Genomic DNA, 119,059 nt, shown 5'->3' on the forward strand with positions numbered 1-119,059 from the left:
TGCAAGGCCTTCCTGACAACGCCTGCGGTGGCAGAAGCCGACGTCTCGGTTTTGTTTTGAGTCCTGTGCTCTGGTGAAATGAGTGTGAGGGCGAGAAAAAGGTCGAACTCGCACGGCGGAAACCCGAGAGGCCGGAGAGCCGGCGGCTCACTTTGAAGTGGAGCAACACACCGTGCTGGGAGAGTGAACGTTACAGTGCTGCCACACACACACACACACACACACACACACACACACACACACACACACACACACACACACACACACACACACACACACACACACGGAGGCGTGCAGACTGATAGCTGTGGTTTCTACGTCTCATTTGGTTTTCCAACTGTCTTCAAACCTCCGCCTGTCGGCCGCTGCCCTCTGTCTGCGTCGCTGGAGAAACAAAAGAAATCTGCTTTGGGAGGATTTGAATAACTGTAACTCTCAAAAATGGTTTTTCACTTCACTTTTTGAGCGCGCGCGCACACACACACACACACACACACACACACACACACACACACGCACGCACGCACGCACGCGCACACACACACACACACACAGTGAAATGTCCAAATTCTGTTCATTCTGGGTGTTTTCACACCCGGGCAGCTGGCTTTGAGGTTAGTTGATGTGAAATAATTTTTTTAAATTAAATCTTCTGTGTGATTTGCGACGATCAAGATGTAAAGGGGAAGGATTAAAAAAAGTTTCTTCTTACCCCCACTTTCAAACAATTAACACACATATTGTAAAATGTGTGTGTGTGTGTGTGTGTGTGTGTGTGTGTGTGTGTGTGTGTGTGTGTGTGTGTGTGTCTCTAATGACCTCTGAATTTCTCATTTGAGTGTTTTTTTTAAATTCATTCTGGGATTTTTTTCTTTTTTTTACATGTTTGGCAAATAAATAAATAAATAAATGAATAAGTTTGAAAGCAATGAGGTTGTTATCTTTCGTGGCAGCGTCACCGTCCTCTCAGCTCGGGTCTCAGTGTTCTGTTTTGTCCGCTATGCTTAAGAAATGTATTTTTAAAAAAAACCTAGTAAACCCAACCCTGGTGCGGCTCCTTGTACACACTCACAGTATTACAATGGATAACGGTGTCTGATCAGGGTGGCCCAATGGAGAACATGCAAACTGAGGCTTCATGACATTAGTTGGAATGTTGAGAATTGCTCTCATGATGTCGCTTAACAAAAAGCAAACACGTGTATGATGTTGTCTTTGTGCTTTGGGATTTTTATTTAATTTTTTTTTACATTTAAATAACAGTGTTCTTTCTCTTCTTGGAAAATCCTTTTTCTGTTTTTGTCTGCAGCTGTTCGTAAGAGGAGCCGTTTGTATTCAAGGCGTTTCAGTTTTGTCGTCGGTCGTAATGGTGAGTAGAGTCGTGATCTCCAAGGGTATTCTCCACAAAAAACCATGAAGTTTTCTGATCTCTGATGTTCTATATCTTAATGCACTTCCTCACTGTAAAGTCTCAAACAATAAACACGTGGATCAAACTCAGTATGTGGCCCCTGATGATAGGAGCACTTGAAAAGCGAACAATATTCCTAAAATAAAGTGACAATAAGTTCCGCTTACTGGAAAACAAGTTGACTTTTCTGAACAGTAAAATACTTCTTGATGTTTAATTTAAGTTTTCTAACCAGAAATTCATTGGAAATAAAAAAAAAAAAAAGCACATGTGCAGTAATGAAACTTGAAAAGCAAAAACTTGCCGGTGCCAGAATTTTCTCTGAAACTTAAGAGTGGCCTGCGTTAATATTCAAGAAAACATAAATTCTCCAAAGGCGGGCGACAAGCACAGTGGAAAATGTTTACATGGTGTGTTTCTGATGAACTAAACATATTTGAATGATATTTTTTAAATAACAGGCGAGAATTTCTACCGCTGGACCGCCAAAGAGTAGAAATCCTGACCTGGATTTATACAGGCCTTTGTGACCACGTTGGTTATGTAGAACAAATTATTAGAAAACAAGGAAATCTTTTGTAAAAAAAACAAGTGTTCAGGAGCAGTGAAGTGAAGGCAGGTCCTTTGTTTTATTCGGGCGTCTGAGACTCCGGCCGTGATGTGGCTGCGAATTGTCAGTGATTCAGAAAAGTTGCTTTTTTCCCCTCGTTTACAGTCTGCAGGTGCTTTTCCAAAAACTTCCACCTTGGGAGGACTTTTCAAAAAGTTTCAAGCATCATTGTCGAGTGAACCGACACCCAAAACACACTAATACTTTTGTATTTTACTTGAAAACGCCTAAATCAAGGGATTTAATTAAGATATTTATGTTTTAATAAGAGAGGAATCTATTTTTACATAAACAATTAAAGAGGGTAGTTGCAGAAACACGTATTTAACTCTGTGTTGTTTCACTTTAAAGTTACAAGCGTCTTTTTAAGAACAACTATAATAGTGAACCTCGGTGAAAACGACGATGAAAACCTGTCTCGGTACTTGAACTGTCTGACGTTTTCCAACACATGTTACGATTAGATTATACAAGGGACTCACTGAAATACTCAAAATACTCATCCATCCATCCATCCATCCATGTTGTGTGCTCATTATGTTCTTCATAATAATATTGTAATAATATTTTATTTATAAGAAAGGCTTCTTATCATTCTTCCAATTCCTTATATGAGCACTTTGATTAGTTAGATCACTTTCTTTTTCCAGTGGAAAGGAAAAAAACCAAAACATTTTTCTGTATGAACATTAAGTCTTTGTTGCTCCTTCGAAGGAAACAGGAAGAAATGAGGCACTTGCTCAATTAAAGGTGAAAAAACCAGAAAAGTTAGTAGAATGTACTTTTATCAAAAACTACTGTGATTACTCGCCTTGTCAACGGCAGGTTTTTGTGTGACACTTTAAAGGAATAAACACAAAAGATGAATAATGGGTGTACATTTTTAAAGGCATGTAACTTTAAATCCATTAAAATGAGAAAAGTACCTCAAGATACAAAGTGTGAGTTCCACCTGCTGAATGAAACGAGCCACGTGGACGTGCAGGAGACGTGCAGAGTCTCTGATATTCATCGTCTCGCGTCTCCCTGCAGTTGCAGCGTATTTGAGAATGTGTACGTCTCCTCTCATGTTATTTTTATTGTTTCTTTCCATCAGATCATCACGTCTCTTCCCTCCTTGTTTCCCCTCCTGGAAACGCGGAGGGGAAGTTTCCCCGGGGCCGAGATCCTGGATGTCTGATGACCCTCGTCCTTCGGGTCACAGTGAAATCACCCAAGAAGCTTCCCGTGAACATGAGGTCACGCTGTGGTAGCAGCTGAATACTGAGTGAACAGCACCACCTTGTGGCTCTGCTCTGTAATTAGCTCCGGCGGAGAGTTTCCGGTGAGTCCCCAACCTTTTTCCTTGAGGAGCACAAAGCTTAACCGTGGTCAATTAATATTATTATTTATTTGTCACAAGTATGGCTGTGAAAATGCAGCGACTGTCCACCAGACTTTACAAAATGTCAAAATAGGCAATGAATATAAAATACAACAACACAAAAAGGTCAAATCTGACATATAAGAAACACAGAGGAGACGCAGCAGGCGTGTGAGAGTGAACGTTCAGTCTGAGGTGCAACGCTGCAGGATGGACAGCCATGTGTCTGTTTTCTGTCTCTGAGGTGACTGGAGGTCAAAGGTCACAGTCCCGGCAGCTCGAGGGAAGGCGCGTCACCTGAGTCTCTCTGTTTTTTGCCTGAATGAGGCGAAGGCGTCGCAGCGCGGCCATGAAGCCGTATCCTAAGTAACGCTCTTTGTCAGCTCTACACGTCGTTATTTCAAGATGAGTCAACTTAAAACAAAATGTTTAAAAGTCCCCCACTTTAAATAACTCTTGTTAAACTGTTGTGGCATCAGCTTCACACTCAGAGAAAGATTACGTTTTTATTTTTAGACCCTCAGAAGTTCTGATCTGTGACTTCTTGTTTTTTTTTTGAAAGAATGATCTCATATTCATCCAAACATCACCGTTTCATCTCATTTCTGAAACTTTAAGGACAAATCATTTAAAATGCTTTCTTCTTTGGCTCTTTTTAAAGCTGAATTATTGAATGAGCTCCTGTCCAAACAGCAACCCACTGATTCTGAGATGAAGTCATTTTTATTAAATCCTTTGGGTTTTTAAAAAAAGATATTTTCATGACAGTAAAGTTTCTCAATGTGGAGGATATCATATCATCATATTGGGCTTCTTTCCTCTCTTTCACAGTTTAGTTTTTTTCTAAAACTAATTATTAATATATTTTTATTTAGTGTAAATGAAAGAATAAAAGTTTCTCATCACTACGACGCGGGCAGACTGTCCACGCATTTTCTATATTCTCTAACTCTACTTCCCTACCTGGATGAAGGCTACTGTACATGATGTTTACAGTGCAGAATCAGTACCGTCTGAGGTCCGTCACTCAGGGCCTCAGTCCAGACGCAAGCAAACACAAAGTTTATTTTGCTATAAAAGTGACGTTTATTTTCAGTTGCCCACAGAAATAAGAAATATCCACACTAAGAATTCTAATCTCGACAGAAATGAACACAAGACACGACGGCCGGTTGGCAGCGGCTTCACGTCTTCACCGCCGTGTCTCTGGATTTGTAGATGACTCCTCGGCTCTTCAGCTCTCTCACCACACCTTCAGGGGGCGAGCAAACACACAACAGGTCAGTAAACACCACAAACACAGACAGACACTTAACTTTCACTGCATTGCTGTATTTAAGCACCTGGAGGGAGTCTGCCGGTCACTGATACGGCGTACACGCCGGGTTTGAAGTTTGCTGCGTGACGAAGCAGAAAAACAATCAGAGATTTCATATTTCATGAGATGAATAAAGTTGCGGGGGAAAAAAATCACCTGAAATTTAAATAAAATAATAATATACGACTGATGTGAAGGATCACAGTAATGTGGACTGTAACTGAAGAGTTTAACATGATACAGTTGAAATATTGTGCTGCAGCCCCTGAAGTAAAGTGAGTTTAACACTCTTGTTGAGACATATATATATATATATATATATATATATATATATGAGTATATTTAGAAACAGCCACTAGTTGGGGCTCTGGGAGTACTCTGGGAACACGTAGTAAACCTTTGTCTCGCTAAATAAGATAAATCTGAGCTGCATTTCGAGGCAGTTTGCGCCACTTTGGAGGAAACAAATGAAAAACCTCTCCTGTGTTTCACTCTGGATTTTAAAGCTCGCAGAAGATGTCGGTCGGCAGACCTGAGAAAACCCGACCGGACAAGAGGTCAAACCAAATCAGACAAAACAAGAGAAAGAAGGTCAAGTATGTGGAGCAGCACTGATCCTCACCTATCCTCTGCCACTTAGCGACCCAGCTGTCTTCAGGACTCATCATGGCGATCACCCTGTGGACACACAACATCAACAACAACAAACTAATGAATGAAGAATACATAAAATAAAAGTTAAGCTATACAGATGTAACAAAAACAATTGATTAGAACCTGTTAGGAAAGATTGTGATGTCAAAGGAAGGGGATGGAATTTATTAATATACAAGAAAACATTTGTTATCCTGTAATTATTTTCCCAAATGTAAAGCAATCTTTGTGGATACTGGATCAGTGTAACTCCTCTAATTAAATATGGCTTGATGTGTCATATTAGTAGTTAAAAAATCACCAGGAGCGTCACTCCATGCTCCGGACTCAACGAGATGTCGTAGAAATGATGCGTCTTCGATCTGAACCATAAATCTTCTCATTTTCAGGACCGCTCGTCCGAGTGAACTCTGATCAGAACCACACTCACCCGTCGAACGAAGAACTGGTGCATTCATACACCATCTCTCTGTTGCCCTTCATCTGGAGGTACGACTCGCAGTTATCGCAGCCGTCATATTCAAACTGATCGATGGTCTGAGGAAAACACAAAGGACGTGAGTGAACTGAAACCAGGTTTAATGACATAAAGAGGAAATCGTAGAAATTCAAGACTGATACCAAAACACCAGGCTGAATCTTAACTCATTTGAACCTGCACATATCAGCTCATCGATTTAACAGTGACGAACTGGATTGTGAATGTAAACATTTAGAGCCGTGTTCTGTTCATTTTGTCTGAATTTAAGTCGCCTGGAAGTTTTTTTTTCCAGTGATTCGTTAAACTCAGCTGCTACTCGTTAGCACGGAGGCTAACGCCGCAGTTCCCCCACTCAGGTATTTAATATTTACCTTCACCAGAGAACAAAGCAGACACGCTCGTAAGTGTCGTAAGTCTTTGGGGACCGTCTCCAACGCCATTGTTGGTTTGGCTTTTCCACAAAAAAGATTTAAATTAAATAAGAATCGGAGCAGCTGGCGCTAACGCTGATGTTTTCACTCGCATGGATGGACCCCGGGAAGGACCCACACGCAGTAGCCTCTGTCTGACGCCTGAGTGAAATGCAAAACGGAACTAAATTTGTTTTTATGTTATCCACACTGTACATGTTTTGTCCTAAATGTATAGAACCGTGATTTATTTTAAATGTATAGCCTCAAATCAATGTATTCTGTGTGGTGCAACGCTACAAAAGAATTTCCCCCTGGGATTAAAAACAGTATTCTATTCTATTCTATTCCAGGAAAAAGTACACCTTTGTGATTTAGGCGAGATTAGAAGTGATTTGATTTATTAAGTCTGAGAGAAAATGAAAAATGAAAGAGAAAATAAATTGCTAGTGTATCTAAAACTGCTCTATTGGGAAACACAGAGTGGATATAAAAAAAAAAAAAAAAAAAGCTAAAATAGCTCAGATGTATAAAATGGCTAAAGTGGAAAAAAAGGTTCAAAAACGGCCACAACAGCTAAAGATGTAACATGATATTACTAAATTGTACCAATGTACCTATGATTCCATTAATTCAACCTTATGTTTTGTATGTATAGTTTACATTTTAAGTTTTTTTCTTCTTTATTTCAGATAATCAACATGTCTGGACGCTCCAGACACATTTTATGTGGTGGAAAATAGTGAAAATGGCTCTTTTGTTCCTTCCTAAAGGTTGCAGATCCCTGGTCTGGATATTTCACCCATCAAAGAAAAATGAAGCATTTTAAAACAAAAGGAAAAGTTTTGAGTCACTAAAATCTTCCTTCAGATGACAGTGGGGCCACAATTCTGCCCTAAATCTCTTTTAACTGTTCTTTTCTCTTACTAAACATTTACAGATTGTTATTACACAAAGAAGGAAAGTTACGGTAGTAAATATGGCCGTGTTCTAACCTTGTAGACATTTTTGCTGCAAACAGATTGTCTATGTTCTATTGCGAATAAAGTGACGCTTTACAAGGCCTGTCGATGATGGTGAATTAATTTCTCGTGCTTTGTGTTGTTCTGTATGAAACAAAAACAAACTACATCTGTAGCTGAAATATACTCGGGGGAAAAAATCTGAATGTTTAACAGTTTTGATGAGTGGGAATCAAAGAATCTAACCTCATCTAATCATGAATTAAAAACCTGTTTTTCTTCCTGGAGTTTGGCTCATCAGCATCACAGTGGCCTTCAAAGCAGCATGTTCTCTCTCCAGGCTGGTTGCCAGGTTGATAGAACGCCGTGCGTTCACTCTGCTCAGATACTGTTCTGCTTGATACAACTCCAGGGCAGGCGGTGCTGGAGCTGATCCCAGATTACACCCGGGACAGGACAAACACACACAAACCGCCCCCCCCAAAAAAAAAACACACAAGAGAATGAAAAGCCTCCTTTTACACTCCGAGATGACTTTCTTTGGATTTGAACAAGTCGCTACTGTGTAAATCCTGTATCACTAAATGATAAAGTAGATGTGGTGGCTGTGGCTCCGATCTAGAGCAGGATGTCCTTTAATCCTAACGCGAGCGGTTTGATATCCATCCCCTCCTGTCCGTGTGCCAAAATGCCCTCAGGAAGGACGCTGACCCTCGTTTGCTCCCAGTGCAGGTCGAACACCTTGCACAGCAACTCTTACGCTGCGTGAGGCCCTCCAAGACTCTGAAGCAGTCACAATGTGGCACATAAGTGAATTCACCAATCTGTCCCTCGGGGGATATGCTCACACTGACGGTAAAAATGCTGCTTTCAGCAGCTGAAAGGGATTAAAAACTGGGGGAAAAGGTAATCCAATCCACCCTCAGAGTGGTTGCCCAGGCTGCTGAGATGACTCTTTGCAGTTATGAAGCGTCATCTCGGCTTTCCTCCACATGACCTCTTGTGAGAGCAGCGAGTATTACCTGTCAGAGCTTAACCCCTGCAGCGCCACCAGCCTGGAAATAGCACAGCTCATTGTTACTCCGAGCCTCATGAAGAAGCAACCTCTGACACAGCCAACATATGCCGGAGAAAATATGCTGTTATTCAATACATCACATGAGACAACATGTCAAACGCGGACAACGGACAGGTTTTCCTGATAAATTTCTAGCAAAGCAACACTAAAACAGCCAAAATAGAGTTTCAATGTCTGGCTTCCTGATGTCCGCCATCTTGGATTTCTCTGTGTGGGTGCCAAATGTATGAAGGGAGCGACCAGATTTTCTTTCTTGCATGCAAAAATAAAGATTACAGAGCGCATATAGAAAGTGACACATCTTAGTACTGTACATAATTTTTGCTTAGGAGGTAAAATGCAGTATTGAAGAAACTATGATAAATGATAAAATGCAGTCTGTGGTAAGTTTTGGCCACACTTTATTAAAAAAGTGGAGGAAAAGTCAATCAAAACAATATACAGAAGATGAGATGAGGGACCATTGGGACACACCCTCCATCTCCAGTTCTCCACTCCTCCCTCTCCTCTCTTTCTCTCTCTTCTTGGTGGCCTTTCGTCCTTTCTCCTCTGTCTTCTTCATCTTGTTCTTCTCTCTGTCAGTCTTGGAGGCCAGGTCATTGAGCTTGATGATCTGGTTTATGAGAACCTGGATGTCCAGTGAGGTCCTCTTCTGGTTCTCCAACCATTTCTCCTCCTTTGCCGTCCAGGTCTCCTCTGCCTGTTTGGAGCTTTTCAGCAGCTTCAGTTTCTCCTGGACCTCCTCCTGTGTCTCTCTCAGGAGTCGGTCCCTCTCCTGGACCTCCTTCTGGGACTCTGTCAGTAGTCTGTCTTTCTCCTGGACCTCCTCCTGGGACTCTCTCAGGAGTCGATCTTTCTCCTGGACCTCCTCCTGGGACTCTGTCAGGAGTCGGTCCCTCTCCTGGACCTCCTCCTGGGACTCTGTCAGGAGTCGATCTTTCTCCTGGACCTCCTCCTGGGACTCTCTCAGGAGTCGGTCCCTCTCCTGGACCTCCTCCTGGGACTCTCTCAGGAGTCGGTCTTTCTCCTGGACCTCCTCCTGGGACTCTCTCAGGAGTCGATCTTTCTCCTGGACCTCCTCCTGCTTGTCTCTCAGAAATCGGCTCTTCAACTTGAGCGCCGCCTGCGTATTTTTCAGGAGATGGTCCTTCTCCTGGACCTCCTCCTGCTTGTCTCTCAGAAATCGGCTCTTCAACTTGAGCGCCGCCTGCGTATTCTTCAGGAGATGGTCCTTCTCCTGGACCTCCTCCTGGGACTCTGTCAGGAGTCGGTCCCTCTCCTGGACCTCCTCCTGGGACTCTGTCAGTAGTCTGTCTTTCTCCTGGACCTCCTCCTTGGACTCTGTCAGGAGTCGGTCCCTCTCCTGGACCTCCTCCTGGGACTCTCTCAGGAGTCGGTCTTTCTCCTGGACCTCCTCCTGGGACTCTCTCAGGAGTCGGTCCCTCTCCTGGACCTCCTCCTGTGACTCTGTCAGGAGTCGATCCTTCTCCTGGACCTCCTCCTGGGACTCTCTCAGGAGTCGGTCTTTCTCCTGGACCTCCTCCTGGGACTCTCTCAGGAGTCGATCTTTCTCCTGGACCTCCTCCTGCTTGTCTCTCAGAAATCGGCTCTTCAACTTGAGCGCCGCCTGCGTATTTTTCAGGAGATGGTCCTTCTCCTGGACCTCCTCCTGGGACTCTCTCAGGAGTCGATCTTTCTCCTGGACCTCCTCCTGCTTGTCTCTCAGAAATCGGCTCTTCAACTTGAGCGCTGCCTGCGTATTCTTCAGGAGATGGTCCTTCTCCTGGACCTCCTCCTGGGACTCTGTCAGGAGTCGGTCCCTCTCCTGGACCTCCTCCTGGGACTCTGTCAGTAGTCTGTCTTTCTCCTGGACCTCCTCCTTGGACTCTGTCAGGAGTCGGTCCCTCTCCTGGACCTCCTCCTTGGACTCTCTCAGGAGTCGGTCTTTCTCCTGGACCTCCTCCTGGGACTCTCTCAGGAGTCGGTGCCTCTCCTGGACCTCCTCCTGGGACTCTCTCAGGAGTCGGTCCCTCTCCTGGACCTCCTCCTGGGACTCTCTCAGGAGTCGGTCCCTCTCCTGGACCTCCTCCTGGGACTCTGTCAGGAGTCGGTCCCTCTCCTGGACCTCCTCCTGGGACTCTGTCAGTAGTCTGTCTTTCTCCTGGACCTCCTCCTTGGACTCTGTCAGGAGTCGGTCCCTCTCCTGGACCTCCTCCTGGGACTCTCTCAGGAGTCGGTCTTTCTCCTGGACCTCCTCCTGGGACTCTCTCAGGAGTCGGTCCCTCTCCTGGACCTCCTCCTGGGACTCTCTCAGGAGTCGGTCCCTCTCCTGGACCTCCTCCTGGGACTCTCTCAGGAGTCGGTCCCTCTCCTGGACCTCCTCCTGGGACTCTCTCAGGAGTCGGTCTTTCTCCTGGACCTCCTCCTGGGACTCTCTCAGGAGTCGGTCCCTCTCCTGGACCTCCTCCTGGGACTCTCTCAGGAGTCGGTCTTTCTCCTGGACCTCCTCCTGGGACTCTCTCAGGAGTCGGTCCCTCTCCTGGACCTCCTCCTGGGACTCTCTCAGAAATCGGCTCTTCAACTTGAGCGCCGCCTGCGTATTTTGCAGGAGATGGTCCTTCTCACGGAGCTGAGAGACCATTTGCTGTTCTTTGGACTCTGAAGCAGAGACCTGGCTCCTCCAAACCTCTTTTTCCTCCAGCAGCTTCTCCTTCTCCTCCTTCAAGCTGCTGAAGTGATGGTTCAACTTGCTGAATTCTGCAAGCGTCTCCATGCTGCATGTGCGGTAGTGGTGCAAAGCCTCACGCAAGTCCTTGACTTGCCGTGACTCACTGCCGTTAACGTTATCTAGCGCGCGCTGCATTTCTGGTCGACTTGCTTGTTGCTTCAACCCTGTTGACGATTTCATTTCTTGCATTAGTTACAGTGAAGCAAGAATATCTTGCTAAAATGAAAACAATTCTCACAAGGAGTACTCACACAAACAAATGACAATAATTGCCCGGGTGATAATCACTCAACGATGGTGTTGTAGGTTAAAAGAAATACTATCCCTGCTGCTTCTAAGTCAGTAGACACTTTGTGTTATGTAGCTGTCACAATATCTGCCCGATGGAGATAGTTGTGTGTGAAGTTGCCACGAACAGAAAAAAGCTCCTTTGACGTTTAGAATCAACAGTCAGTGTGAAGTTCCTGTTGAAGTTGCGTCTTAAATAGCCGTATGCTGCTTTGATCATCAAAGTCAAAGGTGGGACATTACTTTGGTGTTATGAACTTTCATGTTGGGATCTTAGCCACTTCTCCACACATCATGTGCAAAGTGAGTCACACACTGATGTCATATGTAAGTTGTGCCACGCCCCCAACCAAAATGGAAAAAGAAACTCCGCCCCTCCATTTCAGTCTTTTTACAAACATTTATACAGAATTGTGTGAATGCTGGAAGAAATCACACAATGTTTTTTCTCATCTTCTGTGTGTTTTTTTTGGCTGACTTCTCCTCCACTTTTTATTAAATTTTGACCATTCTAACATCAAAACGTACCACACACTGCATTTCTGCACATTTTTAAGCTATGGAAGTAAGATTACTTACAACACATCATCAGTAGGGTAAAACTAACCTGTCTCACGTTTTAATCCCAGCTCACATTCTCTATTAGTGGGTGAAAAATCCAAGGTTTGGTGAATTCTGCTTAACAATGGTTTTGGAAAGTCCAGCCTCTGTGGGTGAACCCGACAGTGGCGCAGGTTACTGCCACAGAGACGTTGCAGTGGATGCAGTCAAATCTGTCAGATCGGGCGCAATGTGTGCGGACTGTAGTGTTTGTAGTCAGATGAAGGGGTACACGGTGACAGAGTACTCTTTGGGTTGCTTCTCAACACGGAACGACTCCACATACTCCCTCGGGAGTGGTTGGAACGTGTACCGCACTCAATTTTACATAATGTCCAGATCATCGTAGTGCGTGCAATGCTCTCATTAGCCACATGAAGCCCTGCCCAACTGGGGTCCGACAAGGATCAATCCTGGGGTCCTTGTTGTTCAGCATCTACATAAATGATGATCATGTACTACATGATGCTGTCATCTACATACATGGGAGGGATATGGAGCTCGTGGCATCTAAATTGTCTTCAGCAATCGACAAAATGAGCAACTGACTTTTTATTTAACAATAAACAAAAAAAAACAAAAAACAAAAAAAAAACAGTTGGAATGTATTTTTCAAAGTCAAATAAATGTGGTGTATTTATATCTCTGTGAATGGAACAAAATTAAACCCCGTGACAGAAATGAAATATCTAGTGGTCCAGTTGGACCAAAGCCCGAGCTTCAAAAAGCACATTTAAAAAAACTATGTAATTCAGTTAAATATAATATCTCCTCATTTAGACACATAAGGAACAGTCTGACCATCGAGGCATCTTTCACTGGCTTTATTGCCATGATCTCTCCACACGTCACACATTGTTTGTCTTGTTGGTCTCAGGCGAATGAGACACACTCAAACTACTCAGCTCTCTCCAGAATCAGGTACTAAAGATTCTGGACAGAAAACTCTTTCGTTACCATCTCTAATATTCTCAGCGAATACAAAATACTCACTTTTGACCATTTAATTTGATATACTAATTAAATAAAGCCAAACTCTACTCTGAACGACCAGAACATTCCGCTACGGCTCACAGAAAGTGTGCCCAAAAGATCTTCCACCTTTGAACAAACAGCCTTTTCATTTAAAGTTATTAAACTCTGGAATCAGCTTCCTGACAGTCTGACGTCGTCTGCGGATTGAAACACCTTTTCTCTAAACCTGAAAACCAGCTGTGTCTCCATTAGTCCCTTTAAATTGTCCATTGTGTCATTTGTATAATATATTACAGAATATTATTTAGTATTCTGTGTGAATTTTAGGAAAGCAGCCGATGAATTCTAAAGATTATAGTTAATGTTGCTGATGCTACTGTAGGCTTCATTGTAATATGTATTGTAATGTTGTGTGGGGGCTGCAGAAGGAAACCGGCTAAATCTGGTACAAAGATTAGTGTTTTTTTGTATATGGTCCTTGAAAAGACTCCATAAACAAACAAGAAACGGAAAAAACCTGGTCAGCTGTAACACACCATGGAGTGAAACGAACAAACGATTAGTTTAGTTTTGTTCATGGATCAACACATTCCAAACGCAAAATACTTTTCACTTTTAATGACCAAAATAAGAAATAGGCCGATGCCAGTGATTATTAAGGTCTATCCTATAAATTCAATGGAATAATCGAGAGCATGTACAACTTACAAACAAAACACCGAAACAACAAAACACAATCAAACAAAGGCCCCAGAGTTTATGTGTGGCGAGTTTAAATAGGAAGCAGTCAGGAGTAAGACAGCTGATCTGTAGGAAAGACCTGATTAAAACTTCACAGAGCACAATCAGAAGAAAGAAGGACAACATCTTCGACAACTGCTCGTATTTCTCATTTTTCAGCCGCTTGAGATGTGACGAAGTCCAGCTACAAAAGCAGCGCAGTTTGCCGATGACCTGTGTGGACACTAGATGGCGCCACTCACTTGCCGCTCACTGGCTGCTCCGCCCTCGGTGCCTCATGCTGCCTTCAGGTGCTTTTTAGAAAAGCAGGATTAATGATATAGTAAGTGTTTAACGTGGTCTGAAATATTGGTTTTCGGATATTGAGGTAATTTTGCGTACATGTTTACGAATTTGCGAAATAAAAATATCAATAAGATCAAATCAAGGTGACTTCCTGCATGGTTAAAATACTAACTGGAGCTTTGTATTTTATCGTCAATTGTAGCTCTAAAATAATAACGTGTGGCTTGAAATCTCCAGGTGTGCAGTGCTTGATGTGGAGTCACTCATTTCTCCGACAGTCCCTGAATGCAGCGCAGCGAGCAGGTAGAGCCTGTCAATGAGGACCCGGGGGAGGACGCTCACTCAGTCCCGGAGGTAAAACTTGGTGGACACCGTGTCTCTCCGCCCGCTGTCAGTGGACACCACGAGGGAGGCTGGCCCGCTTTCACGCTCAGCTTCCTGCGGCGTTTCTTCTCCGTTGATACTCGCCTTCTTGCGGGAGTTCTCAGGGGAGTCGGGAGGCTCTTGGACTCCGGGAAAGCCCTCTGGTTTTTGTAGTTCTTCTTTTCGGGTTTAAACGACTTGACGGGCTTGTTACTCAAGTTCCAGACGGGGTTTGGGCTGCCGGCTCCGGTTGATGATTTAGTTGCTTCTCCCGCAGCTCCTCGGAGGATTATTTCTGTTGGCTCTTTCCCGGCCGCCAGCATGCCGTGTCGCTCCGCCGCGGCAACCTGTAGCTCAGCCTTTGAAGTTGACGCCGCGGCTCGCGTGCCTCCCCGCCGGATCCGCGCAGGAAAAGTGGCGCAACCAATTGACGCACGGTCAACCTGCGCGCAAAATGGGATCGTAAACTTCAGCAACTTGTTGAGAGCTGTGATCTAAAAAATCACCCCTCCTCCCTCCTCTTCCTCCTCCTCCTCCTCCCCCCGCTGACCGTCCACCGACGCGGATACACTGTTTCCAGGACCTGTCGTTCCCAGAGAGGATACACGCTACAAATGAGGACATTTGTTGTGTGTGTGCATGTGTGTGTGTGTGAGTGACGTCTGCTGGAAACAAAACGCACACTTGAAGATCTGACACGCCACTGTGCAGCGGAGCGTGCAGGGCTCCGCCACCGTCGCTAATGACACTGGATAAAAGTTCATCAGAGGCTCGTTTCCTATTGCTTCCCTCACGTTGTGCGCGCGTCGTGCGTAAGGACTGCGCACTTTCTTTGCACCGTATCCCGAGGTCGATCTCTGACTCTGGTGCTGGATGGAAGTTTCGGGACGTTCACGCGTGATTCGTGATGGAAGTCCTGCAGCTTTAAAAGTTTGGATTGTATCCGTCCAGCAGTGATAATCACCGGGGCAGAAAGGAGAAGTCGGGACCCGTGCATGTGTGTACCTGTATAGATCTACATAATACCACCCCCCCCTCCTCCCTCCCTGGGTTTTTTTTTTTTTTTTTCTTTCTTAGTTGATCCGCGGTGCTTTGCCTGCTTTGATCGTCCACCATGTGCGGCCGGGCACCGCCGCTGCAGCCGAGGCCATGACCGTCCCCCCGCGGCGCCTGGCCGGGCTCTGGCCGTGGCTGCTCATGGCGGCCCTGCAGGTGGTGCTGGGCCAGCCGGGCCTGGAGTCCGAGCGGCCGGCCCTCCGAGCGGTCATCAAGGTGACACTGCTGAAGCACGAGCCCACCGGGAAGCCCATCGTCTTGGAAGGACTCTTCGTGGGAGGAAGCGCCGGCAACGCTGACGGCAAACTCATGCAGGTGAGGTGGTTGAAACGAAGTGAAAAGTTTTCCATGAATGCAACACTCGCCTGCTCACCTGATGTCTGCTGCAGCTGCCGTGCTGCTTGGAGGGTCGCTCTCATTTGCATATTTACTCCTGGATCAGAAATGCTAAACTAAAATCCCTCCATCCAGTCACCTTCTTTACTGCTTCATCCAGTTCAGGGTTGCATGGCACAGGATCCGATCCCAGCTATAGAAGGCTGAAGGCAGAGAACTTAGAGACAGTCAGTCATCCACTCTGGGATTTAGCATCAATTGCGTGATTTTGAAAGGTGGGAGAACATCTGAGTACCTGTACAAACGAGGAGAACATGTAAACTGGGTCCAGATTCAGACCCATCTCCTTTCTCCACACACATATTAGGTTTCCACCCACCAGGTTTTGATTTAGGAATGAGTTTTGAGTGAACACTACCCAGTCTTTCATCGCCTCAATCCCTGTGCAGAATGACTGCTGATCCGAACCATGCTGACACCTGCACATGTGGTCAGCTGCCTTCACAAATACCGGAGTGGCCACTGCTTTCGGTGATCCGCTCACGATCCCACACTCAAATTCCTCTCACAACAGTGATGGCAAACAGGTGTAATTAGTTTGTTTTCAGTCTATTTTTACTCGCTGCTGGAAAACAGCGGTTTGCGTGAGGTTGCCAACTTTTTCTTGGTGGATCTTTCTCTAAGGCGACAGCTTTGTTTTGCTGCAACTATCTTTGCCAATGTGATTCTCTCCCAACACACTTGACATCAAGGTGTGCCGACAGACTGTTAGATCATGTCGAGACCCATGTAAACCTATAATTCAGGCAAAGAGTTTTTGTTATTTAGATTAAGAAACGCATGCCATCACATTGCAAAACATGTGCTGCTCTCAGTTTGCATATCTAAGCTTCCCGGCCCGTAAAGCGTGCCTCTGTCGATTTTACCGTCTCCCTAGAAACGAGATGACAGATCTGAGGTACTGTAGGAGCTCGTCTCTCTTCACTCACCAGGTGTGGGAGGTTTTGTGAATGGCGAGCCCGATGCTGTCGTAATTGATAAGGATTTACATGCCTCCTTGGTGGAGAAAGCCCGGCATTAGGCTGAAAAGCCGCTGCTGCTGCTGGTTTCCCGCTACGGTTGAAGCTGATCTGACTTAAACGCGTCTGTAAGATGTTGACGACATGTTACGGATGGATATCGCAGCCACTGAGATCAAACGCCCTTGCAGCTTTCTGGGATTTCCGCCTTTTTTTTTATTGTTTTACCAGTGAACTTAAAACCTTGAACAGTTTGCAGAGGAGCTTATTGAGGATGTACACTTGATATGCTCTTATGTAACAAGTGAAGGAAAATTTATTTTTTAGTCAATACTTTTCCACATGCATTCAGATTGTTGATATCCCCCCCCATTTCTGTACGTTTGGTGGGCTTGCTTTCCTGCTGTCAGACCATCGATTGTGGTGTGAAATGTACAGTTTGGACTCTTCCCAGGCTTCCCTCGCAGTACACAGAGGTGGTGTTATGCGGCGAGATGCTCTTTTGTTGTAGCTCAGGCCTGTTGGAACAGGCCCTCGTTGCTTCTGCAGGCGGCTTTACGGTCCCGCTTTATGTTCTTGTCCTCTGGTGGATGAGAGGGATGAAAGCGGGGAAGTTTCTCCTAACAGATTTTACAGTTTCTACCTCGGATCTGATGAAGCTCACATGTTTAGGGAGAATTTTCCTCTTCAGCTTTTTGCATCAATTCACGACAACAGCTGCAGTTCTTCATTAACATGTTCTTTACGTCCTCTTATGAATTGTGTTTAGGCGTTATGGGACCAACCCAAACTCCACTTGTTTAACATTTCAAAGTGAAAATGCATCGTTTTTCGTTTCAGAAAAGTTTTGTGTTTACACGGCAATGTTTTGAAATGGACGTCCATTTACACAGAAACCCTCAAAGCTATGTTTTCATGTAGGATTACTAGAGGGTGCTGTTTGTTTTTGTACTGAAACCACCCAACATGAGGCTATAAATTGTTAAAATGGCTTATATGTGGACATTCGTTTGGACACACGTTGAAGTTGGATTGCTATAGTGGGTGATTCTCAACTATAAAATGACCAAGTCCCAGGAGAATATAAACTGGGTGTCATGACACTCTGGAGGCAAATGTGGTTGTTATTGTCAGAAGAACTATTTACTACGGCCATGGTGTGCAGTAGCAGTGTCTCTGCCATCTACATGGAGATGGAGCCCAAGTGTTTTCAGAGGCCCTGAGCCTCGTTCATATCAAACACTCAAGACGCAAAGGAAAATTTTGCATTTTCACTTAAACATTGTGCAAACGGATCCTCAGATTGAAGCTGAAGAACTAGAGGAGGAATTCTTAGGAAGGCCTGAACAGGAGAGGACTGCTGTTGGTCTTTCCTCAGGTCAGAGGCGGAGGATGGAGTTTATCCTCTTACCGGGCCCAGCACCCAATTAATTGAACCCCACCCCCCCCCTTGCACTTGAAGCCAACTTGACTTTATTTCCTTTCTTTGCTGCTTTTGTTGTTTTTCGCTCTTTGCTGTTTGGAATGTGGAACTGACCTTTGAGAGGTCCCTTCGAATATGTCGGCTGTAATTAAGGCCGGGCCGACAGTCGACTGAACACCAGTTAACTGTGCACCACTTCACATTCTTTCAACTCCCTTCTCGGTGTCCCACAAGGTACCAAAGGCGTCCTCTTCCCTCTCTCCCTTTTCACTCTTCTTAATCTCTTCAAAAAAAAAACAATTGAAGCTCTGACTCCAGTATCGCCATGTGTGCTCCCACCCCCGACTGGCTCTCAGTGCAGGCCGTTTGGGATCGAGGGATGGGAGGGCGGAGGAGGCGCTGAGGGAGAACATCAAAGTGTGTCCAGTTCCGAACGTGAGCCGGGATGATTAAAAGCCGAGACTGTTTACACTGCACTTCCCATATGGGCCCTCTCCTCCCCCTCCCTCTGGGTTTCCTGTCCGTACTTCCCATCTCCCTGGATGAGATAACGGCCTGTCCAGGGCTCCTCCGGGCTTCTCGCTGCTCCACCATGCCGGACACGGGCTGCAGCACCGCACAGTTTTACTTTATGTAGATAAGTCACAATTATAAGTAAATTACATGCAGAAAAAAAAAAAAAAAAAAACAACTAAAAGTTGCAGAAGGGAAATGGTGTTACAACACAGAACTAATGTCTCCGTATAAAATTGTGAACAATTCCGAGGATCCAGAAAAGCTATGAAGAACAAGCTTGTTGGGTGCATGTGATGTTTGAGCGTCACTCCATTGATGACATATCGCTCTACCATTCAAACTACTGCATGTGCTCGGAAACACTTCATAACCACTGCCTGTGAGCATATTTCATTACTTCATGATCTATTGGAAGAAATAAACTTCACAAAGTGCAGAGATTTTCTCTTGTGTTTCTTGGGATCCAGTGAATCAAAGTGAAATGATGCGCGCCGCCTCCTATGTGCTTTGTGTCTGTGAGGAGCCTCGGCTGTCGGATCGCCACATTTGGCCGGCAGATTCTTGCGTCTTTCTAGCAGCACGTCGACGGCGGACGGGAGCCAGCGCTCATCTCTGCCGTTCGCGGTGCTCACGCCTGGCACGCGAGGCTGCCACCAGTATGGGCGCCATATGAGACCTCGACATAAGCGGCGGTGCTTGTGGTCACGTGCCCGCCCGCCCTCCGGCGACACTGGCAGTTACATAAAAGTATGAATGAAATCGCCATAAGCTCACAATTTCCCCCTTTGCTGTGCTGCGGCGCCCGCTGAAAGGAGTGCTGACTCGCCTGTGATTAACTGCCGTTTGTGCCGAAACGGAGGCCATTCAGGGACAAACGCCAACTTTCAAACAACATGAGAAACATGTTAATACGGGGATTATTTACATGCCTTTATTTGGCCAGCCAACACAGATCTGGAAACGCGTTTACCCTCAATTCAATATGATGATTAGTCCAGCCTGCCTGCCATGTTCCTCCTCCAGTGAGACCCCCCACCCACGTGTGTCCAGGCTGTTGGACGAACTAATGGTTTCTCCTGAGCAGGGATCTGACCGAAGCCTTCTGCCTGCAGCACAGGAAGCAAGGGGCTGTATAGCGAGGTCCCGTCTGCCTTCTTCCACCAGAGATGACTGCTGAGATGTTTTTTAGGGCAAGTAGGGAAGTAGGGGAGAGGCAGGTTGGGGAAACATGGCAAATCTCTCAATCCCGCCGTCGTCCTTCTTTTTTAGCCATTAGACCAAGTCTGGAATTCTTGAACGTTACACAACACATTCTTGTCCTCCTTTCATGGCTCTCCTCGTACAAATAACCCAGGACGCTGTCTGTTTCTTCGCAGTACGCTCCTCTGCGATCTCCGCCTCACTCACCCAGCCACTCCCGCTACGTTCACAAAGGACGCGCATACTTAATTCCACTTTTTCTTGCAGCGCATGGACAGACACTCCCACGCTGAGCGTGGCGCGCTATGGTAAAGGCATTATGACGGGATGTACAGGCAGCGTCAAGCAGGAACGGAGAGAACATCCGAGTAGAAACAAACAGCCTCACCAAATGTCACATTAAAGCCAGGCCTGTTTAACCACTGTGTTTATGCGCACTTTCACGTTCAAACACTTCAGTGGTCTCAGACAGAGTGGTGGAAGATCTTGAAATGCACACACACTTAAATGTTAATGGTACAGGCTTTGTGCGGCTCTTCGTTCCGACTTACTTCTATTGTGAGTCCCTCTGAGAAACCGCTACGGCGGGCAGCGAAACGTACGCTGCCCCATTTTAAAAGCGGTGCCATTACGCAACCACGCATCCAATACAATGGAGCGGAGTGAGTCGCCGCCGTCTATAACGGTGCTAAAAAACACACACGTTTCCCCCTTTTGAAGTCGCCGCACCTGACACCGGGCCAGGTGTGGCCGGTGTGCTTTCTGGGGGTCAGAGGAATTCAATTATGTGAAATGTCCGCGGGTTGAACGGTCGAGGATACCGCTGCATTTTTGCATTCTCGGCGAGATGTTTATCTCGCGCGACCTTTCTGAATTCGTCCTGACAGCTCAGGTCAAGTGAAGCACCTGTCTCTTTCCAGTTGAAACCGATCCACCAGGAGTACAGAGGAAAGCCTGCTGATCCATAGCGGCTGTGGAGGCCAAGCTATCCCTTCCCCGGAGATCAAGGCCACATTTATAGAGATTTACAGAGAACCCGGTTGCAACAGATGACAATTGTACCATGTGGTCCGGACAATTCTCCTGTGACTGCTGAGAAACTGGGCTTTATCTGTTAGTAGGTTCTAACTTTTGCAATCCTCAACTCATGAAGGAAAGTTTCATTCATTTCCACGCCACTGATTCACATTCCCAATTGCTCCATCTACATCTATTTGGTGCACCTTATGTTTGTTAGTTGTTTTTTTTTTTTTAAAGATAAGCCAATTAAAGAATTATCCAATCAGGACTGTTTTAGTTTTTTGGGGGTTTTTTTTGCAAGGAATTTGGTTTTTCAAAACATGCAGAATCTAAAACTGTCAATTTCAATGAAATCACAAAGAAGAAAAATTACTTCCTCATTTTAATAAATGGATTGAAGTTTTCTATTTCCATCATCAGGTCAACATTTTTTTTTTTTTTTTTTTACAAAAGTGAACAAAACCTAAAATTACAGTGTGATACGAAGAACAAAACGTTCACATGTTAATGTGCATGCTGCACTCACGCTTCAGTCTTTTCGTACTTCTAAACAATAAACTGCGCTGCTAATTAAAAGCGTCGCATTTTCAACTGGCGTGCGTTAGTGATGCAACATTAAGTGCCCGATTACGCCCTTTTGTTTGAGGATCAACACACCCAGGGGTGTGCAGATCAGTGCGAGCACATTTATGCTATGTTAATGTTGTGGCGGCTGCACTGGAGAGTCATTTCTCAATCTGCCGCAACCGGATCAAATAGACCAGTTCTTCATGATCTTTGTCTATGAAATTAGCACGAACACGATGCGGGGCCAGATGTGTTCACTCAGCAGGCCGGTTGTAAATGGCGCCATCACATGGTCACACTGTCAACCGAGACGTGCTAAATTACTAAATACTGCTAGACTGTTGAGGTGGATAGTCTCAGACGTGCTGCGTCGAGATGTCTTTGTGGACTAGATGAGCATAAATAAATAATGCAGATTCAAACGGGTGTTTGGAATCGGTGGACCGCCGTTGTGCTTTTTGTTTCGTCACTCAGCAGCGACTCCTCTTCTCCTGAAGTCAGTCGCTCATAACTTTTCCCTCTCGCCCGCAGACTTCTCCGCTGCCGCTCACATCAAAGCCTGCGAAGCCTCTTTGCACTTTTTCATACCGCTGCCGAGACTCGCTCCTCTTTTCTCCCAGCAGCACCGCTCCGAATTCCTCCTCCTCACCTCGTCTCCTCTAACCGGCTCCTCTCTTGTTTCTTGACAGCTCTTTAAAACGGTTGTAATTCATTGCATGTGCTTCAGTTTCAAGGACAAAAATGGGTACAAGCACTCAAAAGGCAGGAAGCGCTTAGTTTGCTGAGAGCTTGGAGGAAAAGAGTCATCACCATACCACAGATAAATGCTGTCTGACATACTCCCTCCCTCTCTCCGGCTCCCTGTGGCTCCTGTAGTCACTCCTGCAGACTTTTTTTTTTTTAAACAGCTTTGTGCTCGCCGCTTCGACTACAGCAAGTAAACACGTCCCAGGAAAAGTAATTTCATTTTAAGTTGTTTGGGCTCTTCTATGACAAGCTGGAAACTATGTGTACACCATGTTCAGGCATTTGAGCGTCTTCGCATCAGAGCCGCAGAGCGATACTGTGGAAGAGCAGGATGTGAAGAGCTGCAGCAAATTTACTGCTTTTCAGCTCGAGTGCACGGATCAACCATCCGCAGGAGGAAGGGCTTTCACCTGTGTGTGTGTGTGTGTGTGTGTGTGTGTGTGTGTGTGTGTGTGTGTGTGTGTGTGTGTGTGTGTGTGTGTGTGTGTGTGTGTGTGTGTGTGTGTGTGTGTGTGTGTGTGTGTGTGTGTGTGTGTGTGTGTGTGTGTGTGTGTGTGTGTGTGTGTGTGGCGGAGCTCTCATACTGAGATCATTTACCAAACTCTATTAAACGGGATCAAAGTGACTTAGATCTTTCAATGCTGCTCGACTACAAAAGCCATATTGTAACCCCAGATCCAGGGAGATAACGCGGCCGACAAAAAACGCTTTATGTCTCCCAAAGTCACATGGTCACTTCCAAACAACAAACATGTCCTGTTTTTGACCTGCTTCTTTTTTTTTTTCTTCTTCCTTTTTGCTGTCTTTCCCAGAAAGGCTTCAGTGTTGGTTTTGATAATAGTCCTCATACTCCCCTGTTCATGCAGGGCATAATTGAATTAGCAGCGCTGAATACAAACGTCAGGTTTTACTACGACAAAGACGGCCCGACTCAGTCTCGCAGCGAACAATGAGGCAGCACTAAAGTGGTTGGAGGCATGTTGAAACCGGCTGCTTTCAACTTTGCCCTCTCAGAACTGTAATACACATTGTCACTTTCATGAAGGCCACAGACCACCCATCATGCCTGTGTTAGTGTTAGTCTGTACATAAGTGGAGTCAGGTGGCTGTGTGTACTCCCCTCAGCATCAAATATGTGAGGGCGAACGGAGGCGCCGTTTTCATCTCTGTGCAGCTTTTATTTCTGGAGCCGTTGGTGTTGGGGTACGTTTCAGCTGAGATCACGGTTTTGAATCAGGGTTCACGTTTTTTTTTTTTTTTTTTTTCTAAATTGCAAACAAACAGTCACTCATGAATTTCACTTATCGTCGTTCTTACGCTGCTAACATTGTTTCCGACGAGGCAGAAACACAAACAATCATCAGGGGGAACCAAATTGAGCTCCAACTAAGTTATGATGAATTTATGGATGTATTCGTTTTGTTTTGTTTTTTTAACAACATGAGATATTTGTGGTAATATTGAGGTTCTCAAGCAGTATGAGTGTAAAAAGGCAACTTTTTGAAAACGTGCCGACTCCGTTGTCGTTTAAAGAAACAACTTTCTTGAAACAGTCGACCTCCCTCACTGAAACACTGCTGCTGCACACGCGCACCACAGCAGTGGTAAATAGTTGTTCTGCACATGTGCCAATAGATGGACAATAAGAACAATGTTTGCCTCCAGAGTGTCATGACTTCCAGTCAATATTCTACTGGAATGTCGTAGTTTTACAGTTGAGTCACCAGGAATAATAAACCAACTTGGTCGTCTGTCCATACGAATATCCGTGCGCTTACTATTGCTAATGTTTATAGCATATCTTCCTTGTGTGTGTGTGTGTGTGTGTGTGTGTGTGTGTGTGTGTGTGTGTGTGTGTGTGTGTGTGTGTGTGTGTGTGTGTGTGTGTGTGTGTGTGTGTGTGTGTGTGTGTGTGTGTGTGTGTGTGTGTGTGTGTGTGTGTGTGTGTGTGTGTGTGTGTGTGTGTGTGTGTGTGTGTGGTTTCATTACAGACAACAGCAGCTACTAGTGGCCCTACATGAAACTATCGTTTTGAGCGTTTCTTCCATTTTTGTGGAAACGGACATCATTTTCTAAACGTTGCCATGTGAACATACTATTAAATTTATGTAGGGCTTCTTTAAATTAGGCTAAATTATGCTCTCAACTAATTGAGCTATAAAGACCTCAAGCAACAGTTTTAACATTTATTTGTTTTCTTAAAAAAGTTAACATGAACTGGGAAAAGGCATCTTGATAACCCCTAGATTTTTTTAATTTATTTATTTATAATAAAAAAATCTGGACAATTTGCTGTATTTTAGGTGAAAAAATAGTCTTGATGAAGAATATTGCATCTTGTGAGGAAATAAATCTACCAGGTTAGAGGATATTTTAAGTTGGCGCACACCCCCATGTGTTTGTAGTGCTGCCAAACAAAGTCATTATCGGTCATTCAGCACCAACCTTTAGAAATGTTATTTTTTTTCTTTAGTGACCATCTCACAATAATAGCCTCCTGGTGTTCAAGTCGCTTCATGAAAACCATCAGCACGACCAGATTGAAACATATCTAGTAGGTAAAAACTCCAAACAGTGAGGCAAAATTACATGAACACATCATTTCCCATCAATCCATTGTGATTTTATTCTTTTGTTGGGTTTCTTTTGTTGTAATGTGGACGCGTTGTTCAGAAAATGCTTACAAGTTCAGTTCTCTATTCTTGGAAGATCATCAGAAGACGGTCGGTTTCCTTTTGCTGCTGCAGCTCGTCTGTAATTTGCAGTTTATACAGTGAGAAACACCCAGTTGAGCGTCACATTTGCGTGGGACTTTTCAGAGCCTCCAGTGTTGTTCTCTCGAGGGCTGATAGCAAGATGCTACAGTGTAAATGGAAAAAATACTTTGGGCCTGATAGAAAGCTGTATTTTTGCTCTTTGCAGCTGCTTGGATCTGCAACTGCTGTTTGATTGGGACGTGACTGATGGCGCTCTGTGAACTGGTTGCTCATCATACATCCAGTCACATGCCCGCCAGTGTAATGGACGGCTGTTCCCTCAGTCAGACTCAAAGTAAATTGTCTTTTGAAGCAGACAAAGGGAGAATGTCTGGCAGACTATTTCCACAGGCAGACTTTCCCTCGTTTTCCCCTCCGGGAGATTTATTTTTTTATTGAAAACGCACACTCAGGCCTGCAGGCAAGACGTCCCATGTGACTCGTCAAGAGAATTTGAACTGTGTCACATGGTCCTGGGTGCTACTGTACATGTACCTATGTTATGTGCATGCTCAACTTTACAGCTCCGAGAGGACTTCATGTGTAGGGGTCCGGCTGGTGTTGAAGCGGTTTTACACTGTGGCTGACTTGCCACACTTGCACACACCGGGATATGCTCTTGTCCCACTGGATATGAGGAGAAAATGCACCTTACCACGGCAATGCTGAGGTACTGCTGAGTGCAAAGCGCCTAGTACTTCAAAACCATTTAAAATCTGATGCATTTGCTGAAGATTGTAAATAAAGGCTTCAAAGTGCGCAATGCTCACGATATGTTACTATAATTCCAAATATAGACTATTTTATGTGTCTTAATTAATTTAAATATTTTTTTATTGTTGCCGAAAAAAAAAAAAAAAAACTTGCCATTTCCAATCCAGATTATAATTTGTTTGGTTCCAGTAGAGCCTTGTTCCCTGAGGAAAGTCAGATTTTCTGATCAGTCTTTCTATCAAAACTAGAGGTTGTTGTGCAGGTTTTCTACCTCTAATGAGCACCCTTAATTAATGCTAGTGTTCAAGATGAGTGTGAGACCCTCATTGATCTCAGATTTAGTTTGTGGACACACTTTGGTGCAGTTTCCTGGTAAAGCAGGTCAACATTTGTGATTCTAGTTGACAAAGGTATTTAGACATTGAACTAAAACATTATGTGACAAGATTAAGACGTTTCATGAAAATGTGTCAAGACACCAACAAGGAGTAAGACAATAAAGCTTCCAACATCAGTTATATTGTGTTCAATCTCTCAATCAAACCACACAGAGCTGGTTTGAAGTGGAATGAGCAGCACTTGCATGTTCGCAAATGAGGCTACAAATGTTTTTATTCTAATCAAAACTCCAAGGTTGAAACTCTCCTGATGTTGTGTACCCTACCTCACTCATTTACTATCATGATCTGAATGAGATTCGCCACAAGCTTCTATTTGAATAGGTCTATTCGTTTGGCACCTATGTGCTCATGCCAGAGGAAATACACTAATTGTTGGGGTCTCTGGCACTGCGTTGGGAAAAACTACCTATTAGGCAGTGGTGGCTTGGCTTCCAAACAAATCTGGATGCATTTTTCTTTTTATTCTTCTTTTACTTTGGTTGGGGCAGCATGGCGTGACTATACAACATCAGCTATGAATGTTCAGGACGGGGCTGATCCGATCCAGTATCGGTATTGGGTTCTGATATCAACATAATTCATGGATCGGAAATTTCTGATCCAACCTGCAGAGATTTCCGATCCACGAGCCTCGTCTGTGCTTAAGGGGATTCCCTGCAGGCTGCTCCGCTCGCTGGCTGCAAAATGTGGAATGGATTTTCTGAACGGAGGCGGGTCTCAGTGAGACGTGGAGTAATGAGCCAGGAAATCCATTCCACAGTTTGCAGCTAGCGAGCAGGCCAACTTTTCATGACATTTCGCTGTTTGAACGTATGTTATGCTCAAAACACTGTAAAGCCGTTGTACAGCAAGGCGGCTTCTCTGCAGCCAGGTGTCACTGTTTTAAAACGCCAGCTCGCCGACGAGAACAGCACTGACCGCGGCATCAAAACAATGAACAGCAGCTCTTCCGCCGTAGCAGGCGATTCCCACCTCCGTGAAGCTGCGTCCGACTCCATGCAAAACTATGTGAAAATAGTCCCAATCGTTTGTGCCGGGTTAGAGCTGGAAATACAACTATTTGTGCTGCGTTGCTAAAGAATTTCGCCATAGATTAATAAAGTGATTCTGGTGGTTTTAAAGATATATCAAGTTTATTATGGGATGATGACGTCACGCAGACGCCCACATTGTCCAACTTCAACAAAAATAGTTTGAAGTGCTTCCTTTTCTGTCCTTATACTAATCTCAAGTTGCCTTTTGAGAGAATATATGCATACATTTGTACATTTCATACTTTACTGTAGAGAGGAGTTTATTACAGCCTCATATAAAATCAATAATGATAATGTTAAAGCAAACAGAGCTCTGATATCAGAATAGTATCAGTATCGGTGGATATCCAAATTCAAATATCGGGATCGGATTGGAAGTGAAAAAATGTCGATCGGTTCATCCCTAATGAATGTACAAACATCAGAAAGGGGAACATTTTCTTGTTGAGTAATGAAATATAGTTAACAGAAGAGGGATTCTTCTTGCTGACCTGTTTTCTCATGCCCATGAACTGATCTCGACTGCCAATGACCAGCTGACTTGTCGCTTCAATCATATGTATTTGGCCAAACCTCTCCAACAAATTCTTATGATTTTGAAGGCTCTACATCATCTGTGAAACTATGTTAGAGCTCTGTTTACTTCACACTCGAATGCTCCCGAGTTCCAGCAACGCTGCCACTGGACATTTTTCAGTCCACCCCAGGTGGAAGGACTGACTCCACAGTCCTGCACACTGACCTTGTTGGGTGCTCCAAAAACAACTGAACCCAGTCAGGACTGAGCCCGGTGGATGATCCCTCGAAGAGGACTGCGTTTCTAGGAGAGTCGTTCCAATTGGCCGTGACCTCCTGACTGGCTGCTCCTAATTAGAGGCAGTCCCTTACAGTGCCTCCCTCTCTTGTCCAAAGTAAATACCTTGGCACCCATCAGGAATGCTGACAGGCTGCTGTTTAGGGGGCTCTGGGAGAGGCCTGGGCAGTCAATGACTCCCTGCATGTTTAACCCTCTGCAGTGCGGCACAGCCAACATTAACAGCTAACACCGGCCAGTAACCACTACACAAATGATCTCATACTTGGATTTGTTCAAAATATGCGTTACTATCTTGTTTTGTTTTGTTTTTTTTTCATGCCAGCACACTGTTGGTTTTTCCACTCTGATTATTCTCTTCGAATGGCCTTGACCACTGCCTGGGACTGTTCAGAGAGGCGATAGAATAAACCCTACATCTCGCTTACATAACATTTGTATTTACATATACTATCATGAGTGAGCTTCCTCTAGTCCTGGAGTTAAAAAAAAAAAAAAAAAAAGTTTGAATGTCAGATGCCCTTGGTGTGCAGTGGTTGACTGGAATCAGGTGGGCGGATCAAAAGTCGGTCTGTATTTGAGAGAACAGGGCCATGATGTCTCACTGGGGCCGTTCACCTGATAACCTCCTCTCTGGAAGCCGCTCAAAGCGACAGAAAAAGCAGCACTCGGCAGCTAACGAGGCATGTTTTTCACTGTGTAGTTATATGGGCCTCCCTTCTGCTTTGAGATGGTCTGTTGGTGACTCCAGCTGCCAGGCCTCGTTCCTCCGCAGCCTGCTATTAAAACCCCCAGATTGCTGTGCGCGAGTGAAGCGGACCATGGTGTCGCTCTTTGTATTCCGGGCCCTAGGTTGAGGTTAGCACAGTGTTACCGCCACAGTGGCCCTGACAGTTGGCTCTGGAAGACCAAAGCAGAGCTGTGTGTGGTTTCTGGTGTTTGGTCTGCTCGCTCTGAGATTAGAGCTGCAGGTTGGCAGCGGATCGGGTAATGACATGCCTACCGCTCTTCGAGTCCTTGGACCGTCTGAGGCCCCCGAATGCTGCTCGAGAGCGAGACACGCGCACCTACAATTGTGACCGTGAAGAATTGCCAAACAGGCAGGCTGACATTGTGGCCGCAGAAACAACATAACATTTATAATCTCTGCCAAATGAGATGTGACACGGTCAGCCACTAATGGTCTTGGACGCATCGATGACACATAATGTTCCACTCATGTCACTGAGTCACAGCATTATTTTCCAGTGTGTTAAGCCTTTGTGCACATATGTAATCATAGGAAAATAAAGCGGAGGGGCCTTAGTAGAAGTGTTATGCAGCCAAAGTCATGTTTCTATAAATTACATCAAGATGAGTGTCTTTGCTAAAAAAGTGGATACTGAACTTGTGTAATCAAATCATACGATTTTATCTGCTGTTGAAATCCATAGGCAGTGAAAATTTCTACTGGCTTGATGCTCTGATTAGAAATATGTGAGTTTTTATATATAGTCTGAAACAGTTGCATTCATGTTTTTCCATTAAATTATGTGATAGGTCTTTAATTTGTCTCCATTACTCATTTTAAAATGTTTACCCTCTTTCTTTGTTTTTGTGTTTCTCCTTGAAGTTATAGAAAAAAAAACATTTGGAAAAATATAGACATTCATGTATACTCTGTGCCACAAGAAAGAAAAACTGTAAAGTTTAAATTGCAAGTTTATTAGGGCACTATTTTACCAGCCCGGCCCACTCAGGATGATATTAGGACGTATGTGGCCCCCAAACTAAAATGTGTTTGACACCCTTGGTTGAGACGTTTTCAAAAAAAACCTCAAGCAGTCTGCAAAATAGGGAGATGCATCGAGTAACAAAGATTTCCACATATTTTGCTGCAGAGATGTCTAGCATAGTTAATTATAGCTTAGTGTCTTGCTTGTTAACTCTTGTAATATCACTTTGCACCACAAGATGGTGTGGTGAGTCACTGTAGTGCCTACTCTCTCCTCAGTCGAACAAGATAAGAGGATGTAGGCTCAAACTGACGTGTAACCCCCCCCCCCCCCCCCCCCTCCTCCAAAACTCAGAGATCGACATTGCTGAAATACTAAGTATTGTCCAGTTCATATGGGGAAATCTCTGCCGGCAGATGCACAGTGGTGATGGATATAACACAAATGACAGCAGTAACTTCCAGAGTAAAGCGAGACTTGAAGTGGGCCTCATCTGGTACAGATTAAGTTAGAAATAGTCTGCTTTTTCAAAGCAGTTGCAGTGCTGTTTACATCTCTGCATTTTTATGAGGGAAGTTCTGTGCGAGTCAACGGCGTGTTTGTAAAGCTCCGGTCCAAACGTAAGAGCCAGGGGCCGAGCCAAGAGTGCAACACCAGAGAGGGAGGGCGGGAGGGTTGTGTTGGGAGCACAGAGGTGGTGGGGGGGGGGGTAGCGGTGCATCCACTGCAGTTCCCTGACCTACCTCCATGCTGCTGACTTCCAGTGTTTGCCCACTCTGTTAACTATTACCAAAAGGCTGTGTGCCTTGGCTGCAGCCCAACGCTCTTACACATACTGCGGCCCATTATCAAAAAAGAGCTGCACTACAAGCCCTGGCGTCCTTCCAGGAAGGGCCACAGTTTGCGCTCGGAGACCTATCCCCGCACCGCAGCGCTATCTGAGCACTCCCTCCTGTTTTGTCTCCCCATCTCTCTCACTCCTTTCCCCTGGCTGTCTCCCTCCTCCTCCCCCCATGCCCCTTGCTGCAACATGCACACGTTGGCTGAGCTGTCCTTGGCAGGTATTTCACCCACTGGCACCTTGTGATCCCCTGGATGTTCTCTCACATTTGTTTTCTTTGGTGTGGTTACAAAGTGCAAAATGAGAGCCCATCAGACGTTTTGGGTTTTTTCATAGGATCTAAATCCTCTGTAATTAAAAGTGCCTGTTGATGTGCAGCTGTGTAATATTTAAGGACAACAACAGGGGACTTGGTGCTTATGTTTGACACCCCTGATATTGACCAATAAGTTTAATCTAGAATTATCAATGCTTAGTGTCCTCCGACTACCTGGCGTCAACATATGTGGACATTGCTTTTGGTTGTACAGCAGTTGACTGGACTACTGTTTTTACAACTTAAAAGAGGAATCTTCACTGAAGATGACTGCTTTTAAGCAATTTCTACTCATTTTAACCTTCCAGGACCTTATTTTGAGTTGTCTAGACCACAATACAAAATTAGTTTGGGTCTTGGGAGGCTATACAAAACACATACTGATTTGAACCATAATAGCCTACGGTATAACTGCTTTATACCATTAACGGTTTTCGTCATTCAAACCTCCTCAAGTGTTGGACTGAACTTAACAACCTTTAGTTTGTTGGATTGGTGACAAAAGTTGTTTTTTTCCCAGAGTGTGATTTGAAAAACAGGCAAATTAAGGTAAATTACACTCTCATGAGTCAGTGATACAGATGTTACGAAACCTGTTCTCAAACTTCTGAATTGCAAGTTTACTACATCTGATGTAATTAGGCACAACTCATCCTGCATGCTTTTTAGTCACATCAGCGTCAGGAACGATCAATGCTCTGTGATTATCAGGAATCAAGACACTGGGTGTGTGTTTAATAACTGTTCTTTATTTGCATGTATCCCGGAAGGGCTCCCTCATAAGCTTGTCTTTATTTTTCTGTAAGGAATCTGAAGACAGGAAGAAGATGAAAACTGCACAGAATGTCTGGGCCTGTTTATTGTGAGGCAGCAGTGCGAACCACAGCTCCACCGTGTCACATAATCCTCCCGGATCCACATCAGAAAAATGTCAAGATGTTACTTGCCGGCATTAACTTTATATGGGCAGTGTCAAGCTTGAGACCTGTGGGCCAAAACCTGCTCAAAAGAATTAAAAATATCAAAAAGGCCCTCAAAAAATGTTTAATGTCTATTTCTTTGGTTGATGCAGCGCCAACAAGCTGCCGTGCACCATGCACAGTCAGCTGGAAGTGTCGTAATACACGAAGGCAAGTGTGTAATAAACAGGTGCTATTCTGCTTTTAAGACACGGCCTGCTTTATATACCCATACATAGAGAGGATGTTGCTGCTCATAAATGTTTTATGCTCGCCATCTCATATCACAGCGCTTCATCCGCGATAGAAATGTTGACTCTCCTGAGTACCTGCTCTCCACTCCTATGGCTTTGTTCAATTACCCCTCAAATAACACTTTAGTGCAGATTCAGCCAGCTCCTGTTGGCAATCTGTGTAACGTCAAGCTCCATTGTATTGCTTCTGCCGGATATACAACATAAATGTCTGAAGGTAGCGACTTTATTAACCTACTATCTCACCAATCCATAGTAGGTGGCGCCTGTAGACGCTACCAAAACAGATAATTTATTGTTATTCAAACGTATGTTTACATGAGCACATCCGATTAGACGATCACATCGCTGGGTGGTAAATATCTAAGTGCATCAATGTTGATGCTTGTGAAGAAATGCTTGGAAACTGATAAAAAAAAAAGCTTGAAGTTGCTTTTTTAATACAAATTAACACAATAAAATATAAGAAACAATACAAGTTTTCAACTTTATCAACAAAGTGACGACTATATAATGAAACCAAACAACATTGATGAGCTCCTCAAATAATTTTTGTTTAAACTTTGAAACGGTCTGAACAAAAGTCTTCACATACATAATACCGAATGTCTCATGTGGGACAAGTCCTGCTCTGGGCAGTGATCAGCAGTTGATCGCTTTGCTGTGCCCCCTGTTGGTTGACCCTGATATGTGGCGGCCATATTGTTTGTCTAATTTTAGATGGCGTGGACTGTTTCTGTCTGAGGGTGCATTGTTGCTCTCCACAGAGAAATTGTTTTGATTTATTGTGTAGGAGAGCGGAGCCGATGTCAATGCTACTTATTGTCATGCATTATGTGGCGTATTTGATCAGGTGGCGGCCTTGTCTCGTCGCGCTCCAGCCAGATGCTCTGTCTGCAAACATGGCACCGTCTGTGGCATTTAAACACCTCATACTGTGTGTGTGTGTGTGTGTGTGTGTGTGTGTGTCAGACTTGGACTTGATTCTTTCTAATTGATGTGTAAACAGAAGCTGCTTTGAAGTGTGTGTGTGTGTGTGTCTCACCGACTGTATCTGAAAGTGTAATGTCAGGTACCCTCGGGCCACGCAGCCCGCCGCCTCTGCTGGTTCACGTGGGGAGATAAACTGCACACACACACACACACACACACTCGCCCAGATGCCCTGGCCTTTTCCACCCCGAAGGAGCGGCGGGGATGCCGGCGTCGCCTCATCCAAGCCTTATCTCTGCAGCTTTTAATTAACTGTCAGGTGTTTAGTCTCTGCCCCGTCATCCTTGCCTTTTCAAGCCAGGGCGAGGGTGATTAGACGCACAATGGCAGCACTGTGACTCTTTAATCCTCGACTGCGGTTCATGATGCACAATAACCTGCGTTTTGGATCAGCTGCAGCACGACGCTTCACTTCAATGTTCACTGAGTCTTTCTGTGATGAGCCGCGCATCCAAACGTCCGGTGTCGGAAGGAAGAACATCGTAAACTCGACATCCACCACCTATCAGAAGTAATCTAATAATATTGTTAAGCTTGATTGATAAACACATTTTCAAACTAAATTTACAATTTGCATGGTCATAAAAATGTACAAAATCAAAATCGATCATAAACTGACAACATTTGGGACAAGAAATAGGAATGGAGTTTATTAAAAGAAAGAGCTCTATTAAGGCCGAATTGGCTGATTAAGGAGTGCAACAGGAGAACAGGAAGTAGAAGTTTTACAAAAGATAAATATAGGTCAGACGGTGGCTTCCAAACAGTTGGTCTTCACACCTAAACAAACTTTTTCTGTGGAAAGGTGTTGCAGTTCTTTATTAATCTCCAAACAACAATATAGCTGAATTAAAGACATATCGGAAGATTTAACGGCTCATAAAGTTTTACAAGCTTATGTTTGTTTTCCGTTTGTCTGTTTACACGACAATGGTGCTCAGAGCCACTGAAAACTGAACTTTTTGAAAACGGCTCCCAAGGTGGTACGTTTGGAAAATACTCCATAGTTGTGTAAACTGATAAAAACAACCACTTTCTGGAAACACTCGGGCTCCGTTTCCATTTGCTCTGTTTGTAGAACTAAATAGTTCTTCTGCACATGTGCGGGTAGATGGACAATAACAACGTTTGCCTCCAGAGCGTCATGACTCCCAGTCCATATTCTCTTGGGACTTGGTAGTTTTGTAGTTGACGGTCACCGAGAATAACAAACAAACTTGGTCGTCTGTCCATACGAATGTCTGTGTTCTCGCATGGTTAATATTTATAGCGTGTTGTTCTCTGCGTGCATGTGTGTGGGGTTTCATTACAAAAACAAAACGGCACTCACTAGTGGGTCAACATGAAAACAATATTGTTGTCGCCTTTTCAGTCATTTTCAAAACGTTGCAAAAACGATGCGTTTTCACTTAAAACGTTGTCGCGTAAACTGAGCATTAGTCTCAAATGGTCCGGTGTGTGTGTGTGTGTGTGTGTGTGTGTGTGTGTGTGTGTGTGTGTGTGTGTGTGTGTGTGTGTGTGTGTGTGTGTGTGTGTGTGTGTGTGTGTGTGTGTGTGTGTGTGTGTGTGTGTGTGTGTGTGTGTGTGTGTGTGTGTGTGTGTGTGTGTGTGTGTGTGTGTGTGTGTGTGTGTGTGTGTGTGTGTGTGTGTGTGTGTGTGTGTGTGTAACCATGCACCAACAATGGCCTAACACTATTTTAATGGCAACTAATGCACAGATGCTCAAGTATGTTTGCAGTTTACATCAGAGGGATGACAAATGTGCTGAGCCCATTATGGAGATATTTGTGTGAAAGTTGACACATTTGTACCGCGGTGGAAAAAAGAATAAATAAAAAAACCTGTTTTCCGTTTTGTACCTGCCACCTTTAACCCTGTAGGACTTCAGATGCATCGCTCCGAGGAGTTTGCTCTTCAGCAGTTTATTTACCTCCACTGCAGCCGTGTGTTAGTTGTGACAGGCTTTAGCTGAAAGGGCTGGCCTCAAGTTTGAGGAGGACTACGTTTGACAAGTGTTCGGTTGTTGCCCTGAGGGCAAACAGTGGCAGCAGTTTGCAGCCGGCTCTTGCCAAAGACTTCACAATACAGTACGCGTAATGATGCACAGGCCACAATCTCGATAAATTACAACTCTCCGGCTGAAACGTCTGCAGTTGCCACTGCATAATTATGTGTAAAATATAGTTACTCACCACCCTCTGAACACAGAGTTATTGCTTTAAAGAGCCTAATTAGGCCCAACTTGAAAATTGGTAACTGGTGAGATCTCGAACACACCACCCACCCGTACTCTCACACACACACACACACACACACACACACACTGACAGTACAGACATAACATGCCCCGTAGCGACCCGGTGCTTCCAGTCTCCGTGGCGAGCAGGGAGGAGAGAGGGCAGCGCCCTTTCGGAGGGTTTTCTCCTCCACGCCTACGACACCTTTGTTTTCTCACATAATGATTTCCTTTTGGGTCACCTCTCCAGCCTTTCAGGGCAGTGAAAGTGGATCTGACCAGGGCCTCTCCATTACATAGCCCATCAGATAGGGAGCGTTAGATAAGTCCCCCCTGTATAATAAATGTCTCATATTTGATCTTCACAGGTGGGAGCGATCTCACAACACTGTAGCCAGGCTGCCTCTCCTGGGACAGCTTGCACAAACACCTGCTCTTTCGGAGGAAAAGACACGTCTACGTGCCTTTTCACATACTCCTCGCCATACGAACGAGGGGAGGGAGGGAAAAAAACACAAAAAACCAGCACACACACACCCTCGTGTTGCCGTTTCCTGTGACTCTACACTTTTGGTGCGTGGGAAGGTGAAAGGTTAACATGCCGGCGCTCATTCAGCCCGATCGACCTTTTCAGGAAGCTTTATGGTGCGAATCGTAAACGAGTTAACCCCCAACCCAGAGCCCTCTTGCCGTGCCTCGCCTCCTTACAGTGTGCTGCCCTGTACGGGTTCAAAGTTCAGGAGCGGGGCCCGGCAAATCATTGACTCGCTGAAACGACACGGCTTTAATAGAGGGAAATGTGCCCGGGAATCAAAAAATGAGGAGACACACAAGGGGGGGTTGGCTTGGGAATGCACAAGCAATCATAAATACAGAGGAAAGTAAATAGTGGAGGCAGAGTGTCAGGCTGCCTTGTTAGCACGTATAGTATTGCACGGCTGTGGTCTGAATGGGAGGCATTGGAGACATGGGAGGCAACCCAAGCTGTGAGTTATGTTTCCCGAGCTGCACGGGTATGCACTGTGTTCCCTCCTTAGCATTCACCAACAGTCAAGGCGGCAGCCTGTCAATCATTCCTGCCAGTGAGTGACTTTTTTTCCTTGGAGATCATTGGCCAGTCGGGTGGGGGAGTGCTTCACTGGACGGCCCACCACAAACTCCCCGCCCCACCTTTTGCTTGGGTCGACTGTCGGACGCTCTGTGCCCTGGTACACTGGAAAAACGCTGTGACCTGCTTTTGTGCTCTTCTGGTTTCCCTGTGTGTATCTGTTCATTTAGCAAGAATCTAAAGCACCAAATTCCTAGAAAAGAAAAAAAAAAAAAAAAAAAGGTGAAAACTTCATATGAATGAGTGCAGCTTTTATCAGATGTAGACAGCAAACCCATTCAGCCATGTCGGTTGTGATAATTTACATTATTTCCAGTATCGCAGTCCTTTGTGAGCTGGACTACAGATGTGGATTGGAGCCGTAACATTTGTTTGCAGTCTCGCAGTCTATCTAATGTAAACCAATGAAAAGAATTCTAATATCAGGTCACCATTTTAAATCAACGTTTGTTGTTCCAGCTTGTTTCTTATCTATCGTGTAAAAAAAAAAAAAAAAAAGTATTCCATTAGCAGAAATCTAACACTCAGGGAGTATTTATGTATGTTGCTCCAAGTACCTATGGACAGGAGTTCACTGGAGGATAATCCAAGTTAACCGAGAAGCTGACCCCAGGCTGTTGTTGTTGTTGTTGCTTGTGTTTTGTATCCAGTAGCATTGGAAACAGGCATTTCCCAATTTTATCTCCCCAGTGTTTCCTCTGCCGTACAGATTCAGTCATTGTAACATGCACGCTTTGCTCTATAACCGTCAACCCGCGTCTTCAGTGCCCCTTATATTTTTAGATCTCTTATCTGATATTGTCATGGCAATAGAGAGCAAACAAACCGTTTGGATAGCTGCCTGCAGGTCTTTTTTTTTTTTTTTTTCTTTGTTGGTTAGAACCTGTCTTGGGCCTCTTTGATCAGTGAGGCCTTTTATTCTGCCAAGAAGCTTGAGAAGCCGGGAGGGGGCCGGAGCCACAATGAAGCAGCCAGAAGAGCAGCGCTGCTCCTGAATGGGAGGAGGGAGGCAGATAATTCCTAGCAAAGGTTTTAAAGAGCTGACCCGCGAGTAACTTCAAACACAGGGTTCAGACTGCTTAATATTTTCACCTCATGAGACTCTGTAACGGTAGTTAATTATCAACAAGTTGAGTAACATATTATCGGACACAGATATGTCAGGTTAAAACTCATCAGACACGTTTTAGAGGAAAACAACATCTTAAACTCCCTGGTAACTTTTCTCCACGTGTCATATTTACAATGTTTCCCAATTGAACTGGACTGATGCGTCCGCTAGCGTGTGGGAGGTGACCCCAATGAATGACTGATCAATTGCTTACTCACCGGTTATTGAGTAATAAATCCTGCGTGTGGCTTACCCAGAAAGGCCCACTGATTCCATTTTATAAACGTAGCTTGAATTGATAAAGATAATGCTGAAGCTGGTCAGGATGGAGTCTCAATCATTGTTACATCAGTAGAAATCTCTAGAACAGGCCCAGATTTGGCCGACCCGTGGTCCATTATGTACTGACTACAGTCAGTACATAATGTTCACTTTGTATTGTAGTGGTTTACTTAGAACAAGTCGTCGTTCGCATGGGAGCAGAGACTTTTCCTCTTTACCATACTGAGGCCTTGTGCAAACCCGACCAACATGGGTGATGAGTTCACTGTTCCAATACAGTCTCTTTTTTTCTCTCTGCCTCAAAGCACAGATCCCCACTTGACCCTCAAGTGACAATAAAAGGTTTCAGCTTCACATTCATTCGTGCCACCGTGTTTACATCACAAGCATTTGTTGCTGATGCTGTCCATTTGAACAACAAAGCCCCTTCTGCTGTCATCTCAGTCGCCTATGAACTGTTTTTAGATGGTTATACTTGGAAAAGACCCATCTTTTGACATGAACACAGTGTTGTGTTTAGTTGTTGGTTTAGGTCGCCCTGCACTGAGGGAGTAGGAGTGTGCCTGTGAGTTCAGGACTGTTTCCTGTACGTTCTTATCAACAATATGTGCTTGTGAAGTTGTGCATTAGTCTCTGCACGGTGAGGTCACTGCTCATTGGCCTTTTTGAGGGGGTAAGGTTGGGGAGCAGTGATGCCTGCTAGAGAATAGCGGAGTGTGGGAACCAACTGGGCAGCATGCAGGGGATGGGGGGTGGGGGCAAAAAGATGAGGTAAATGTTCTGGAGCCCAACAATCAGCATGTTGATGTCTTCACTGGGTGGCCTAGTTCTACGGGGGCTGCAGGACAGAGCAGGTCGCCCGGTGTCAGAGCACTGTGAGAGCACAGTAATGTACGGCTGGATGATGAATGAGCTGAACTGCTCCATAGGAATAATCCTATAGAGTCTCACACCACGGACTCTGATTGATTATGAATGCTCATTCAACAACGGAGCCCAGGGAAGGTGGTGTACACGGGCTAAAAGACTGAAGACCAGGTGATGAAGTTGGTAGTTTTGCAGATATTCCCAGTAATCCTAATTTGGAAGGTTTTGTTAAAGGAAAAAACTTGGAGGTGAAGGTCAATAGAGGTTGATGGCACCACTCGTGGTTAGCTTTAGGTATCCCTTCTTAAACGTCAGACCAAATTTTGACTTATAAAACGGCTTCAGTACTTGGCAGGTGGACAACCTAGAACCAAAAACCAAACTCAAGTTTTTACAACATAAAACTAAAATAGTGCTTTGGTAAGGTTGGCTAATGGTTCGTAACGTGGTAAAAGGGGTGTTTGTGTGAGGTGGCAATGTTGCCTGCTATTGTTGCTATACTTAAAACGGGCAATTTGATATTCTCAAATTAATTTAGTGACGTGGCCCTTTATCGTAATGAAAAACAGGCTTAAGTTCTTAGAATATCCTCAAGTAGCTCAGAACCAGAACAAAGTGTACATTGGTGGAAAAGGTCCTCAAACCGTATTGTAATTCTTTAACATTTCCTGAGCCATGGTAGTTACCTCTCGGTGATTTCCCACTTCAGTTCCCAGCCGAATTCGCTCATACTCTGCAGCTCTATAACCTTTTAATCTTTGTATCTTTTTACGACAGCTTTAACAAGGTCCATTATGTTTTATTTGGACAGTTTTTAGTCCCATTTTCCTGTTCTTAGTATTTTAGTATTTTTATTGTATGCTCTGGAAATGATATTGCAGCTTTTTCCGAATTTTAAGGTCTTTTCAGTTGTTTCTTGCTTTCTATTTAGTTGTTTATTCCTAATTACACGTTGTCCTTACCCCAGCTTATTGGGAGGTTTTGTTGTGGAAAATATACCTGATGCTTCTAAAAATGTTAGCTGTCATGATTGTTAGTTTGCGTTCGCTGGCTTATCATCATTCGTGTGGTCACCAGAGTTCCATTTTTGGAGCTTTTTCTTTTCTTTATGATGCATCAAACAAACCCCAATTTATTCCCTCATTAAAAAAAAACCTATCTGTTGGTTTGTGCTTTTAGCTCTGCTAACATGTCTTTACCCCAAATGTCGTGGCCTTTATTGTGGGATGGGCAGTTTTCTGTTGGCATAACATCACAGATTCGATTCTTGGTTTTTGTGATTTGTAGCTTTATAACAAATAATGATTAGCCTTTGCTTGTCTCTCAAAATAGCGTTGGCAGTCATTGTGGTGAGTCCTCCCAATAGCTCTGTGAAGGCACCATCATTTCCCCTCGCTTGACAATACAATACCTCCCGCATTCCTCCGGCCTGCTCTATCCCCATTAAACATGTATTTATATATGTTTTTTCCGAGCGCAGTTGGCTCCTGTTGGGACCGTGTCAACGCTCGCCCACTCCCACCCCCTTTGGAGTGAAATCTTAACTCCCAGCACTCAAAACCCCGTCAATGAAAGGCCAGCTGTTCCCCGCCCTCTGCCGGCCTGCTTCGGGCCTCCGTTAGATGCCCGCCTCAGTGTTCCACCCCCAACTCACACACACACACACACACACACACACACACACACACACACACACACACACACACACACACACACACACACACACACACACACACACACACACACACACACACACACACACACACACACACACACACACACACACACTATATAGCAAACACACACATGCATGCACACTGACAGCCCGGGCTCGTGTGAAAGCATGAAATGCCATTACCAGGGGGCGTCAGGTTACGCGGGCACGGCCCCAAACTATGTCCCCGCTGCTAACGAAGGCCGCGGTGAGAAACCCTCGTGCTACGAGCTACAAGCTACGACTTCCAGCTCGGTCGTCACAGCACAGTTCTGTAAAACTTAACCACGAGACAGAAATAGAAAGCAGCGGTCTCTAATGTTGGAGTCTCCCGGAGGAAAACACGGGCGGCTGGTGGGACCCCTTCGAGTAAATGAAGGCTTATGTGGCCGGTTCTGATGTTACTGTAAGAGAGGCTCGCAGGCTCCGGCTGATCAAAGACCGTCGCTGCCAATAACATCCCATGTCAAAGGAAATATAGGGCACTGATGTCAGTGTTGTTCATGTATACAAATTACAGCTTTCAGAAGTCTCAATTTACCACAGAAGGATTGCACATAGTCAGAAATGCACACCTTCACACAGTGACATGTTCATGGTGGAACCAGAGACTGAAGTTCAAAGCAGCCATCAAAATCAATAAAATTTTTTTTAAAAAAGACAGCAACTGCAGCCTCAAAGGAAACAACTGTTCATTTTTCACAAATATATATATCACAAAGTGCAAACACAACCTTCAAAAGCTCCTCAATGTGAAGTAGCATCCTCAGGAGTGGTGCCGAATGCCGATCTGTGGGGAGAATCTGCCGCTGTCGTAACCTCCACTTGGACGTGAGCGGGTGAAGAAACGCACAATTCACACTTAAATGGCTGATTTTGGGGAGCATATGTGCCACAAACATTTACAAATATTGGGGCAAAACTACACAAAAATATAAATTTCGCCAAAACGAGACAGATTTTTTGATATTTTAAGAAATGTAACCTTTTGAAATCACTTTTTTGTAGCATCAGATTTAACATTAACTCTTCTCTTAAATCATTAAGAACAATAATAACCTCAAAACTGTTATAAAATGATATGGTTTAATGCTTTTGTGCTTTCTTGAGTTTAGTTTTTTTTATTAACTTCAAGCCTGATTGAATATATGAAAAATACTGAATGATAATAATAATCAGGATTTTAACCCTTTAAAGGTCAGTTTTAACTGTTTACCGCTAAAATCAGCCCCTTCTTATTTGTTGGCCTTTTCCAAAAACATTGTCATTTTTGTTGTGTAAAGGACGAGCAAGACTTTGTGATTGGTGTCGACAACTTGACCATTTAAACGTCCGCATAGTCCTGGAACCTCATTTTCCCCCTGTGTTTTTATGATGCCTACAACACAGCAGATCAAACAAGATAATAGAAAGTAGCCGTCAGCCGTGATTTATTTTTGACACATTTGTTTTGATTGCATCATGCGTGACGGTAGCTGCACGGCGGTGGAGGTTTTAACTCTCTGCCCCTGCTGTGGATCGCCACACTGCTGTTTTTGAAGGAGTAGATAGATTGGCTTCGTTTCCCCCACGTGGGAGGCGTCCTCTGCACAGCCCGAGGGCACAAAACCAGATATGTTTTTTTTTTTTTTTCCCCATCTGATATCAGGTTTTAAGTTTCATTCATAAAACTCAGAATGTCGTCTGCATTTTCACCGTTTGCCCATTTTTCTTAAGTACTGTGTTCAGAGTAAGTGAACGAGGTGTATTTGCTCCTTCTCCCTGCGAGTCCCTGTGTCCGAGGCAGGTTTGCTTTAATGAGTGGACTCCATTGTTACTTGAGGGCGGCTGCCTGCTTGCAGCTGTGGATGAAACTATCTGGTGTATTTGGCACGGCGCCCGTCTTCGGCCTCAGTTTTAGAGGAGGAGGAGGAGGAAGAGGAGAGGCCAGTGCATTCGATGTGCTTGATGTGGACTGATGGACAGCAGACAGCTTGCTGCGTCTCCAAGAAAACAAGAGTGCTTTCCTAATCTACTTAGACAGGAATCCACAGAAACCAAATGCTGGTGGAGAAGGACGGGGTGTTACAGTAGATGAGAGATTGGCTAACGGAGCATGAAGTGAAAGTACCGCTCTGCTGTCGGTTTTTCCTCTCCATTCAGTGGATTTTTTTTTCTTTTTTCTTTTCTTTCTTTCTTTCTTTCTTATTTTTTCCATAGTTCGGCTCGGTTTCTCCACAGTCTAATCTGCTCGGGTGGATTTCATACCGCCATGTGTGACAACATCAATTTGCAACATAAACTCTGTTTTAACCTGTGGGCTCCACTGTGTCCTAAGCCCGTCCTGCTGCCGAGAGACAAAACACTCTTATCACTTTTATCCCTGCGGGCTCCCCGAGACTGTTTGAAACTTTATAAACCATCTCCGAAAGCAGCTGAAGTCCCAAAATCCTCATAATGCTCAGGTCTTAGCCGGACGATGAGACTGTCATGGAACTCCCATATTACACAAATCCCAGGGGGAAAAAAAAAGGTCTAGGTGAGGTCATCCACTGAGCTTTTTGTGGAGGTACATTATGTACGGTTTTGTTGAATCGTTGCTGTGGATTTAAAATGGTGGTCTTTTGTTGTATAGTAAAGGTGAGAGCGGAGATGACATGAACAAAGTCAGCCTGAGAGATGGAAATGATGCAGACAAACCGAATTCCAAAAATCCATACGGGTCACGTGCACACAGACGCAGTCTGAATAAGAAACACTGAGACCACTTCTTCTTCTTCTTCTTCTTCTTCTTCTTGGCCCAGTCCAGCAGGAGTGACAAAATCCTGTCATCCTGCCACAGATCTGAACGACAGATTGTTCAGCCTTTCCAACGATCCAGTGGTTAAAGACTGATTGAGGATCTCTCCATGCCTCAATGGTCCTCTTGGCTCAGGGAGCCAAGTAATAGACCAAATAAAGCATGCTACTGCTAATCAAGAGATTAGTGGCTTATTATTATTATCCTTATTTACTGGCAGCTCGATTAAAGACACCGCAGATTGAGTTGGGAAAGGGCGTGCCTTTGCCGATGGGCTGATAAATACTGTTTTAGGTGCACCTCACAAATGTTTTTGTCTAGTGATTTTTAATTAAAAACCCAACTTCTCAACATCCATCCATCCATTCATCCACAGTATATACATGTACATCATATATGGACATGATTTTATATGTTCAAGACCAACAAGAAAAGAGCTGAGGCCACTGAGCTTGAAAAAAAATGTTTTTAGTTTTTTGGAGCAGATACAGAAATGCATGATTCTGGATTTCAAATAAAGTGTTGCCATTGAGAGTTTTTTTTTAATTTTTTCATCTTTCTCAGTTTAAACACAACTAATGAAAAGAACAGACTCAACATGCTTTCCGCCATCGTCTCATCCAACGATGTTCACCTACAACACTGCTTCTATTTTGGCAGTTTCAAATCTGACGTTGACTTCCATTAGTCACCGTGTTTGTCATTATTTGAACATACCTGTGATGTGATTGTGTCTGCACAGAATGGCTGTGGTTCAGTGCAAATGTGCGTCCTGATTGGCCGACCCCGGATCCAAAAACTGAGCGCTTTCAACCTTTGCAACTCCAAAGTCATGTAACACTGTTGGCTCGCGTCGCCGTCCTCTAAAATAAACACATGTGCAGAATGAGGCAGATCAGGGAGGAGTGTGGAGACGTGTGTTGGCGGAGGGCTGAGATTCCAATATCTGGGGAGTTTTATATTTGTTCCAAAACAGAATACGGGCCGGACAAGTCAGTCACTTCTGAAAGCCAAAATATTTGAACACCTGGAGAAGTCGTTGTTGAGTCATTGGTATTTATCAGCTTCTGTATCGTTGTGAAAAAGTCTGTTCAGTTGCCCTTTCTCCTTTTGTTTTTGTAACTTTTTCTACACTGCGACATACGTCTTTGTTTGAAGAGCAATAGATTGAGATGGCCGTCACGGCGGCTGGTTTGGTGAGGAGAGCTGACCCCGAGAGCTGCTTATTGTCTGCAGCATGTTGCACCAGTGCAGATTTCAGCAGCGGAGCGCGGCTGCTGTAAGTGTCCGGGGTGGAAATAAAGGATGCGGATGAAAGCCGACAGATTACATATTCATCTGGCCCCTATTGGAGTAAGCGAAGCCTATAGCGATGCCTGTCGAGGCGCTCCGCCATACTGAGATTGCTTACAGGTGCAGCACTGCGACGCACCTCCTCCTTCACACTCAACCGATCTCCTGCTCTCCATACCTGACTCATTTCATTCTTTCTTTCTTCCTGTCGCTGCGTTTCAGGTGCTTGTGTTTCAGGTGCTTGTGTTTCGCCACCTTCAGCTCGTTGTTTCTTATCACAGGCTCTAATCTCCCTGGTCTTGGCGCGTTTCTGCATGTACAGTCTTTGTGTCTTATCACCAATCTGCATGGCTTATCAGTCTTCTTTTATGTGCAGGATTTTTCTTTTTCTTTTTTCCCCTCCCCTTCTCCTTGTCTGTTGTCGGCGTCTCTTTCATATTTCCGCAGCCGCTCATAATAAAGTCATTCATAGGAAGGTCCTGCTCCGAGGCCGCTGATGTCTCGGTTCCTACCCAGAGGCACAAACACAGGGGAGCCGGTGATGTCATGACGAAGGCGTTTCAAGAGGACAGATAAGGAAAGCTGTCGTTTTAGCTGTTATCCAATAAAAAGAAATACCTCCGTCTGTGCTGACCTCAAGGGCGGGGAATGCCTCAGTTAAGTCAGTTTGCCTGAAGTCTTTATAGCACATTAATAGTCAGAGAACCCAAGACTCTCTACAATGAATCATGTGCTGCAGTCTCAGATTAGAGACGTACTCATGTGTAGCAGGAAGGTTTGTTCTGCAGGGAGAGCTTTTCCTCCTCGCCTCGCATGAGCACAGCATGCCTCACGTCTTGTGGTGCACGGAGGACTTTTCTTTTCAATTGAAAGAATAAGAATTAATACAGCGGAACCAGAGATAATGTGTTTTGTTCCACGCTTTGTTCCCCCTGATCAAAGCCTGTAGCCTACATTATCCTTCAAGCCAGCCAAGGCATCAGAAGTTGGATAGGAAACGTCGGCGAGCCACACTGGGAGCAGCTACTGTCGCCATGAACAGAGACGTGGGCTGCAAAAGTCTGCGAGCTCGCTTCTTTCCACTCCCACTCCAGCAGGTCTTTTCATTTTCTTACCTTGCAGCTTTTGAGATACTTCCTCAGACTTCTCGTAGAGCTCTCCGAAGTCATATAAAGATTATTTTACATATGTAGCAGTAGCCTCTTTCAGCTCCGACAAAGACCCCGTTTGAAGTTCCCAACCAGGGGTCCAAGACCCCCTTGAGGGGGCGCCAGAGGTCACAGGTCTTCTGAGGTTGTCAAAATTAGATTTGCACATGTTAAAGAGAACCTTAATAAGACTTTTTCATCGAAGGCTTTTGCTTTTGTATGTCTGTGATAAAGGATTTTTCCACCAGCGTTTGGCTTCACTTTGAAATTTCTTGCAAATCAGGAAGGGCGTCCATAGTGTGTCTTCAAAGCTACCTGATGAGAGTCTATGAAAAAAGAGAGGTAGCCAATCTCTTTAAAAGACTGACTGTAACCTTTAAAGAAGCCAAGTCATCATATGCACCTCTATTCCCTGATTTTTGCTTTAGGACTTGACAGTTTTTCTTTATTTATATGAGTAGAGGTTATGATAAAAGCTTTACCGAATACGAAACTTTATTGTTTAGTATTGGGCTACTGACATGTCCACTTTTCAACCACTACAGTAAAAACACCTGCAACTGATTTTTAAAAACATTTAAGTGACAATTAAAACTCCCAGACTGGGACAGAAAGATACAGAGCTTTGGAAACGGCAATTATTCTCATTTCCGCTGTGCGAATACATGATAACGGGAGAGGATTCAACATTTCTAATGTCTATGGCAGAGGTGTCAAACATAAGGCTCCAGAAATGACTTTTTCCATACATTACTCCCCTCAAACATATATAATGTGTTTTTTATCTTTCACACTCATTAAAAGAAAAAGATCAAGAATTAACCTATAAAGATAATAACATGGATCACTGACGTAAAATCAAAACTATCTGGTACTTTAAAGTGTCGTCCACCTGTTTGGCATAACTCGAATTTAGTACCAGAAATGTAGAAAAACAGAAGAAAGTCTCATGCATTTAAAGACCAAAGGTGTTGTCAACATTCAGTGAGCTGCATTTTTCTTCACCTTAAAATCTTTTATTTCGAAGCCATAATGCTCACGGGCACAAACTATGATGAAACCCCACTTATTTTACAAACACACTTAGGAAAACTGAGGCCTCCCCATTCAATGCTCAACACACCCTCTCTGTGGTGGCATACTCTTTTCTTTTTTTTTTTTTTTTCCCCCCCACCTGCAGAGTCTCCAGCAGTGTGAGAGATCTCTGGTGCCCTCTCCCTGTAAACCAGGTGGCTCCGGTTGCCTCTGATAAAAGTTAATGAATAGGTAACTTTCACTGGTTTCCTCTTCTCTGAATTCAAAGGAGAAATTTGGCTTGTCACTACACGATAGATCAGCAACATGGGATTTGTGTCTCTGTGTCTGAAAGGAAATGTGCGATTGGAAATGTCTTTCAGCTCGGTCCAAATATAACTGCAAAGCTGCCGCCGAGTCTGAGCTTCCCTTTTTATTGCACTAGACTTGGTTCATTATTTGTGACTTCGTGGACGAGAGGCGATTTCCTGCCCTGTTTATGGACTGTACGATAACAAGGTCAACACTGAAATGACATCAGTCACGTCTCTTATGACACTATCAGTTAGATTTTCCGCCTCTTCAAGATATTGAGGAGATTGCGTGGAGGCTCGAGATAAGCCTCCTTGTTGACTTTATGTGGAGGAGTCGGTTTGTGAAGGCAAGTCGCCGAGCCTGGTCAGCAGACAAAACCACTGGGACGTGATATAATGTATTACTTATTGGGCTTCAGTCTGGTCTTAATGTTAAGCCGGCTGTCACATTCAGACAAGAGAGAGTGTTTTTCCCTCTCCTCATGTAAGTCTTGACAAGAACGCAATCAGGCATATTTCCTAAAATGTTGACTCGCTCCGTCTTTATTTTCCAAACCGCAGATTCGTGAGGAGATCTGCAGCAGGTCTGCCTCTCCTTGAGGGTCTCTCAGCTTGACAGGCATGTCTTTGATTCATACCCCATCTACCTGCCTGCTCTTCTCCCACCTTTTGCCTGACTGGGCCTGAAGGGCCAAATAGGCGCCGTGCTTCTGAGCGGATCCACACCAAAGCAGCGCTGCGGCTCAGCTGTCGCAGGACGCCGCCTAGGGCCAGATCCATCGCGTGCAACCGGCTCAGCCTCTAATTAAGCTTCTGAAGGGAGCGACAGCCTTTATTAGGAATAGAGATATAACTCGGTGCAACTGTTTCGCCTCCTTCAGTCCATTTTGCAGGAAGCAACATGACGGCTGTCTTTACACTCCACCTCTCAGATTTAACCTCCGTCTTCTGAGTGAAAAGTCTGATTGCGTTTTTGCATCATGTTAGCCGGTACTGGTGGTCAGAGGATGGAGGGCTGGAGCCGCTGGACGGGGGATGACTCCTCCAGACGATCGTGGTGTGTAGCAGCAAGAGCCACGCAGCTGGAATTGTTATCTCCTTTGATATTAGGGCCGCATGTAATGTGGAAAACACCCTGGGCCGACTCCACTTCCTCTTCAGATGATAGGGTTTTCACATGCCAGGAGGTTTTTATAATCCTCCAGAGATTTGTAGTTTATTCCACTGAATTCAACCGTAGCTATGTTAGATATTTCCGCGCCGTTGTCAGACCGAAAGAAGAAAATGGGGATCGCATTTTTTGTTTTGCTGTTTCTGTGTCAGATCAAACGGAGCCGTGTTAGTTGCTCAACGCACAAAGATGAGGATGATGAGGGGGAACTGGAAGTTGTTTGATGAAATGACGAACTCATTGAGTGGGTTGGTGGAGTCCGATGGCCCACAATCATATTTTTCTGGCTGACTTGTGTCTGAAGGAGCGCTTCTCGTGTGATGAACATCTTGAGTCTCGGCCCGTCTCCCTCTCTTAACAAGATGTTTCTTGGGAGGGAGTACGGGGGAGGAAGTTCTTTGGATGTCACAGCCCGTCTTCCCAGAGGGGCTGCGTGTCGAGACGCACCCCTCCCTCCCCTCCTTCCCTTCACACCCCTCACACTGATCTTCTAGCCCATCCATCTCTCCCGAGTCCGACAGTCCCGGCTCCTGAAGCGGACTGCGATGTTCGCAGAGCGTGACAAAGCTGCTGTCCCTGTTCCAAAGCCTGCCAGTGTCCCTTCAGTACTCCACAATAATGCAGACTTTGCATGATCAAACATTCATAGCTGTGTGCGTGTTAATAAATATCAGAGAAGTGTTTAAATCGAGCCATGAATGGAGACTGGAGTCTGCACAGCTGGTGCAGTTCTCTGGACGGACAAATGTTTGATTGTGTCTCAGTAGTGATCATTGGATGATTCTTCTTGTATAGTGAACACCACATACAAAAAAAATTAATAAATCACATTGTGTTGGGGAAAAAAACACATTCTATGTTCACTTTTTTACCCGCTATTTCCATTGGAATGAAAATGCTCTTTGGCACATTATTTAACAGTGCATGACTAACTACTTGTAGCTTTAGGGACTAAATGGTCTTTATTTCATGAACGCTCTCAGAGATTATTGGTCATTGCTGACATTGGTGTGGTGTTGAAAGAGTATTCACATTTTTTTCACCGTCCCTGGCTGGGCTCTTTCATTTTAGATGAAATGACTTTATCGTGCAAAAAAAACCTTCAACTTGACACTTACTCAACAAGATATTGGTTTTCGAATAAGAATATCAAGCGAATAAGAAACAGACTGAGACAGATGTTTGCTAAAATGTAATTCGGAACTAATGTGATGTAACTAAACTCAGTAACTCTTGTCTAAAAGTAACATATTTTAGATTAGGGCTGCAATGTTTTTAATGACACATACAACAGTGTTCTTTCTCTTGCCCTAAATTTTCATTAATATGCATATATATATATATATATATATATATATATATATATAAAACTCTCACTGGATATTCAATATAACCCTCCGGAATAATCACTTTTTATGGGTGCAGCCGGCAGCCAGCTACACAGTGGAGTGGATCATGATGTTTCCAAAGCAGAACCGCAGCCATCTGCACCTTTAACGACGCTATTATATAAATATTTGGCTTTTTACAAACTGAAATGACCAAAACCAGCTGAAGAGGCACCTTGTAAACAAGCATCTTTGGAGGTTATCAACATTGCAGCTCCTTGACAAACGGCGAATGACTTCCAGCTACTTTTGCTAAGTTTGTTTGTGTGGTTTTTTTTGTTTTTCTTTACAGGTTTTTTTTGTGAAACTGATATGATCTTAACAAGATTTCATGAGCGAATTAAAAGTACTTTCAGAGCTCATAGTTCAATTAAAGCCTTGAATGTATTGTTAGGTGAGCGTAATAAGCTAAATAAAACTCATACCAGGATAAGAAAACTTTTAAAGCTTCATAAATAGCTAATAGTATCTCCGTTTTATATGGTTATGGAAACCTAAGCTCACAATCTTAACAATGTTTCTCGTGATGGTGTCGTCGTGTGCGTAGCCCGTTTTGTCCATCTCGCTGTAGATTTTAACACGCAGCTGGATAATGATCTACTGTAAGAGCGTCTGCCTGAAGGTTTGTCACCAAATCTTTCAAAGTACTAAATGTTTTCCTTTTATTGGAGATCTGGCCTCTAAAGGGACCTTTGCTTTAGAAACCGACGTGATAATAAATGAGTGATTGATTAGTATTTCCAGTTAAACAGACTAACCGCTGGTTTAATATCTTATAACCTTATAACCATGGTAAATCAGCGCCTTTTAACCTCGAGTGTCTTGCTTTGAGGAAATAAATAATGTCCCTGTAAAACAACCATCATATGCAGGGCAACTGAGGGCAGAACAGCCCAGAGTCACACAACACAGGCTCTTTTCAAGTCCTCATCTAATGGCCGTCGTCATGAACAAGGAAAACGCATGACTTCTACCAGAGTGAGCGTTCGGTATTGATCATGAGCGTTCGTCCCGAGCGAGACTTCAGGACTAATGATATAGAGATGTTTAGATAACTTGAGTGACGTGTTTACCTGGCAGCCCGGCGCAAAGTGTGTCTGCATGTGTGTTTGTGTGCCAAGAATCACAGAGTGGAGATAACTGCTTGAAGTCGCAGGTAATAACGCCCGAGCTTGAAAAGCGCAGGAGATGAGTCACACAGGGTGCACGGCGATAATAGTCTGGCAGAGTGTCAGCGTGACTAAACATCTGCTTGAATCACACGTCTGCCGCTATTGATTTACCAGTACTGGTCTTGAATGCCGAAATACACAGGAGGGCACACCTACAGAGCTTACCCAATGCTTTATGAGCATTAGACGGAATTAATTCCTCTGTAATTACCGAGCTTATTGAAAGCGGTGAGTCACGCCTTCACACTGGCAGATGCAATCAATTCAATTGAATGAAAGCCGGTCAGGAAAACAAGGAGCTTTTATTGGTGCGTTCACAGTCAGTGTGTGTGGGGGGGGGTGGGACTGGGATGAACTTGGATGAACCCGCGGAGAGAAAGTGGTTTGGGATTGCGATGGGATGGTGGGACAAACAGGCAGTTGAGATTCAGTTTATGAAGAGAGAAACTGAAACCTGCTAGACAAACACCTGCACCACTGCTCCGTGTAGCGTTCAACAACTGCACCATACACAGGTCTGGACTGTCTTTGTGAGATAGTGTATAGAAGCATAATGCTGCAGTCTGAAAAACATCAAGGCTACACTATATGAGCTAAACATGCCACATGATGTACATAATGTATCTGATCCGATGTGTGCGGTCAGTTAACACTTAAGTATGGAATCATTTGGGATTTGTACCTCCAAATAACAGTGCTCTTTCTCTTTTTGGAGCAAGTTTTAACCAACTGCAAAATGATTCTTTTTAATAGGTCACGTACATCTATAATTCAGCCCGCTATATTTTCCAAGTTTGTTGACTTTTTTTCCGTGATATTTTTGTACCTTTTTTCAATCTTGAAATCATTAAGTTAAATACAATCTTAGAAGCATAGAATTTACTGTAGTTCAGTCTATTGCAATCTGTATTTTTCCAATGCTGATATTATGATGCTGATAAATTTACAATGTATGGCGCAGCCCTCATGAAAAAACATATTGATCTTCAGTGTAACAAGAAATCGAAACTTTTGATGATTCAACTTGATTGTAAAATGAGAGAATGTAAAAATGTATTGCAGCATTATTTCCAAGTGCTTGGTGTGATATTGATCTGCTTGTGTGTGTGGCAGAAATACTCCAGAATAATTGTTTATCGCTGGGAAAAGAATATAAACTCCAAATAAATAAAAGAAACCCACAATGACACAACATAACATAGTTATCAGCACATGAGGTTTAGATTTAATGACGTATCCGCGAAGGATTTAACCCAACTAGCTGAAAGAGGAAATTATATTATTAATTAAATGATAACTTCAAACACAACATTTTAGATGGGAAGGAAGAATCATTATTTGATCTGGGGGTTTATGTAATTAAATGGTGGTTCAAAATCTAGAATAGAATAGAAGAGAAAAAGTACACCCATATGCACACACCAGTATTTTTTTGCTTTTCATGTATTTAATAGAAATGTACCCGTATTTAATTTCAGTTTAAGAGTGTGTGTGTGTGTGTGTGTGTGTGTGTGTGTGTGTGTGTGTGTGTGTGTGTGTGTGTGTGTGTGTGTGTGTGTGTGTGTGTGTGTGTGTGTGTGTGTGTGAGCGTGCGCGCGTGCGTGTGCGTTTGCACGTGTGTGTGTTATTTGTAAAGCAATTAGCAAATTAATCAGTAAGCATCATCATATGCATTAGATTTACATAACTACAAAAATCACCTACAGATTAAAGTACAAGTTAAGATATATGATTTATTCTGAGTGAGTCTTTCGCCTCCTGCAATGATTATTTTCACAGTAATTGTTATGATGCATGCGCACGTTTCTTTTTGTTTTCCAGTTTGTTGTCAATATGTTTGTGGTCTTACCACATTTTCTTAATACCACAGCGGAAACCGCAGATTAGAAGCATGTGCAGCGACGATTAAAGATCTGTTAAAGTGGGTGTTTTCCTTCATTGTTACCTCGCATCCACAAACAGATGTTCAACATCAGCATGACGCCCACACGGACTCATTTTGAGCTGTTTAACCAAAGCGTTTAGCACTCATTCCCCCTCTCTGTTATTCCACCACCATCCTGCCATGATAAGCAGGTGTGAATGGGAAGTTGGAGGGCTGCGGCCATCGGGAGGCGCTGAGTGGTCTGGAAGCTGGTGTTTGCGTGAGATTCGGCTCTGATGTGGTGCGCCGGGATGATGCAGAGTGGCGGGAGCGTCGGCACCGATTCCTGTAAAAAAAAAAAAAAAAAAAAAAAAAAAGCTGCTTTAGATTTGCGGCCCACCCACAATGGAGCAGCGCTCAGACGGAGCCGACTGAGGGAATGCTGTGCTTCCCCTCTGAATTTATCACATCCCTGCCAGGAGCTCAATTTTACACAGTTATTTACAGCAGGCTTGAGTTCCATCACTTTCTCCCTTCTTCCGCAGGTGTGTGTGTTCACTCGACCGGAGAGACAAGTTGGCTCGTCTACAAAGGCACCGACATAAAAACAAAAACAGATCAGGAAATTCTGGTTCCATTTTATCCGCAGTTGATTCCCTCACATGGCAGAAAATACCACAAAGAGAAGGGGAAAAAAGGTGATGCGAAGCTTTCGCCGCATTGATGCTGTCACCACATTTCTTTTCATGATTCGATCAGTCTGACAGCAGTTAGGAAAAACCCGATACGGGAGGGTTTTTTTATTTATTTTTTTAACTCTTTGTGCTGTGGGCGCTTCAGCAGACGAGTTGGACTCAGGTGACAGTTAATAGGCGAGCGCAGGGCTGTTGGCATTGTGGCCTCTTCGGTTGACTCCAGTTGAGGCTGGATTCTCGAGTCTCCTTTCATGTCATATGAGGTCACACTCTTTTGTACACACACACACACACACACACACACACACACACACACAGACACACAGACACACACAGTCACAGAGGCTCCCAGATACTCACGGTCCTCACACCCTCAGGGCCAGAGGAAGGAGACCCAGAAGAGGAAGTGTAAAGGTCTTAATGTGAGGCTGCTGAGTGACTCTGGAAGGATCCCAGATCAGGTTGCAGAGGCCAGCTCGGCCTGCATTGTAAAGATGAGTCAATCTGTCTCTGTGAATGGGCCCTGCATCCGTCAGTGGGGTCTTGTTTGTGTCGCAGACCCCGGGACCTGCCTGTAGGCGCTGACCGCAGAATGCCGCGGTGGAAGTTTGAATTCCTTTGTGTCGCATAGGAATGCCATTCGTGACTTTTAGACATGGGGAAGAAAAAAAAATAAAAAATAGATATCGGGACCCCGTGGTGTATTACATCCACATTGTGAGGCGGCCAAGTCCTGAATTTGAACTACAGGGAACTTTTAAAATCAGGAAACCTCTAATAAAAACGTGCAAATTAGAAGTTTTGAGATAGTCGAAGTCATGTGGGTGAAGCCTTCAAATGTCTGGCATCCTTATGTCTGTCAAACACATTTTTGTCCAGGGGCCAAATACAAGCCAATTTCATCTTGTGTGGGCCACACCATTAAAATAGTGCCATAATGAACTTTAAATTTTAACTTTGACATTTTTTCTTTGTTGTGGCGCAGAGTATACGTGATGAAAATGTCTTTTCACAAAACCAAACAATTACTACTGAAAATGACTACCATCTCAAAATAAAGCCAATTTTGTTAGTTAACAGGTAACGGTCATCAAACACAGAAAAGCTGAAAACACTGTAGTTTGCTTGCCAGGCCAATAGTTGGTGCTTCTTCAAGTATAACAAAGCATTCAGAAAGAAAAAAAACCCAACAATTTGTTTTTGCTGATTAGTTTCACAGTATCAGGACTAAATCTTGAAACAACTTGTCCCGTAACAAAAGCAGGAGCAGAATGGGGACTGAACATGGTGATGGGGCCCAGAAGAAAAGACTCAGGAGTGAAGAGAGTGACCCCATGACGAGCTGAAGATTGAAATAAATATTCCAGCAGGAAATGACTTAAGGGGCTTCCTGGAACTGACCCCAGGCTGGTTTAGTCATTTGAGAGAGGCTGAGAGACAGCAGCGAAGTAAGGGAGGCACACTTTCTGTCGGGGGGGGGGGTTGTGCTTTCCAATAACACCAGGGATTCACAACCTCTGTTTACAATGATCCTAAGCCAATGATAGTAAGGAGAAAGAAGAAGAAAAGGAAAATACCCCGCAAAGCTTGAATGCCGTCTGTTTTCGCCTGTGATTGAATTTAGAGGACGTCTGTGCCGCTGCCAGGAATCGGCAGAAAAACAGCAGCGTTTGGTCTGCAGGCGCTCCGAGCGTCCAGGTTCAGAACAGGAAAGCTTCACTGTAATGCCCCCCAGACCCCCCCCCTGCGACCGAGCTTGCGTCCTCTCGCTCTCGGAGCAGTGCCTACTTGTGGTATCGGCTGGCCCCTAAATCACAGACAGTAAATCTCTTCCCCCGCTGAAGAGATTTATCTGAGCGGGTACCAGAATACACCAGCAGACCTGCCCTGCCAGGCAGCACAAGTACCAATTTAAAAAGCTTCTCTGTGATATGACAGCACGGCGGTGCTGACAGACCCGCGCCTCGCTCCGGCCTCCCCTACCTCTCCTCCCGGAGGAGGCTCCTGAGAGGCCTTTTAAAAGCAGGACGCACCTCGCCACGGTGCCGCCGCTGCGGCAGAAAGAAGGCTCTGGCTTTGTTTTTGTCAGGCTGATGGAGTCGGCCTCGTTACGCTCCCTTCTGTAATTATGCACCACATATATTTTAATGAGGAACGATGTCTAAATAAATGTCGCTTGTGCAGAGCTGTTTCTGTAGGAGGGTATTTTGGATGGTGCTCCACAGAAAGTACAGTAGAGGTGACGGCGGCAGAGTTCACCCGCCGGGCCCCGGGGCGGCGCGCTGCCGTTCAGAGGCGCTCCGGCTCTTCCTGCAGAGATGGCACGGCTCTGTGAAAGCGATGGCTGACGACAGCAGCAGCCCCAGCCTGACTGTACTTTGTTAGTGTCTGCGTGTGTGCTGTATACATACTGTTACCACGTCGAACCTGTGATTTACGTGTGTGTATATACACCATAGAGAATTTTATGAGTATATATATGGATGTGGTGAGTGTGCTGCTGCTGCCGGAGCGTACAGATGGTATGTGACGATAACAACCTCCTGCATCTAGTATTTAAGACTTCCTTCGTGGAAGATAAGCACTAGCCATCATGTATTTATATAGATAGCGCGCACTGTATTCAACATAAACGGGTATGAGGAGGTCTTCTGAATAACTACATCCAATGATAACGGTCTGCTGAGGTCAACTTTAAGAGAAACAGCTCGGTATTGTGTCAGAGGAGCTTCAATCAAGGTTTGACTTGTGTTGAAACTAGAGAAAGGGTGTTTTTGAAGGTGTGGTTATTTTCTGAACATTCTGTGAATAAATTGATAAAGACGCATATATTCGAAGACGAAATATAGTCGTATAGTAACCTTTAGTACAAAACTGTAAGTGTATGCATAGTGATGTATTTTCATTTCAGAAAAGCCATTTTCAAAAAGAGTTGTTTACAGTGGCTCTGAGCGTCATAAAGCAATGAAAACTTTCAGATTTCACCTGCTGGTGACGTGGCAAACATATGAATATGAACACCACAGGGGGTCCAGATCCCTCCAGAACAATAGCACCAGAGCTAAAATAGTCTGTGCTGCTAATGCTAACAATCAGAACCCAGAGGCCATAAAGTAAGAGCCGAAGCAAACCTCACCTAGTCTGAAGAAATGAGAGCCTAGAAATGACTTGCATGGCAGACAGTGCTACTTTGACTTCATGAAATAGACTGGTCGTCGTCTAAAAAGTGGAAACTTGATGGTTTGAACTGCCGTCCTGTAAGGTAAAACTAGGCAGGGCTGCCAAAGACATACACTTCTTGTACTTTATTGGGTGTTTTTCTACATTTTATTGAGTGTCTTGGCCATCCATACCATGTGCTGTAAGATAAATGTGTTGGACTGCATCATGATTTTGATTTATTTATTTATACAATCTTCATTCAACACTATTGCACAGCAATTTTTATATTTACTTGTATTTTTTATCAGCAAAAGAAAGGGCTCGTAGATCATTGGCCGAGTAATAGTTGAACCTAAAACTGTGGAAATAGTGATGAAAATATGACATTTCTGTCAGTTTTATCCAGCTGCTTTTATACTAAGGAATGGAATTATACCCACTGTAGCCAACACAATTCATTGTCATCAGGCTGTTACATAATGAATGTGACAGGACCAGCAAAAGGAAAAAGCTGTACCAGCTTCTCCCTCATTGCCACTAATACTAAATCCTCGTTTTTGAATGTTTAACCTTCAGCTGCTCCAGTGAAAGCTGCAGAATGCTGGGAAGTTATTCAGGTGTGAACGTGTGAAGAAAAAAAAATGACCCCATTGAGGCATTTATTGTTGTATGAAAAGAGACATCAAACCTGTTCAGAGAGTGCCAAGAAACAAATGATTAATGTGGCGATCACAAAGGGCGAAAATGATGTGCAGCAGACCAGGTGTTTTCAGAATGTTGGAGGATGAACCGTCCTCGCGGGGCTCCCACCACGTTTCTCTCCCCCAACTGTCATGCCAGACGTGCTTGGCCTTTACACCAAGTCGTAGTTGTTGAGTGATTTTCACATCGTACGCAATAAAACACAAGTCTTCCCTAACTCGTTAATAAAATATCTGCTACGTCTTTATATATATTGTCTGCAACTGTAAGACTGTTTGACCTCTCTACTCTTCAGATGAATACAGTTATAAACACATTTCAATGAAGTGATAGTTTCTTTTTTATTAGGATTTCTTCTCAAAAACTTAATAAAGAGCATCCGCACCCCCTCCCCATGGAAGATTCGCCCCATATTTTGAAAACCACATCAGAAGACCTTCTTTTGTCTCGCATTGAGAATAATAGAATCTCCCACATCAATAAGCATCACCTGTTGCACATGTCACTGAAGTTTTCATTCGATCCCATGCAGCACTCCTCATTTGTTTGCTAACGTGCGGATGTTTACATGTCGTCGTTTTAACGTGAAAATTGCGGCCCGGGAGTGTTTATGCGCTCCAGACCGATGTTTTCCAGTCTGCGCGGGAAGTCGTACCCCCAGAAACCGCTCAAGTGTCGAACCCTCAATTTTTGCATACCGTTACATACGAGCGGAGTGTACTTTCTACACTTACACAGCGTCTCTCTCCTACACACACACACACACACACACACACACACACACACACACTTGTAGTAAGAGAGATGGCGTTCCAAAGGGCAGCAGTGTTTACCTGCCCACTTGAGCAGATTCCTCAGCCGGCTGGTTCAGACGCTGAGGTACAGACCTCCGGTGCCTTCGTGTCTACCGTCGACAGCGGAGACATTCTTAGCCCCGTATCGCCGCTGCCGCGCTCAACAAAGACGTTGAAAGGCCATATTGAAGCAGCAGTGGAGGGTGAGGGAGGCGATAGGGGGGTTGGGGGGGGGGGGGGTTTCACAATATCAACTTGGAGAGTCAGCGGGGGGCCGGAAGCCTTGAAGTGCCCTCGCAGTGGGGCGGGGGGGAGCAGGTGCGAGCTTCTGTGCGTGCTTGTGTGCGCGTGTGTTCACATGTCCACTCGTGGGGCTCTAAGTCGAGTGCATCTGTGTCGGGGTAATAAATAGAGCGTATGTTCCGGGGTACGTCAGAGCGTGCGCATACAGTACGTGCTGTGTCGGGAGGACGCGTTCTCGAACCGCAACACGCTCATTAGAGCCTTCTTCTTGGGTAATCGGGCGGTGGTAGGTGTCAGATCTGTGTGTGCGTGTGTGTGTGTGTGTGTGTGTGTGTGTGTGTGTGTGTGTGTGTGTGTGTGTGTGTGTGTGTGTGTGTGTGTGTGTGTGTGTGTGTGTGTGTGTGTGTGTGTGTGTGTGTGTGTGTGTGTGTGTGTGTGTGTGTGTGTGTGTGTGTGTGTGTGTGTGTGATAGGGAGATGGAGCGACTTCAAAGCAGCATGGCAGCATTCTCTCGGCCCAGCCTGTTTACACTGCTCAGTGGAGTCTGCATTCCTCTGTCTCATTTTTCCATGGCATTCCACGAAGAGCTCAGTGCTTCTGGCTGTGTGCCCTACAAAGTTTATCTCCCCCGCCCTCCACTTCCCCCCCCTCTCCCCGTACACATATAGTGCACACATAGTTGTGTACACACAACTGTACACTCCATTTGGCCATTAAAACAAGACAGGACCCAGCTGGGAGTGAAGCACCCAGCGGCATGGTGAGTTTCGAGACAAAATGAGAGATTAGGGAGAGTGGGGGGGGTGGACTCACATGCCACTGCAGCACCGCAGGAGGTGCAGCCTCCCAAGAACTTCCTCCTCTCAGGTGGATGTCCAGACGTGCAAATGTCGGTGCGCGTCCCACCGAGAGGCCGGACCGAAACATCTGCGCCGGCTCTGTCTTGAAAAGCTCTCAGTGCATTCCCTGCTCATAAATCAGGCAGCTTCAACGCCTGCCTCGCTGCCAAAGTGAAATATAGCAGCAAAAAAGAAAACAGTTACGCTGCCAATTACAAGGTGTGTTGCAAGCAGTCTGTGGGCCACATCAGAGCGTCTCCGCGCCGATGTTTTTGTGTCTATTTACCACCGCCGTTGCTAAGGATGCAGCATGTGCTGGGGCAATATGGTCACATAAACATTTGTGTTAAGTAAAAATAACACAGAAAATATCCCTTTGCTCGGATGTCGTGTTTACCCCGCTCCCCGCCTCCGTGACTGCGTTTCTCCGACGTCGGCCACAGGTGGTTACGTGATTCCCTCTGGGACGGACCGGAGAGGTGGTGGCAGACGGTGACATCCGCGGAGAAATATGTCGCTGCCTCTCTTTTCACTTTTCCACTGGATCCTCCTCTGGAGTGAATTAGAGATCTTCCATGACAGTGTTGAAGGTAATGACAACTGTGCAGCAAGAAATATCCATCTGAAAGGCTGCTTTCATCTCGCCTAGATCCTCCAAGAATTCTGAAATTCTTGAGACCAAATGGAAGCAATTTTCTTTGCCCTTTTTTAGCGATCTGCCTGCATTTCATTTGGTTTATGGCAGATTTCTTCTCTGGATTCCAAGATTTACGGCTGAACGTGTAACTACATGTCTTGGTATTAGTTTGGAAAGGTTCCTTTTTATATAGCAAGCGGACATGGATGAGGACAGATGCTAAAGGAATCAACTGTGAGAAACGAGGAAGTCAGTGGGTTAAGCCATTTTTGGTCTGTCATTTGCTTTGTGCAGATGGGAGGATGGGGATACCTTGGAGGGTATTTCAACACAATGATTTATGGTGTAAACACCAACTTCCATGGCTGGGCTTAAACTTTTCTCTGCAGGCATTTCTAGTTCATTAGACCTGTGCAGGTGAAACGTACCCGCTGCTGACTCACGGGTAAGGAGAAGAAATAATTGCCATTTACATTATTGATCATTATTTTTAAACACTTTATTGGTCTTCGTAGGGTTTTTTTCTGTACATATAACCCATCCTATTCAAAGCAGTCGGCGCAGCTGTCAGTTCTTGCTCTGAGACCCGCTGTGGTAACTTGTTGATATTGGGTTTTGAACCTGCAACCCTCTCAAATCTGGCTGACGATAGTGTAACATTTTATTTATTGAAAAGATCTATGCATTACTTTAATTTGATGTCTGCATTATGTCTAAAACTATTGACAAAGAGGCAACAACAGAATAAAAAGGTGTTGTTGCTCTATGAAATAACCAAATAATCGACAAACAAATACCTAACAGGCCAGTTACTACAGGAACTGAACCACCAACCTTTTGAATGCATAGACGCCTCAGCCACAACCGCGCTACAAAGCCTGATCTATTGTACGAAATGTTTGTCAACATTCTTTTGACTATAATTATATTCCCACCGCCTGACAAGGGAGACGAGCAAAAGACTCAAAGACACGACCGAAGAGACAGACGAAGGTTTAGACAGTTTATTCTTGGTCAGAAAGGCAACAGAGTTCATTTCATGAGGAGCCAGTCGGTGTTGTAAACACAGCAGACGAGGGAGGTTCAAAACACGACGTTCAAAACAGGCCAGGGTCAAAATCAGACTGATAACTAAGAAAACGCCCAATACAGTGTACAAAGAACAACGGACATGATCAGATCAGAAGATCTCCTGAAACTTGAAGAAACATGTGAAACTACACAACCATGATACACTTGAATATGTCAAGATCCATCAACTAGAGCCGCAACCATGAAACCAAAATCTGATACCAAGAAGTGGAGCCAGATTCTAACCAAACAGACCGGATATCGGCGATCACTGATGCCGCCTGGATTTATTCAGATTTGATGGTGGTTTTTAAATGATGTGCAAAGAGTGAATGCTTCTGGATCTTTCTGCAAGATAACTTCCACTTTAAATGTCAGCTTAATGTGACTGTCTGACATGCTGGTAACTTTCTGCAAGTTTTTGAATTTCCTATATCTCATAGACAGTCTAGGTTTTATGATTAGAAGAGGTACTTATACCAAATCCTGTTAGTGAAACATCTGAAAACCATTTTGCATGAACTCACTGCATCCACATGATGCTACACAAAGGTTGATATGTTTGTGTCCCAACTTTTTGATGGTGGGACATTTCTTGGGTTTCGAATACTACAGTATAAGATCTGCATATTAGGTGTATTTATATGAGCCATATGTGTATGATTGAATATCTTTTTTCTCAGTTTCAACATTTAAAATTGCACAATTCAGCCCTGAAACATAAATCAGACTCCATCCAGTTTCTTAGATGTTTTTCCGCCCAACTTTCTCCCGTCTGAGCAATCATGTAAAATCTCTTCTTTAAATTTACACATTGGAGGTTTTGTTCCTTTACTATGTTCTCAGGTTTAACTAAAGACATACAGTCATTCTAATATTCAGCCTCAGATGTTTGGTGTTTAGGCGTCACCCTGACAAGTTTGACCTCCCCTGAAGAAAAGGATATGACTACAAAGGACACATGTTGGTGGCTGGCTTCAGAGGGGGTGAACAGGGGATTGCATTTCCCAAATAAAACAGTGGTGTTAAAAGCACCCCCCCCCCCCCCCCAGCAGCCTACTGTTTTTTTTATTTTATGTGCAGCCGTGTAAAAGGGGCACCTGTCTCTCGTTAAAGGGTCTCTCATTAAAGGGAGCCACAGTGAAAGGATGCTGTGGAGTCCCGCACTGTCAGAGGAGACACTTTCACTTTTATACACTGGTTTGATTTTGAAACTGTAACTCTTGACTGTCGGATTGAACTCACCCAGAGTCACTGCTCCTATTTTCTCTGGAGGTCCGACAACATTTGCTTGGGGTGAAACGTTTAAGTAAGCTTTGGCTCTCTGGGGGTTGGTCACATATGGTTGGAGCCACACTCGCGGCCCGGCTCTGCGATCGGTCGGTCGGTCGGTTGGTCCACCGCTTTGGTTTGGACAGAAATATCCCAGCGAGGCCGGAATGGATCGGCATGAAATTTGATGCAGATGTGAATGATTGTCACGTGATAATTATGTCCTGTCGGTTCCCATAGCCTCTACCGCTTCATGTAGGCGAGAATTATCCAACACTTCACAATACATGGGTCACAATGTGAGGCATCACAGTACATTGCCGTTTAATACATTTATTGCTTTTTGTTTGTATATATATATATATATATATATATATATATATATATATATATATGTTTGATGTAATCAATCATTCTTTCTATAAGCATTAAAATCACTCCATTTGGTCAGATCGGACCGCTTCAGTTCCTGTTGGAGTTGATTCCAAGTTGGTGGTGCAGAAGAATTCATTACAAACTGACGGCGGCATCCTGTGAGCAGGTTGTTTAAACAACATGGAAGTGCATTGAAGTATGCATAAGGAGAATACATGATTCATGTCTAAAGAAGAAACTTAATTTTAGCCTCGTATTGATCCACAATATAGAACTATCCAAAGGTTTTAGACCAGAATGACAAAATATTGCACATTGAAAATGTCTTCATATATAATTGTTTAAATTTGTCCTCAATGCAAAATGAATGGGCTGAAGAGAAATGTGTATTTCTTGGTCATTTATTCTCAAACTTTACTAAGTTTTGAGAATGAAGGCAATTTGAAGTAGTCTAACATTAATTCGACTCTTTAGCATTATCAAAGTTAAACCAAATCATATAAAAAGTTAATATCCAAATGAACATGTATTTTTTTTCTCTTTTGAAGAGCAGTTGCTGTATTTATGACATAAAGAGCTGTTGCACCTTGTTAGAATTAGCGTAAGTGTCTTGTGATTTCTTGTTGTGGCTGGTGAACATTGTCTAATAATCCTCATATTAAGATTAAACATGTATATTGTAAACTCTCCATCTCTGTATGCAGAGGTTGGTCATTGTGTTGGAGAGCTTAAGACACACACAAAAAAAAACTGGACCTTTGCTCTCAGCTAAACTTGTAGTTTTTGAAGGAATTCTGCACGAAGGTCGTCTAAAGCGCATTTCAAAACGAGCGCAGGTCTTCTGTGTTTCAAGACTAGTTATTCTTCTTTTTCTTCATCTGATCCCAAACAGACTCCATTATATTGAAATCACGACTCAGGTCTCAGATCCTGGTTAATGATAGGATAGAAATGCATTGAATATCACCTGTAAGGTTGAAAGACAGAGCAAAGCACTGGGCTTGTCACGTGAAACTTGTACCCCAAAATTGGTAATAAGAAGCGGAAGAAAACCCACCTTTCTTGCACTCATTTGGTTATTAACACAAAAACCACTCGTTTCTTCATCTTAAATCTCCTTCTTGTTGATTCCTAAGTGTTTCTTCCCGCTATACATTAGAGTGTCCTTCTGCGAGCAGCCTTCCTCGTTCCCCCGGCTAATCACTTTCCACAGAGCTGACCTTAAGATCTCGGCTGTTAGAGTGATTGACGCTCTGAAACGTGGGTCTTTTCTCTCTGACTGCTGTTGTGGAACCTGAGCGAGCTGCGGAGCGGCCCTGCAGGCCCGGGGCAGCACCCGGAGGAAGCCTGCCGGCGCTGCAATCATGGCTCCCCCGTCCACGGGGAAGAAGGATCACTGCTACACTAACAAACCGCCGGGTTACCAAGCCGCTGACTTGTTATGACAGGGAAGTGCTGTGTTTATGTTTAACTCAAAGCTTTGAAATGTATAGTGTGACGCTGGCCTCGGGCTGATGGAGTGGACCTCGTTGTTGCCGAATCGAAAGCTAATGTGTTTGTGAATGCGAGCGTTTGTGTTTGCGGGACCGAGTCGTGAAGTGTGGAGAGTACACAAGGCTCCATCTTCTGGCCGTTCCCATGACGACTGCAATGCAAACCAACAAGGTTTGCATGCGGAGTCGCACAAAGTGCTTCGACCCCAAATACACAAATGCAAGCGTCTGGCCATTTGGCTGTAATTTATTGAAGTACCTCCAACAATAATACTGAGAAATGTTAACAATGACTAATGTGCGGTCAGTATCAGTTGTGTGGTTTGCAGACAGAGGGGGGGGGGGGTCATTGTGTACCCCCCTTTTAACAGCATCCAATCTTGACTTTCATTCCAGAAATGGTTTGTACTCTGATGCAGTGGTTCCTAACCTGAGGTCTGTGGCCCCCTTGTAGTTTACTTGAAGGTTTGAATTTGCATGAGACACTTTCATGAATACAGAACAGACCTGGAAAACTGCACAAGTGTGTAAAACGCAACTTTACTGTAACGCGTCTACTGCTCATGCTCACCACAGCCGGAGAAAATAGTTCTTCTGCACGTGCACCATTAGATGGACAATAACAACAACAGTTCGCCCACTAGTGGCCTTACGTGGAATCGACATTGTTTTCATCGTTTTCAAAACGTTACCATGTAAATGCGAAACTTTTCTGAAAATGGAAAAAAAAGTATGTGTTTTCACTTGAAACGTTGTGTAAGTGGTTCCCAAAATGCTGTTTTGCAACTGCTAAGTGATGAAACTGACTCTGAAAAGCTCCACTTTTTGACAAAATGGGAATGAAAATGAATCAAATGAGGATTGCAAATTATTGCTTTACCGCACCCGCACACACACACACACACACACACACACACACACACACACACACACACACACACATCTCATAGCAGCTCCTGTGTTTGTTTATCTTATAGATTTCAAATTCAGTTGGTTAAATGTTATTACAGTTGTGTGTACAATGACATTAGTGTGACGCTCGTGTGTGTGAAGGAGAGTCGGTGGTGTTTTCAGGGCGTGTCCCTCGCCGTCTGCCCATCCAGGCTCTGCAGGACTATTTCTGTCACTCCTATTTGATTTATACTAAGCATGGTTAGACTCAACCCAACATTCACACTTTTTGGGGGGACAGCTTTGGGGATTTGAAGCCGTTTTCCCAAACTGTGTTATGACTCCTCCGCCGAGCTCGGAAATCCAGGATTTTCTAATGACATTTTCCAGGCCTGAATAAAAGTCTGCTGCTCTCATCAAAGCACAGGTGCGGCTCGGCTCTTCGCAGTGCAAAGTTCATTCCAGTTGAACTTTTGTGCTGCGCGTTATCTAACAGAGGAAAGGGAAACGGTGAGTGAGGAGGGCCGAGACGAGTGACCTTGAGCGTAAAATGCAGTTTTATTTAATGTGGGAACATTTTTGGTATGGCAGCGACTCCTTCGTGTCACGCTGCCCGTCCAGGAGCTCAGCTCACTGCTCAGCCTTCTCTCTTTAAAGATGGCTCCTCTTCCGTCTTCAGGTAGTCTTTCTTCTCCCGTCTAATCCCTTTTATAGAGCGGAGAGACAGTCTGACGCGCCCGGAGTCGGTGCTGGTGGTGGGGGAGAGGTGAAGCACACCTACTTAAAGAAAGCGCCCGGGTAAATTTGGGGCTGCTGGTAATTATTTGGGCCTCATTATGGGATCACGTTCCCCCCCCTGAGTCATTCTCTGCGGTAAGCGTTACTGGATACGGGGCTGACACTGTCAATAAAGCTGATCGGGGGGGGTGACACGGCTTTTGTTTTGACAGGACCGTAATGTCCTCCTGTTCATTTGCATTTGCAAAAGAGAAAAGGGGGCGGGGTTACTACTTCTCCACGAAGGGCCCTCTGATGTCTCGCTTCTGCCTTTTCTCTTAAATCTACTCAACGCGTGAGACGCGAGGACGTCTCGTTGATATCTTTGTACGTTGAGGCCGGCGATGCTTCGAACATGAACACCACGATCAACGTGACACTGAGGAAAATGCTCGACCGGCGCCCTCGCGGCAGCCACAGGCTCCCGCGCCCGGCGCTGCAGTTTCTCGCTGCACCACCACACGGGGACTTTCTGCACAGAGGCACACTCATGTGCACATATGTTAACATGCAAGCACATGCTCGCTCGCTGCCTCCAGCAACAATACATAGCTGCGCTCTCACTCATTAACCCGAGCGCTCCAACAAACCCTCTGGAGTGTTTCCACGGAAGAATGGAGCGAAGGGTCAACCCGTCCCGTCACCTCGTGCTCCCTCCGAATCTGGAAGAAACAAACACAGGAGAAGAATCCGAAGTGGGGATGGACAGTAACGTGTTGCTCAGTAACCTTGGCAACCAGATTGCGATCTCGATCGACTGTCACACGCTGTCTCGTTTTGCCTTTTTGGCAGCAGATTTTCCTGCGTTTAAAGCAAATATTCGCCCACAGTACCGCATCTTCTGCCGCCATGAGTAAGACCGAGCTTTGATTTAAGAGATTGAGAGATGAAAGAAACTTAAACAAAACTGTCATCATGATATATAATATTGTCATGTGCTTAAAACCTTTGAAAATAACAACTGACGTCATATTAATTTCTAGGTATATGTTGTGCCGTCGGTTTGGGCACTGTAGTTAGTAAACTAAAGTCTGTAATTAGTCCACGAAAAAAAGTTAGATTGACTTGTAAATACATCATAATATCTCTGTGATTACCAATTAAAAAGTTTCCAAAACTCTGAGAGAAAATCAAAAGAGCTGGACTGAAGACAAACTACAGTGACTCACTACTGCCATGCATATAGATGGCAATTCTTCATTGAATTAAATGCAATTATAAAGAAAATATAAATATTTTGTCCATAGGAGTGATATTGTGTGGTTTCTTGTTCAGTGTAGACCAGATCAGGCATTATATGGTCTGTGTGCCACATGTCAATGAAAAATGATGAATGAGCACAAAATTCCAGCATCGATTTTTAATTGGAAATGTATTCATATTGAGCAGATTATAGAAAGAACAGTATGGTTTTGCCCTCCATCGACTATCCGCTCAATCCTGGAAAACCCAAAGCTGAATTAAAAATGTTCACGCTATTTAGAAGAGAGAGGATCAAGTGTTCAGTGTTTCTTTGTGTGGACTTTGCATGTTCTGCCTGAGCCTGAACTCGTATTGCTTTTCTACAGGAACACCATGTTCCTTCCACAATTCAATGACATGCTTCAAAAAAGGAAATTAAGTTGATTGCTAGACTTCAAGCTTTTAATGGGAAAGATTAAAGGTTGAAGAGGAAAGGAAGTTGCAGCATTTTTAATGATTGTGGCTGCGACTTTGATTGGCTTGATCTAGCTTCTTTTGAGCACAAATGCAAAGTGCATTCAAAGTTATTGTGAAGAAAACATTCATTCAGATCACGTGCAAGCCAAACCACGCAGGCGCCATTTATTTGTTGCGGCACAAGTATCCTGTGCGTGTGGGGTCAGGGCTGATTGACTGATTAACCTTTCCAGGCCTCGGGGCAGAGCTCCATTGAGAAAGACGCTCAGTGTTGAGTCCTGATTTTGACGCTCGGATGTGCGTCTTTCACCTGGACTGTTTTTGTCTGCAGCGGTCCGGCCCGTGGCCCGTCCGTCCTGAACAGCTTGTAATTGAGTGGTAGTTCTTGATAAGAGGTGCCAGTTGATTTTTTTTTTTTTGCTTTCTTTTCTTTAATGCACTGACATAACTGCCTGAGCCTGGCTCCCCGCTGGCAGCACATGGACTAGAAAGCTCTCCGGCTGATTATTGGCAAATGAAAAAAGAAGATCCGCAGGGCTAAGTGCAGGGGGAAAAAAAAAATATTATTGACTTCTCACCGCAGCTATTTATTTTCCCCCTCTCTCTGTCCGTGTATTTGTTTTTGAGGCTGTCCCGATCCTTGCCTGGGAATATTTTTGGGGTAGTCTTTGATTGAGCTGGAAAGGAATGCCTTTAATCGTGACTACAAAGGAACCGAGGGACATGTCCCCGTCAGTTTTGCAACAGATCTAGACAGATGAGGAGGAGGCGGCGGCGGCGACGGAGGAGTGAGCATTGTTAACAGTCTGTGGGGAGCTGTTTGCGTGCCCTGTGGTTTCCAGTCCCTGTGAAATGGAGACTCAGTGATTCGCTTTCCCAGGCCCCCTTCTTCTCATGGCCGTACAAAAACCCAACGAAGACGTTTCAGTCTGCTGTTTATAGTCCCGCGGCCGCACGTTTGTAAGTGGCGACTGGCATCGCCGGTGGCACCCGGAGAGTGTTCACAGCCATCTCCATTGTCGGTGCCTTGGGCATATCGAAAATAGAAGGTACTGCTTAGTTAACCGTATGGAGGTGGTTTGCCCGCCGAAAAGCAAAAGCAGCCACTCCTTCCCAGCCTGTTTGGCTCAGCTTTGGGATTATTATCTGCTTTATTAGGTATGATTGCGCGGCCCCGTGCATCAACATGTCTCGTATCACAGCACGGGGCGAAAAAAACACGACGGAGTTCGACTCCTGATCCGAGTACGTGTCACCGTTTTACAATCAAACCATACTGACTGTGGCTCCTTCTCAACGGTTCCCACAAACCTTTAGTGAAATGAGCAGAGGTCATGACATCAGTAAAGTAGTGTCATTAAAGGATTTTTTATAATTTTCTTCCCTTTTTCTTTGTTAAGGGCCAAGTTCAACCCTGGGCCTTTAATTTGTGCCTAGTAAATGCAGACTTGTGGAAGCAGCTGGCAGCAGAACATACGGGGCAGGGCCAGGCCAGGGGTTCATGCTCCACTTCTATCTTGTTGCCTGCCTTCGTTCCTCAGAACAAGGGCGGCCATTAAGGCAGCACGAGGGGGCGGACGGCATCAGAGAGGGCAGGAACCTCCACACTCTCGGGCTCACGTGACTCCAGGAGCACCTGTCAGCCTCCAGATGTTGCTCTTCAGCGGAGAGGAAGCGGTAGTTTGGGTATTGATTCATGACAGGAATGACAAATGGTTTTGTTAGTGTGGATGTGGACAAGGTGGGACTCAGTAGTTTCTTCAGTTGAATTAAGCCAAACCAGATCATGAATCCCCTACTTTTTATCAGCTGGTGTTTAGTTTCAAGACCTTTGATACTTAAGAATTTACCTATTTGTTACGTCCAGCTCTCTGAATAGTTTTTTTATGAACTTGTCAATTTGTCAAGTTAGCTGTTTTTTGTTGTTATTTTCATTATTTAAGAAATAAAATAATAAAAATAACAACAACAAAAAACAGCTAACTCAGTTGCTACTAATAGCTTTCTAATTTGGTAATTTGCAGCTTACATTTTTTACTTTAAACTTGTTTGTATTGGTTTTTTTTTGTCACTTTTACCTTTTAAAAACAAATAATTTCGATAAGGAATTAATAAAGTGTTTCTATTCTATTCTGAATAAATGTTTTGCTTAACTTTTCCTTTTTAAATGATTTGTTGCATTTAACAAATTTGTTAACTTTAGCTGCTTGAAGTGTTTTTTTCCTTCCTTTCCTTCCTGCTAGAAGATGGATTAAAGATGCAGCTCCTGACTCCAGATGATCATAGGTGCTCATTGTGCAGTTTAAATAACTGCATGATCTTGAGTAGACTTATAGGTCCTCATCACGCCTGTTGTCTCATCTCACATTATTTCCATGCAGATCCTCGATGCTACAGTTTGGAATCACTGGTCTGTAGGTCGAGAAGCCATTTCTCTCATAGCGTTCATGCAGTAAGGATTTAGATCAGTGCTGGTGTTTCCTGTGACAGATGCTTAATATTTCAATCCCCCTGCTCCGCTGCACAGTTGTGACACCCAAGGTGTCTCTCCCCCGTCTCTCATTTCAGCCATTTGCTTTAATCTCCCGGTCTGACTCCGGTTCCCCGTGTCGGCTCTCTTCCTCGAGGTCCGTCTCTCCCTCTGACAGACATGCACCAGCCCTTTGCAGCACATTACGTCAATTCCCCTGCCCGGGGGTGCCAGCTGTTGATGTCACCCTTGGGTCTTTTTAATTTAGGGATTTCCGCTGGGTGAGATGAGGGGGAGCCCCATGACCTCAGCCCACAGCCACATGAAGGGGCCCACCGGGACGAAACCGGGCAGGGCATGGCAGGACAGGGTGGAACTGCTCCTCTGGGGTGTGGGTGAGCGCAGACGCCGGGCGCTGCGGGGCGATCTGGGATGTTTAACAAGAAGTGACCCCGGAGGTCCAAATCTCGCATCATGCGGGCAAGTCGGGGACGCCTCAGGGGCTGTTTCAGACGCAGATCGCTTCTTCGCCGAGTGCCGTGCGACTCCTCGTACCCGTGACAGCATGTCTGCGACTCGCAAACACTGCAGCTATCCTTTGAGCTCTTAAATGCAGCCTTTCAGCAGCTCTGAATTTCCTCCCTTTCAGAGGGGATCAAATGTTCCCTACCAAAGACTATCTCTCATTCTTCCAGTCCTCAAGGCTTTGAGTGGGAGTGAGCATCGCCATCCATGTAATTGATTTCGTAGGGTGCCAGAGTTTTTCCTCCAGATATTGACTGGGTACGGTCGAGGAAGGAAACGCCTTAATTTAACACACAAAGGCTCCCATCAAGTGCATCTGTTGTTGTGTAATGGTGTGAAAAAAGCTTTAGTGTGTCTGTCTAGACTGCCTTTGAAAAGCCTGACTACTACATTTCTCTTTCTGACTCTTGCTTCTGGTCATATCTTTGAAGTCATAAAGGTCACGAACTGAACACTGGAGGTTTTCCTTTTTCTACATTGTGCAGTTTTGTTGTTTGTTTTTTTCCCCCCCATATCCCCTCTTTCACTGTATTTTGCACTAGAATACCCCCTGGAAAAAAACAACACACACACACATAAGGAGAACATGCAATCTCCACACAATCAGGCTCCAAGACAAACACGAGTCTTCCCACTGTGAATTGAGACTTCAAATCGCCCCACCACATTACAGCCTGTTCATCATACACTGATGGGCTTTCTGACTCCTTTTGGAGAGTTGCTTCTTTTGACTCGGCTCGCTAAAAAGATCCAGTTTCCATGTGACAATCCAACTTGGTTGTCTGTCTGTTTACTCCTATTGTTAATATTCATAGCGTATTGTTCTCTGCCACGTTTGCTTTTCCACAATAACCGTGTCCGCTTTAAGTTTTGGATGCTAAACTGCAGTATTTATATAACTTCACACTAATATCTGGTTGCTCTTGAAAGGGAAACGTACAAAAAGATGTACAAGACTCAACAGAGCAGACGTTAAATGAACAAATGGTGGGCTGAAAAACTTTGTTCGGTGGTTTAAGGGTGGACATGTTTGTTTTGGTGCATTTAAAACAAATGTTTAAAGAAATGATGTTGTATCTTGTATCAAACCAGCTCAACTTCCAGTGTGACACTGTTTGAAGTGTCCATATATTTGTTTTTTAATGTTTATTTTTCGGAATCTCGTGTCTTATTTAGTCATGATAGAAAAGCTTTATGAAATACAATTTTGGGGTGAATATAAATCTCTAAAAACAAGATTTATTTTTCACCGCATTCATACTGTGTTGAAAATTTCTGGGCATAACTTAGTAAAGCAATTTGCAGTTAACGTACATTCAATAAAACGAAACAATGAAAACAACAAACAGACTGTTTTAATGAGTGACGGTGAGATATGTGGCTCTAATTTAAAACTGCAATAATGGTCTGAGCAAGAAAAAATTCACTTCCAGGTAAAATGAATAACAAAGTTTCATGATTGGGTGGAAGTTATAATTTGAGAGGAAAAACTTGTGTTTACATCTAAAAAGAGGAGAGTGAAGAGAGTTCAATCTTGGACTTTTCAAAAAACAAACCCTTGCAAGGTACTAAAGTAATGTACATTTTTTGATGCAAAAAGTCTGGGGTCTACATACTGGCACCTCAAAAATACTTCAGTTCTGTAACTCTTTTAAATAGTTTTGAAGCAGATGTGCTACTGAATCTCCTTTACTTCTCTTTTGACCTTGTTTCGTGTCTGTTTCTCCTCAGTATCACCCTCTGTCTCTGTGCAACACGAGTGAGGATGACCCGCCGGAGAGCGACTTCATCACCATCGTCAAGCTGGAGGGCAGAGTTCCCCGCTGCCTGCCGCTGCTCGACAAGGTAGGAGCATCACGGTCCAGAGGAGACCCCCCCCCCCCCCCCCCACACACACCACCCACTCTCCGCCAGGGCAACATTTTGCCCCTTCCGCTAGACTTTAAAGAGAAGATGGTTTTTCGAGGGAATCTTCTGAGTGTTTTTGTTCAGGTTGTGATCCCAGAGAGTGAGGGCTCGGACCGGAGGAGGGGGAGGTTTGGGTGGGTGGGGGTGGGAGGCCGTGGGCTTAGCTCGGCACTGCTATGTAGCAAGTGGCAATGAGCCCTGGCTTTGGTTGTGAGGATTTCAAGCCCCACAGCTGTCACTGGTCCGATCCCAGCCAGCTAGAACCAGACACTCAGCGCTCTCCATTTCGGCCTCCCTCTAATATGAACCTCCATAGATTCCACCCACAATGGCTCAGACGTATGTGCAACTTTGACGGAGTTGACCTAAATCTCCCTCCTGTTTTAAGTACTCCACCATACACACTGGCTGGCATGTCCCGACTTTAAAGTAGTGTGATTTAAAACTGTTGCTATTTTTTTTTTCCCCCCTCGTTTTTCAAGTGGTGACAAATTAGCAGGCAGGAGTATAGTTAGGCGACTGCCTTTTTTTAGCCCGTGTTTTCTTTTCCCCTAATTTAAAGCCATGTTTAGGAGCTGCCCGCCGTGGCGACGATGTAGAGACATTCCCACACTTCCCCGCTCCTTTCTTCCTCCTCCCGTCGCTCCCTCAGTGGGAACCCAGCGGGGATAGAGGGGTGTCGCTCCACGCTAACTCCCACAGAACACTTCTGATTAAAGCCTTAACGGCAACGCCGTGTTGTCCCGTAAACAAAACCTGCTCTCCCCTTCCTGTAAAAGCCCGGCGGAACAAAGAGAGAGCTTTCTCCCTCCCTGCAGATCGCTTTTGAAATCAGGCGAAGTGAATGAGAGAGGGAGGAATGTGTGTGTGTGTGTGTGTGTGTGTGTGTGTGTGTGTGTGTGTGTGTGTGTGTGTGTGTGTGTGTGTGTGTGTGTGTGTGTGTGTGTGTGTGTGTGTGTGTGTGTGTGTGTGTGTGTGTTGTTTTGGTCGTCTGGAAAGTATGTGTTGCAATAAACTCCGCTCAAGCCACCTGCATCCTCGCTTCCTCCGCTATATCCAAAGCTTTCGGTGGTGGAGGATTTACTGGGGATTCAACACGCAGCTGTTGAGGAGTTTGCTGCCGGCCGTTTGAAGAGGATGAATCAGATAGTTTGGGATGTGCGGTGCTGGCTGCAGCCGCGCTCTCTGGACGGCTCTTGTTTACAGTTTAGTCTGAATGTAACCCGCCCTGCCGATCTATAGATACTCAGACAGCCACAAAGGGTTCGTGTTGCACCGCGTGCGCTCAGAATAGCCCGTAAATCAAACAAAGTGACACTCCGAACCCTGATGGATAAAGTTTCTTTGTTGTCCTTTGTTTTTATTTTGGTTTCCCGAGGTTCTTCTCCTGCTGATTTCCATCTCTCCCCTCTTTCCAAATGTCCTCCGAGCAGCTCGGAAAGCTGCAGTTTATCTCTCGGGATGCACTTCTGCACGATGTTTAGACAAAGTGGACGATCTCCACATGAAAAGGGAAACATCTTCAGCTGGCGGACACCGGTGTGTCGCCCTCTCCTGGTACATCGCGCACCGTCGACCTCCCCCACATTCACACACTCGTATGGTTCCAGCTCTGCTGCCTCCGAGAAGATTCAGAGTCGACAAAGTATTTAAATACATTCTCCAAGCATAAAATCGGTCCCGTGGCTTTAATTTTAACTTCCTATTACAATAAGAAACCAGTTAAGAAAAAAATAACACGAGTTGTAATCCTGCGTGTTAACTGATTTTGATGGCCTCACACTTCCTTTTTCCCGCAGTAATGTTTAAACCTCTCAATTCTACTGTTGTAAAACCTGAATTTTTAAGGTTAAACAGTCAACAAGCAAAACAAATGAAACGTTAAATTCAACGACTACAAGTATAATGTGGGAACTCTAATATATCTATTACACGTACAAACACACACTAATAGAGGACGAGAGACAATTTGTTTATAGCAGTTAAACTTTGTAATCAAAACACATTCTTCATCCCTTCAATAATAAATGATCAAATGGGTTTGTTATGAGTACAAGAGAATTTATACAATGCCTTTCTGATAAAAACCAAATGAAATCATGTTTTGTTTTAATTTTTAAACAAGTTTTAATTATTAAACATTTTATTGATACTTACTAGGATACTTAATTTATAGTCTATGAAAACAATGACTTGATGTTTTAAAAGGAATTTAATAAATATAATGATGTAATGCCAACTAAATATACTCTAGCTTTCACTTTTAAAGTAATAACTCATAACATTCCTCTGCCAACATGTGGTATTTATTGCGTTTGAGTCAGATAGATAACATTATCTTCTATTGTGACAATGTAGGAAGTCCTGAATTACAATAAAATTGCCCTCATTTATAAATCTCCTCATTCAGAGTAGGGACACGACCGGTGTAGAGGCCGTATTCTCTCTTTTAGTTGAAAGTATTAGCAACTTTTCAACGATACACAATGACAAATATTACAAAATTAACACCAACTTTATCTTATAGTTTACTTTCTTTTGAATCGTCTTTGAATTCGATATTTCCTGTATTGTCACCGACAAGGACTTGAGACAAGTTCTTCTGGCTCTTGTTGCCCCACGCTGATTTTTCCAGCCACTTTTAGCCTTGGCTAATGAGCAGCCTTGTTTTGCCTGTAAACTCATTTGGCATTCCCCGTGCTGGCGGACGAGGTCAACTCAAGGCTGCACATTTTGCACAAGCGTGTGCTTGTGTGGCTCGGTCGCTCGTTTATTATTTGATTCACACCTTCAGGTTTTCCCGTTTGTACAATTATTTCCCCGTGGTCTGTTTTGGCCACGGGCCTGCGCATTTCTGTTCACACGTCAGTAAAAGAAAGGATCTGAATCTCAATCTCAATATGCTTCACTCTGCCGGAGTATTCCATGAATAAGAAGGTGTTTTGTGAAAACCCTTCACAGTGATTGAGTCTTCGGCCCGTGTCAGAACTTGTTGACTCTTTTAGAAAGCCTCGCTCATTGATTCCGCTCCTCTCATGAAAAAAAAAAAAAAAAAAAAAAAAAGGCCTCTCTGCCTGATTGTGCAGTAATCCTGTTTTCTTTGAAGAGAGTTTTCATGTGCATGTTTTGTATGCGCAGTCGATCCGTTGATGTGCGCTTTCTTAAAGATTTCCTCAAATGTTGCTTCAAATTCCTCCGGAACAACATGATTTTTCTAATACGTTGAGTTTCTGAAGCCTGCGTTGAGCAGATCAGCCACTGGTGGACCTTGTTTCTTTTACAGTGTTTTTTTTGGTTAGTTTATTCAAGTAAGATTATGTGAGCTGGGTGGATTAACAGAACCCTGAATACAATCTCTGCATGATGAAGCCTCTTGACTTTGTTCATCCCCTGACCTCATGTGCCGCGCCAGGAAGACGTTAACTTCTTAAACAGCTCTTAGACAAACTACAATGGCTTAGATACACTTATCCATGGCGCAGTCGTGTTGTTTTAAGTAAAAAAAAAAAAAAAAAAATGCAGCCTGATTATATGCATGTATGATGGTCTCGAGACATATTTCATTAACTCTTTGGCATGCAAGATTGACAATCTGGGAAAGAAATGTTTGGCTGGCTTCTTTATATTGTGACATAAACCTAATCTGGCAAATGATCCACATATAAATCACAAAATAGAAATAGCACTCCTTATTTCCTGGGAGCTCTGCTAGAAAACTGAGCCTGAACAGTCTGTCGCAACACGTCTCCCTCCAGGCGACACTTAAGAAGACTCTTTAAGAAATAAGGTGATGCGTGCAGCTGTTGCCGTGGTTACTCTCTTGTTTTGCAAGAAGCCGCCAGGGCAGAAAGATGGGTCGGAGCGGATGGTCCTGGGGGGGAGGTAGAAGTTTTTAATTGATGGAGTTTTTTTCCGTGAGACGGCATCGTGTCGGCACCGAGCGCAGATGATAATTCATCAGGACGACACATCTGAAGTGCTCATGACCAGGAGCGTTTCTGTGGTTATTCTGAAGCACCCACATGCGTGTAACACGGAATTTAACTGGATTGGCTGCGTGTAATTGCGATTAAACCGATATCTGCAGCCTTCAGATTTTCTACAAAGAAAGTCACCCAGGAGAAGTCGAGAGATGGCGAGGGCACTTATTCACCCGTCCATTAATGAAAGGTTCGGCTCTCATGTGTCTGTGGCACCGAGAGCGCACTCGGAGACTTTAATTATTTCATATAAAGTAAAAACATGGCCAAGATGGATGAGATGTTCTCAAACGAGAAGAAGGCACAGTTAAATTCAAGTTTTTGTCCTGTTGACGCGTCGCTGAATAAACAAGTGGGGAATGTGTGCAAATAATAAGCTGCCGATACAAATATATTCCTCGACTAAAACAGTTTCAAAGCAAATCGTCAAGCTGGAAATAAAGTAGGTATGCTCTAGAAATTCCCAGTGAAATACAAAATGCAATAATCTTCAACTCATATGAAGCCAAGTTTTGGACGTAATTAACAAGTATTTAAATTTTCTTTAAAGCTGAGCTAGTTTGATCTTTAAATACTCGTTTAGGAATTCAGAAAATCAAGTCTGCTCTCCCATTCTTGCCTCGTGGAGTATTTTCGGTACTTTGGGGAATTCATTTGTTGTATTATTAGTGTCATACATTAGTTGTCTGATGTGAATGGCGCACATGTGCACTCATACAAAGACGCTGGCTTTTGATCGTGTGCAGTGATGGCAAGTCACTGGATCACATTTCCACTGCAACCTAGTTTATTTGAACTGAGCCTCAAAGCTATATCTCTGAATAATAAACTGCAACAAGAAGCATCTTTTTTTTAATATATAGCATTAAGAAAGATGGCTAGATTAAGGATAATTCCTAAATAGATTCACTTCACACTAATTTGTAAGTTGCAAAGGAATTTAACTGTCATAACACTTTTCCAAAGTGCTTGACATTGTGAATCACATTCACCCATTCACACACACATGGAGGCGGCTGCCATGCAAAGGGCTCATTTCATCCATTGGAGCAGTTCTGGGGTTCAGTGACCTTGCTCAAAGACACTTCGGCAGGTGGAGATTGGCAATCGAACCCACAACATCAAGTTGATAAGTGTAACTGTAGTTACAGTTTTGGAATCCCTCTAGAACCATGTGTTGTCTCCTAACCTTTATCTACTGATAGTTAGATAGTTCGTCTGGTCTTCAAGCATGAACTTCCAGGAAAAGTTCTCCTGCTGACAGGAAACGGTTAAAAACAAGGAAACCTTCCGAGAGAGTGATAAATCACAGTCCTTGTGACAATGTTTTTGTCTCCCGGTGTCTTATTGTCTGTTGGGGGGTGACACTGACCTCAGGCTATTCCTGCTTGCTGTTTTTTTTTTTTTTTTAAAACCAGAGACAGCGGCTGGAAATGCAATGGCAGCTGCCTCATGTTGGCTGCGTTTTCCCTTTCGGTAGCCGAGTCCAACGTCTCCAGTTCATCTGAGACAAGTCACGGAGGAGGAACACAGGGACACATCTGGAAAAAGGGTCAGCTTTTCAGAGTCAATGCAAAAAGCAGCAGGTACACAATGGACATTTTGGCCGGTCTGAAATGCGTCAGTGTTTTCAGGCTTCTGGATTCACTTTGATTTCTCTCCCAAGAAAATTCATTATTTGCTGGCCTGGTTCAGTCAGTTGCACCGCTGCCGTCAAACTGCGACTTCCTTTTTCCCAGCCCTGGCTATGCTTTGCTTATCAACCAGTGCATGCACCTTATGTTCTTCTTAATGATCTTTAAAAACGCAGACCCACCGTCACATTTATAGTTTGAAAAAGAAAACTGTAAATCACTTCATAAAGACTTTGTAAAGCACATGGGTACAGTACAGTTTCTTAGTCCCCTGAGCAAAACATACAAACTCCTTCTCCCTGCCATCCTGGGGGGTAATATTCCCTCCGCGCCTTGTCAAATCGCTTTTCACTGCTTTGATCGTTTCATCAGCGATGTAGAATTAGCTGTGGGCTTATCTCTCTCAAGACTCCCTTTCTGTTCAGCCACAGAATGAGTGGGAGGCAAATGTCCCAAGTATTTCCCCTCTTTTAACTGTTGAGATGCTGATTTGCTCTGCTTTTTCAAGACACACACACACAAACAGAAACACACCCACCCCCTTCAGCTATGTATGTCATCCCCTCTCGTTTGAAAAGACGGGCTTAACAGACTTAACTAACCACGCTCCTCTGCTTGTGCCTGTTTGACCCTGGCGACGCAGGCAGACCCCCTCCCATTTCCCCTCTGCTAAAGTTAGCCGCCGACTCCCTCACAGTATCTACGTGAAGATAACTCTGTGGGAAGTACTTAGTCCTGCAGGCTAATGGCCGCCTCGTTCCCAGTCAGTACACCCATTGCAGCTCTCATTGGCTGGTCACGTAACTTGTTGTGTGATTAGCTCAGTCTCCCAAGGACTGTTTAATTTATTCCCTCTTTCAAACAGATGGAGCTGAAACTCCAGCCTGAGCCAGAGAGCGCTGCTTTTGTTCTTTTCTTGGTGATGCAAATATTAAACACATGCAAGATGTTGTTATTTTCTTTTTGGGTTTTTTTCAATAAAGCCAGACAATGAGCACCTTTGTCAGGCTGGTCTCTTATCCACTTTCTCCAGCACACTCCTCCAAACCGGTCAACGGAGCAGCTGCAGGCTTTTCTCCTTTCTAAAGTTTGCACATGCCCACATGTTGAAGAGCACTTAGGCACGACACCGAACCTCAAGTTGTCTCAAATAGTGTATTTTTACGTTACGTTTAACTGCAATAAAAGATCACATTGACGGTCCATCCGTCAACGTGTGGGCAAGACCAGAGTAAGAAAAAGAAAGTAAATGATCTTGTTTTTCTCGCTCTGTTTGTGGTGACATTTTACTGTGAAACCGCAGCATATTGGACACACAACTTTTAAAATGCATGCAAGGTATACGTTATGCTTTTCTCTTATCTCCCTTCTTTCACCTTATTTGGCTCATATATAAGACGTGAATGTTTTTTGTCATCTTGTCTGTCCAATAAAAATCAATCAATCCCTCCGTCCCTCGAAACTGCTCGTATCAAACTCATCACACATCACAGGAAAAATACAGAAAAACAGGTGGTCATACACACTCACACACACTTACAGGCAATTTGGTGTAAATCATTAGCCTCAAATGTTTGTTTCAGGCTCCATTTACACACTGATGTTTTAAAGGGATAATGGCAAAAATTTGTTGTGCTTTGGGTTTCCGTTTTTGAAAACAATGTGGCACTTTATAAAGAAATAAAAACACTCCCACTCCTTGATTAATAACCCCCCCCCAATAATGAACAGCCTCTCAACACACCAACACTTAAGTTGCATTATAATTTGCATTGGCTTTTAGTCTTGTAGAGATGAGGACAGCACAGTGTTGAGACACAGTGATTAAACGGTGGAAGGTGGAAACGTCTGAAAGTCGGTATCAGCGAACACCTGTGCTGGATGCTCATGAGGAATCTGGTGTTTTACAAGTCCAAGGGCAGGAAAACAGAGCGATAAGTCCACCGTTGTCGTCACACAGTCCCGTTCCCATGGGTCTCCTCCAAAGAGTATTTGGACCGAGGAGGAATCCGAAGTGCTCGTGAATGTTTTTCGGCACCAGCTACCAAAACAAGCCCCGGGTCGCTGTGTATCGACCCCAGTTTGTCTCTGGAGGACTGGAAGCTTGATTTCTAGAAGGTTATCTGCTCATCGGCTTCAAATACTTTGTGTTTTTACAGCTCCCTGTTGTTGACTTCTTGTGCTTTAACCACCTGAGCGCCAACATGTGAGAGAAACGTCTAACTCCAGTCCAGCTGGCCGCGAGGACTTTCCTCTGATAAGATGGAACCAAGCTGTGGCAGTAATTCTCCTGCACAGTGTCGTGTTTGCACTCACAGAGGGGACGATCCCCCGCTTAAAACTTGGCCTTCAAAGCAGAAAAGCAAAGAGACATGTTATGCAATACTCTCCCATTTCATCGAAATTTGTGTTTTGTGCTTCATGTGTGGTTCTGAGTGCCGAGAGACGTTGGCTCCTGTAAGGCGGCGAAACGCAGACTCAAATTTGTCGGGTTAGCAGCTGGGATTGGGAAGGTCAACACGACTGATAATCATGGTCCAGCTGATTTGCTGTTTCTGTACATGTTCTTATGAGGTTTGAGTCCGCAGTTCAAAGTGCTTGGTCAGTATTCGTATGGTCAACAGTCCACGGGTACGTTGAGTGATTAACCGCTGGCATTACAATGTGCATCCTGGTCATTAGTGCCCTGACCGGAACTGGAAGACGTCAGTTTTATCTGCCTCCTATAATGATGTTTTAATGTGTTTTAAACCGTTCACAGGTAGCAATGATAGATTTAACAGTCTGAAAGGTGACTCCCTTATATCTCAGAGTATGCTATTAGCACATGTAGGTGCATCATACAACAGAGTTGACTATTTAGAAATATGGAAGATTTCTTGGAAGGTCGTAAGGAGCTTCCTGCTTGATACTCCAGCAGCTTCTTCCTGGAAAACATCTAAATAAGGCGTGTCAAACATAAAGCTGGTGGGCCCAAAACTGTCCTTCAAGAAGCTCCAGTAAGTATCATTAAAACTCACTTTATGTTAAGGTTGTAGTAGTTTTCGGTACTAACTGTGAAATATTTTGCAAGTACCTACCTTTTTCCATACTTATGTTCAATGCCACAAAAAAAAAGAAAAAGCTTTAAAGTTTAAATTTAAAGGTTATTACAGCACTATTTTACCACTCAAAGTGAAATTAGGCCCCTGAATTAAAATGAGTTCAACACCACTGATCTACATTTCAAAATGTTTTGTTTCTAAAATACATTAATTTTGATTGACTAAAGAGGTTATATTTACTTAAAAACGGGCTTTTGTAAACCATGCAAGATATTTTATATAATACTGACTCTACAATGAAGCCGGTTTGCTCGTGTTAAGGTAGTGTTTATGTGGAAGAGGCAAGAGGATCACTGTATGTAAATGTTTATAGAAAAATAATTCCTGTTTAAGTCAACTTAATTCCAAACAACACAGAGGAGATGTGCGTCCCGCGTTAGTGCGCCCAAGCTGCTGAAAGCAAGCAAGTATATATAGTTTACAGGGGTGGAAATAACGAGGTATAAATACCGACATTGCTGTAAATAAGTACTATTTTTAAGTACTTGCACTGTCAGGTGTATTTCTTCCCTTTTCAACTAAATCACGCTTTAGTGCATTCAACACTATTTTATCTACGGAGCTGCTTTTTAAAATCACTGACACTGGAAATATTTCTACCTGTCAGTTTATTCATCTAATGGAAATGTTGAATTATTTACAAAACCAATCGCCACACTCTGAAGTGTATATATTCTGTCCTGTTTGTCTGAGTAGGCCAAAATCAATCGAAGGCCATTTACAATTAAATGTGATTAGAAAGTATGCGTTGCTGCCGGTCGGCTCGGTGTCGCCGCCGATGCCGAGGAGGTGCGAGTGATTCGCCCCTCTCTGCTGGACTCTCTGCAGCCGACCTGTCATGTCCTGTCAGTTCTGCGCCCGATGCCAGCGTTGCTAAGCTAAACATTGGCGCAGCGACGTCTCCTTCCTCGCACGTCCTTCGTCTCTGGAAGACGTGCTGTTTGCTCGGTGAGAGGATGTTTTCAGAGGCTGGCTCTATTTTCCCAGCGATTAGCAGCTTGTTGCTTCCCTTTTCTAAACCCCCCCCCCCCCCCCCCCCACCATTCCTTCTCTGAAAACCTCTCGTACCCTCTGTACCTGCTCCGGACGGTTACTGTAGACACAAGGTGCTAACATGAGCCTCTCCAGATTTGCAGTCCAATTGGAGAAGTTGTCGACAGCATCACTGCAAATACTGTAGTGCACAAACAGTAAGATGTCCACAGTGCAGCCCTGTGGGAAGGATCCAAAATAGAAACAGCCGGACACTCACTTGCTTGCTTTTAGTCGCCTTCAAGGATATTTATTTGAAAATTTTGTGGTATTTTACTCCAGAAAAGTGTGAATCCTCAAGTTGAAAGAAGAGAAACGCTTTACAACATACAGAAATGAAGTTCAATCAGATCATCTTGCATCTGGAACTTTCAGTTCGTCTGTGCATTTATGCATTTTAATTTCTTTTGGAAGTCATTGTGTTTCAGTCTGTCGCTTCTTTGTCTTATGCCAGGCTGTAAAAGCTATAATGCCTAAACAGCTATTAATGGCTTCTGTATGCGAATAATCACTGCAAGAGTTATATTGATTACCTTTTTTTTTTTCTGTGAACCACAATTCCATATTTAAATTCAAAATAATGACACTTACAAAAACTAGTGACGTGACAAAAACCTTTTCTTATTTCATTTGAATTTAGTGGACATGCTGTGTTTTAGGAATACGATGAGAGTCGATGCAGATTAAATTATGGGTTAGCGGGCCAAGGATCATTCCTCGGAGCAGTGTTCAGTCACGTCGCCACTCCTTCTTTGAATCACATCCAGAAAATAATTTAAACTAAAGGTGTCAGAAAAACACGTAAGCAAACATCGGCAAGATCTGTTACCTGAAATTACCTTTAACTCGTCACAGATTTCCTCCATTGCAGCAGTGCAGTCGTTATGTCGATGTGTTTGACCTCTTTAGGATTTTCAATGTGACTCATATTCAATCCGTCAGGCTTCAGCGCTCGTGACATTACTCTGGATAAAGTGGATATGGAAGATAAATGGCTTAAAGAAAGAGCTCATAATTTAACGTCCGTCTTAAACCACAACCATAAAGCTGAAAAGCTCAAACCGTCAACAATCCATCCGTCTTCTATACCGGCTTTATATGAGGTGGAGCCTCTCCCAGCTAACATAGGGCAGACGGCAGGCTACAGCCACCATGATCCACCAGTCATACCTGTGGCAACTTTTCATCCATATAAGTGTCTCAATTTGAATTTAAAACAAGTATTCACGACACCTGATAGCTCCACCTCAGCATGTCGACTGTGTTAAATAGGTCAAATCAGCCTGTCAAACGACACTCGCTTCCCATTATGCATGCAACACCTGCATGCACCTGCCTCTGGCACTGCCCACACTCTTAAAATAAACAAGCTGCTTCCACCTAAAATGCTTTGTACTCCGGCTGCTTCAAAGGGATGAGTGCGGCAGGTTAGCTCACAAATTTGAATTGTTTCAAATGAAATTAATCAGTAGGGATAACAAAAGGGGGGGGGGGGGGGGGGGTTTCAAGTTACAACAACAAGGATTTTCACAGACTTGATTACCATGTGAGATGAAAGTGATAAAGTTGCACTGATATTCAGCGTGAAAGTGAAAGTTGTTTAAACGAGCTGTCATGTTGAATGAACTTATCTCTTGAAGACATCCAGGCATTTCCTGAAATAGTTCATGTTATTAGCTGCGCACAATTAAAGTTGATATTTCAGGTAGAACCTGTTTTTTTTTTTGTTTTGTTTTTTTACACTGGATTGTCATCGATGTCCTAAATGTCTCAGATCATTGAACTGGATACTTGATTTGAAGTCAATTCATGATGCAACACAGACCGTCTTTCATTTCCTACTGACCTTAAGTCGAGACGGTTGAACAGCTTTAGTGTGTTTGCTGAAATGAGCCTTGAAATGAGCACATTTACACAGAAAACATGGTTTTATATCGGACATGCTTGTTTACTAAAGAAGCCTGCTAATCTCTTCACCGTATGAAAGGCGACGGCCATTGTGTTTTTGTGATCACGCACACTTTAACATGCGTGCGCGTCACACGTTCACCCATTAGGAGTGTCTCATGCGAGGCTGTTTATCCGCCGCCTGAGGGCAAACACGCCGCCCTCTCCGCAGGGCTGCTCCTGGTATTCAAGAATGAAAAGTGTTTGCGTCTCAAGGCCTTCGTATTAGTGCGGCACATCGCTCACTTTTCACTTCAAAGGGAGTGTGCGAGGGTCAGGGTTTCATCAGACTGTCATCGGCGCTGCGGCGCACATGATCTGACAGTAACGCCGCGCTAAAAATAGGATGCCATGTCATGCTCTGAAAGGGAGACGCAGCCCAGATGATGCCAAATTTTTCTGTTGTTAAAATGCCTCCAACTCAACCGGTTGGTAAACACCTTCATCTGGCTGCCAGGGGGGGAGGGGGGTGGCGGCGGTGTGGTGCCAAAACGTTTCAAGCGATGACTATTTGGCGTTTGTACACTTCCTTAGCGGTTCCGACTTTTGGCACGGCCAAGAAGAGTTCATGTGTGGTTCTCGCGCAGCCCGAAGAGCTGGAGATGTTTTTCCACATGGGGGTGGCAAATAGGATCATATGATGAGTGCTTAATGGCCCTGCAGTTACAACGGCACTATATCACTGCCTCTCCCTGATGAATGAGGCGTTCATAGGGCAGTAACTTATTATTACTGCAGTATTAGTCCTTTGATCTCCCAGCAGTTTGAACGCTGGAGTTTTTCAGAGGGGAGGCTCATCAAAATAGCTGCGCAGAAGGGATCGGGCCTGGTCTTGCCCCGGCTTTGGGAAGAGGAGGCCTGGAGGTGTGTGAAGGAAAACCTGACTGCAGTCCCACAGACCTTCCTAATCCTAACGCCCGTGCAGATCAAATAAACAGTTTATTATTTATCATTTGTGATGGTTTTGGCCGATCGATGCTTCGTGCGTCGGCTTTGTCTTTAAAGACCCTGAAAGTGAAGGTGCTACCCTCGAATCCCTGCAGTGAACCCCGGGTTGACGTTCGTGCCAGGACATTCCTGTGTAAATGACAAAGGCGAATGGTGAAAAGAGAAAGGAGTAGAATGGAGCCGGCAGAGGTGAATGGGTTGACTCGGAGGAGTGGCGAGGCCGAGCCAGAGGGCGACCCACGCCGCCACTCCTGTCTGCCTGCCTGCGTCAAGGTCAGCAAGGCAGGTCAGAGGCAGGACTGTTGACAGGAACACTTCTTGCTTCTTTGATTTGCCTCCCATGTTTCCTTTTTGTCTCTCGCATTCTCTCCTATTTACCTTCCTAAATCTCTTTCCACCGTTCCCTCCCTCCATCACTCCGTCTGGCACATCCCAGCTCTCATTGTGCAGGCTGAGCCGCTGGCCCTCTTGAAGATCTGCATTAGAATGTTGTTTTTATATAGCAGCAAGCGGAGGCATGTGGAGTCGCTTTTGAACTGCTAGGCAAACAGATGGAGGTTTTCACGCTGCCTTTATGAGATTAAGTGAAACATTCCCATAAAAAAAAAAAAGACATTTCCCAGTGTCCCTTCACCCTTCGCTCTCTCTTCCTCCCTCCCTCTCTGTCTCTTTTACCTTCCCCCTTTACTTTTTTGGGGGGGGGGGGGGCTTGGGCAAGGGAACACTACTGCTACTGCTGCTGGAAGTGAAGTAGAAAGTAGACAGGTTTGTGTTACCGGTAACTACTTCCCCAGGCCAGCCAGCGTTGGAGCACGAAGCATCACCCCGAGTTCAGAGTGAACCTGCAAACGGGTCCTGTGAGTCAGACCCTGCAGGCTAAGAGGCCAGTTCTCGTTTCACCCCCATGTGCAGCGTGAACCTGTTTAACTCTGACTCAGGTAGACTGGTGCCAAGGACCCCCCCTCCTCGCTCTGGCTTTTAACAGGGGTTTGACAAAACAGATTCACAGGGCAGACAGTGAGGCTCTGCAGTATGTAATCCACCGGAATACAATGAGACTATTTAGAATCGGGTCTGCACGGGACACTAGACACGAGAAATATATCAAGCTTTAATTAGAAATGACTCAATCTGAAAATATTAACTCACACTTCTGAACACTGCAGGTGTGTATTGGAGCTGTACTTACACACATACTCACATTTCAGCCTTTAGACCAATGTTAACTTGATTATCATTGAGGTCGGTTCGACACCCCGGAAGCTGTATCGTAGAATAATATAAGCATGTAGTACAAATTTTAGTGGATGGCACTGAAACAGTCCATCAACACAAACTCCCCAAAATAGATAAATTCACTTTGCCTGATTGAGTCCAACCACCATGTCCAACTCGCTAAAGAAGATAAATGCACAGATTGACAGATTACTGTTAAAAAAAAATTCATTTGTACCATCTTGAATGCAGATTCTCATACAACCGCCTGTCTATTTGGCACCATCAAGTTAAAATTTTAACTTGATCAGCATTGATGAAATGCACAACTAATCATCATTCAATACTCAAACAGTTTAAACCCGTTCAGATATATTCACTTGACTTATTGCTGCTTGTCCATTTACTCATATAATAAACTTACTGACAGATTTTTAGCAGTTTCAGTTCACGTGGTCAAATTACCCAATTAGAGTTGAGCTCTACTTTCTAAACCTGTATATTTGTTTGAGTATAGTTGTTTTTTTAGTTTATGGCTTTAGGAATTGTGATACATACTGTAGTTGCATATTAAAGTAAAATTACATATTGATATTTACATGCTTGTGCCTTCCATTAACAACTAAATACAATCAAAAAAATAATAAATTGAAACAATGACTGTGTGTTTAATCTGATGAAATACAAACGGTGTTAAAATATGTTTTATTAACAATTCAGATTGGTGATTAATTCAGAGTAAAGGCTTTTGTGTCATTCACTAACTGAAGTGTCATCCGCACTGAATTAATAGCAGAAGTCCCACATGTCAGAATAAAATGTTCAGCGCTTTGATTTTAAAGCGAGAAAATACATTTTATTCAAACTTTATCTATGTCTGGGTTAACCTCATTTTCAGTGTGTGTGTGCACGCATGCGTGCGTGTGTGTTTGCTCTGCAGAAAGACACGGCTTACTGCACTATCTGTTCCAAGAATGAATTCCTTGAGGCTTACAAGAGCTGTTGAATGAGATGGAGGGCTCAGGGCAGGAATGATTGGATGGGGGGGGGGGGGGGGGGGGGGGGGGGGGGACACTCCACACTGTAGGAGGGGTGTCAGGCGCTCACTTACAGGCCTGATTAAATAACAGGATGCTTTATGAAAACAAGAACATTATCTGCCTCTTAAAAGGCCGGGAAAGGCCGTCTAATTGGCTTCCCCTGAGTCTTTGTGTTGCCGCCCGTTGGTGAGCGCCCGCCACAAAAAGTAAAACAAAACTCTTTCTCAGCCTCCTCTGTTTGTGCTCTCATCAGCACCGTAGGAATTTATCAACACACCGACACCGAGCCTGCAGAGAGCGGCGTCTCTCTCCGTTCGGCGGATCACTCCTCGATGGATCTCTTCATTGAGTGCGATACAAACAATAAAGAGATAGAGGCTCCTCTGTGGTGTGGGACGCCCTCTCATGTGGAGACTTTCGCAGTCGGGGTTTAAAAAAATAAATAAAAAAATTGGATGTTTGGAGAAGTGAGGATAAAGCGGCAGAGGTGGGGTTTGGTATGTTTTGTGCTCCCTCTCGGATCAGAGGAGTCTGTGCATCCACAGATCCGACTCGGCCTCTTTACATGGCTGTCTGCCTTCAGTTGGGCCCCGGTGGTTTACCTAATTATACCTATTACATCAAGTGCTGCTGTATATCACGACAGTTACAGCTGTAATTAATTTTAGGGCTATTTTGTGTGCTTACACATCTTTCAGTAATTACAGTGATAGTTCAGAGGAGCCGTCTTTAGTGTGGACTGAAAGCATCACATGTATTAGTACACCTTATTATCAAAGGTGAGACTGGTCTTTAACTGAAAGGGCAATTTAACTGAATATGTGAGCACAATGACAAAATCCCAAGTTGCAGAAATGTCCTTTTGTTCTGCGTGCTATGAAAATAGTGATACGCCAGTTTATTAAATTTTTTTTATTTGAAATAATGTCCTGATTAATCAAGTTAAATTAGTTAATATCAACAGTCTCTGTGTAAAGGAATGGACATTTTCCATGGCTGCTGCCTCCCTGTGGTGGTGTCTTGAAATACACAAACATTTCATTATCGTCCAGTCATCCAAACATGGTCTATGCTGCTTTATCTAACTTTTGGTTCCATGTTTATCATGACTCCCGTCCTGGTTTCATACTGAACATTGGAAGTGTGTTTTGCAATTTATATGGAAATCACAAATTACTCACGTCACATACAAAATAGTTCTAAATCAGGGATGATTAATAATGTAATAATGGTCAATAACGTAATATCTGCCAATAATGTGATCTTTTTGGCCATTTTAAATCTATTAAAGTCAAATAATATATTCACTTCCCATTAGTGTAATAGGACGTATGAGCCATCATAAAATCTGTTTGCGAATGATCGAATTAACGAGTATCATTTACTTCTATACTTCTGCAGCATCAGAATTACCTACATTTTTGGTTACGACATTATTGGTGGCTCTAACATGTGGATGTGAGTATGTGTCTCTGTATCTTCCCTGTGATGGACTGGGTGTCCCCTGCTTTTTGTCCGTAGTCGGCTGGGATCAGCTTCCACGACCCTGAGTACGACGAAGCAGATGAAATATGAATGGATGATAGTTGTAATTACAGATTAGTGATTTAAGATTATATTAATGGGGTAAAACGTCGTCGTCTCACACCACATAGAGGAATAAAACGTGGAAGGGCATGTGTTCATACCTCCAGGAGAGCTTTGGACATTGTGAATGAATACACAGAAGCTTTTCTGGTGGGACGACGCCTTACGTAACAGTTCATGTTGATTCGGGCTGTAATTTATCACCCGTCTATATTGGATCCAGATAAACTACGAGGCTTCCACGAGCCAATCAGGTGAAACCGCTTTGATCCAGCCGGGTTTAGAAGAAACACTTTCAATAAATATTGGCTTTCCTGCAGGATGTCGGCGGAGTTCCTCAAGTTGGAAGCGACACTGTAAAAATGCTGATTCCCTCTCTGAATAACCCGTAACTTTTTTGTTTATTCAGAATGTTAAGGAACCAACCATCTTCATGATGTCCTTCACTAAAATCTGAGGTTTTCCTCTTGTACTTCAACATCGTCTCCACACACTCCACACTCTGAACTTTCTTCTTCACCTCTTTTGTCCACTGTTATTACTTGAATTCACCCACCGTCCTCTGCTTTTGGCATACAGGAAACAAACCTGTACTAAATGTAACAGGGTTTTCGTCACCGACTTCCAATTCAAGTTGTACAAACCTAAAATCTTGAGTTGGCAGCACAAAACTGACAAATTTTAATTTGAAGTTTGAAGTTTTTCTTCTTTGTTTAATGCAACAACTTGTCTCTTTTCTCTTTGAAACAACACATTTTGTCATTTGATCTCTATTTAGATTTTCTTTGAGGTAAATCCGCTCAATCTGACTCTGCTTAGTTTCAATCTTTATGGTAATTTCAGACAATAACCTCCAAGACTCCATGCATCCAGATGTGAGAGCTGCGGGCAGCGCTTTCCCCTCCAGGGTCCCGCGGTGGCTGACACGTTTACTGGCTGTTAACCCTGTGTTAACTCCCTCATTGCCTGGCCTCGGGGGCTGGAGGGGTTAATGTAGTGATGGTAGAAGGTCACATTGTGTTTCAGCCTCGTCACTGTCACCAGCGGCCACATCAGGTTCATCCCGCCATGCGGGAGCTCGCTGCCCGGCTCCTTTGATGTCCCTGCGAAGTGGTTAGTGAGCGGCGGCGTGTCGGATGACGGTGGTCTTTCCGTGTCACCTTGTGGTTTGCGTTTCAGATGTGTGTCACAGTGTGACGAGTGTCTGCTAATGAGGGGGGTGTGGGGGGGCTGTCTGAATGACCTCTGTTACCTCCAGACAGGAAGATCAGGTTCATCACTTTTTCCAGAGTGCATGAGAAAGGTAGCCAAGCCCAGGTTCTGGATTTTGTGTACGTCTATGTGTGTGTGTGTGTGTGTGTGTGTGTGTGTGTGTGTGTGTGTGTGTGTGTGTGTGTGTGTGTGTCTGTGTGTGTGTGTGTGTGTGTCTGTGTGTGTGTGTGTGTGTGTGTGTGTGTGTGTGTGTGTGTGTGTGTGTGTGTGTGTGTGTGTGTGTGTGTGTGTGTGTGTGTGTGTGTGTGTGTGTGTGTGTGTGTGTGTGTGTGCGCGCACCAGGATGAATGGAAGGTATAAGCAGGAGGAGTGTGTGATTCAGTCCCACCCCCTGAGGCTCAATACTTTTCCCTGAGAGTAAAATCTGCTCACCTGCCCTGACATGCCTGCCCAGCCACCCCCCCCACCCCCACCTCGTCTTCATACAGTACCCCTCCACCACCCCACCCCCCTTCTCCTATTCCAGCGGCCCCACATCAAAGAGTCTCTGTGAGTAATGGATACCCAGCGGCGCCACACCCTTCACTCGTCCAACCAACTCAACTTGCTGGTGCTCAGTCGGGAGCACCAACACAAACGCACGCACGCACGCACACACACACACACACACACACACACACACACACACACACACACACACACACACACACACACACACACACACACACACACACACACACACACACACACACACACACTACAGAGCTATTATTCATTCACAATTAGACTCAAATATGAACCAAGTAGGTAACATTTAAAGCAGAGGTTTTCTGTGAAAAGAGGAAAATAAGCAGCAGGGATACTGTCAGAGGGACGGTTTTTTAATGTGGCAGCCCTGTTTGGCTCTAGGGTGCGTTTCGGGAAGGAGATATCGCCTGATCTCGATTAATTCTGCTTAAATTTAACCGAAGCGGTAGTGCTTCACATTGAAGAGGTGACTATTGTTGACATGAGATTGACACCAAGGTTGGTTCGATCCTTCCCCAAGTTTCAGGGTGTTCTTTGGCAAAATATTCAGTGTGTGCCTTTTTTTTTATGATTTTGATTGTTTCACAAAAAGTGCATCTGCGTGTTTTGGTGAAAATTTGAAAGAATGTTTGAGAAAAATGTGCTGATTTTCTCCATTTTAGTCATTTTTTTCTGGGCATCGCGAATCAATGGCACATTAAAATGTTCATTTCTTTGATTCCTGTCAGACTGTCTGAGATTCAAAACGGCAGTAAACATATCTCAGCTGGGAATCACCTGCTGTTTATGTAACACCTGGAAGGATGCAGAGCTTTAATATTGACACAGGAAGAGGAAAAACAAAGCTTTTAGCAAGTGAAATGACTTGATTTAGTTCTAGCGTTGCTTTCATGGAGTGTTTTTTGTTGCACAAAGCTGCTGTTACTGTTGATGCTGCTGCGATTTAGTGTTTTAAATAACTTAGTATATGAAATAGTAACGCTAATTTGACTATAGTATATAAAAAAAGATCCAACTTTCATGGTCTAGACTCTAGACAGAAATGGGATTGTAGTTATAAGATTTAACAAATGTATACGTGTGTGTATGTATCCATGCAATATTTACCTGTTTTATTAAACTTATTAGCCTCAGACGTAGCAGATGTTTTAAATTAAAGTGGTATTCCCACAAGAGCACAATTAGACTTTTTATTCCTTATGAATCTCAACAGCATTCATATCGTATGATGTGGAAAACATAAGGAGGCCCAACATGCAGTTATTAGCTGCTGTATGACAAAGTATGTGTGGCATGAGAGTTAGGGACTATTTGACTGGCCTTGTGAAGTGTCTGGGTTCAAGTGGTTGCTTTTCTAAAAGTTGTGCACGTAACAACATCGTCATTTAATTTTGTAGGACTCAACATGGGGAAGGCTTCAACAACGTCATCGTCAATTGATTGTCGAGTTATTGTCAAACTTGATCTGCACCTGTCTTCCATGCCGCTCCACCACCTCGTTGTCTGCTTCGGATATAGCCATGCAGTGCGCCGCTGCGCCGTGCCGCGCCGCGCCGCCTCGGTAATGGTTCCAGTGTGCCGGCTCGGTCAGGAGAAATGACAGAGCAGAGAGTCGGCCTCAGACCTGTAGGCCCACAGCGCTGTACTCTGTCATTAGACACTTTAATGCAGCAGCAGCACCACAGCCTGCTCTCCTCCCTCCACCCCTTCATTCATCCCTCACTCCGCCCGTCTTTCTCCTCTTCCACACACATATTGCTCCATTTTCCCTGTGCATTGATTGATAAGTCCCCACAAGTATGGTGAAGTTAGAGGTTTTATGAGAACGGAGAAAAGAGTGGTTGGGGAAGTATTGACTAAATATAATTTCTTCATTTTTTCTTTTAGTTTTTTTGCCAAATCTGTCGTTTTCCAAATAAGAAACTTGCATGAGGAAAAAAGGCTGAAAACAAGAAGACAACTAAAGCAGTCTCACAACATTGTGCGGTTACATGTTGTTGTATGGAAGAAGGGTTTGCAAAGTTTTTGGTTGAAGGCCAGACTTGATAATATTTTTCACGTTATCTTCGGGATCCTTCGACAATAAAAAACTCTTTGTCTCGCCTTATAGTGAGATACAGCTACGCGGTGAATCTGCATATATAGTCTGCAACTGTCAAAACGATCACACTAAATCTTGGTTAATTCATTTTAATCTTTTTTTTAATAATGTGTTTCAATAGCATGATTAAAAAAAGAAAAAAGTTCCCTCCATTCATTTCTTTTCATTGATTTCAGGGTGTATCACGGTTGGAGAAATCAGACCCTGACCTTCAGTGTTATTGTTACTGCTGTGTCACTTAAAAGTCAGAGGTTAGAAAGGTAGTGGGTCAGACTCTCAATATAGTTCTGTAATCATAGAAGTTCAACTAATACAGCAGATGTTTCTGTGCATGTGTGTATGTGTATGTGTATGTGTATGTGTGTGTGTCTTTTTCCTCTCCGTTACGTCGGTACATGGCTGCAGATGAAGGCAGTTTACCCGCTACGCAGAAGTGGCACAAACATCAAGACGCTACCGGGCAAAGAGATCATGTCAGGCAAATGGAAAAAATCCTGGGCCGGGCCGTCGTGTGGTGTAAAGTCATCGCAGCGGCGTAGTCTTGTTTCGGCTCCGCGGAGAACACGCTGTGATGCCAGCTCAGCTCCGGCTCGCAGACCGCACTCCGCCGGGGATGTAAACAAACAGCGCTGGCTGGCCGGGCGGGCCACCCACTGCCGGAGAGGGCAGATCACTGGCTCCCGCTGGTGTTTACGCAAGATGAGCTGTGGTTAATACTGTAGTGAGCCTCCATGCTGCTCGCAGTAGTGCGGGCCACGTATAGAGTCGTGTGAGTCAGTTTCTCCTTGACAGCTTCTGTGTTGCACTCGTACATGATTAAAGCGTCTGTTCGTGGACGGGTGACTTGATTCTGGTGAAAACGGGTAGAGTGATTCAGTTTAGTTCAATCAGTGATTTTTAAATGCATGGAAAACGTAGGATGAAGATTCTGCTCACTAATACGCTGCGTATGTGTGCCGGGAAGGAACAGCCTGCCAACTCTAATAATTCACGCAGTTTATTTCACATCTGATTTGAATGTGTGTGTTGAGTGCAGCACAATAATCCTGCGTTTGGTAAAAATGAAATCCAAATGTCAGCGCCGCATCAAGCCGTCTCTGCTTCGTGTGAGAGACACACAGTGGAAACTTTCAAATTCAGCAAAAGAACAAACCAATAAATTGATCAGCATTGATCATTTCATGCGGTATGTGGCTACTGAGAATCTTGGAAAACAGTTTAATGTCTCAGAATTGTTGTGTAAAGTTTGAGTAAACAGTAATACTTTTTACCGCTTCAATCAGTCCACTCTCACTCGATTTGCACTCCAAAACATGACGGTGTAAACATTACTCCACACATCTGAAGCAGATTGTTCATTTGATTGAGCTCAGACAGTGGAGGAGAAAGAGAAAGTGTCCTACTTTCGGAAAATGATGAAAGCTGAAGCTTCCTGTCATTTTTCTCTGCCTATTTTTAGAGTCCTCGAGATGGATTTCTGATGGCTGCAGTGATTCATGAAGTTTGTCCGCTCTGGCGACAATACATCCAAATCTGCTTTTATAAAAACAGCCCTGCGGTCGTTTTGACACAAGCATTCATTTGTCAGAACATGTAGCCACACCCAGCCGGCAAAACAGAACCAGCGTTTGATGAGGACTGTGTTTTTACCCAAGCTTTAAATCTGGTGTTTGACCTTCTGCGTCAGCTGGAGGTCCAAGGTTAGAACGGGGCGGGGGGGGGCAAACACATTTTAGTTCAGAGGCCATCTCCAACTTAATTTCATTTTGAGTCGAGCAGACCAGTAAAATGATGCCAAAATGACCTTCAAATTTCAACTTTAAAGTTTATTTATGTATTTATTTTTATACTAATTGGCCAGTGGTGAACACAAGACGGGCGAGCATTAGCCTCAAAGCCCTGCTCTCAGGAGGACTTTGTAAAAACATGCACAACACAACAGCTGTAAGAGACATTTTTGGACATTTTACTGTATTTCCCACCAGAAGGTTTCATTCAAATTGGCTTTATGTCGAGATTACAGTAATTTTTGGTAGTAATTTCCCACAGCCCCTCCAGGACTGTGAATATCTTACCTTGGGACGTATGCAATAGCTTCTTATTGATTCTCAGTTTTTAATTATTAATTTTCATTCGCTGGTACGTTCCCAGTATTTATAACTTATTCTATATTATCTCGATTGTAAATTTTTTTTATTGTGTTTTTTTTTTTTATCGCTGACCCTACATATAATTCTGCAGTTCATCTCTGATGTAATTTGCCTGAATGATGAGGAATAAATCGGATCCTGATTTATGGAAATAGAGACTTTTTCATCATGTATACTCTGCGCCACAACAAAGAAAAACTATAAAGTTCAAATTTAAAGGTTATTGTGGCAGTATATTACCAGTCCAGCCCACTCAAGATGAAATTTGTCTGTCTGTGGCCCCTGAACTAAAGACGGTTGAACACCAACATAACGTCGTACTCTTGGTTGAAGCTTTCCTGCTATGAAGAAGTGATACGCTCCGAAGATTAACCAGAGCTTCAGATGAGATTGTAAACGCCTGAGCTGGTTGCATAGCTGATCCTGACCTCATGGTGCTCCTGTCTGGCTCCCTGCCCTCAGGTGTCTTCGCAGAAGACTCGCCAACACCTGGTGGTTCATTTAAACAGACCCTCACCCATCCTCTAAACATTTCCCCCGCAGCTGGAGAAAGCAGAAGCAGCCCGTCGTTGGTCTGCGTGTCGTTTCTTACTTTTTCATCGCTGACGTCATCGCCGTGCAACTCGAACAAAACTGCAGTGGTTTCCGCCATCGTTTCTGCCTAAAAATGTAGGAATCATGTGAAGGTATATCTCATGTTTACCTCACAGCAGCCATGTCTTTTTCAGTACCCTGCTCATATTGAATCACTTGTCCGTGTCCATTCAGCTCCACTGCTCCAATAAAGGTTAAATTTAGCTCCTATTAATGGTGTCATGAGATCTCGCAGACCGTTTCCGGGTTGGTGGAGGCGCAACCACACTGTGGTCCCCACTACTACTAATGCTGAGATATAATAAGACCACAGGAGGAGTCATTGAAGAAGTGTATTATGATGTATTCCTGAAGTTTATGGGACTGTCTGTGACTGTGTGTGACTGTGTGTGACTGTGTGTGTGTGTGTGTGTGTGTGTGTGCGTGTGTGTGTGCGTGTGTGTGTGCGTGTGTGCGTGTGTGTGGGTGGGTGGGTGGGCGGGCGGGCGGGCGGGCGTGCGTGTTGGACCACAAGAGCTCTCTCCTACATTTATTACCATTAGAGGATGTGCAGGCTCACAGAGCTTTTCAACTCCAGGTAAAGCTAATTCCCACATGTCAAACCTCCAGCCGCCTCCTTCTTCTCCTTTACGACGGCGCCTCATTTCGACTCATGCACATGAAACAGTGAAAAAACGCTACAGGCCTCTTGACCTTTCATTTCTCTTTCTTTGCGTTCTGCGGGATGCTCCACTTCAACTTGTGTACATGACTGTGAGAAAATCTGTGTCTCTGTTTGAAGTGATCTCACATCCACTGCTCAGAAGAGGCTTTTCATTATAACTTAATGAATGGATCAAAGAAGCGATGCTTCGACCGGATCTGTGCATGAGCTCTGATCGCTCAGCCAGGAATCGCCGTAATCGGTGTTGCGTTTGACCCGGACCAGTGCTTGTTTCAATCCATGACTCCTCCTCATGAAGTGTTGACAGATGCTGGACGAGATGAGACTTCAGTGGAATTGTTTTGCTGATACTATAGAGAGCACTTCTGGGCTTTTCTTGTGTGTGCAGTGGTGAAAGAGTCAGATCAGCTATTGTTATCACGATCACTACAATCCAACTATAAAAACATTTGCTGCAGAAATGAAGATTAGAATTAGCGGAAAGTAATAAAAATCCATCCACCAATACGATGATCAGTGTGTGTAAATATGAATCAATCATTTAGACCAGAAGCAGTGTCAGAAGTGTTGATAAAACAGTTTTGTAGTCCAGTTTAGAACAGACTGTATCCCTCCGTCTTCTAACCCTCATATTAATCTCAGTGCTGCAGGAGAGAAGTTATTACAGTCTAATGGAGCCTTTAATGACCTTTTTCAGACAACCTATATACCTGCTTGTTGGAGAAATTGTGTTCGTGACTATGGAACATGTAAACATGTGTGTGGATGACTGGTACTCTTTGTTCGGCCTTTAAAGGGTTGATAACTTGTCCTGGAGTTGGTTTGAATTGTCACATAAAGCTTACATAGAGAATGAAAAGCGGAATATAAACTACAGCTTCTTGCCTAGTCTGATAATATTGTTTGATTCAAAGCTCTGGTTCTCTTCCAAGTTTCTCATCTTCATTTATTCTTATTCTTCATAAAATAAGTGTAATAAACGTGTTAAAGTGCTGTGGTCCGACCACATCCGACCATTTCTGGAGTGTGTGTGGCTGTCAGGTGGAGAAGTTGCAGGATTAGCTGTACTTGCGCCTGAGGCTTATGACATGACTGCCACCTAGTGGTGGTTCAAGAAACTATCACACAGGTAGAGGACGACACAGTCTAGTATCTTTCAGTTGTTTCCTGGCTCCTACACTCATATTTGCAATGTGTGGATAATGTTTTTAGACTTTGTTGAGAGTTTGGTGATGATTTAGATAAGATGCTACTGCAAGCACAGAATAAATCACTTTTTGACTGTTTTATACACCACAACAGTTGCTGGCTCTTTTTTTTTTAAATGTATCGTCCCCTGTTTTCTCTTCCAGGCTCGCATGGCACTGGCCAAAGGAGCTCGGGCTGTTATCTTCGATGTCAGTGATGACGACCACGCTGCTGCTGAGGTGAGTCTGCAGGTAAAGCTCATCATCTGAGATAGAAGTAAACACACGTACGCCACTCACAAAGCTGCGCTGCTCTCCTACAGCTAAGAGAGACGGACTCACTTCCCCGTCCGGTGGTGCTGGTGGAGGCCGAGGATGCTGAGGAGCTCATGGGGTTGGTCAACAAGAATGAGGAGGCCAGAGTAGTGATTGAGATCAAGATGGAGCCTAAGTGGGTAAGCAGCGAAGAGCAGGCACAAACCGTCTCTGAAGGAAGAGACGAGTGTCTGTGAAGTAGAGGAAATGGAAGGGGAGTTGAGGTCATAATCTATTGGCTATCATTCCTCTGATGCTGCTTCACACATGCTGGACAAAAACAGGCAGAACCAAAGTTTAATGTTTTAACTAGTCTGGTTTGTTTCGGTATAATGAGTCGGGACATTCTCTGAGCTTACAAACCAAAAATATCCGCATAAATAGAAACATCTGAATGTCTGTTTAATTTTTAGCAATATATATCTGTTATCATGTGCCATATTACAGTTTGTTTGATTTTTTTCTTTAAAATTCTTTCTGTTGGGAGGCTTTTCCTTTTGAATACACAAGTAAACATTAATGTGCATTGTTTACACAGAAAAGACACGACGCATCTGTAATTCAAACGTTTGAAATATCGAATAATGTTGGAACAATTCCCGAACATTTCAAGCAAATGATCTATTATGTGTAGACTCATTTGAAAGCCTCCATGTCTGAGGACTAAAGACCGTAGCAACATAAAACTGCAGAATGTTTGCTGAGTGCGTGAATCATTTGTATAAATATTGATCAAATCAAAAAACTAATGACTAATGCATTGTTACAGGGTTGAACATCCTAGTTTTTTTTATATATCTTGACAGTTTTGTAATCGGTTGTATAACCTTGTGCTCTTTCAGCCACATTATGACGTGGGGATTCTGCTCACTATCGTCCTCGCTGTTCTCACCATCGTCCTCATCTTTGCCTTTCGCTACAAGTGTAAAACCAACAGAACCTGGGTGAGTGACAGGAGCAGGTGGACTGCCGGTTGTCTGGCTCCACAGCACAGTCGGATCCCATTCAAACGTCCCCCTCTGCTTCGTACAGGACTCCGTCCATCAGCAAACCATGCGGGCCATCAATCGGCTGGAGACGAAGACCTACAACTCGCAGGGCTGCTCGGGCTCGCAGCGCCACCGCGCAGCCTGGGGCTCGGCCAGCAGCTCCAACTCCAGCCCCGTCTGTGCCATCTGCCTGGAGGAGTTCCAGGACGGGCAGGTGAGAGGACGTAGACATGGAGGGACGCCACGTTTCTGTGGATTCAACCGCTTGGGCGTCACTTACCGCGTCTGCTTTTTACAGCACTTGAGGATCATCTCCTGCGCTCATGAGTTCCACAAAGACTGCGTGGACCCCTGGCTGCTGCAGCACCGCACCTGCCCCCTCTGCATGCACAACATCATGGGTGAGGACAAGCACACTTACAGTTAAGTGCGGGTCAAGACGGGGAGCCTGTTTTCACCTTTCAAAGCATGACATGTGGTTTGATTGTGATATTTAATCCTCGATGTTGATTATCTATGCCCCTCATACTCATTCAAAAAGTCCAATTTGAACGTAGTTTTTATGCAGGATTTGCAGATAATTACTGATTACACACATGACCACGGGTAGGAATAGATTGCACCATATATAGGAGACGGTCAAGACAAAAGCCATTTTTGTCCAACATAAACATCATAGACACTGAACTTAAGTCATTTGCATGTGATTCATTTGATATGTCGTAGACTAGATCTGGTCTCTTCAGCCACAGTTTTTTGGTGAGATATCACTACTGTGTGTTTCTGTGCTGTTCAGGGACGGAGCGGCAGCCCCAGAGGAGCCGACACCAGCAGAACGCGGAGCAGAGTCAGGGCTTCCTGCACCCTCAGCCTTACAGCAGCCCACACAGCCACCCCTTCCCCCAGCACGCCATCCCCTTCTCTATGAGGCCCCACTATCCCCGCGGGCCCTCCGGACCTTATCCCAACCTGGGTCACTACAGTGGCTCCTCCCCCATGGACCCCCAGACTCTACGCTTGCTCACCAGCCGGCCGCTCGGCTCGGGCTGCGGGTATCACCCGCCCGCCGAGGTCCCCGGGAGGCCTCACAGGGTGGGAGGTAACTGCAGGACGTCCACGCACCACTACACGCCCCGCCGCTCCTGCCACAACTACCGCTCGTCTTGTCCGGCACAGCGCAGCGCGTCCAGCTCCAGGCTGCACCACGCCGTCTCCGTCACGCCACAGACCCGGGGGGGTCCGGCTCACAGCCGGCAGGACGAGGGGAGCTGCTCTGGAGGCAGCTACCACACAGAGCGCAGTGGGTACCTGGCCGACGGGCCGGCCAGCGACTCCAGCTCGGGGCCGTGCCACGGCTCCTCCAGTGACTCGGTTCTGAACTGTACCGACGTGTCCCTGCAGGGGGTCTACGGCAGCTGGTCCACCTTCCGCAGCTCGCTGAGCAGTGACTACGATCCGTTTGTGTATTACGGGCCAGGCCCCGGGTGCGCCCCCCGCAGGAACAGCCTGGAGGCGAGCGCCCAGGCCCGGCCCAGGTCTCTGGATTCTGTGGTGAACAAGGCGGGCTGTCTTGAAGAGCAGCCGCAGACTGTGTTCAGCCACATCCACTACCACCGCCACAGACACCACCACTACGAGGAGGGGGAGCACAGCCAGGGACCCAACCGGGGCTCGGACGAGGAGCAGGGGGCGGCCGGTGCGGCGGCCCCACCGGCCGCCCCCAACCCGGGAAAAAACTCACCTGTGTGTCCTCCTAAGCACAGCTCCTGCCACTGCCCCAAGCCAGAGCCCCCTGACCGGCCCGGCCCTGGCCCCGGCACAGAGCACCCAGACCACGACCCCGGCGGGCCCACGGGGCCCCAGGTGCCCCAGGTGCTCGTTTCCCCGATCCCCCTGCAGCTCCAGCCCCACTGCTGCCACCAGGGACACACGCTGCCTCCCACTCCCCTCGGGCGAGTGGGCGGCTGCGTGCTGGACGGGCCCTCGGTTCGATTCCACCAGAGCTTGGATCTGCAGGACGACCGCAGCATCCATATCCACTATGGCCAGGGGCCGAGCTTCTGCTGCTCGCCCCCCGAGCTGCATCCCGCGCTGCTCCCCGTGCCCCTCATCCTGGACTCCGGGGGGATGGAGGACTGGCCCTGCTGTGCCGGGGCGCATGTGGTGTGGCAGAAACGGGTGCAGCAGGCCCGCTCGGAGCCTCAGCTCCTCAGCCCCGGGGCCCCTGTGGACAGACCCCCCTGCACGTTCCACCAGGGGCCCAACACAGACATTTGTTTATACTGCCAATCATTACATCACAATCAGGGTGAGTGTCTCGTCTTTACCTCTGATCAGACGACCAGCTGTGGTCACGTCATCACAGATAAAAGCTTCTATCACCATGCTGGTATTGATTCTAATCACATCCTGGTCAGTGAATACAGAAGTGTTTAAGCTGAAGCTGAAGTGGATTTAGATTTATATGCGCTACACGAAGTCGCAGAATTTGCAAGTCGTTTGCTCCAGTGTACATTTTGATTCCCCACATTTAGGCAAAGTGGGGCTTTTCAGGATTGTAGCTTTGTGTTTTTGCTTCGTGAATGTAAACTTAATTCACGTCTGGAGGAGGTTGAAATCTCTGTAAACTCTTTTAGTTTAATTTATAGCTTTCGCACTGCACTTTTCGTATAGACACCAGTTATTTCCTGCCTGTTGTGGTGCCGTTAGTCATGTCTGTGGTCAGTGACTAAAGATGCTCCCTGCAGGCGGCTCTGTTGTTGTTGTTTTCAGGTTTTTTTTCTTAACTTTGAAAGGTATTAATTACAGGAGTGGAGAGAATGCTGAAACTTTGCATTTTAGTACAACTACTGCTCCATCTACTGTTAAAACACTCACTAAGGAAATACTGGCAAGTAAATGATCAGAAAGTGCTCTAAATATCACTTTTTCAACAATAGGTCATTTGATTTGAAATTTCTGCATAAATCCTCCTCGTTTAAAGCATATTTCATTGTATTTCAAATTACAGAATGGCAGTTTGTTTGATAAATAAATGCAAAGAATGCATACAAAAATATCAATATTATTTGAAATTGAGGCTGTACTAATAGAAATTTGACTTAAATATGAATCATACTTCTTTATTTCAGTATTGTGAGTGATATAAAATGTACAAGAAATGAGCTGGAATAATCCAGTAGAATGTTTCCCATTGTCTCTGTTTTGAGAGTAATTTGAGCTGTTTGTATGTGTCCAGGATCAGAGGAGGAGTCTGGAGTGTGAGAACATTTTGCATCCCCGTCGTCACTCGGCCGCGCAGCCGTCCGGGTGGAGAAGCCTTTCAGCGGCCATCTTGCCTTCCAGTTGATTCCACCAGCGATGCCTTTCCGGAGGAGACGACTCTCCTCCGGCCCCCCACCGGTCCAGACTCACAGGATGAAATGATCTTTGTTCTCTAAAGAGAAGCTAAATCATGCTCTAATTTCAGAATAATGTGGAAACTCTTGTTTGATATTTGATATCAAAACGTGCCGAGCGATCTGAGTATGTGAAGAAGTGTCGTTGCTTTGGAAAAACGACTCGGGCGTCACAAAGTGTGGGTGGGGGGGAGAGTGTCACTTATAGGAAGAATGTTCTAGTTCGAGGGCGTGGGTCCCTCGTGAAGCGTCGCTCACTCTGTCCCAAAATGTCTTGATTCAGATTCGAGGTACTTCTCTTTCACGTCTCCGCCTTCACTCGCTGAGTCCAGCCTCAGCCCACAGATACTTTTCTCTCCAGCCTACCTCAGCTCGGATTTCTTAACACGCCTCACAAAGGGGGTCTTTAAAGGTACTGCTGTAGTGAATAGTTTATTTCTATTTCTCTTTTTTTCCTTTCTTTTTTTTTGTTATTGGTCACCACCATGTAGCTCACCCACAACAGAAAGTGATCCTGTCCTAAACAGAGAGGAAGATCAGCGCTTCACTGAGGCCGCTGAGCCTTGCATGGGCCTTGTTTTCAATATTTCAATAATGGCAGCTGTTTTGTTTGTGTTTTGGATCCTTTTCTGTTCAATTTTTTTTCCACCTTTTTGAATGAACTGGTTTGACTGAATTTCCTTATTGTCATTACAAGCTATTGGTTTTTTTTTTTTTGTTTTTGTTTTTTTTCCATTTCTCTTGCCAGTGGTTACTTCACATGTTCGACCTCAGTGCTGTTAAAATCCCCTCCGATCAGTACACGATGAATAGGCCTCACCAGAAGCATGGAAACTCGTCACAATGTGGTATTATCCTCCGTAAAGGTTAGACCCTCCCCTCCTCCTCCAGCAACCGAAGCTCTAGAGAAATGCCTTGCCTTGCAGCCATTGAAACCAAATAATGACTGTAACAGTATAACTGGAGTGAAAGCCATGCTAGGTGGACCTCGCAGCCCCGAGCACCAGCAGTCTGCTGCTGCCGCGCCGCTTGAACGAAAGCTCGCCGTCGTCCTGTGATTTCAACCTGCACCTCGGAGGCGTTTCAGGAACAATCAGACACGGGAAAGACTGGAAGCTTTTGGTTGATTAAACCAGAAATAGGTGCGAAACCCTCCCATCAAAGTAGAGGTGCATCGATTTTCTCTCTACTTAAAGGTACAGTATAAAAAAAATAAAAATACTGTAATTAGTAAGCTGTCCGTAGAAGTTAGCAACTGATCACCACTGTAATACCAATTTCTACCACAAGATGGTGTCATGAGCCCATCTTCAGGTCCGCAAGATTAAGAAGTACCATGTACGTACATGCAGCAAACTGTATCAAAGCCCCCAAAAGTCAAGGTATAACGTCTTGTTCGCCTCCTAGAGGTCATTTAATGTATAGGTCATAATCAACACATCAGCAACTTTGACGTAATTTATAGCTTCTGTTTTAGTTCTTGTTGCTCATGCTATCAGTTTGCTATCAATCAGTTTATTTCTTTGGATTTGTGGCATATTCTCTGATTCGTCACAATGACGCAAATAACGTTACAAGCAAAAAACGAACAAAAAAAAAAACGGCAGCACTTCTCTCCAGCTGGTTCGGTCTCTGCAGCAGCCGGAGGAGGCGGCTCATGCAGCTGAAACTGATCAATAGGACAGTAAAATTTAAATAGCCGACTCACTTGGCAGCTACTAACTAAAGCAGAAACTGACAAACCTCTGAGAGCCAGACACCCGGCAGAATAGATGCCCTAGTGACTCACCAGAGCCACCTAATGTCCAAAATTGGCATTACTTTAATCCTGCATACTGTGCCTTTAAGCCACTTTGAAGGAAAATCAGAAATTAGCTTTTAAATGACTTAAAAATATATTTTTTCTTTTGTTCAATCAACTTAAAAATGCAAAAACAGAAATATGCTTCAAGTATTTGTTACCTAGTGTTTCATGTTCAGCCAAACAGGGCAAACTGAGAAAAAGTCCTCCTCATGGCGCCGTCGTCGATGGAGTTCCTCTTTAGCCACAGACTTTTTCACGTCACATAGAAAATGATCAGCGATCAGAGGAATTTACCTCCAGTGTGACGCTGAGTGAAAATGTGAAAGATGGTTTCCTGCAGTCAGACTGCGGCCGGAGCAGAGACAGCTCGTGGGTAGAATCAGTAGCACTTACTCATCCCCTCACATGTGCCTTATTCTTTCAAACTTTTCAGTCTAGAATCAGGAAGTCTCCCAACTCTCTCGGGTCCCGTTTACACGACATTCTCAAGTGAAAACGCAAAACGCTCAGGCTCATTGTCGACGGCGGGAAAGCCGCTACTGTGCTCCTTCACTGTGGCCTTAGTAAATAATTCTTCTGTACTGCAAGTAGACGAATGATAAGAACAGCGTTTGCCTCCAGAGTGTCTTGACGACTTGGTAGTTTTCGGGTTGAGAGTCACTCGGGAAAACAACCCGTTGTTATTGTTTATAGCAGACTGCTCTGCACCTGTGTGGTTTCACTACAAAAACAACCAACAGCACCAACTAGTGGCTTAACATGAAAACTACATCGTTTACAGTGTTTCTGTGCTTTCTGTGTAAACGGACATCGTTTTCAAACCGTTGCTGTGTGAATGTCAAACTTAAAACTGTAAAACAAAAACGCTGCGTTTTCACCTGAAACGTCGTCGTGTAAACGGGACCTCCGACGTTATACCCGTCGAACCAAAGAGGCGAAGCCTTGAGCGCAGTGAGCCGGCGGCGCGTCGTCCTGACTTTGTGTCCTCCAGCAGAGAACACGCTAGAATTGAAGTGGAATCCTTTACGCTTTCTGGACAATCATGCAGAAGTACTTTGGCCTGCAGTCCCTCCAGACAATACCTCACTCTGAATGTGTCGACGCGGCGTCCTCCAGCTAGAACTATCAGGGTCTTCTTCTTGTGCCCAGCGGTCTCAGAGACTGAGATGGAAATGACTGAATTACAAGCAGCACTTTGGCTTTAGCAGCTTTTTCTATTCAAAAAGAAATTTAAAAAAAAAAAAAGAAGAAGAAGAAGAAAGAGACGACATAAAACTCATAGTATTAAAACAACAGCCGGCCCGGATTAGGAGCTCGCGGTGCCGCAGAACATCCGGTGTGATTTCATCCTGTTCAACATCTTTCTCTTTGTGCTGTTCATGTGTTTGTTTGTTTTTTTGTTATGTTGTGCAAGAATAATAGAATTAAAGAAAAAAAACAAGATAAAGAAAACAAATCCCTCCACAAGTTGTAAGGGATAAGTCAGTATATTTTGGATACTTTGTGTACAAAAAGAGAACAACGAAAAACAAATGAAATAGTGTTGTATTTTATATATATATAATAGAACATTTCATTATAGTGACATGTCACTAATATATTTATTTACTAATATATTTATCCATTTTGCCCAGGTTTGAAAGAGTGGTTTCTGTATAGACTGAATGTTTCTATATGGGAACTGACCGGTGCCATCACAGATGTATCAACCTGTCTTCATTCCAATTATAAGCAAATAAATTATTTTGAAATAAAACCCCTGTGCCAGATTCATTTTGGAGCAGATCCATCCATCCATCCATCCATCCATCCATCCATCCATCCAAATGGTATTAATAAAGTATGATTACTGTGTTAACTGTTGTCCCACCTGAAAACTCGATATTCTCAGTCCACATTGACGTCAGAGATTTTTCTGATTCAATCAGAAGAAAATCCAAATTATGGATCGAATCTCTCTTGATGCACAAACAAACCCCCACTGTTTTTTCATGTAATGTAAGATGTGGAAACCCTGAAAATCAAGGACATCTTACCAATACCTTATTGTTGTTTTAAAATGTAGAATGAATAAAGAATAATTAATTTAAATAAAAAGGATCTAACACGTCCCAACTTATGAAAACCTATTGACGTTATGTCATTTTTTGTCGGATAAAAGAGAAACCTCTGAAATATTTGGTATTTTTTATTAAACAATACAAGTAGGAGGAAAAACACATTAGAGTGTGATGAATACAACATTAATGTCATTAATGTTCTCTGGAGATTAATTCAGTCACTGATTGTCAATATAATGATGTGAAGTTGTTTATGGGATGAGGATGTAATGACTATATATTCTTGTAAAGTAATTAATGTAAAATGTTGTTTATTGCCTCTGGAACAACCGTTCATAATGATGTGTTTTGTTGTAAAAATAGAGGACATCCAGCATGCAACAGTTTGGTATGAGGTGAACTGTACAACGTCTGTGATTTCTGAGTTTTATTCTTATTTTGTGAGAAGTGAAGAAAGAACTTCAAATCTCTTTGATTATTATTATTATTTGTGATTTGATCTTTAATGTTGTGGTCTTGAATACCTAGTTTTTCTCAGGAAGTGTCACACAGTTATTAATCCTCGCTCCAATATACTCTTAATCATGACCCTCGTTTACTCCCTGACTCCAGCGATGGACGCTGATCTGATAACCGTCAGATTTACTAGAAAAAAGCCTATAGCCGATTAGTGTTTTGCTACCAGCGTTTCTCTGGGGTTTGACTGACACGAAGCAAAGTGGCTTTCATGTGGAGTTGAACTGCTCACAGTCTCATCGACACACGAACCTTTTCAAAAACACATTTGACGTGTGTTTATCTGCTTTCCGGCGGGGAGCCGCATGCGGACTGACGACGCTCTCAGACGTGTGTCGCTCGTCCCCCTGCGGCTCTCCAGAACAACGACACTCCAGTCCTTTAAAATGTGAAGCTGCGGATCCAAAAAGACACGTCGCGAGCCGGGTTGAACACAAAGTTTTCTTTATTTAGCCATACACAACATTAAAATCCACTGACAACTTGAGGCGTATCGGATGCTGCCCGCGGCTCGCCTCACGAAGACAGACGTGTCCGCTGCCTCTGAAATGTGCAGCCATGTTTGGGAGTCTGCTGCGGTTCGGGGATCAGCGGAAGGCTTTGCCCTGCCCCGTGGGTGTCAGCACGGTCAGGTTGCCCCTGGCGTCTTGGTCCTTCTCAATGGCCTCAAAGAGAGACTTGAAGTTTCCTGCCCCGAAGCCCTGAGGAGTGAGAACAGACACACAGATGGCTAATTACCCAAAGATCTGCCTTCTTCTGTGTCATTTGTTTTGGCTCTGGGGATCTCGCTCTCAGACTGAGTTTGGGCCGTTTAACTCTTTGATGTCAGATCACAGACGGCAGATAAACGTTCTCACAGGGCTCAAACATCCTCTCTGCTCTGACAAGGATCTGCGAATTAATCGTGTAAATATTTTCCTCGGTAATCAAAAGATCAAGTGTTGGTGGCTCCTCCGGGAGATGATCCGCCGCCGAGCAGATTCGCCTTCTCACTTTCATGCATTGTACCAACATCTGTGGACTCGGCGGAGGGACACCGTGCGCCTGTCCTGACAGGCTTGATGGGCGCCGGGTGTTATGAATGAAGTGCCACAGGGTGCAACTCAATCCAAAGATCCCCCTCGCTGTGAAGCAGCCAGCCTTTTAATCTGCATCTGTGATAGATTTACTGAGCTTTTACAAGTGGGGCTGCTCCTGGGCTGTGGGTGGGAGCTGGAAACAGGTGTTCAGGTGTTCAGGTGTTCAGGTGTCTCTGACTCCTTCTTCCTCTTCAAGGTGCTGGAGGTGGAGAAACGGGACCTGCAAGTCCCACAAGTCAGGACTGGCTCGCCGTGCAGCTGCCCCGGGGTCCGAGGAGTGAAGGGGTTTGCAAATTTGAGAAATATTGCGTCCATAAACCGCGAATCGAGGGGATCCCCTCAAATACTTTAGGATTGAGATATATTGTGTGAGTTTCCCTTCCTGAGGGCTCAACGTAGCCTCGTGTGGAATACTTCAGGTTGCAGTTAAACAAATATGGTCACTCACAAAGTGGTTGTGCCTCTGAATGACCTCCAGGAAGAGCGTGGGTCTGTCCTGCACCGGCTTGGTGAAGATTTGAAGAAGGTAGCCGTTGTCATCGAAATCAACCAAGATCTTCAGATCCTAACGAGGACAAACACAGATCGTTGTTATTTTTGCTGCTCCAGTTGAAACGCTGATGAGGAGCAGTCCGGCTTCCAGAGGAGATCCTCACCTGTAAGACGTCCAGGTCCTCCTTCACCTTGATTTTAGCGTTTTTCAGTTTGGCCCGCAGGGTGACGTAGTACGTGTCCGGTGCTTGGAGGAACTCCATCCCGCGGGCGTGCAGGTTCCTGATCTGTTCACCGGCAAAAAAAAATAAAAAAATCGTGACCAACGATGTGCCACACAAATATGACAGGGGAAAACAATGTTCTCCGTCTCCCGAGACGCACAGACTCAATAATGTTTGACGAGTTGAGGGCGATGTGCTGAACTCCCGGTCCTCCGTTATAGTCCACGTACTCCTGAAGACACATGTTCAGGAGGTTTTTGTTTTTTTAAACGACACTCTGTTGTGTACATCGGCTGCTCTCTGCTGGGGAGCCCAGAGGCCTCACCTGGATCTGGGACTTCTTCTTCCCCATGGCCGGCTCATTGATGGGCATCTTGATGGTCTCCTCATAGTTGGTCACCACGATGGACCTCAGCGAGCTGTACTGCGTGTGGATCTGCTTGTCGTCTATCGACCAGAACCGGTGGAACAGCAAACAGTTCTGATACCTGGAACACGAAGGACACAAAACAGTGGCGATAAGCCCAGAGAGCCGGCGTTGTTGCTTCTCCGTGGGTTTACAGAGTTTGAACTCGTCCCTGCGTATGACCGTCTGGCTCGTGTTTACTCGTCCTTTTGTCCCCGGGGGTGTTCTGCTTGAGCGTACGTGCGCTCCAGCGGGAGTCTTACCAATCTGAGACTGGCACCATTTGGTCATTTGGCTGGTTTCCCACGATGTGATCGATGAAGTTCAAACCCACTGGTGGACTGTGGACAGATCAATTTTCCTTTAATGTCCAGCAGAACGAGACGGAAATCATCACAGAGTCCATTCATTGATTGTTCATACAGGTAAAAGGATTCCAACACTTTACACTGTTAATCACATTCACAATGTTCAGTCCATCCATTAACAGCAATTTTGGGGTTCAGTGCTTTGCTCAAGGACACTTCGGCATACGAATTGAGGGGAGACGGGGAATTGAACTTGCAACCTTCTAATTGAGAGACGAACTCACTCTACCGACTGAACCACTGCCACCATAAATATGAATACAAGAATTAGAGGGCAAACCATAAAAACATAAAACTTCAGTTTTGCTCAATAGAAAAAGAATCCGTTTGTGTCGCTGTTCTATGAGCTACTTTCTCTTTCTCAGATTATTTTCAACCCATCATGATTCAAATTTTTAAATTTCACCAATTAAGTAAATAAGAACAGATTTTTTTACGTAATTTTTGTTTTAATCTGAACGACCAAATTTGCCAAGGTGCTAGACACCATGCAGCAACCAATAATGTATTAATGGCCAATAATGTGCCAAAATTGACCTTTTAAATGTCATACAGACAATAATATCTTGCAAATATTACATGCATGAGGCACACTAACTTAAATCCAAAGGGCCTCGTATGACTTATGATGCCCAGCTCTGAATTAGAGTGATAAATTAAAATGAATGAATAAATAAATAAATAAATAAATAAATAAATTATTACTGATGCAAATCCATGCTTCTGATTTTTCCAGGTCTGTACTTGTAAATCCTTTCTGAACACATACAATGTGTTGCACCAGCAGTAAACATATAAATACACTTCTTTTTTTTTCTAATCCAATGTTTGAACAGTGTCAATTATTAAAAATGACCTGGAAAAGTCTCATTTCACTCACATCTTTTAATTTCTTATATTTGTGAAATCTCAGTCGGACTGTGGACATCTTGGCAGTAACATTTCCTGCAGATCTTAAGATTACACGTTGAGTATTTGGAGATTTCAGTCGTGAGCTCCATGTTTGATTGTAGACAGTTTGAGTCGAGTAAAGAGTCACAACCATCTAAAACCAATCACACATCGAGTGTCTGCTAAATACTTCCCTTCATTCTCAAAGCCAATCTTTCTGTTTTCTAAGAGTCTGTAGACATTTAGGCATTTCTACGACTCTGAGCAGCGCGGAGGATAAATGTGGTGGAGCGGCAAACTCTATGAGCAAAATGTTTAAAATGAGTTACACAGCTTGAAAGGTTTTGATGAATAGTTTTGATATACAGTACATACAAAAAAATGTATCGGTGAAGTTTCAATTCCAATTCAGGAAGGGAAACATTTCATTACATTTTCAATGTTTTTGGACCTGATTTTAACAGTTTCACCTTCTTTTGAACTTTTTTTTTTTTTTTTCTTTTTTTTTTTAGACAATTGAACGTATTAACCATATTGGCTGTTTTTGTTTTCCACTTATTTTCATGCCTTTTTTTTTTTGAAAAATAACTGGTGAGTAAATAAGCTAAGCTCAAATGTATATTTATGTATAAATTATTGAAAGACTGAAGGATCCACTACAGAAGGGCTGAAGAGCCACATGTGGCTCCGGTCATAAAGATATGACTATATAAGATTGTGTTGTGTTGCGTTGCGTTGCGTTGCGTTGCGTTGCGTTGTGTTGCGTTGCGTTGCGTTGCGTTGTGTGGGACTCACAGTTTGGCCAACAGAGGGTCTCTGAACAGAGGCTCTTTGTAGCCGGGCAGGAAAAGGCCTTTGTAGGGTCCCAGGTCCTCAATGAGTGTGTGTGTTGTGTCTCCGTACTGAGGACAAAAGCGTGATTAGTGCTTGTGTGTGTGTGTGTGTGTGTGTCTGCGGGACACCTTGACACGTCAGTCTTTCTCTGGCTGTTACCGTCTGAACCACGGCGTACTTGACCTTCCCGTGGCCGTCCTGCTCCACCCAGGGCTCCCTGACGATGGCGGCGCCTCGCTCCTTCGCCGTCTGTGGGTTTGGAAGGGGGGGAGAGTTACAACACATCCAGTCGCTGGCTGTCGTGTGTCTCTGAGCAGAGATAGTTTATCTGAAGCTCCCGTCTGACCTCCACTAAGGTAAATAGTTCATGTGAGCTGACAGAGGTCGAGGCTGAACTCCAACAGAAACTGTTACAACTCTTACACACACACCCCTCTGCTCCACCCCAGGTGTGTGTGTGTGTGTGCGTGTGTGTGTGTGTGTGTGTGTGTGTGTGTGTGTGTGTGTGTGTGTGTGTGTGTGTGTGTGTGTGTGTGTGTGTGTGTGTGTGTGTGTGTGTGTGTGTGTGTGTGTGAGTGTAAAAAGCAGTAAATGTTTGAATCACACAGGAGACTGACCCTGAACGCACCACAGCTCCACTCATTGACTTCTGATAAGTTTAAAATCAGCCTGCACGTCGGACCGAAGTCGGGTTTGTATCGGCTGATTGAATTTTTCTCGTTACATTATTCTTGTACTCCATTACACTTCATTGGCAAATCTTTTGTTTGTTTGTTTGTTTTTTAACATGACATCTTGTAAAGTTTTAAAATGTAATCAAGGATGTTTGAACCATTATTGTGAATTTACCAGTGGAACAATCCTCATGATAACAACTTCAACATACATTTACATTTATATTTATATTTATATTTATATTTATATTTATATCTATATTTATATTTATATTTATATTTACATACATTCTGAGGTTTACAACATATATCCACTCAAGTATTACACTTTCAATGCAATTCATTCATGTCTGATCCTTCACGTTGTTGCTTTATATTTACACTTTATTATCTTTCAAATGGAAACTTTATGCTCTTTTACATTTGCTACTTCACAAAAGTTAGGATTGGATGATGGAATGTATAATATGACAAGCAATTTTCCACACATTGCAACATCACCACTGAGCTAGTTGCTTCTAACAATCGTTTTATTTAGAGTTTCATCAATTTATGTTTATCTTCACCAAGAATTAAAAGTTTAAGAGAACTTAGTTTCATCTTCATTTGATTCATCTGAGGAGGAATTGGATTGATCTGCTGTCTCTGTTTATGAAACGGTAAATCAACCAGTTTAAAGGAGTTATTATGTTTAAGGTGCTTCACTACTGATATACAATCATGTCAAAGTAATGGTCACAAAGAGGAAAGAAGTTATTTTACTTTACTACTTTCACAACACGTTGCTGCTTCCTAAACAAGGCCTTCAACTCCCAACTCCTCAGGAAGAGTTTCCTACATGATCTACGCTGACCTGGTAATTAAAGGTGCAGTATTTGAAATGCAGGGAAAACCACATTTGATATTAGAAGGCAGCGGTGATTCACTGGAATACTCAGTTTGTTGGAAACTAAATTGAATAAATCAGGGCCGTTTTTTTCCTTTTATTACAAGATTGTAATGAGTATAATGTACCTACAGTAACCGACACTGTGGAGAAGTTTTTGGTACTGTCAGCTTATAGCAAGAAAGTCCACATTTTGAGTCTGTGTTGGGGTTGGGGGCCTTCCTCTGTGGATTTATGACTCTAAACTTGCCTGTTTGTGTGAATGTGTGTGGTTGTGAGAATGTGTCTGAGGTCGTGCTTTGCGGGTTGTGTGTTCTGTGCCTTGATCAGGAAGTCGAGGTCCTCCACTTGGAAAGCAATGTCTTTGACTCCGTCTCCATGTTTTATCATGTGCTCTCCCATCTCTGAGGGAAGACAGAAGCTCGCTGAAACACACTGACACAGTCGGAGTCCGGTGGTTTCGGGAGGCCCGGTGAGCCGACGTACCTTCATTTCCAGGATTTAGAGGCGATGCGAACACAAATACGATCTGTGAGGAGAGAGGAGCGTGGCTGTTTGTGACGATACACAGTGAACTCTCTCTGCCTCAGGGCATTTCTCCATACCTTATCTTGCTTGATGGCGTGATACGCCACCTCACGGCTGCCAGTCTCCAGCCCTTTGTAGGCCAGGGGCTCGAAGCCCATCTTATTGCAGTAGAAGGAGGCCGCCTGTGAAACGGTCACACTGGATTGAATGTGGACAGCAGCGTGTGATAGACGCCGGTGGCACGACAGGATGAACTCAGACAGAAACAGACATATCGGGTCGCCTCCCGAAAAAAATGAAATGGAAAAAAACCCAAAAAGAGTGTGTTCAACTCCCATCAGGTTTCAGTTGAAAGATCAGCCGAGACGAAACACGCCCCTCGAAGACCTGCTACTTCATTTAACAACATGATTCACACGCTTGTCCAACTTTAACATTTTTTATTAGTAAAACTCAGCGATGGATCAGAACAAGCAAATAATGTTTTTTCTTGCACGAAAAGAGCTTCTGGGTCAAAATTCCCATATTTTGCAGGAAGACTTCACATATTTTGAATAAAACAAACAACCTAAATCTAATAAATGTACAAAAAAAAGAAGAAGCATTAAATCACTTAAAAATGAACCCTGAGGAAAAGTGATCAAATGAAGAGATCAAATATATTGAGACTTTTATCACTGTTCTGTTCCATAAAGCAGTGATTTTCTGCCCTTGTCGACTAATATACATTTAAATCAATTAAACAGCTCATGAACCGTAAGGTTCCTTCGGAGCAATTTAGATCGACACAATTACAATAAAGTCCTCATACACTCTATTTAGGGCCTCTGATCAGTGTAACGATAGCACATTAGCGCCCTCTATGGTTGACCATCAGCATCTCTCTATGGGACATGAAACATAAACTGAAGGTTTAGTTTGATCTAAATAGAAATAATTCCTACGCAGTGATCTCGTGTCTCAATATTCTAATAAATCACAGAGAAATATCCGACAATCCTGAATGATTTAGAACAAAAACAACATTTTTAAGAGTCAGACGAGCTGCTCAGCATCTTCTGTAACTGATTATAGGAGATAATAAATAATGGATAATAAATGATAAGGGATGTAAAGAAAGAACGAAGGACACTGCAGTGATCATCCAGAAGGAACAGATCACTGGAGCCTCTAAAAAAACAAAAACCATGTTGTTTAAATGTGAAGTACAAAGTTCATCAGACTTTGTATTTCTGTACTCAAACATACGTGCAGCCCTACTTTAAATGTCTGTCCTGCCAGAGTCAACATGTTGAAGCTGCTCGGTTTGTTTTTTCACACTAACAGATAACAAAACGGGCTTTTTCTCGAATGATCACGGTGACGATTGTTTTCCCCTTTGAATGAAAATGCGTGTCGATAATGTCGCATATCGGTGTTACGGCTTCTGTATATGATGTCTCCACAGTTTTCCATTGTTACGACTTTACTTAATAAAACTTGGTCTCCAAAAATTCCAAATTTCTATAATGAGCTTTAATGCACCTCAAACCAAACCTGTGATGCTTCTGAAAAACTCAACCAACGGTAGTAATTATATTACTGATGCTGTTAGAGAACCGCAGCGCTGCATTTTTAAATGAACTTCTCTTCAGTCTAAAACGTCACAGCTGACAAAGTAAACGTGGGATCGTGTGTGCAGGGTTTGGATACCCACCTGTTTTGCATTGCCGACCCAGAAAGTGATGTGATGGAACTTGACTAACCTTCCCTTTAAGTGCTGAAAAGGGAAGAAAAAGAAAAGTGTAGAGGATACTTACAGGTGACTAAATATTGCTTTTATTTCTCAAACAATATCTCAACGATAATTCAGTCCTTTTGTGCACGACGACAATGAAGTGTTAAAATCCTAATCTTACCTTCTCTCCTTTATCTGTGTAGCTTGTCTAAAAAGCAAGAGAAGATATGAATCATTTAGGTTTCATTATGACGAGCTCAGATTGACCTGCAGTCACCAGATCTACTACTTCTGATGTGATTTAATTGCGTCTTATCTACTTAACAAATCATTATCTCCTCTCAGCAGTGAGACGGTCCAGTATCCCACAGCTGGGGACCTCCGCTCCTCAGAATCAGCTCTGATTACAGTCGGGCCTCTTACCATACTTGTGATTGCAGATGAGCCTCAGTCCAGAGAAGAGGGAGATCAAAAAATCAGTGCGTGGTTCCACTGTGTATAGATAAGTACTGACCTGACCACCAGCTGTGATTGGTTCTTCTACATCTACACCCACCTGTCCGCCTCCTCGTTTTCCCATTTACTTTTCGGCCCCGGTTAAGTCACCTCTCCACAGATGAGGTCATCAGAGAAACACTAATACATTGACCTCGGCAAAGGACATCTATCTATCTATCTATCTATCTATCTATCTATCTATCTATCTATCTATCTATCTATCTATCTATAATAGAAATAGAAATAAATACCAAAGACTTTATAATACGTAAAACTGCAGTAGAAGGGATGTGAGGATGTTCCGATTTTTACCAGCAGATGGCGCAATATTGCTTGAGATAAACAGTAAACCTGTGAAACGCATCACCAACCACTTTTTAATTCAAAATCATTCTGTACCAGGGCTGGATTTGGACTCATATCTGTGAATTTGACAGTTTTCATGATATTTCATAGCTTTGAATTAAATCAACCGCCATGGATATTGTTTTGGAAATTACATTGAAAAGCTGCTGTAATATATTTTTCAAATCTAAAGACAGATATTCTTATTCACTGTAATTTTGTACCACGGTGCATAAAGAAGCAAATGACCCAATTCTCACAGTGAATGTAGAATAGCTTTATTTATTTTTTGTTTGTTTGTTTGTTTTGGTGCGCAACTTCTAAAGTTCGCTCTATGGCCCAAGAATAGTCTGCAGCCCCAGTGACAGAGCTATAAACTGCCTCGGCATGTCCGATAGATGTCAGACAGATAGACTTGTGTCACTGTATTTTTCAATTAATTGTTATATAAATGCATAATTACTGCTTAATGCTGATTGGTTTACATTAAGAAGAGACTAACTGACACGAATGACAATTATATATTTTGTAGTTTTTTATGTTTTTTTAATTCACAGTTGAATGTTTCGAGACAATAGACAAGCGTATTCACCCCATTCATGGAACAATTTCCATCATTATACAGGAAATTATAATTTGGCCACATTATTATTAAAACAAAAATAATTGTTTGGACGTCCCTTGGTCATATTTGTATGGTTGGTAAATATGTGTTTCTGTAATGATTTACAGTAATAACTGGTTTACCTGATTTGAAAAGTAATTTCTAAATATTTTGTTGTGAAATTAAAACGCCTCTCTGTGTGCGTAACTGCGCGCGCGCCGTGCATGTGAGCATCCAGTTTGTGCCGCGCTGTGATTTTCTATTGGTCCGACGCGGGAGCTTGGTGGCCGCTGATTGGCTGCACTGTGGGTGTGTGCGAGTCACTCAAAGCATCCTTCGTCAAGTCTCATTGGCCGGTGCAAAGCCTATAGCGCCATTGGCCAGCACCGCTCAGTTACTTCCTCGCTCATTGGCCAGAGCTGCTGTCATCACATAAGAATGCGGAAGTAGTGCAGTCTACTGAGTCACCGTTGTGTCAGCTGATCCTTTCTGAGTGAGTAACTCGGTTCATTTTCTAAATGAAGTGACTTATAATCAATTTGCTTCGTGTAACATGTGATCGAGCAGTTGGACTTGTATTGGACTTGTGAACCTTGGGCCGTTCAGTCTTTTTCTGGCGGGATTTTTGCCGTTTTTACAGTCCAGCATGCAGCGACGCTGCTAGCCGGTAGCTAGCCTCATGCTAACAAACGCGCGCGCACACACACACACACACACAGGCTCAGACATACTTTCGGTTTGACGATTCGTCGCCTCGTATCACAGCCCCTGTAAGCTTATCTCCACTTTCACTTTCCTTCGTTTAAAGTCCCCCCTCCCTGCGAGCTTCCAGCACCTGTTGTGTTATCAGCAGTGAAACGGAGCACCTGTTATCGGGGCTTTCTTACCGGCACCGCTGGAAATTTCTAGACGACACGTGAACCTAAGAAGCAGCAGCCGGTGTAGAAAAACCAAAACTAGTTTCAGGAACAGAAACTGGTTTTATTCAAAGCATGCATGTATTTTAATTTAGTTCTCTTCTGACACTTTGGACGTTTGTTTTCCACATGTTCTTTACACCCTCCAATTTTGTTATAATTTCATCCAGAGGTCTTCACAAGCGATTTATTAAAAACGCAATAAGAAATGCTTTAATGATAAAGGTATAATATTGGATGTTCTGCACACACTTTATGTGGATATTCTTTTACTCTTTCATACAATAGTGGATACATGTTGTATGCTCAACGTGTCTCTATTGTGTGCTTTTATGCCTTCTCATGATTGCTGGCTGACAAGTACACATATATTCTATTGCGTTATCATTTATTTTGTATCACTGCAATAATAATTTTACTGTACGTCACCAAAACAGAAATATTTTAGTTTTTCATCTTCCTGTCCCACACCACCACTCCACCTAACAACTCCCAGTAGCACAAAATGTCCTTCAAGCCAGATATGTGTTTTGTTCACGTTTATATGGTTTTCAGTCCCGTTTTATTAATCCTTGCTGATGTTTGGTCCATGTACATACTTCAGCCAGTGAAATGTCCAAAGATCATGTGGCGATTTCCATCATTGTACTACAATTTTCATGGCTGCAGTTCGAACGGCCAAACCAGGTTTTAGATTGAGGAGATTTACTGCAGGCTGGATGTGGTAGTGCCCTTCCAATTAGACCTGAAACGGTATAAACCATCTGAAATTCCAGAGCATTCCGATGCTTGATGAATAAAAGGGTCAAAAAGAACAATGCGAGTCCAAAGCCGGTCCCATTCGATGTCTGATTCTCAGTGTGAGGTGTGGCTCATGACAAAATCTCAAATGCCTATAATAATAATAATCTACTGGTTTAAAAAAAAAAAAGCCTCTACATAGATGGCTTTAATTATTTTTTCATCTGATTTCACAGAGCAGTTAATTATTTGTGCAGAAATACCAGTTTTATGTTTGCATTAGTGACTGCTGATACTGTCAACACCATTTTGTACACACAGAAACATAGCACTATCATTTGGGAATCATGCATACTCAAATGGACCAAAGACTCCCTAAAAAGCTAAATTACAAAAAGTTAAATGTGTGTATAATGCAGCAATTCATGATATGTATCTAATCAAATTCAATTATGGATATTATTTAAATGTTTCATAGAAGTTGGTCACAGCCCAGTTATTAGGCATTAAGTTCATCCATCTGTCCATTCCTCTTTACTTTATCTAACTTAAAAAGTTGCGAGGTGTTGGAGCTCATCCAGCTGAGTGTGAGCAAGACAAATACAGTAATTCCACTCAATATTGTCGAAGTTCATGTCGTGTTCATGTTGGAGATTTTAGTGATATTAGTATTCCAGCTTGAGGAAGTTGTAAGGTTGACTAATGGGGCAGATGACTGCATGGAGAAAAACATGATTTGACATGACCTGTGAAAGGTGTGGTTGGCATCATGAGTTGATAGTAACATTTTTTCTCTCACATTTCATTGGCGTAAGGGCCAGCTTGCAAAGGGTTTGGTTTTAGTTTTTTTTTTTTTTCCTTGCGCTCGCATTTCTTAAACTGTTGTCAGATTGAGGAAGCACAATTGTCACAATGTCCTCGTAGGATACTGAGATCTTTAAAAAAGGACTTTGCATAAGCAGATTGATCTCTACTTGCTTGCGTGCATGTCCTTTCAAGTATTGAAAGATTTACTTTTATTCTTTTTTGACTGCAGACACAGCAAACAAAGGTCCTTACTTTTCAATCACAGTTTCTCTGTTAAACAACCAAACGTTAGAATTGTCTTGAGATCAGTTCTGTGAAGACAGACACTTTCAGCCCAAAATGTTTGTCTGTGAAATTGATTTTGGTAACGTTGGATGATTTTAAACTGCATTTCAGCCGCTTCCCTTTAGACTGTTTCCATTTCACTACACATGTTTAATTTCTGTTCTTAAATTGCCACTAGCTGGTTAACATTGAGCTGAATATTCTATTTTTGCTTGTCTCAAGTTATGTTTCGGTCTAGTTTTTCTGTATGATTATGGAAAAAGCAATATTATTGTTAAAGACAATTCATAACAAAACATTAAATGGTTTGAATAAATAAATCTAGCAGTTATACATGTATAGAGACCAGTAAGCCTTTTTTGACATTGTTCTGAAAGGAAATGTATTCTGGTATAAGTCTAGTACAGACTTGCATACTATGGAAGAAACATTTAAAAATGGAGAAGTGTAATCTCTGAATGCCCTTTGAGTCTGTTTTTCTCGTCACTGTCTCAATAGAAGTCAGCTGAAAAAGTAAGCAACATAAATAATGGACTAAAGTAACCAGAAAGCAGTGTTAACAGCCGGTTTGACTACTTATTACCTGAAAAAGTCAAGTTACTTGTTAATTTCTTGCATGTCTTTGTAGCTCATTGGTGCGTTTCCAAGTTTGTCCTCAAATGACCCTCTTCATACGTCCTCATACATTTATGTTCAACTTAAGTTTGCCAATGAAAATACATTCACAACAATTAAATGCTCTTATTTTTTTATTGTATTTTCACTCATCTGTCGAGTCATATTGCACTGGGTATAATATTTTAACCTGTTGCCAGTGTTTTGTACTTGCTGTCTGC

At 44.0% G+C, this 119,059-nt stretch overlaps 3 protein-coding genes across 4 annotated transcripts; 1 reads left to right on the forward strand and 2 right to left on the reverse strand.

Annotated features, from left to right (window-relative positions):
* Nucleotides 1-4,454: 4,454 nt before the first annotated feature.
* Nucleotides 4,455-6,349, reverse strand: supt4h1 (SPT4 homolog, DSIF elongation factor subunit). The gene is made up of 5 exons (XM_080483890.1): nt 6,209-6,349; nt 5,787-5,893; nt 5,325-5,380; nt 4,728-4,781; nt 4,455-4,636 (listed from the first exon to the last, which is right to left on the reverse strand). The coding sequence occupies exons 1-5, from the start codon at nt 6,275-6,277 to the stop codon at nt 4,569-4,571; spliced, it is 354 nt and encodes a 117-aa protein (XP_080340016.1). The 5' UTR covers nt 6,278-6,349; the 3' UTR covers nt 4,455-4,568.
* Nucleotides 6,350-15,416: 9,067 nt separating this feature from the next.
* Nucleotides 15,417-103,126, forward strand: rnf43 (ring finger protein 43; the record flags this gene model as incomplete). The annotated part of the gene is made up of 9 exons (XM_080483874.1): nt 15,417-15,638; nt 71,746-71,859; nt 97,011-97,085; nt 97,169-97,300; nt 98,003-98,104; nt 98,193-98,363; nt 98,448-98,550; nt 98,946-100,457; nt 101,388-103,126. The coding sequence occupies 9 exons, from the start codon at nt 15,417-15,419 to the stop codon at nt 101,411-101,413; spliced, it is 2,457 nt and encodes an 818-aa protein (XP_080340000.1). The 3' UTR covers nt 101,414-103,126.
* A 3,228-nt stretch (nt 103,127-106,354) lies between these two features.
* Nucleotides 106,355-114,546, reverse strand: hpda (4-hydroxyphenylpyruvate dioxygenase a). 2 transcript variants are annotated; one of them, XM_080483010.1, is made up of 14 exons: nt 114,450-114,546; nt 114,208-114,234; nt 114,006-114,068; nt 112,387-112,491; nt 112,268-112,310; nt 112,103-112,185; nt 110,381-110,470; nt 110,183-110,289; nt 108,392-108,469; nt 108,048-108,210; nt 107,883-107,954; nt 107,663-107,785; nt 107,455-107,571; nt 106,355-106,628 (listed from the first exon to the last, which is right to left on the reverse strand). In XM_080483010.1, exons 1-14 carry the CDS (start codon nt 114,450-114,452, stop codon nt 106,515-106,517), a joined length of 1,188 nt encoding a protein of 395 aa, XP_080339136.1. In that variant the 5' UTR covers nt 114,453-114,546; the 3' UTR covers nt 106,355-106,514. The 2 variants fall into 2 exon arrangements, with proteins under 2 accessions (XP_080339136.1, XP_080339137.1); XM_080483011.1 differs by having other exon boundaries at nt 114,347-114,465.
* Nucleotides 114,547-119,059: the final 4,513 nt, after the last annotated feature.

The sequence above is a fragment of the Lipophrys pholis genome (assembly GCF_963383615.2).
Source record: "Lipophrys pholis genome assembly, chromosome: 16".
Taxonomy (NCBI): Eukaryota; Metazoa; Chordata; class Actinopteri; order Blenniiformes; family Blenniidae; genus Lipophrys; species Lipophrys pholis.

What these genes read in the sequence shown, in the direction of transcription:
- hpda (XM_080483010.1), bottom strand. An exon ending in GGGTCGGCAATGCAAAACAG is followed by an intron (nt 112,492 to 114,005) that starts GTGGGTATCCAA and finishes ACCGTTTCACAG; the next exon opens with GCGGCCTCCTTCTACTGCAA. An exon ending in CGTCAAACATTATTGAGTCT is followed by an intron (nt 107,786 to 107,882) that starts GTGCGTCTCGGG and finishes GCCGGTGAACAG; the next exon opens with ATCAGGAACCTGCACGCCCG.
- supt4h1 (XM_080483890.1), bottom strand. Translation starts at nt 6,277, where the DNA reads ATGGCGTTGGAGACGGTCCCCAAAGACTTACGACACTTACGAGCGTGT. An exon ending in CGCTAAGTGGCAGAGGATAG is followed by an intron (nt 4,782 to 5,324) that starts GTGAGGATCAGT and finishes TTCGTCACGCAG; the next exon opens with CAAACTTCAAACCCGGCGTG. An exon ending in GACCGGCAGACTCCCTCCAG is followed by an intron (nt 4,637 to 4,727) that starts GTGCTTAAATAC and finishes CGCCCCCTGAAG; the next exon opens with GTGTGGTGAGAGAGCTGAAG.